The sequence below is a fragment of the Rhinichthys klamathensis genome, unplaced genomic scaffold, assembly GCF_029890125.1.
Source record: "Rhinichthys klamathensis goyatoka isolate OS25496 unplaced genomic scaffold, OSU_Roscu_1.1 h1tg000419l_1, whole genome shotgun sequence".
Taxonomy (NCBI): Eukaryota; Metazoa; Chordata; class Actinopteri; order Cypriniformes; family Leuciscidae; genus Rhinichthys; species Rhinichthys klamathensis.
This window is the reverse complement of record NW_026606917.1, coordinates 110635-242500: the sequence shown is the minus strand read 5'-3', so window position 1 is coordinate 242500 and position 131866 is coordinate 110635. Positions and strand designations below refer to the sequence as shown.

The 131866-nt window shown below is 40.6% G+C and overlaps 2 protein-coding genes across 3 annotated transcripts in view; both read right to left on the bottom strand.

Annotated features, from left to right (window-relative positions):
* znf512b (zinc finger protein 512B) overlaps window positions 1–1948 on the bottom strand; it is an 87375-nt gene extending 85427 nt beyond the window's left edge. Inside the window, exon 1 of one of the 2 annotated variants that reach the window (XM_056235318.1) lies at window positions 1002–1948. The gene's annotated coding sequence lies outside the window, so the exon portion shown is untranslated. The remainder of the gene's footprint in view (window positions 1–1001) is intronic. The other variant, XM_056235319.1, reaches the window with a different exon arrangement.
* Window positions 1949–19945: 17997 nt separating this feature from the next.
* On the bottom strand, window positions 19946–106893 carry samd10b (sterile alpha motif domain containing 10b). Its single transcript, XM_056235323.1, has 5 exons — window positions 106703–106893; window positions 70038–70216; window positions 50158–50326; window positions 37740–37880; window positions 19946–21135 (listed from the first exon to the last, which is right to left on the bottom strand). The coding sequence occupies exons 1-5, from the start codon at window positions 106713–106715 to the stop codon at window positions 21113–21115; spliced, it is 525 nt and encodes a 174-aa protein (XP_056091298.1). The 5' UTR covers window positions 106716–106893; the 3' UTR covers window positions 19946–21112.
* Window positions 106894–131866: the final 24973 nt, after the last annotated feature.

Genomic DNA, 131866 nt, shown 5'->3' with positions numbered 1-131866 from the left:
CTACAGTAACCCACATAGAAGAACGATGGATCTTCAAGTGCTGAAGATCATTAGACCAAATTATTTATGGCCCAGAGTCTGAAGCTCATTTGTGAGCCAGAAGTTTGTTCCAGAAAGGAAGAGAGCAATAAGGTAATAGGAAAAGCAGCTGGTAGGACTAAGTGCTATGGTATTTGGGGAATTTATCACACACTTTAGAAAGGCTGTGGATGGATGTATGCCTACACAATCAGAGAAACACACACGGCTCCTTCCTGCAGTGCCTATATGTCGAACTTTTGAAGAATACATATGAGTAAGTAGTAATTTAATGAAGTATTTCTATAAAGAAAAACCCAAACTTCCTGAAATGCTCTGGTCAGGCTCAAGCACTTAAATGTTATTAATTACAACTTCATAATTTACACAATGGCAGGAAAAATTAAGAGTATATGACACTTAACAGAATAAGTTTAATATTGCTTATTGAGGAACTGATCAGGCTTACATGATGATGTCAACTTGAAGTTCATTTTGATTTTTATATATTCCTATTATAAGCAGTTTTCTGTCAGGGTGAGATGTTTTACTAATACCACAACATCACACAGTTCACTGCTAATATTTTATACATTTACAAATCAATGTTTTGTTGTTTTCACATGATGTCACTTTCTGGAGGACGATGTCATTAAGGAACGAATCTGTTTTTGAATTCTGAAAATGTAATATTCAACCCAATATACTAGGACATATTACAGGGACATGAAAAGGTAGGCCTACTACAGTAAGGATGACCCACATAAGTCTTTCTAAGTGCTCAAACAATGTGTGAGTGTTTGTATACCTGACAGTTCATACATAACAACCACAACACATTACTCTTGTATATTTAATTCCCCCAAAACAGCTTTAATACTTTGTAACACATTAAACCACGCTACTTTACAACTAAAGACGAGCTTATGCCTTTATTGGCAGTATTATTGACAGATAATCGACTTCTGGAAGACCACACCTACCTGGAAAGCCACCCGACACTGGCGGGTGAGCGGGTGAGCGGGTCACCCACGTGGGGTCAGGCTGTAGCCTTTTCTCTCGCGTAGCGCCGCTTGACTTTACATGGCAAACACACCTGGCGCGCGGGGGGTCACGGACAGACGGGCGTTACGGTCGGTAGCCACACTCACAGCCCCCGCTGTGCGTGTCCGAGGAGGGAGATGATGATGATGAAGAAGAAGAAGAAGGTGGAGGAAGAAGAAAAAAAGAGCAAGCTGATGCAAATGCCAACAAGCCGAACACTTTCACCGTGTTTCCAGACTGCACTCGGCGCCCCTCTTCATTAATATGTAATCCACGAGCTCTCTCGTATGAAAATCCAACTCAAAAGCACGCGCACAAATACGCAGAAACGCCGGCAAAAATATGAAAATACAAGAAGCTTTCATAGGCAGTGAAGCAAAATGGCGACTTTAATACGAAGGAGGAGTAAAAAAAAAAAAAAAAAAACCTCGCGCTGTTGCTAAAGGAGGCACGGGGATATGTTTAGTGCAGTATAATCGAGGGTGGAAGAAGTGAACGCGACGGAAAGAACAGCGGAGGGGAAGAAGAAGGCACAGCGTCGCGCAGTTTCGCCGCAGCCCCGCGATTCCTTTCCTTACCTCGGGATTATTCCGTGTATTTGTTTGATAGGGATATTATCTCCGCGACCGTGTACAGTAACAGTAGGCAATGGGTGCTGGGTCACGCGCGTATCCGCCGCCGCTGCTGCCTTTGACAGTTGTGACTACAGTCGGCAGGGAACTTGCAAACTCTCGCGTTATTATTTATGATCACTCAATTTTGATATTAGGCCAATCATTTTGGTATTTCTGCATAATAAAGCCCCTGCCTGAATGGAAGCGTTTGATGCGGCTCGACGTCATGCCGCTCAGTTATGACGAAAAGGCTTCGGCTACAATGTAGCTTTATATCGCACACATCATTTGATAATGGTCTAAACATTATGACGTAGTCGGTTTTCATAAAGATGACGTAGTTTCTAAGGCAATATTATGAGAATATGCATAGGCCTACCGTTACGACGTCGTCTTCTTTGGATAAAATATTTGTATTTTTTAATCATACTTTTTAATTTTCCCATAGTGCTCCCAAATTATTTTCTTAACCAGTAATTATCTGGAATTTTGGAGTCCAAAATACAAAAATAGCCTAATAATCTTAGAATGTTCTTATGACATCGCATCTCTAAAAAATATTACGTTATTGTTTGTTTCTGCCAAAATAAAACATAACCAATATAATTTGTGTCTACACAGTTATTAAATGGAACTTTTGCATTGAAAATGGTAATATTTTAATTCAATTTACCAAATAATAGGCTAACAAAATACGACTTTTCTCAAATTCTTTTACTTTACCTATAGGCCTATATAGGCTACTCAAATTATTCATAGTTTCTAAATAATCAGAAACGGTCTCACTTTCCACACCTACGTCGCGGGCTCTTTAAAATGGGTAATAGAGACTTTGACCCATCTTTTTTCCCCTCTTCACACTATGACGTAATGTAACTAACTACTATTACTGCGTCCACCAGGAGGGGGAGGCAAATGACTGCTTTTCCGAGGCTGTTGTTGAGATTTCCAAACGAATTATGATTTTATACGGCTGTCAACCCCTCGAGAGAGAAAAAACACCCGAAAGTCTTAATTAGGCAGACAAGCTCTTGGACTGCATGATAACATGCTCTGTTTACTTATCTTATCTGTTTTACAGCATTAGCTTCTTCTTTCCCTTCTCTCATATACACTGTAAAAAAAATATGATCAATAATTTATGACAACGTATGTTTTTACATTGCTTTAACTAATCAAAATAAGTTAAGTAAGTTTATAAGTTATATAAGATTCAACTCGTTTTTTTAAGTCAGTTTAATGTAATTTAAGTTGAAATGACTTACACATGCAAGTTTATTGTACTTAAAAATGTAATGCTGCAACTTCTTTTTTTTTACTGTGTAAGTTTTATTCTCATAAAAGTGTCCACTAGTCAGCAGTAGTGCAGCATTATTTGACAGTATATGAGTTTATGACAGATGATAACAGGCGATGAGCACTTAACACGTCTGTGGGCTGGACAGGCCTGTCCCTCAAACCATAAATCACATGACTTTAATAATGTACATATAAATCCTGTTGGCTTTTGTATGTTATTAATACATCAGTCATTTCAGCACAATTCACCATAGCAGTTTAGAGATACTCAGCTACAGGAAATCATATGTAACGGTTTAGCAAAGCCTTGAATTATATCCACCAGAGGCCATAAAAAGCATGTGAACCCTGTGTTAGCGACTGATGAAGGCCGACCTACTCTGAAATTACAAACAGGGTTACAAAGTACTCTTACATAATGGACAGTTCATCTCATTTGGACACATTCCCATAACCCTGTGGTTATACTGTATGTTAGTCCAGCTGTATTGTACTGCCATGAAATGAAGTAAAGCAAGCTGTGTGAAAAACTGCTCCAACGCTGACTAACTCACTATTGAAATCCAAAAATAACAAAAGACATGGAGAGAAATGTCTTTCTGCTGCTGAGATTGGCAGTGTGCGTGCTATTTTAGTTTGATCAAGAGCTGTTAGTTCAAAGGTAGAGCAGTTTCCGTTGGGTTTGCTGGACGCTCCAGTTTGCATAGAGACTGCGATTCATCTATCAATATCAGTTTACTTTCCAGGGATCTTCGTCTGGGATCCTCAGGGGGTCCACCATTTATAGCTTGATCACAAGCTACTTTTTGTGTGAAAAAAAGTAAACAGAAATACAATATTAAATGCTAGGTAATACTATTTTTGACCAAGGCAAAAGTTTTGAAATGAAAGTCACGCTGAATGTCACCCCTCCCACACTGAAATACATTTATATATTAAAATGTAATTGTACAGTGGTTAGTATTATGAACTATATTTAAAAATAAATAAAATAAAAGGTAAAAAAGCGTGACTCTTTAAATTACATCAATTATGAATATTTGAATGACTTTGAAATGTGAGCATTTTGAAAAATGCATTAATATAGCACTCAATTAAGTGCAATGTAATTTAACTTTACAAGGCCCACTTAGTTATTTAGCTTGTTTTAATTCACAGAATTATTATTTATTTTATTTAAATGTTTTAATATGTAATATTTTTTTATTTATTTTAATATTTTTATTAAACGTTTTATTAATGAAAATATTAAGAGTAATATAAAAAGTTAATATTATTAATGCGTATACATATTTCAATTCATTTTTGATATCAAAATGCTTTTAATGTATTCATTATTTTAAATGTATTATTACAAATGTATTTTACTTTAAAAATCATATTAATAATAATTTTAAACATATACAGTATGTATTTACTGTTTTACAATCCCCACTTCTCTCTTACTTTTTATCTCCGTTTTCCCATCATATAATGCAGCTGAAATGAATGGTTATGGTTGAATACGGATTGAAAACGCATAAATCTGCTGATATATACATTTGTGTGTTGCTGACAAAGCAGAATAATGTGATAGATCTTGAACACCATTAAGCAGATTTCTCAACACTTACTGGTCAGTTTACCATCAGGTGTCCACTTACCTTTGAGTCACGACCCAGTGGCTGCAGGGGAGAGGAAGAGAGTCACGAGAAGACATAAATCATTAATAAGATGGCTTGAGAGATGCAGTAAAGGCTGACTGGTGTGTGTGTGTGCGATACAGTGATGATCGATCACACAGATCTTTCATCTTTAATAGATGGAGTGTGTAACATGTGTTCTGTGGAGCTCAACATGCACAGAACCCAGGGGAGAGTGCAGTCATATATCACAATAGCAGTTCAGGGATCTCAAATAAATGCTGCTGTCACAAGCTCTCTGACAGAGACACATATGCGTCCACGCTGCGCCTGACTAGTTCTGAATTTGCCCCGTCACAGACGCTGTTCTGAATAATGAAAGAGAACATACACGGAAAGCCTTGCTAAAATAGCACAGAGCATTTGTAGACCCTGCCGATCCGGGGGTTTGTTTGCTGGTTTTATAGAGGATCATTTGGATGGTGACTGACCAGCTAAACCACCTGAACACCAGCTTGGCCAAGCTGGGACACCGTATAGACCAGCTTAAACCTGCTAATAGCTTGTTCAAACATGTTTTTCCTGTAGGAGATCATATTACATGCCTATTTAAAGTATCCTTAATTGTTATTACTTCAAGGCATACATGAATTTATGCTGCCTTCAAGTCTTCATGGGATTTATTTCTCTCTGTTCACTTCCTGATGAAAAAACAGGAAGATTTAAAGTGTATTTAATGTGAAAAGAAAAACACGTTACTACTTTTCCCTTAATGGTTACATCACATGTCACACACTGAAACTTTTCTCAAAAATGGTATAAAAGTAAACATGAAAACAAATTTCTAAGAACCTGGCACATGACCTGTTCTGTCTGTCTGTATAATGTTCATATATTTTTTCGGTCACACCTTATATTAGGTGTCTTTAAATATGATGCACTTAAAGCTGCAGTAGGGAGTTTTGAGAAAACGTTGACTTAGCCTGAAAATTTGAACAAGCACAACTTACAGGTCCCACCCCCTTGCTCTCTGCTGCGCTACAGCCCTCCCTCCACAGCTCGTCCTCCACAGCGGAGCCCGTCGTGAACGCGCAGGCTAGTAAACAGGGCCACCGATGACGGCGGATAAAAAGTTATATGGCACATTCACTAATAGGGACTAAACGTCAACAATATGCTTTACATTAACTATGGCCTGGCCATACTTTGACTACAAACTTGGTCCTCAAATCATTATGTATTTTGCAATACATGTAACTTTATAACGTTGCACTCTTTCTATAAGTTATAAATAGCTAGTAAGATAACGTTAATATAACGATATATAATGCTAGATAAGGTGTGCTAGTGCATCATTTCAGCAACATGACAAGCCAGTGAATTAGCAGGTTTCAATTGTTGCTTAGCAGAGTGCGTGACATTTTATCTACATGTTATGCGGCTAGAGTTTTGACACCGAGTCAATGGGCTCTGTGTAATTATTTCTTTTTCGCTTGTTTATCATCATCGGTCTTTTTCCCTTTACCTCTTTGTTTTATGAGCAGGTGTCACTCGAGAATTGGCAGTTTAGGTTGTTTCTCCGTCATAAGCACAGCTGCAGCACGCCGGCAATCTTGAGTTTGAACGACGGCTCGCGCTGTGCAAGAGAGGGGTGTGATCAGCGCTTACACGAGCGTGATTGACACTGCTAAGACATTCCGCCTGGCTCTGATTGGTTGTTTCTGACCGGGAGCGTGTATTTCTGCAAATGGCAATAGGACCACTGGGAGGAGCCAGAAGAGCTTGATTTTTACACAGATTATCTGTCTCATATTCTACTGTCAGGACATAATGACAGTTTTAACAAATATGTAAAAAATATTTTTTTACAAAAGCTACCTACAGCAGCTTTAATAAAAAGTCAAGTGCAAGGCAAGGCAAGTTTATTCATATAGCACATTTTATACACAATGGTAATTCAAAGTGCTTTACATAGAAGAAATTAAAATAATCAAAAGAAATAAGAATAATTAAAACAGTTTAGAATAAAACAAAATAATATACAGTACAAACAGTCGGACGAACAGTGGCACAGTGCACTTCTTCTTCTTCTTCTTCACAGTGCTCATCCAGTAAATGCATAGCTAAACAGATGTGTTTTGAGTCTGGATTTGAATGTGACTACTGTAGGAGCACATCTGGTCTCCTCTGGAAGCTGGTTCCAGCTGCGGCTGGCATAATAGCTAAAAGCAGACTCTCCATGCTTAGAGTGAACCCTTGGTGTTTCTAGCTGATGTGATCCTAATGGTCTGTTGGGTTTATATTCAGTGAGCATATCTGCAATATATTGAGGTCCTAGCCCATTTAATGATTTACTGTATATACCAGTAATAATACTTTAAAATCAATCCTAAATGTAACTGGGAGCCAGTGTAAAGACCTGAGGACTGGTGTGATATGTTCATATTTTCTGGTTCTGCTCAACGTTCTGTATGAGCTGCAACTGTCTTATGGTCTTTTTAGGAAGGCCAGTGAGGAGTCCATTACAATAATCCACCCTGCTGGTGATAAAAGCATGCACAAGTTTCTCTAAGTCTTGACTGGAAACAAAGCATCTAATTCTTGCAATATTTTTGAGATGATAGTATGCTGATTTAGTTGCTTTGACATGACTACTGAAACTAAGGTCTGACTCTAGAGACACACCAAGATTCCTGACTTGATTTTTAGTTGTTTGACCCCTAGAGTGAAGGCATGCGTTCACCTTGAGAACTTTATCTTTGGTTCTTTCTCATTATTTGGCTCATTGGGAGCATATACAGGTCCTTCTCAAAAAATTAGCATGTTGTGATAAAGTTCATTATTTTCCATAATGTAATGATAAAAATTAAACTTTCATATATTTTAGATTCATTGCACACCAACTGAAATATTTCAGGTCTTTTATTGTTTTAATACTGATGATTTTGGCATACAGCTCATGAAAACCCAAAATTCCTGTCTCCAAAAATTAGCATATCATGAAAAGGGTCTCTAAACGAGCTATTAACCTAATCATCTGAATCAACTAATTAACTCTAAACACCTGCAAAAGATTCCTGAGGCTTTTAAAAACTCCCAGCCTGTTTCATTACTCAAAACCGCAATCATGGGTAAGACTGCCGACCTGACTGCTGTCCAGAAGGCCATCATTGACACCCTCAAGCAAGAGGGTAAGACAGAAAGAAATTTCTGAACAAATAGACTGTTCCCAGAGTGCTGTATCAAGGCACCTCAGTGGGAAGTCTGTGGGAAGGAAAAAGTGTGGCAAAAAGCGCTGCACAACGAGAAGAGGTGACCGGACCCTGAGGAAGATTATGGAGAAGGACCGACTCCAGACCTCGGGGGACCTGCGGAAGCAGTGGACTGAGTCTGGAGTAGAAACATCCAGAGCCACCGTGCACAGGCGTGTGCAGGAAACGGGCTACAGGTGCTGCATTCCCCAGGTCAAGACACTTTTGAACCAGAAACAGCGGCAGAAACATCTGACCTGGGCTACAGAGAAGCAGCACTGGACTGTTGCTCAGTTTTGCATGTCATTCGGAAATCAAGGTGCCAGAGTCTGGAGGAAGACTGGGGAGAAGTAAATGCCAAAATGCCTGAAGTCCAGTGTCAAGTACCCACAGTCAGTGATGGTCTGGGGTGCCATGTCAGCTGCTGGTGTTGGTGCATTGTGTTTTATCAAGGGCAGGGTCAATGCAGCTAGCTATCAGGAGATTTTGGAGCACTTCATGCTTCCATCTGCTGAAAAGCTTTATGGAGATAAAGATTTCATTTTTCAGCACGACCTGGCACCTGCTCACAGTGCCAAAACCACTGGTAAATGGTTTACTGACCATGGTATTACTGTGCTCAATTGGCCTGCCAGCTCTCCTGACCTGAACCCCATAGAGAATCTGTGGGATATTGTGAAGAGAAAGTTGAGAGACGCAAGACCCAACACTCTGGATGAGCTTAAGGCCGCTATCGAAGCATCCTGGGCCTCCATAACACCTCAGCAGTGCCACAGGCTGATTGCCTCCATGCCACGCCGCATTGAAGCAGTCATTTCTGCAAAAGGATTCCCGACCAAGTATTGACTATTGAGTGCATAACTGAACATAATTATTTGAAGGTTGACTTTTTTATTTTTTATTAAAAACACTTATTTTATTGGTCGGATGAAATATGCTAATTTTTTGAGACAGGAATTTTGGGTTTTCATGAGCTGTATGCCAAAATCATCAGTATTAAAACAATAAAAGACCTGAAATATTTCAGTTGGTGTGCAATGAATCTAAAATATATGAAAGTTTAATTTTTATCATTACATTATGGAAAATAATGAACTTTATCACAATATGCTAATTTTTGAGAAGGACCTGTACATGTTGAACAGGAGTGGCGCAAGAATTGAGCCTTGAGGGACTCCGCATGTCATGGATGTCCACTCAGACATATGGTCTCCTATACTCACATAATAACCTCTCCCTCCTAAGTATGACCTGAACTATTTTAGGACTGTCCCAGAAAGCCCCACCCAGTTTTCCAGCCTGTCAAGAATAATGTTGTGATCGACAGTGTCAAATGCAGCACTGAGGTCGAGTAGTACCAGCAATGATAATTTGCCTATTTAAGTGAATATCGTTTATTATCTTTATGAGCGCTGTCTCTGTGCTGTGATGCGGTCGTAAACCAGATTGAAAATTGTCAAAGTATTATTCATTCGAGCTTAAGAATTTGTTCAGCTGATTGAAGACAACTTTTTCAATGATCTTGCCTATGAAAGGAAGATTTGAGATCGGTCTATAGTTGCTTAAGATGGTCTTATCCAGATTGCTCTTTTTCAGGAGGGGCTTGACAACGGCAGTTTTCAGGGAGTTTGGAAAACTCCTAGAGAGAAGTGAGGCATTTACCACTTCTAGGAGATCTGCTTCTAAGCTGTTTAACACACTTTTGAAAAAAGATGTGGGAAGTGCGTCAAGGGCGCAGGTTGATGTTTTAAGGTGCTGTACGGTTTCTTCCAAAATGTTGCCATCAATTTCTTCGAAATCAGACATAGTAACTACTTTCTCAGGTAGTGGTCTGATGTGTCTGACCCCAGAGCAACTCAATGATGCGCTGATCACCTTTCTGATATTATTGATTTTCTCAGAGAAGAAAGAAGCAAACTCACTGCACTTGCTGTCTGAGAGCATTTCTCTGGGAATCTGGCTTGGGGGGGTTTGTCAGTCTCTCTACAGTAGCAAAAAGAGTGCGTGTGTTGTTTAAGTTGCTGTTTATAATATTCAAGAAGAAAGTCTGTCTAGCTTTGTGTAGATCCATATAGAAAGCATGGATTCTGTCTTTGTAGATGTTATAATGGACTACAAGTTTTGTCTTCTGCCACATTATCTTTTCATATTTTGCACTGCTGTTGAGTTTCTCCAAGGTGCTTTTTGTCAACAACTCTTCTTCCTGACTTTCACTGACTTTTCAAGGAGAAAATAAACAGAGTCAGCAGAAATGCTTGGTGTTAAAGATATAGCCTTCAGAAATAGCACACTAGTGTTCTCATTTAAGCATCTCTTCTTGACAGACACAGATCTAGCTTCAATGGCAGGAGAGATCAATATATCAAAGAAAATACAGAAATGATCAGACAGTGCTACATCCTTAATAACAATCGATGAGATGTTTAGACCCGTACTGATAAGTAAATCTAGAGTGTGTCCACGATTGTGTGTGGGTCCATGTACATGCTGAGTCAGATCAAAAGTTTTTAAAACAATCTTGATTTCTTTTGCCATGTTGGTTTCTGCATTATGTGAATGTTAAAATCTCCAGTAATAGCAAAACAGTCAAACTCTGAGGAAATTGTTGATAGCAGTTCTGTAAAGTCCTCAGCAAAGGCTGGAGAGTATTTTGGAGGCCTGTAAATAATGATAAGTAAAATGTGTGGAGCACCTTTTAACACATACCCAGATATTCGAAAGACGGGTAATTCCCAAATGATTTTTGCTTATTGATAGACATCTTTAAAAAGAGCAGCTACACCCCCACCATTGCGAAACACTTGTGCTGCTATTGAGGTGGGATATGTTGTGTAGGTTAAGGACGTTTAGTGGAATGCGTTGGTTTAAGGGTGGGTTAAGGGGTCAAGTGTCATTATAGATATAATTAGCCTACAGAATTAATTAATTACATGCAGGTATTTTTCAAATATAAGTACAATGTAAAAACATGTGTACACAATAAGTGCATTGTCTCAAATGATTCATTTAAATGTTAGTGCATTGTAGTTAAATACGCTTAATGTAAAGTGGGACCCATTTTTCCTTTTGGTTGCACTTTATTTTACAGTACGTGCACTTACAGTGTACTTGCCTAAGAAAGTACTGGGTAATACGAGGTAACAATGGGTTAAGGTTAGGTTTAGGGGTGGGTTCCGGGTTAGTACCTTTATTACACAGATATGCAGTTACTATATTAAGAACATAGTATGTAGGGGAACAGGACTATGAAATAAAGTGCTATACTTTTCATTTTCTTGTCATTAGTCCTGATATTCACGACACTGTGGTGGTGCTCATGTGCAACTCATAGACAATCATTCATTCGGACATGACTTGAAGGCTACACACACTGTATTTCTGAGGCAAAATATTTTCAGGTGGCAGATTTGCTGCTGGTTCTGGGAATGAGACAAAATACCCTCTGGACAGTGTCCCACGGCTCAAACTGCCCTCTGTACTGTCAGCATTTGATTGGTTAAGCCATGTGGCAGCCAATGAGGCATAACCCCTGAGCTCCAGCGCTGTCAGATACTGTCACATAATGTCACGGGCTGCTTATAATGTGCACATTTGTGTGTGTCTGTGTTCCAAAAGCACAGATAATTATGCAGCTGCAATACTCCATGTTGTGAGGTAATTGCCTCTCAAGGTGGCGGTGGAGATCGAGCGCTCTTTAATTATCTGTTTGTGTGACAGCTGCTTCCACAAGTGACACTCAGAGACACAAAGGTGCGTGCCAGACGCACTGGTCTGTTCTCTGTCGCAGAACTGCACAGTCACTCAGGACGCCGGGCTGACAATATTCCCTGCAGGGGAAAAGGGAACAGGTGGTGAAAGAGAGATAATATGTGGAGAAATGACCTAAGAAGTTTGTATTGTGGTGTAGTGTTTATGTTAAGTGGATGGCAAACCTGAGAATTCAATGTCCTCTGATGCCATAAAACAGCTTTTAAGTCTAGAACATTCTAATCTTATGCTTATTATAAACACACAAGAATTTCGTTGAATTCATAAACCTGAAGTCCCTCTCACTGGAAGAGAAGAAATCCATGATTGGTTGTTAGATTTATCACTAAGAGGTGCATTAGAATGTGTGAAGATTGAAAGTTATCCCATGGCTGTAAGTCTACAGATTCATGATTTTTTATCAATTTAATAATGAATGTCGAATTCAGAAATCAAGTAATTAAATAAATGAAAACGTGTGGGGAAAAAGCCAAATCAGTCACAATAGGCCACTGGGATTTCTTCTGATGCGCCTGGTGACCTGCTTTATTTCATGAATGTTAGTGTCTGTCTGGATCCCAAAATGTATTTTGTAAACAAAAGATTACATTGTGAATTTAACATGACCTATGCTGTCTATTTATCAACTGAATAATTTTAAAGAAATGGATGTTTAAATGCAGTTGTCGGGACCTTACTTGTCCTGTGGCCAATTTTCAGGCATTCCTCTGGACTGGCATTGAATCACTAGAGTCATGGTGAGTCTGGGACATATTGAGTCATCAGCCACCCAAAATTTTATTATTTAACCTACCTCCCAAAAAAAAAAAAGTTTTTATTAGGGCTGTCAAATGATTAATCGTGATTAATCACATCCAAAATAAAAGTTTTTTTTACATAATATATGTGGGTGCACTGTGTATAATTATTTTATATATATAAATACACACACATGCTTGTATATATTTAAGAAATATTTTCATGTATATACTGTATATAGATTTATATATAATTTATATTATATATAAATATAAATATTTTATATATAAACAATACTTTTTTCTTAAATATACATGCATGTGTGTGTATTTATATATATACAAAATAATTATACACAGTGCACCCACATATATTATGTTAAAAAAATATATATTTTGGATGTGATTAATCACGATTAATCATTTGACAGCCCTAGTTTTTATGTATGTCTCCTAGCTCATATATATCATGGGAACAAACTAGTAATGACTCAAGTGTTACTACATACTTCTAAATCAATTTTCTCAAAGTATACTATTTAAAAGTTCACCAAAAATCTCAAACGCTTGAAATGACTTTTGTGTTTGGTTTCACAAATCATGACTAGATCATGTAGTAACACTTGAGTCATTACTAGTTTGTTACCATGATCTTCACTTTTGAATACTAATGAATTTATGTTACTAATGAAAAGTCAATAAAGAGTAGAATCTTCTAATCACTCACAAGATATGCACACACACACACACACACACACACACACACACACACACACACACACACACACACACACACACACACACACACACACACACACACACACACACACACACACACACACACACACACACACACACACACACACACACACACACACACACATATATATGAGCTAGGAGACATACATAAAAACATATTTTTTTGGTAGGTTAAATAATAAAATAACTGTATATGGCATTTGGGTGGCTGATGACTCAATATGTCCCAGTACTCACCATGACTCGAGTGATTCAATGCCAGTCCAGAGGAATGCCAGAAAATTGGCCACAGGACAAGTAAGGTCCCGACAACTGCATTTAAAAATCCATTTCTTTAAAATTATTCGGTTGATAAATAGACAGCATAGGCTAATTATTAACAGCTTTCTCAAATCATAAGTCTGCTATGCTATTACATATTGATAATGTAAACAACCTTGTGTATTCGTTTATAGTAGCAGTTAAAATGTTAATGTCATTTGTCCTGCATTGGTTATTGATTAGTTTTGCATGAATTATGAAACTTTTTCAGTAGTTCTCTGGGAAGCATTAAAAAAATTGTAGTTATTGATTAGTTAATAGTGAAGTACACTTTCATCTGTGCGCTATTACTTACTAGTTCGTTAATCAGAGTTTCTTGTTAGTTAATAGTAGTTACTAGATGTTAATATTGTGTTAATCATTGGTTCTTGTGTAGTTATTGATTAACGAAGGAACCGTATTCTAAAGTGTTACCCAAAATATTTCTCAAAAGAAATATGCATTTTGTGATACATACAGATCCTTTCATCAAGTTCAATTAAAATTTTGCGAAATAAAGTAAAAATTGCAAGAAACAGTCAGAACTGTGTTTTATAAACTCGGAATTCTGAGAAAGTCTGAATTGCAAGATATGAATTCACAATTCTGACTTTAAAGGTAGGGTAGGCAATCTTGAAAGGCTAGCAATAGCATGCTAGCTTTGAAAACATCCCATCCTCCCTTTAGAGCGTCTCCAAAGCCACGCCTCCTCCAAAGCGCATTAACATGTACAGCAGAGTTTGCTAAGTGTCACGAGAGACGGTGTTATGTCTCTAAGCACATAACATTACAATAATAATGAACGTAAACAACTTACAGAGCTCTTACTTGAATCTCCCGACTGCAGCAGATTAATTTCGGTGTTGATAGCGTTGACATAGAAACGCAAAAATCGGGACGTGAACAGCTCCAGGTAGAACGTCATGTGTTGCCATCTTGTAACTAGGTAGTTACGACATGGCGTGAACCCAACATAGGCTCGCTGTTTTGGTTCAGGAGGAACAACAAAAACAACCAAAAAAAAAAAATGCCTACCCTACCTTTAACACAAAATTGTGACAATTAAAGTTGCAATTACCTTTTTTTTCCTGTGGCAGAAATAGGCTTCCGACAACATGTAAGGCTAATTCTGTAAAAGGATATGGATAAGTTGCTAACAAACTGATACATAAATATTGTGTCCAATTCGTCAAGTACTTGTGTCCTTACGTCAGCAACTTCACATTTGAGGTATGAATATGTGTAATGTATTCTAAAAACCTGAAAACTCATAAGGGAACTATGGCTTGAAAATGGAAATTTTGTTACGCGTTTTAGCTTACAAACCGAACAGCTCTTTTGATTATTGAATGATTTCGAGAGGTTTTAGAAGCGGTTTCAAAACATGAAAATGAGAAGGGGAGAAATAATGGATGTGGGCCAGATGCACACAGTGGGAAATAAACTGGTGATTAAAGGAATGTGGAGGAGTTTCAGGAAGATCATAAAGAATGGCTGTCTTTCAAAACCTAAGTGGGCTGCTTAACTAAACAGTGTTTTTAGGCATCATAGCCAGGTTTCAATGCATCAATCATGTTAAGCTAGTGGGCTAAGCAGAAGCGAAGGCTAACTGAAACACAAAAGAAGGGGAGTGTTTAATTTGAACTTAAGTAGCTTCAGTCAATTTTTATTATGTTATTTTAATATTTTTTATTTATTTATTTTTTGCGGTGTGTCACTGCAAAAAAAAAAAAATATTTTCATATGAAGATGTAGCCCAGTGTAGCCTACTCTGGCTCATTTAGTCAGGATAAATAATTCATTTGAGTTGTATTAATTCAACCCACCAAGGCAGCTCACTTGGTTTTGAGAGGGTGAAAAAGACTAAAGTTGGCAACAAGAAAGACAATAGGTTTGAGATATAGTTAAGCTAAAATAAATATTTTCACCCATGGCATGTGTACTTTTTTTTTTACTGTGGGCCTGCTGAAGTGAATCAGCCTCCTGTAGTGTGACCAGGAGAAGCTTGAGGTATTCAGACACACAGCTCAGAGGACCCTCATGAATTAAATAGCATGCCGACTAACTCTCAGCCTGCGCTGCACTGGTGCGAAGAGATTCTGCACTGCGGGAGCGGACAGAACACCTGTGGATGTGTGAGAGAGAGAGATGGGAAAACCGGTGCACTGCAGGACTTGTAAAATCAACTTTTTCTGTTTTGGTGCATGTAGTGTTATATTAAGTTGTATTAAATCAAAGCATTCGTCAAAACAGAAAACAGTGTTTCATTTGTTAACGAAGCAGTGTTTTTTCAAATATGCATGAATCGTTCTCACTTTCTTGCACATAAGGTTTTTTTCTGAAATAACAATTTTAATTAATATGACTATTTAACTATTATGAAGTGAGTGACAAACAAACAAAATGAACAAATGACAACAAACAAATGAAATGTCTTGTTACTGAAAAAGAATTTGAGTGAATGATTCAATGATTCACTCAAATTTAAGGACTAATTGTCCTTAATGGTTTCCTCAGAGATATTAAGCAGCACAACTGTTTTTAACATTTATTACATACAATTTTTCTTGAGCAGAAAATCTGCATATTAGAATGATTTCTGAAGGATCATGTGACATTGATAATGCTGTGCCATTACTGTAATAAATTACATTTTAAAATACATTCAAATAGAAAACTGTAATATTTGTTATTTATATTATAATCTTTATAATAATCATATTATAATTTTCTTTTATAATGTTTCACAATATTACTGTCACGGTTGGTTGCAGGAAGGGAGAGAAGAAGCAGGATCTATTTGCAGCAGTCACTTTTATTTACAAAAGAAAACAAACACTGGAGACCAGGAGAGATCAGGAGATGAAGCAACCCAACATAATACAGATGAGACCAGACCATGAACTGAAACAAACGTGGATTAAATACACAGAACAAAATGACATGATTAACTAGGTGTAACACATGAGGGCCCATCAAAAACTATGAAATCAAACAAAGGAAAACTCAGACCAGGACAAAACAGGGAAAAACACAGATGAAACCTGACATTTACACCCTTCCCCAGTAGGCGCCTCCTGGCACCATAAACAAAAACATCACCAAAGTGGAGGGGAGAGGGTTACCAAAACTCTGTGGGTGGGAAGGAGGGCTAAAAGGTAACACAAGTCCATAGGGGTGCAAGGAGAAAAGTCCAAGGAGACTCTGAATGGACGCTATGGCTCTCCCTGACGATGCCGAAGAAACGGCTGCCCACAGCTGAGCTCTGTGTGGTGATGAGCAGAGCGGAGGTCAGAGTCAGAGTCAGGGAGGCTGGAGAACCAGGCGAAGCCGGAGGGACAGGGTGACGCCGCAGGAGGAGCCAGGAGATCCGAGACAAAGGAGTTTGGCTGTTGGGCGGGACCAGCAGAGACAAAGGAGCTTGGCTGTTAGGCGGGGCTAGTGTAGACAAAGGAGCTTGGCTGTTGGACGGTACCAGCGGAGACAAAGGAGCTTGGCTGTTGGGCAGGACCAGTGGAGACAAAGGAGTTTGGCTGTTGGGCGGGGCTAGTGTAGACAAAGGAGTTTGGCTGTTAGGCAGGACTAGCAGAGATAAAGGAGTTTGGCTGTTAGGCGGTACCAGCGGAGACATAGGAGCTTGGCTGTTGGGCAGGACCAGTGGAGACAAAAGAGTGTGGCTGTTGGGCGGGACCAGCGGAGAAAAAGGAGCTTGGCTGTTGGGCAGGACCAGTGGAGACAAAAGAGTGTGGCTGTTGGGCGGTACCAGCGGAGACAAAGGAGCTTGGCTGTTGGGCAGGACCAGTGGAGACAAAGGAGTTTGGCTGTTGAGTGGGACCAGCAGAGACTAAGGAGTTTGGCTGTTGAGCGGGACCAGCGGAGACAAAGGAGCTTGGCTTTTGGGCGGGACCAGCAGAGACAAAGGAGCTTGGCTGTTGGGCGGGACTAGCAGAGATAAAAGGAGCTTGGCTGTTGGGCGGGACCAGCGGAGACAAAGGAGCTTGGCTGTTGGGCGGGATTAGCAGAGATAAAGGAGCTTGGCTGTTGGTCAGGACAAGCAGAGACGAAGGAGCTTGGCTGTTGGGCGGGATCAGCGGAGATGAAGGAGCTTGGCTGTTGGACGGGGCTAGCGGAGACAAAGGAGCTTGGCTGTTGGACGGTACCAGCGGAGACAAAGGAGCTTGGCTGTTGGGCAGGACCAGTGGAGACAAAGGAGTTTGGCTGTTGGGCGGGACCAGCAGAGACAAAGGAGCTTGGCTGTTGGGCAGGACTTAGGGAGACAAAGGAGCTTGGCTGTTGGACGGGGCTAGCGGAGACAAAGGAGCTTGGCTGTTGGGCGGGACCAGCAGAGACAAAGGAGCTTGGCTGTTGGGCAGGACAAGCGGAGACAAAGGAGCTTGGCTGTTGGGCTGTATTAGCAGAGATAAAGGAGCTTGGCTGTTGGGCGGGACAAGCGGAGACGAAGGAGCTTGGCTGTTGGGCGGGATCAGCTGAGACGAAGGAGCTTGGCTATTGGGCGGCACCAGCGGAGACGAAGGAGCTTGGCTGTTGGGCGGCACCAGCGGAGACAAAGGAGCTTGGCTGTTGGGCGGGACCAGCGGAGGCAAAGGAACTTCGGTTTTGGGTGGGACCAGCGGAGACAAAGGAGCTTGGCTGTAGGGCCGGATTAGCAGAGATAAAGGAGCTTGGCTGTTGGGCGGGACCAGCGGAGACAAAGGAGCTTGGCTGTTAGACCTAGCACTAGGTCAGTGGCGGGCATGGGCTCTGTTTCTGGGTCCATGGCGGGCATGGCGAGGGACTAGATGGGCTCTGAAAGATGAGTGGGGACTGGTTTGGGTGCTGTAGGGTTGGGACCCTCCTCTCTCTCACATACGGTGGAGGGGGATCCACAGTGAAAAAGCACCCATTCCACATACTTACAAAGCGTCCAGCGAGGACCATCTCCAGGCAGACGTGTTTTCGTCTGGGCATTGAGTCCTGACCAGAAAAACATGGAGGCTGTCGTCAGGGTAACGAATGAGGTGAGCCAGATCTAAGAAACTCTGAGTGTGGTCCTCGAGGAAGTGATCCCCCTGTGAGAGATGGAGGATCCATCCTGCTGCTAGATCCATCAAATTGGGTCAGTTTCTCTGTCACTGCTGGTTGCAGGAAGGGAGAGTAGAAGCAGTATCTATTTACAACAGTCAATTTTATTCACAAAAGACCAAAACAAAAAACACACTGGGGACCATGAAAGAGCAGGAGATAAAGCATCCCAACATAATACAGACGAGAACCAAACATAAGCTGAAACAAATGGGGATTAAAGCACATGAGGCCAAATCAAAAACCATGACAACAAACAAAGGAAAACTCAAACTAAGACAAAACAGGGAAAACACAGAGGAAATCAGACAATTAATGATTTGATCGAAGAAATGTAGCCTTGGTGAGCATGAGAGAATTCCAAAACATGTTTTTAAATTTTGAACAGTAGTATACATTTATATTTAAGATTTATGTTTAGATTTAAAATTTAGATGCATTTTTTTTTTAAAATATATTGAACACAGTTAACTTTGCATTTGGATGACCATGCTATAATTATTTCAATCAATTGTGAAAGAGAAAATTTCCATATGAAAAATCTTTATTTTTTAAAACTTTATTCCAAAACACACATATACATCTGTCTTTGCCACACCATGTCTTGAATAATCATGTTGGTAGCAGGTCGTTACATAACCGATGTTCATTTCCCTCATTTTTGCATAACAAGATTGAAAAGAAACCCATTGCTTGTCTGGAGAGAAAAAAATGATTGTGTGTCAGGATGCAGGAATCAGCAAAACACTCTGGCAAACCATCTTTTATTATGTCAAAACAATTTCAGAGAGAATTCCGGCCTGTCAGTCCCACTTTTAACCTGGATGGACTGAACTGGTTTGTGTCAACTGGACAGATTTCCGTCAGCTTTGAGTACATTGTGAAAAAGCACTGAACAATGACTGGTGTCATGAGCATCAGATAATCACTCCGAGATTCCAACTGCTTTGTGAAAATGAAATTTTACTGTAACTCAGCCCTGTTCTCTAAACACAGACAAACATTCCAGCCTCCTAAACAAACATGCTATTGCATCACAGTGAAGTTCAGTGGAGCGTTCAGGATTTTACCGAACTAATGGCAAAATCACAAAATGGAAAGAATTACAGTATTCTCTCCAAAAAAAGGTAATTTATCATACCAGAGGAAATATAGAAAATACTTAACATGCCTTCTTGCGTTCTTGATGATAACAAACCTCATTACTCAAAAGGCTAATTCACACAGCTAGCTACATTTCAATCATTTAAAGTTGACTTTTGGATTTAGTATGTTGGGAAACACAACTGCCATGTTCAAACTGAACCAACAAAAGCCAACATGGTTAAATATCCCAATGACCGAACCAATGAAACCCAACAACTATTTGGTGTTCTCTTCAATCTACTGCTCTGTCTTTACAAAAGTTCACCTGAAAGAAAAAAAAGTGAATATACTTGCAGAGTTACGAATTGCTTCATCTTGGAACGAGACACCAAATTGAGCTAGAATCTAGAAGCATTTGATTGCGTAGAGTATGTTGCAGACCTAAAGATTCTGATTGTAAGGTAGCTACTCTAAAAACAGCCATGCAGACATGTGGCAGCGCCTTACATTATTGCTTTGTAAAGGAGGACAACTGGGACTTCTACGAGTGACAATGATCTAGACACATACTGTAACTCCTACAGTAAAGGTATATTCATAGTCAGGTTATTTGATATATTAGGAGAAAACCTAAACATCTACATTGTGTGCAAGATTTCAACATGACACTGAAATCAAAAATATAAATTAGTGCATTCATGAAGGTAACAGCAGGAATAACATAGAAAGCAATAGAACATCCTGAGAAGGAAATAAAATGGTGGTTGGTTTTTAAGTGTGCACATTTGATATAATTAACATTCAATGTTAATTTTTAAACAAATTGTCATTAATATCCAGTTTCAGATCATGTAGTCATTGTTTTTGTCAGTGTGAACGTCCCTTTAGTCTGTTGTGTAGAATTCAGGAATGGGGAAATGTTGGATAATCAAACTTCATGCCCTATTCTACATATAATTCTCTTTCTTACATCTGCAAATGGAATGATACAATCTATTGTGAGAGGTAGGAGGAGGAATTTTCTGTTGTTCCCACACTTGTAGAAACAGGATTTATTCAGCACTGCATCTACATCCATTCTGAGCGAGTGATGCTGGGTCAAAAGAGCAGGGCTATCAGACATCTGAACACTTTAAACCTCAGGGAATCAAGAGGTGTTGCTCCCGTAACATGATCTGAGATTTGGATCTGAGATCAACTTCTTAAGTGGTCTTGATCCAATCCATGTCCTTGCTCTTGTCTGACAGAGCTCTGCTTGGTTGTCTAGGTTTTGTAGAGATGAGGTGAGACTTGAATCGTATCACTATATTACAGTTTTAGAGTCCGACTTTGTCCTTTTGAGTCTTTGAAACCCCATCCAGTTTTGCATAAAAAGACGGTCCTGTCTGTTAAATTGGTGTGGAGTTAACAGTCTCCTCTACAGCTCCACCGCCAGGCAGATTCTCTCTCTCTCTCTGACTGTCTGTCTGTAGCAGGAACAAGGACTCTTGTATCCGCCAGGAAGACGAGAGAGCTGCCAAAAGGATAGTGAGCTAAGAAATGTTGCCGAAGGAAGCTGTAAAGAGAGAAAAGAGACCGAAGAATGAAAAAGAGCATAAATTATTCATGTGATTGGAGGAAATAACATGCAGAGAAGGGATGTGCATCACAGAACCTCTGTTGTTAGACATTTACTCACTATGTCAAACTTTACCTTCTCATCTACAAGATCCCTCTGGACCTCCATGTTCTCCCAACTAATGTGCATGTTATCAGGGAGATATTCAAAGCCTTAAAAACACCCCCATATATAACCATGTATCAGGTGCACATTTCAGATGTGAAGGCTGTTCCTAGTAAAGGTACACTCTTAAAAATAAAATGGCAATTGAAGAACCTTTCAGTGAGTAGTTCTCAAAAGAGCAATTTTTTAGTGTGAAGAACATTAAAGGTTCTCTAAGCGATCCTGGGTGATGTCACTTCTTGTTGACGTTCGAACTATTGTCAAACAAAACGGAGGCTAGCTAGACCCTCCCTCCTCCTCATCCGCACACTAGCCCCCCAAACCACACCCCCAAACCCTTCTTGTCGGTCATTGGCTGGAACAGTTTGTTATGTTTCGGGGAGCGGGTCGCCGCAGTTTGTTTTTGTTGCTGTTTGTGGAGCCTGGGCTGTCTACAGAGATCGCGTTTCTTTACAGTGTGTTCAGGGGACAGGCAGCCAGTGGTTAGTGAGGAGATGTTTGCTGTGTGTGACAACAAATGTTTTGGCCTAAAAAACGCGTGACATCGCTTAGAGCACCTTTAATCTAAAGATCAACCTTTTTCCACTATAAAGAACCTTTTTTGCTATCGAAAAACTTTTTGGATTTTAAAAGTTCGAATCATTGATGCCAATAAATAACCTTTATTTTAAGATACCTTTATTTGTCCACAATCCCAAGGGAGTATGTATAGGAGTTTCATTTAAAAAATTGCAAATCTAATGAAAAAAAAAAAACTACTTTAACTAATATCTGTGTGTGCAACATTTTAGCCCATTTACAGTCTCTCCAAAGTCTCCTTATAGGGATAGTTCACCCAAAAATTAAAATTATTTAGTCATTTACTCACCCTGATGTCTTCCTAACCTGTATGACGTTCTTTCTTCTGTGGAACATAAAAGATGTTTTGAAGAATTTTCACACAATTGAGGTCAATGGTAACCAAAACCGCTTGGTTGCCAACATTCTTCAAAATATCTCCTTTATGTTTCACAGAAAAAGAAAGAAAGCCATACAGGTTTGTTAAGGTATGAGGGTTCACTTGGCAGGCAGCCATTCTATATGTAGACAATAGGCCATACAAAATAGTGATGGGAGAAACTGAGCTTTTTGAACCTCTTAATCAATTGAACCAATAGCTCTGTAGCGTTTAAGACACATACCAGGACAAACCGCTTGAGAGTGGTTAACCCTTAAAAGCATACCTCAGGTCTTTAGGGACCCGGGACGTCATTTACTACCTTCCTCCTCATTCATTTTCTAAAGTTAGACATCAACCTTCTTAGAATTCCTCAATCAATTCATTATAAAAAATATAACAAGAGAAAAAAACTGGCAATGTCTGATACACAATGATAAAGTGACGTTTCATTCATAGTTACTGAGGCAAACAAAAGAATAGGAAGAATTATCAGCAAAGGTTGAAATGGCTCAGGGATTTACTGCAGAGCAAGTACTGAACTCAGTCAAATATAAGTGTCACTGTCACTTCATGCTGGATCTGACGAAGAAGCTGTCAGTGATCAAGATATTGATTTTGAAGAAGTTGAAAACGATAGTTTTGAGAATATGTTTGAGATGGCGAATATGAGCCAGATGCTGAATGTACTGGGAAATGAGCTCTGATGAGGACAGTGATGATGGTATAAAACATACCAAACTGAACCCTTCCAAGCTCCGAAAGTTAACAAAATATGCTTTATTTTATTCTTCTGTAATTATTACTCTAATATCAGGAGAGTTTTATATTATCGCGACAGCTAGAGATCCATCTGTGTTAGATATAGCTCCGGGTCGCTAAAGACTAATATGTAATAATGACTGGCAAAATATTCATGCATTTAAGGGTTAAGGGTTTACCTTGAGATCAACAGCCTCTAGTGTCAAACCACTGAAATTTCGATGACTTTATGTGACTTGGCCAGTTTGATTCCACCGAATCAAAACAAAAGAGTCACAAAGGATTCAAAGTTTCATGTAATCAAAAGTACCTATTGCTAATACAAATACAGCTAATATCTATTGTCTGACAAAATTATGTTTCAATAACATACTTCAGATCACATGTACTGCAATATCTGACAACAATGGTATGAGTGGTATCTGTATTGCTTCTTTTGCTAAAATTACCCTAAAAATGGTTTCTGTCTCATTTAACCGATTTTACGTTTAACTGACTTCCACTCCTTCCAACATAAGCTCATTGGAAAAAGACGCCTGTACCAAAATTTTTGTAAAACTCGTACCTATACATACAATTCCCTGCAGTTTCCAGCTAAAATCAACACTAGTGAAAGTAAAACACCACCAACTTTTAGTGCAATATACATTTTGACGTTTGCCTCACATAACCAGCTCCCTATGTAGTAAACTCACCAAGTACAACATTGCACTTGCTGCATTTACATTTATGCTTTTGGCAGACGCTTTTAGCCAAAGCGACTTACATTGCATTTCAAGGTACACATTTACATTCGTATCAGTTCTTGCTTTCCCTGGGAATTGAACCCATGACCTTGGCGTTGCAAGTGCCAACGCTCTACTGTTTGAGCTACAGGAAAGCATTAGAAGACAGGCTGCCATTTGTCTCAATAGATTTAAAAAAAGAGCAAAAAACTGGTATGGATTTGCACAAATATTGTTCCAATTGTAATTTGACTAGTGTGTACTTAAAAAAAAAAAGAAGAAGAAGAAAAAAACCTTCCGCAACACAAAATTCTTAACATTCAGATGTGCAGCAAGCCGTCATTCACACTGGAAGTGAGACAGACCGGACAGATGTTGTTTGAGTGGAGGTTGTCTAACGGTAGCAATTAACATAATTCTCAAGAACATCATGGCTTGCGATATTTCTTATCTGTCACCAGAAGAGAGTGTTATCGGAGAAAAATGCAGGAAGGATCTTTTCATCAAGGGCAGAAACAAAAAGGACTAGAAAAAATGAGATCACATCAGAATGCATTATAACTGTAGCAGCTGACAGGAAACACGGCATGATTTATTTCATTATTTCTTTCTTTTTTTTCTTTCTTTTTTTGGAATGCAATCAGTTTATAGGGATTGTAAAAAAAAAAGCTGATTGCAATTTAGAGATGCGTTTCTTCCGGGCCAGGGCAATCAATGATAGTCTTTTTCAATCTGACGAGAAAGGATGAAAATGAAAGTTAAAAAAATATAAAAGTATGATGGAACGACCAATTCAAGTCACCGAACAATGGACAATCAGAGACAAACGCATTTGAGGAAAGGAACAGGTGGAATGGCTTGTGCTGCCGTGACATCAGTGCCAGAGTTGCTGAAAGTCAGAATGATTGGTGAATGTGTGTTATCCGCAGCACTGTCTCTGATGAAGATACCTGATTACTGACGTCCATCTGATGACATATACAATGGAAAGAGAGAGAGCAGAGAAAGGGAGGAGTTAAGATACTGACCCACTACTTCCAAAAACCCCGATTTCAGTAGAAAAGTAGTTTTTTCAGTAGCATGTGAATAATAGCAAGTAATAAACGCTTTTTAACTGTCTTGATTTAACTAAGGCTTAGTCCTGGCTTAATCTAAGCCCTGTCTGTGAAACCAGGCCTATATTTATTTTAGGTAATACTATATTTGACTGTGTCCTTACACATGTAGTTACTGTAGTAATCACTATTAATTACACATAATAACATGCATATAACTAACCCTTAAACAAACTCTAATCCTATAGCACATGCAGTTAATTATTATTACTCAGTACTTAAATGTATAATTACACTGAAACAAAGAAACTATAAAATAAAGTTATATACACTCACCTAAAGGCTTATTAGGAACACCTGTTCAATTTCTCATTAATGCAATTATCTAATCAACCAATCACATGGCAGTTGCTTCAATGCATTTAGGGGTGTGGTCCTGGTCAAGACAATCTCCTGAACTCCAAACTGAATGTCAGAATGGGAAAGAAAGGTGATTTAAGCAATTTTGAGCGTGGCATGGTTGTTGGTGCCAGACGGGCCGGTCTGAGTTTTTCACAATCTGCTCAGTTACTGGGATTTTCATGCACAACCATTTCTAGGGTTTACAAAGAATGGTGTGAAAAGGGAAAAACATCCAGTATGCGGCAGTCCTGTGGGCGAAAATGCCTTGTTGATGCTAGAGGTCAGAGGAAAATGGGCCGACTGATTCAAGCTGATAGAAGAGCACCTTTGACTGAAATAACCACTCGTTACAACCGAGGTATGCAGCAAAGCATTTGTGAAGCCACAACACGCACAACCTTGAGGCGGATGGGCTACAACAGCAGAAGACCCCACCGGGTACCACTCATCTCCACTACAAATAGGAAAAAGAGGCTACAATTAGCAAGAGCTCACCAAAATTGGACAGTTGAAGACTGGAAAAATGTTGCCTGTTCTGATGAGTCTCGATCTCTGTTGAGACATTCAGATGGTAAAGACAGAATTTGGCGTAAACAGAATGAGAACATGGATCCATCATGCCTTGTTACCACTGTGCAGGCTGGTGGTGGTGGTGTAATGGTGTGGGGGATGTTTTCTTGGCACACTTTTAGCCCCTTAGTCCCAATTGGGAATCGTTTAAATACCACGGCCTACCTGAGCATTGTTTCTGATCATGTCCATCCCTTTATGGCCACCATGTACCCATCCTCTGATGACTACTTCCAGCAGGATAATGCACCATGTCACAAAGCTCAAATCATTTCAAATTGGTTTCTTGAACATGACAATGAGTTCACTGTACTAAAATGGGCCCCACAGTCACCAGATCTCAACCCAATAGAGCATCTTTGGGATCTGGTGGAACGGGAGCTTCGTGCCCTGGATGTGCATCCCACACATCTCCATCAACTGCAAGATGCTATCCTATCAATATGGGCCAACATTTCTAAAGAATGCTTTCAGCACCTTGTTGAATCAATGCCACGAAGAATTAAGGCAGTTCTGAAGGCGAAAGGTGGTCAAACACAGTATTAGTATGGTGTTCCTAATAATCCTTTAGGTGAGTGTATATATATGTTATTTATATTTATTTTATATATTTAAATGCTGTTCCATGGAAAGAGTCATTTTGAAACATAAATAATGAGAGTTTTGTTTTTGTCTGAATGTTTAAAAAAGAAAGAAAGAAACAAGCTGAAAATTTGAATAGAGAAGCTTGTAGCAGATGTTGGGAATGGCCTCAGGATCTCCTGATGGAAACAGGCATGTGGAAGAGACAAGCTGATTACGCTAGCGGATGACTCAGGGAGTTTGTGTGGGTCGCTCTCTTCCCGAGACTTCCCGTCAGGTTCACAGTGATTGCAACATCAACATTTAATTGGCTTGTTGAAGACTTATCATTTCACTGAGCATCACGAAATCTATCCGGTTTAACGATAATCGATTGTACATTTCCCATTGCGTTTAAAAATGTCTTCAAAGTAGTACAATGACTTTTCCCAGATCTTCATTTCCTGGTATGAAATAAAACATTAAAGCCTTTCGATTTTACAGTTCTACCAGAAAGACTCGGGAGATAAGATACTGATAAGATACTGTTATTAACAGTCCAACAAGCCATATATGCAATAAGTTCTTTGGCGTAGGGCCCATCCATAACTCGCGATCCGAGGGTACGGATTCTGCATATCCTGCCTGAAGATGAAGGCAGGGGCGCAGCCGACCCCCCCTTGGGGTTTTGGAAGGGACCGACCTGGTGGTGGTGGAAAGGATGGAGCGAAGACCGTCTTGGTTGAGGTGGGGAGGATGGTGGAAAGTGAAAGCGTCAGCATCTGCGAACTCAGTCGAATGTAAGTAAGGATCTTTTATACTTCACGTATTAGAACGCGATTGGATAGATGAGAAGGTAATACATGACGTAACAATTGAGTCTTCCCGGTGGAACTTACGCTACGCTTTCATTTCTCCTAAATGGCACACAAGCAAAGTGCATGGCAAATGCACGTAAAAGATTCATGAAAACATCATGCATTAATATGTACGAACCCTTTTCAGGAAAAACGTCTACGCAATATTAGTGTTTAAATACACATGAGGAGTCCCAAAGGCAGCGAGTGACATCTCAAACACGACAATGAGACTACAAAAAGAGACTTTTATCATGCAACTTACTTGTTTTGTTAACAGGAACAAATGATTGCATTGTTTGCTATGATGAAGCAGTGGATCACATGTTTTTCTCTTTGTGTGAGATGTTTAGAGTCTAATACAGTGGGGCGATTGGGTGGTAATTTGGAGAAGAGCTAATAAGGTTTGGTGTTTCAATAGAAACAGCAATTATAGTGTTGGGAGAATCTGCCTCGCTCTCGGCTAAATTGCTTCGGTGTGAGGAAGGGAGGAGGGTTCGGCGAGGGATGAAGAGGGCTGAATTACTTGGCCTTACTTGGAACCAAAAGAACAAAGCAATTTAGAAGAGTACAGAGGCAACATTTCAGAGGATAAATACCAGATAGCAATTGGACTGGAAGGTCAATCTAAGGCTCCGAATCACTCATGTGAGTGTTATGAGCTTTAACAGAGAGAGCAAGATAAGTCCATGTTGATCATTAATAAACAATGCTAAATTATTGGGCAGGGGACAGAAAGCTATTAACCTTACTGATATATATATATATATATATATATATATATATATATATATATATATATATAAATAACGTACCAGGGTACATTGATATATACTTTAGACTTTGGGGACTCGTGTTCAGGACATACAGAGCTCAGGTTCAGGACATATAAAGAGCCGAGGTGTGTATTGAACCTATACCCTCAAATCTCTCACTACACTTTCCTGCTAAATGTCCAATGTCCTGGTAAAGGAAAAAAGCTGCTAAAAAAAGCTAATATGGGCATATTTGTGACCCTTGCTGGCAAAATAAGTCAGAACGAACAAATTTTCAAAAATTTGTTCTTGTTATTTTCACATTCTCCATTAAAAAAACCTTTAAAATGATCTATGATTTGTTGGATTTCGATAGAGTCAGTAAAGTAAATTTTGAAAAGTTTTCTGAAGGTTCAAACAAAATCAGCTAGCAATCATACCTCAAAATCCATGGTAATAACACCAAATTTGGCACACACCAAGACCAAACCGATATCTATAGGGAAAATATATGTTAAACCTTTTCTGCTTAGCAGTCAGTCTGAGAAGTGAGTTATCATTGGTTAAGGGCTACACATGTAGCAATCCATGTAGCAAAATCATGCAACAAAATATCAATAATAACAATAAACAACAAATTGCCCATCTCATGTTAACAAGTTTATATAAAAAAGATGTTTCCTGCATGGATGTGCAGCCAGATTAATAGGGATCAACACAGCTAGTAGCAAAGTTCATTTTAATACAGTCATGACAGTTTCATATTGTGTCCACGCCCAAATATTGTTCAAGATTTGCAACATTACTGTCCACCTTGTTTTGGTGATGGAACATAATCGCTGAAGTAGTCATTAATAAGTTGAGCAAAATGTTCCACGTCAATTGCTCCGAGAAGATTAGCCGAGATTAACACTCACTATCAACTTACAAAACAAGCATTGACAAAATATTTCATTAAAAGCTTGAAAATTTGAAATTAATCGTGTTTATTTTTTTATGTTTTCAGAGGATGGACGCTTTCATGACATCACAATGCACCGCACGGGGTGTTATGATTAATCACAGCAAGGCAATGTTACGACTGGTTAGCAATATGCTGGTTTTGTTTACATCATGGGTATGAAAATCACATTTCATTGGTTAAGACTCACACCATTCGAGAATTCGCTAATTAAAAGTCATACAGGTTTGGAACGACATGAGGGTGTGTAAATGATGACCGCATTTTCATTTTGGGTTGAACTTTCCCTTTAATTCCCAAGAATTAAGAAGCACAAAACCTCCGACATAAACACCAAAAACACTTGCCCCTTCAGTTAATTTACATCAACATCATCCAAAACGTAGATCAAGACCCTTTTATGGCCAGAGTGGTTGTCTAGTTTTTCACCCGATCAATATTTCATATTTTCATTCATGCCCACTGAATCAAAAATGACAGGCCGCTATAGAAGGCCTCTCTTTAGACACCCGCTGGAAACCCTGCTGGCTGAGAGACGCGTCTAAGAATAAACTCGCACAAGCTGTGTCCTCCAGCCATGCCAGCCCAGCGGTGCCCAGGAGACAGATTTAACTCGCACTGACAGGTGATGTCAACTATCAGAAACCAACTAATCAGCTTTGGGGGGACTTCTATTCGACCGTCCTCCTCTCTCCAACACCCTTCACCTGTTGAACCCTCACACAAGTCCTCTGTCTGAACCTCTCAGGTGAGGATTTTCCCATTGGGTGGCTCAATTATTCCTTTATCACCGCACGGAGGCCAGGACTTGGTGAACTGTTAAATTAAATTTGCCCCCTAAGCTGTTGGTAGAATTCCCTGACACAGCGATTAAGTGACCTCTAATTCCCTCTCCTTGTTAATGCGGGGTACACTGGGGTTTGACACTTGCTGAGGCGGGAGTTCTGAGGACGCGTCTCGCTCCGAGGAGACCCTGATACTTTGTGTCTTTAACTGCTGGTTGTCCTTTGAAAGTTGTATTTAAGTGAGCTTCAAACGAAGAGAAAATTAGAGGTTTTGTATCCCAAAAAAGACTTGCATCCCAAAAGACTCAATGCCGAATAAAACATGGATATACAGTATGTTATGTTATGTTGGTAGCATTTCTTAATGTTAACTTATTTGAATAAAGTTTAATAAATACTAGAACACATGTATTGCTCATTGTTAGTTAATGTTAATTAATGCATTAACTAATGGGATTTAATACAACAGTGATTTCTGGTCTTTGAATTTGATTGGCTGATTTCTATTCTATTCTATTATTATAATTAAGTAGTGCTGTCAAATCGATTAATCACGATTAATCACATCAAACATAAAATTATTTGTTTACATAATGTGTGTGTATATATATTATTATATTTATATACAGTATATTATATATGTGTCTGTGTGTATATACAATATATACATATAATAATATACTGTACATACACACATATATCATGTAAACAAATAATTTTATGTTTGATGTGGTTAATCGTAATTAATCGATTTGACAGCACTAATTATATTATATTATTATATTATATTATATATGTAAATGGCTGATAATTCATTTATTACTTTAAAAAACCCTAAACAAGCATTAAATTAAATTAAATTAAATTAAAAATATAATACTAATATTTCTATAAAAAAATCAGTCTAATTAAAATGGTCTAATTGTAAAAAGTTAAGTCCAACACAATCTATGCCAATATATATATATATGACCTATAATGTTGTTAGTCAAGTTGTTGTAACACAATTTTTATAGTTGCACCTCTCATTCACTTCCTCTGAAGAGTGATTAATATAATATAATATAATATAATATATAATTAAATATACTTTTAGTAATTTTTTTTCTCTCTCTCTGTTCTCTGAATCCACTTGTGTTTGTTGGAAGTGCACACTATAAATAAAATGCATTATTATTGTTAGGGAAGTTGTGCTTCATGCAACCTTTGAATGAGTCTGTTTCCATCCACAGGTTTTTATCCGCATTAAAGCTGCTGTCCGTAACTTTTTTAAGTTAAAAATAATCCAAATTAATTATTTAAAAAAAAACATATTTTGCCAGTGTTCAAACCTATCTGCTTGCCATAGCTAGATTCAAAACGGTTAGCTTGTAATAATGATTTTAATTCCAGTGGTACTGGTGGGTTTTCGCAGGAAATTCGAGCATGTCTTTGCGTCATTACGTCACACCCGTACACATAAAGAAGGAGTTTCGGCTAGCCGGCTATACTGCGCGTGACGAGATGTAGAGATCGCAGCACTTTACATGATTAAACTTATGGCGGATCCAGAAAGATCCAGACAACAATCATCAGTGTCAACTGGAGATTAACCAGTTATAAAACCCAAAAGACTTCGTACTTCGGATTTAAGGTGGAAAGAGAAAGAAACCGTCTCATGCGAACACAAGGATACACATCGGCGGGGCTTTTGAAAGGTGCGTGAACTCCCGAAGGGGTTCGAAACGGAAGAAGAGACAGCTTTTTCTGCTGAACAAGTAAGACATTTCAATAGTTCAATCGTGTAACAGTACGTTTTCTTAATTCACACAGTTATGGAGTTTCCTTTGTTGTGCCTTTCTCGTTTAACGTTAGCTATTATGGAGAATATGAATTCTGAACTACACAGGTAATCATAAAACACATTAAATTTAACATTAGTCACGCAATGCTGATGTTGTTAACATGAACAATTTGAGAACAAAGTAGGCTATAATTTGCACGGTTGCTGTAAATCGCGTTGATTAAATCTAACGATCGCTTGTCATGTCGAATGCTTTTCCCCCCTTAGTTGATCAGAACAAAAATGGATGTTACTTACTTGTTCAGAAGACATTTTCCGGTGAAAATTCTTATGTTGGTCAAGCTTTCAAAAAGTGAATCTGTGATTCTGTATGACAGTATCCACAGCGCGGTGACTGACAGCAGCACTCGCCTCAAAGCACTGTGTTCATCCGCGCTGTTTCATGCCGATTTACAACCCACGTAAAGATGATAATTCCGCGAATCACTGCAGTTACAGATTTCGAACAGAGATGGCGACAAAGAGGGAAAAAGCTACGGACTGCAGCTTTAAGTAATATCGAATGAAAAATGCCTTATGGAAACAGTAAAATTCGATTGAATTTCATGAATATCGACTCAAATGAAATACGATCGGTCTCATCGGCTTATGCCATAAACGCGGATGGAAACGTTATTATGGTGCAATCCATTTTGCCTAGTAAAACTTTGTTCGCAAATGTTGGTGTCACAGAGGAGGCTCCCGTACCACCTCCTCTCTGCCACCAGAGGGAGCCTTCTCCGGAATATTAACTATTGGCTCTGAACTCAAATTCCCATAATACCTCTTACCTGGGACTGATTGCACTTCACACCTGCACTGCATTTACACACACACTTAAAAGACACTTCCACTCACTACTTCTCTGCGAAGTCTTGATTTGCCTTGGTGATCACTTCTGAGCGTTTATCCATTGTCTTGTTTATCTGGTTTTGATCTTGGACTGTTTCCTCATTTGTTTGATTGTTATCTGCCTGGCCTGACTTGGACTGTTCTTGGACTTTTGATTATTGCTGCCTGCCCCGAATTCTGCCTGTTGTCTGGATTACCCCTGCTGTTCGATCTACCTTGCTCTGTCTGCCCTGTTTGACCCCGCCTGTACGACCTTCCATATTAAAAGCTGCAAATGGATTCTACTGAGTCTAGTGAATCATTACAGAAGACTTCGCCTACAACCGATCCAGCAGCAGTCATGCAATTGACCACTGAGCTCACAACCCAAGCTTCTCGTCTGAACCGGCATCACCAACAATTGAATCATTTGACTACACTCACTGAACAACTTGTACGAGGGTTGCAGGAACTTCGTACAGCAGTTGTTAATGCACCAAGTACTCCCGCCGCCCCACCACCTCAAAGTGATCCTTCAGATACAGTGAGTACATCAGTTAATCCTCGGCTCGCTTTCCCTGATAAATTTGATGGCACTCCAACTAAATGTAAAGGTTTCCTACTACAATGCACGCTCTTCGTTGACCAACAACCAACTCTTTATTCCACCAATGCCAGCCGCATTGCATTTGTCTGTTCTCTGCTTACTGGCAGAGCACTAGAGTGGGCTACCGCCGTTTGGAGACCAGAGGGCTCCCCATTTGCTTCATTTGAGGACTTTATCCAACAGTTTCGTCAAGTTTTTGAACATACCACAGAAGGAGGAGATGCTGGAGAACAACTCTTAACTCTCACCCAGGGGAGGAAAACTACAGCTGAATATGCTCTCACGTTTCGCACGCTCGCTGCCCAAACCAACTGGGTCGAAAATACATTGAAAACTCTCTTCAGGAAAGGACTAACAGTTGAACTTCAGTCCGAGTTAGCCTGTCGAGACGAGGGAAAGAACTTGAACGAATATATAGCTCTGGCCATTCAAGTCGACAACCTTATGCGGTCCAGACGTGCCACCCGAGCACCAGTCCATTACTTACCCGAGGCAGCAGCAGCTCACGAACCTATGCAGATCGGATTCACTCATCTTACTCCAGAGGAACGTGAACGTAGAATGCAGAATCGGCTGTGCATGTACTGTGGTCAACCTGGACACATGAAGCTCTCCTGTCCTGTCCGACCTTCTAATCGCAATCAAATGGTGAATCATCAGGGAAAACATCTAAATTCTGCATCCAGTTTCTCTCTCCCTATTCGTTTGACCACTCAAGATCAAATTACTGATACTACAGCATTGATAGACTCTGGAGCAGCGGGAAACTTCATTTCTCATACATTTGCCAAGCAATGTAACCTCAAATTAAACCCTTGTCATTCTTCCCTAACAGTGGAGGCGCTAGATGGACGTCCCCTCGGAGAGGGCAGGATCCAGCGTGTAACGGAGAGAGTAAAAATGCACATTGGGTCTCTTCATTCCGAGTACATCCAGTTTTACGTCATCCATGCTCCACATCATTCCATCATTCTTGGTCATCCCTGGCTTCAAATCCATAACCCACACATTTCCTGGAGAGAAGGTCAAATAATTCACTGGGATGAGACTTGTAACAACCGCTGCCTGTCCAAAGTCACTCGAGTAACCTGTTCAACACCAGAATCTGTCACATCAGACCCCGAACTGGGAAACATACCCTCTGCATATGCCGATCTCTCTGAAGCCTTCAGCAAAGAAAAGGCCTCACAACTTCCTGAACACCGCTCAACCGACTGTGCCATTGATTTAATTCCCGGTACTACACCCCCAAAAGGAAGAATATTTCCCCTATCTAAACCTGAATCTGAGGCCATGAAACAATACATAGAAGAAGAGCTTGCTAAAGGTTTCATTCGACCTTCCACATCACCAGCCGCCGCCGGCTTCTTCTTCGTGAAGAAGAAAGACGGGGGACTCAGACCATGCATCGATTATCGAGGATTAAATGAGAACACTGTCAAATATCGTTATCCTCTACCTCTTGTTCCAGCCGCCTTAGAACAGCTTCGTCGAGCCAAATACTACACCAAGCTCGACCTGCGCAATGCTTACAATCTTATCCGCATACGTGAAGGTGACGAATGGAAAACTGCCTTTTCCACCACTAGTGGGCACTATGAGTACTTGGTTATGCCATTCGGCCTGTCAAACAGTCCTTCCGTCTTCCAGTCCTTCATGAATGACGTTTTCCGGGATATGCTGGACAAATGGGTGATCGTGTACATTGATGATATATTGATATACTCAGACTCACTGGAGGAGCACATTCGCCAGGTCAGATCAGTTCTCCAACGACTCATTCAATATCATCTCTATGCCAAAATGGAAAAATGTGAGTTCCATCAGACAAGCATATCCTTTCTGGGATACATTATCAGTCAGGAGGGAGTAACCATGGATGAGAAGAAGGTAAAAGGTGTGCTGGATTGGCCATTACCCCAGACCATAAAAGAATTGCAAAGATTCTTGGGATTTGCAAATTTCTACAGAAGATTCATCAGAAACTTCAGTCTCATAGCCGCTCCTCTAACAGCTCTAACCAAACGACACAGCTCTCGTATACTGTGGACCCCCGAAGCACAACAAGCATTCCAAGATCTAAAGACACGATTCACTACAGCACCCATTCTACGTCACCCTGACCCAGAACTCCAATTCATCGTAGAAGTGGATGCTTCCAATACAGGAGTGGGAGCCATATTATCCCAGCGACAAGGGAACCCAGCCACGATGTATCCGTGTGCTTTCTTTTCCCGCAAACTTACCTCAGCTGAACGTAATTACGATGTTGGGAACCGTGAACTATTAGCCATGAAATTAGCCTTAGAAGAATGGCGTCACTGGCTGGAAGGAGCTAATCAACCATTCATCATTCTCACCGACCACAAGAATCTGGAATACCTACGATCAGCCAAACGTCTCAATCCCCGTCAAGCTAGATGGGCTCTGTTTTTCACCAGGTTCAATTTCACCGTCACATATCGCCCGGGCACCAAGAACACCAAAGCTGATGCCCTCTCTCGGCAAACTGAGGAGATAGCCCAGAACTCCAATCCTGAAAGTATCCTTCATGAAAACCTGTTAGTAGCCCCTGTCCAGTGGGATATCATAACCGAGATTCAACAAGCAAACCTTCAGATACCCACCCCCACCGAATGCCCAACAAACCTCCTCTTTGTACCTGAAACACTACGGCCCCGTCTCCTCGATCAAGTCCATTCAACCCCAAGTTCTGGTCATCCCGGAATCACTGCCACCATTCAACTACTCCAAAATCAATTCTGGTGGCCCACCCTTTCGTCCGATGCCATCAAACACGTTCAAAGTTGCATCAACTGTCAAACCTCCAAATCACTCCGAAGATTACCTGCTGGTCTTTTACGTCCTCTCCCAACACCTCAACGACCATGGTCACACATTGCTGTTGATTTTATCACTGACCTACCCAATTCCCAAGGCTACACCACCATTTTCACTATAGTGGATCGATTCTCCAAGGCCTGTCGACTAGTTCCCCTCACCAAGCTTCCCACTGCCTTCGAAACGGCAGAACTCCTGTGCAACCAAGTGTTTAGATTCTATGGATTACCTGATGATATAGTATCTGACCGGGGACCTCAATTCACTTCCAGAGTATGGACAGCTTTCTTCAAGCATCTGAATGTGAACATTAGCCTCACCTCAGGCTATCATCCCCAGTCAAATGGTCAAACAGAGCGCCTGAATCAAGACATAATCCGCTTCCTCCGAACTTACTGTCAACAACATCAACATGACTGGAGTAGATACTTATTTTGGGCCGAATACGCCCAAAATTCGCTGGTTAAACCCGCAACTGGCATCACCCCCTTTAAATGTATACTCGGCTTCCAGCCTCCTCTCTTCCCATGGTCTGGTGAACCCACAGAACTCCCATCCGTCACGGAATGGTTGCACAGGAGCGAGGAGGTCTGGGATCAAGCTCACACACACTTACTGCATGCTATCAGACGTCAAGAACAACAAGCCAATCGCCATCGTCGCCCTGCGCCGGAATACCAGATCGGCCAATGGGTATGGCTATCAACCAGAGACTTACGACTCCGACTTCCATGTCGCAAGCTCAGTCCCAGGTATGTTGGCCCATTCCAAATTGTTAGACAAATATCCCCAGTATCATTTCGTTTAGAACTACCGGCTAATTATCGTGTTTCTCCTACTTTTCATGTTTCTCTGCTGAAACCTGCTGGTGGTCCGAGGGGAGAACCGGAGGAGGGAGCCGCCTCTCAGAACCCCCCAGCTATACTGGTTGACGGCGAGGAGGCGTACCAGGTGCACAAGTTGCTGGACTCCAGACGTCGGGGTAATATTCTCCAGTATCTGGTTGACTGGGAGGGGTACGGTCCGGAGGAGCAATCCTGGGTAAATTCAAGGGATATCTTGGACCCCACTCTTACTGAGGAGTTTCATAGGATGCACCCGGAGAAACCGGCCCCTCGACCCCGTGGAAGACCCCGACGTCAGTTGCCTCCTCGCGTCAGGAGCCGCTCGCAGGGAGGGGGCTCTGTCACAGAGGAGGCTCCCGTACCACCTCCTCTCTGCCACCAGAGGGAGCCTTCTCCGGAATATTAACTATTGGCTCTGAACTCAAATTCCCATAATACCTCTTACCTGGGACTGATTGCACTTCACACCTGCACTGCATTTACACACACACTTAAAAGACACTTCCACTCACTACTTCTCTGCGAAGTCTTGATTTGCCTTGGTGATCACTTCTGAGCGTTTATCCATTGTCTTGTTTATCTGGTTTTGATCTTGGACTGTTTCCTCATTTGTTTGATTGTTATCTGCCTGGCCTGACTTGGACTGTTCTTGGACTTTTGATTATTGCTGCCTGCCCCGAATTCTGCCTGTTGTCTGGATTACCCCTGCTGTTCGATCTACCTTGCTCTGTCTGCCCTGTTTGACCCCGCCTGTACGACCTTCCATATTAAAAGCTGCAAATGGATTCTACTGAGTCTAGTGAATCATTACAGTTGGCTTGAATGTTGTGCAATTCGGTGAGAAAATGAATGGAAACACCTTAACATGTTTAAAATCAATTCGATATACCAATTTGATCGCAAAACAGCATGTGACGTCATTACGCACATGTTTTTATCCGCTTTAAAGCCGTTTGATGAAAACACACTTTCACCAGCTTTATTCGCATGAGGTTTTTTACCGAACTTCAGATAATTCAATTGACAAGTGGATGGAAACATGGCTTCTGTCTCTATGAGCATCCTTGTCAACTGCAGTGATATTGTTCAGGTTGTGTATGTTCCAGGTGTTGGGTCTCACCTCTGCTGAGCAGCTGTAGGTTGCGCACCTCCTCTCTGACCTGTAGCTGTAGGACCTGCTGCAGGACCTCCTGTCTCAGTGTCTCCTGGATTATACCCATCCTCTCCAGCTTCTCTCCATTCAACCGCAACAGGGCACGACCTGAAAAAGTGTGTGAGTGACAGTTTGAAAAGTCAATGCCAGCTTTGTAAAATAGCTAGATGGAACAGAAAAGGATTATATCTGTAGAAAATTTGATCGATAGTATGGAATTGGTTTACATTTCTTTAAATCCTCAAGCCATCAAATTAATGTCACAGGTCTTGCCAACAGAACAAGCCAACCAGAGAAAAAGTCTTTGAGATGTCTTTGAGAAAACCAGACATGTAATAAGACTTTCTCTTCCTGCTGTACAGTTTAAGCTCTGCTGCTTCTAAGACACCGCATTTTGGCCAATATATCATTTGTGCATAAAGCAATTCCAGGGCATATTGTAATAAGCTCTGTGACAAAAAAAAAAAAAAAACACCCAAGGTGGCGGATGAAGAGAATGTTGACTATAAAAAAATAAACATAATAAATGATAATACAATTTATTTGTATGGCACCTGTCATACATAAAATGCAGCTATCACGGGTCAGAATAATTAAAAAAATACAGGGAATTAACCAAAATAAATAAAACAAATAACAATAAAAAGCAACACAATTAAGGTTGAGAAAAAAATATTAACAAAAACATTGCAGAAAATTTTCAGTCTGATTAAAACGGTCTAATTTAATTAAACAGTAAAAGCAAAAAAGGAAAATAATAAGGTTGAGAAAATTAGTAGAATTACCCGTATATAAATATTCATCAATAATGTCGTATTCACGTCAAAACTTAAGTATAGGTTGTAACATGCTATTGTAGACCGTTATTTGAAATTGATTCAAATTGCCAACTTCACGTCTATTGCGTTCTCGAAATTCCGGCCAGTTGATAGTACCTAGAATATCTAAATCGACTGCTGGCGGTAGATCCTTTTCCTCTTTAGCACCAAAACTCTGGAACAATCTTCCTAACATTGTCCGGGAAGCAGACACACTCTGTCAGTTCAAATCTAGACTAAAAACACATCTCTTTGGCCTAGCATACACATAACACACTATAGACTTCCTTAATTCAAAATTAGGCTGCATAGTTTAGATCAGCCGGAACCGGGAACACGTCCCGTAAATCCTGATGTACTTGGTACATCGTAAGAAGGATGGCGTCTATGCTAATATTAGTCTCTCTGTTTATCCCGAGGGACCGTCTATGGTGGACCTGCGCCTGAACCCATCCCAACTCATCCTGAAGTGCCAGCCTCATCAGCCCTGTGAAGGCCTCATCGACACGACAGCCATGGGCACTGATCCTCAACAACTCGTCTCCATCCCGGCGTCATTACTTCGACTTCCAACCAGATGGAAATGGATAAATACTCTAAATGTTCCGATCCAATCTGACTTGTAACACTGCCCGAATCGTACACTGGTCCTTCGTTGGCCAGAGGAGAACTGGCCCCCGACTGAGTCTGGGTTCTCCCAAGGTTTTGTTCTCCATTCTGTCCCTGAGGGAGGTTTGGTTCCTTGCCACTGTTGCCTTGGCTTTTGGCTTGCTTAGTTGGGGACATTTAATATTCAACAATATTATTGATCTGCCTTACTTAAGGTGGACGTTGATGCAATTTTCTTCTAGAAACAAACTTTGTTGTATTATTTTAATGTTTTCACTGTGAAGCTGCTTTGATACAATCTGTATTGTAAAAAGCGCTATACAAATAAAGGTGACTTGACTAATTGCGAGATGCATCTCTCATTCGCACAACAAATCTCTTTTCCATTTCGGCTAGCATGCTACCTTTTAGCCGCCTAAGTAAGCAGTAGACAGCAAAGCCGCTTAGTTTCGCAACAGAGAGTTTATTTACATCATAAAGCCTGCTCACGTCCCTCACTGTCAGAGCCTCGTCCTTCAAAAAAACATCACAAAGCAGGAGAATTTATTGTCATTCGCCCCGAATGCGCTCGCTCTAATTAAGCGCATAAATCATATTTTTCTCTCTTACAATATAATCATCCATCCTCATTCTTACCTGGCAAGTCCGCAGACACTCCCTCAGAAGAACGCCAGACACAGTTTACATAACGAGAGTCTATTTTAAGCCTCATTAATGAATGTGTTCAATTTCCGCACATATTGCTGCTCAGTGAAGCCGGTTTACGTAAGGCCCATTTTGTGACCTTGGATGAGCTTATTGATTTGTGTGGTGTGTGTCCAGGAACATAGGCGCTGGACAGCTATTCCCCTCCGTGAATGAAACATAATGACCTTAATACCAGCTGGCCGTGGCTATTTCTCTGATGATGTAGTGGAAATGGAGAGATGAGTGCAGTGTGGTTTGGGGGTTCAGAGACTGGATAATGATAATTACAGTTTTACAGATCATCTACAGAACTTCAAGAGCTGTCCCTTGAGACGAACCACTACCTGGCGTTTAATTACTTTCTCATAAGTGAGATTTGGTTACAGAAACCTTCATACGTTCAGAAACGGGGAACAAAATGACTCATCTTGGAGATTTAGCGGTTAGAGGAAGAAAGGTTGTCTTCTTTCAAGTCAGCTAGAAATAGCATGACAAGCATAGCCTTCCTTCGTTGACATTAACAGGAAGTTTAGATATTTGGGAAAGCTATTAGACTCGTTGGGAAAAACATGCTTCTACTTACATTTTTGCAAAACTTTAAAGACGTGACTTTACATACAATTCACTGCAGTTTCCAGCTGAAATTAACACTAGTGACAGTAAAACAACAACAACTTTTATTCCTTTCCACGTAAATTGGGATTACAGGGGTAGGCTGTCGATTAATTCAGACTTAAAGTGCTGTAAGTAACTTTTTTACTCTACAAAAGCATAAAAATACCATAATATGTTTGCAGATATTTAGGAAACATGCTAAGTTCACATACTCGTTTCTCTGAAAAACACTTCTATAGCCAGTTATTTTACTTATTATTTTACACGTTCCGTGTTGTCTGTCAGTTTTTGTTTTGGTCTGTGTGATCTCGCCCACTGCCAGTTCTCCCAATAGTATTTCGACACCCCGGGATGCCAGTTGGCAGGAACTACAGCGTATTGCAGCCAGCGAACAAACTGGGTCAGAGATTGCAGATTCTACCCGACCTAAAAAGCCTCGGTATCCATCTAAAAATCTTAATGAAAGAGAGCATATAAAAACACGGATAAATCAACTCATCAACTTACAGTGTAAGTCTCCTCGGCTTTCATTGTCAATTGACCCTTCAAAGGGAGTTTGATGTGACGTCGCTTGTCGGACATAGCAACAGTAACTAAAGGGGGCAGGTCTTTGCGAATGGTCAATTGCGCTTATTCCTGTTGCGTGTCCTCAAACTGGCAACCCATGTGAGCGTCGAGTCTGAGGAGGCGGGGGAAAGAACTATTTTTAATTTGGACTGCAGTACCTATTTCGACCACTAGCTGTCATTAGCCACTAGCTATCAAGTCCGAAAATTTGGTATGCGTTTTTTCATATTCATCATCCTAATATTCATCCTCATATTTCACAGAAACCTTGCACGCTGGGTCCGATGCAAATTAATTAAATCTTTGCGGAAAAAAATCGCAAAACAATACAAAATGGAGTCTTCAAGCAGGGAAGATGATTTTGTTGTCCTCTCTCTTCTTAAAAAGAGAAAAAGAAACAAGAAGCGAAGCGATTCAAAGATTACTTCAGGATGTCAGTGGCTCAATTTGATGCTTTGCTAGCGATACTGGAGCCACATATTAAAAAGAAGACCACCAATTTCCATGAACCAATTGATCCTGAACATGTCTGGATTTTGGCGTTCGCTTGTACGGTGGATCTGAATTGTCAAATCACCTATCAAAATGCTTTCTACGGATGCGAAAAACGCAGAAAAATTAACCTGATCCTTATTTTTTTTTTTATGATGGACGAACATTTCGGAGGCAGTGTGTAAACACGATTGACACAACGCAAGGTCGTATTTTTTGCGAAATTTTCGGACGAGAATTTTGGACTCAAGGACCTTCCTTGCTTGCACAATACTATGTTATGACCTCAAAGCACTTTACCATAGTGCATGGTTTGTAAACTAATACTTTTGATGTTTGCAGCACATGATCAGCTTCATATCTTTGGCTTTTCTGGCATAGTAAACTTGCTCAGTAGCTCACATGATACAGCACTGCACTTGCGAAGCCGAGCGCTCGGTGAGTCTCGTGAAACACATATCATGATAAAAGAGCTCAAAGACTTGTAAAATCAAGATTAAAGGTCCTTGCACACTGAAGCCGAAATTCTCGTCCGAAATTTTTGCACATTAAAAAAAATCCGACCTCACGTTGTGTCAATCACGTTTACACACTGCCTCAGAAACCTTCGTCCATCATAAAAACAATTCGGATCGGGTTCGATTTTCTGGAATTGGTTTACGTTTTTAAAACGCATACGAAAATGCCGGAGTCAGTGTGCAAGGACCTTAACTCTTTCCCCGCTATTGACAAAAATTTCCGTCATTTTTGAGAAAACGCTTCCCCGCCATTGACGGAATTTTCCAACTTTCCATGTTTTCACTGTTATACGGTAGGGGGTGCTATTACACATCAACAACAAAGAGTACAGAATCTCCTGAATCTCCAAATCAAAACACATCAAAACGAGAAGCAGAAACAAGCGATATCATATGTAATCATATGCATATGTAAAATAACGCTTTTCGTGCCACTCACTGGACATTTTGCTTTGAAAGCGTCGCAAAAACGTGCAAGCAGCAACCTATAGCACAGGAATATTTTCCCAATGAGCCTGGGTTGTATTCAGCCCTGTCGGGTATTTTTCCCAGGCCAAAGACCAGCAGGGGCACAGATGAGCTGCAGAAATTATGAAATTATTATGATTATGCAGTGCATAATAGCTTGGACTGTTGCCATCACAATTAAAGATGCTCTTCCACACAGCAAGTGCAGAATGATGCAAGCCAGACTCGTGGATTGTACTGTCACAATCTAGTTGTGCTGTGTGGCGTCACACTACGCAGCACGCTTCCAGTGTACAGATGGTGCAAACATCTGTGCCCAGATGCCCAAGGCATGCCAATGTCATAATCTGACCTTGATCAGGACGTAATGAAAGGCTCGTTCCTTTTACGTCACAGTGACGCAAGACACTTTCAAAATTAGTAGTAGATGAAGTGAGCATTTTGCACACACTGACAGTGACTTGCTACTTGATGTTGACTTACTACTTGCTATTGCTAATCAAAGAGAGGTTGCATTCATAATTTAGGAGGGAACATTCGGTAACCCTTTATTTTAAGGTAACGTAGTTACACATTACTACATGTATTTTCTATGGTAATAACAGGAAATAACTAATCCTAAACCGAACCCTAACCATAACTCTTGCAAGTAAATGTAGTTAATTAATATTACTCAGTACTTGCTTATTCACGTCACCTTAAAATAAAGTGTAACCGAACTTTCTCATTCTAAACAGCATTTTATTGGACAACAAATCTGGATACACCAATGAATGTGAGATGAGTTGTTAATATATTTTGTTTTGTTTTCAAGGAGATGAAGTGTATACTGTATCTTTTTATAACTTTCAGGAGTACACTGGGATATAAATGACTCAAAACTTTCTTGACTAAAAGCAATTTCGCTTTTATTGGGTCTTTACTGTGATTTGCTGTACAGTGGAAGAAATCAGCTGCAAAACTGAAGCTTTTCGACTGAAGCATATAAATATCTATGGTTAAAGAGATAAAAGAGCGGCCAATATGAGAGGACACTGTGTGTGTGTGTGTGTGTGTGCGTGTTTGAACAATAAAAAACAAAGCCCTTAAGTTGAATCGCAAGGTGAATTACAAACAGAGAGAGAGAAAGAGAGAGAGAGAGAGCAAAAGCAAAGAGAACCACCATACTGAAATGGGATACTACAGTAAATCACTGCAATTCACAGGACACCACTTTATTAAGCTCTGTCTCTTGTTCTATATCAATGATATACAGTTAGCTAGAATCTCCACCTATAATATCCAGAGAGCTTAAACAGGAAATAGGAAGTGCCTTTTCCATTTTGGAAAGGTGATTTTTAAAGTGAATTTTCTGTACAATTGTGAAAGACTATATTTGCATGCTATTAAATTGCAGTGGCTCAAACTCAATTAATGTGTTGGGAAATCCTGAACTTGTGATGGGATGGAATAATTCAAATCAAAATGCCTCCTGCTCTGCGGCTCTCTCTGTTATCAGGGTGTTCTGGTCGCCATGTTATCTCCTATGTGATATATGGATATGTCATGCTTGTCAGATCATGTGACGCATGAAGAAACAACAAATTACCAATATTAAATGAGAGGAGAAATGGAAAAATAGGCTCAAAAGTTGAGATGTCATATTTTCTGGAGGTAAATAAGTGGTTTGATGAGGGGCATCAAACTTCATAACATATACATTTTTTTTCATTATCAGTTGTTTTTATATGAATGTGACTGATCTAGTGTCCGTTTGGCCACTAATACACAGTTATTCATGACAAAGTTGTAAGAAATATTTTACAAAAAATAGTATAACTACTGTATATTTTAATATGCATCTATTTATTCATAGTAAATAGACACAAAAATACAAAAAACACAATAAAATGCTACAGTGAAAACTTGGTAAATTATCTAGTCACTAGATGCTAGATGCAAACTCTAGATGATGCAGACTTAGGTCCTTTACATGTAATCTGCAAGCAATCACATCATTACCGCATGGCACAAGCTGATTGGCCTCTGCTGATCCTGCAGCCAATGAGATTGCTTGCTCAACATTTTCAAAGTCTGGTTCAGTGTTTGCTGTAGGCTAGTCCAGCACAGTTCCTCTGAAACCCTCCACCTCCCCCAGCTCCACCTGTCTAGTTCTGCTCTAGATTTATGTATGTCGTTGAATCGTAAAATCGTTGAATTACATTTTATGTCATTTTAAGGTAAATTCTATATGCATTATTATCTTCATTGTGAATTGTATAGTTCTTGTTTGCCAAAATAAAACCATCTAATTCAGAACAAAGCTAATGTGACAACCTTTTCAAACCGCACTCTCCATACATCCATCTTCATGCTAAAAAGCACCAATTACTGAAGTGTGTCTTGTTAAGCCTGATCTGTTAAATAAATTCCTGGTGTCTTTAACTACTTGAGGCTTATGGGGTATTATTGGACAGAGATGCCCCACTGACCCAACCTCCAGTTGCCCCTGGGGCTTTAGGGGACAGTCACGGGCCAACACTGACCCAGTTTCCAGCTCTGAGAATTCACACATCGCTGTGGGGATTGCATTCGCTTCTCAGTCACTCACAATAGGCTGGGAAGAACAATTAGAGCATGGGTGATGCTAACAGCATAACACAGGATAATGGAAACGTCCGTAACCAGCCAGAGGTGCTTCTTGAGGCTGATATTTGGACTTTTTTTTTCATTTTGATATGGCGCTTTGATGCTGAACGACATTAAGGGGCTTGCTTTATGAACCTCTAACACACACACGCACACTAATTCAGTGGTTTTAAATTCAGCCCTCCAGAAACACTTTATCCAGAATTGCTGTTTGTCTGAGTCTTTTGTGTAGCAGCAGACAGCACAGGTGAACAGCGCAGAGATGAATTCCCCAAAGACAGGTTTAATGTGCTCCCAAATAATGCCCTGAAGATAGTGATAGAGGTGCTGTCAAAAAACAAGATGAAGTGGAGTATAGAGGAAAAAGAAAAACAGTTGGTCCTAAAAAGTACACTGTTCTTTTGATTTATCTTATATTTTTGGCAAGAAGCAAACAAACAAACAAGGAGACTGAAAAGACATTTAGTTACTTGATAAAAGATATATAATCCATCCTAGCAAAATTGTGATTTGCTACTGGGTCAATGCAAATAAGTACGTACATAAGATATATAAAAAATCTTTTGAAAATCCAGTTTAAAACTGAATATAAAAAGTATACTTTAAATACACACAGATTGAAGACTTCATAATTTTTCAAAAACATTTTACATATATTTTGAGCATTTAAAAGTAATTTTTTACAAGGTGAACTAACATTGATTAATTTGTCAAATGATCAGATATTTTAAGAGATTTATTCATCTTCATGAAGGTCTGGTTATTTATTAATTTATTCATTTGATCAATCATTTTATATAACACTTTACATGAATGTAAGTGTGCTGCAGATCATTTCAATAGTTCAATAGTTTAATTTAATGTAAGTCCTTGCTAAAAAAAAATGTATATGTATAAAAACTGGTTACGGTTCAGTTGATGACAAACTCCACATGAATGAATATGATATTGAATTGTATTGTAAAATATAAATTGTTTTGTTTTACATATCAGAACATACTGGTCCTTGGCAGGTCTTAAAACGAATTAAATACAACCTCGGATGAACAACAACACATGACATATTACACTGTGTCGGTGTATTTAACAATGTATTTATTTCTCTGCTTCCACAGGACTTTAGTGGGTAAATGGTAAATGGACTGCAGTTTGGCCAGTAAAAACATATTTATCATAGAAGAAGTGTATTTAAGTCACTGTATGTACAAGTTGCTTTTGTAATGTTTTTTAATGTCATTTGGTCAGTTTTTTTTTTTTTTTCATAAAGAGAATACCTTTTAAAACAACATTTTATCTGTTTATATGTTAAAAGTTTTATCATGTGTTTTTATCTGCTTCATGTTTATTTTGCCAACTTTTAGGAGTACGACACCGATGACCGGTGACAGCTACAAAACTGCAATTTTGATTTCATGGGCTCTTCAAGATTCATTTGAAAAGATGCAGTACTGACTAGAAAGGAATGTGGTCGCCGTGCAAGGCAATTCACACTCGCAGGTGTTAAACATCTGACTCGAAAGACCAATAATGCTGGAGCAGAAACACTCAGTGCCTGAAGCAAGTGACGGTCTTGTCTGACATGAGTCAGTGTTTTACAGTGTGTGTAACAGTGCTTCGAGCCACAGTGCCAATGACCCGAGGAAAATGGCACACGCAAACACTCACTTAGAGACACACACCATCTTAGAAAGAGGCTTGATATATGAAGCAATAAATAATAGCGCAGATAATAGAATAAGGCCTCTAGCCAGTGTCGGCGCCCTGATGAATTACTTAAAGGGGCATTTGGAGGGGGCGCACATTTGTCACTCCAACCCAACTAAATGTAATGTTGCTAAAATGAGTGCTTGTGCTCAACCGTCACTGTCTGAAGGACAGGAAGATTCACCGCATGCATACACACATAGCCCTAAAAACACACGAACGTTAGAAGCACCAGGGACTGCACAGGAGAATGCACAATTGATTTTGATCTATAGGCTAAACTTTGATTATATGTTCATATACAGGCCTACAGATTTTGAGCTGTAAAAACCTGAGAGTTAGATCTCTTATACATATACACACTAAATATTCTTGAATGTTGAATGCTTAAAACCAAGCAATGACAATGGGTCAACTCAATGATGGTAATTATTATTATTTGATGGATCTATTAATCTATTAATGAAACGTTTTTTTTTATTTCTGAAGAAAAAAATGTTTTTGTATTTTTTTTTGGGATGGCAAAAAGCAAAAAATGTCGGGCTGATCCAACTATCCTAATATCATAATGAAGAAAAAGGCATCATTAAAAGAATGACGCTCCTCAAAATAAGACTGTAGTTAAGTAGTTTGGCTAAATCTTTCATTATTACTTTTAAGAAGTAAGATTTTGTTCAAATATTATTTTTTTTCCCACCAAATCAAAACCATGTGGCATGACCAACATGAATAAATGTGCAGAAAAAAAAAACAGAAAACAGTAAATTAAAATAAAGAGAAGACTTTTATGAATGTGTGTCAAGGTCAATACGTCTCTTAAAATATAAGAAAATTTGTTTAGGTTGTAAAATGTCATATATTTTGGGTCACAAACAATAAATTCTTACTATGTAAAAAATGTTTTGTTGAAAATAATGATTAAGATGTGTTTACTCATTTGTATTAATTGATATATATATTTTCTTAATTACATTTAAACTTTTCTTGAAAGTGGAATAAAAGTTTTTCAAAACCATGATTTGCAACCATGTGATTTTAACCAGATTTTTTTCTTTATTATGGATATATGTTATTGTCCCCAATACAAACCATCAGGCACAACTCTTTACTGATTGGCTAGAAGACGTCACATGGCTCATGTGGCTTGACACACATATGAGATTGGGATCACAAATATTACAAACATCAAAGGCTGTGAATGTCCACCTTAGGTAAATCCATTTAGACTCGGCTCCATCTTCAGCACTGCTAAATTTCCAGGAACAAATGTACGGATGGCAGTGTAAAATGATTTTATTACTTGGAAGCTCTGCTCCGGTGACCCCTAGATGGTGAGGCCTCATGGAAATGACTGTGATTTGACAAATGGCTCAACATTACGGTGTATAATTGTCCATTAGTGAGAGAGTTGGATGAGAGTGTGTTAGAGGATGTGGCCTGCCAAAGCTGCTCCTCAGAGAGACCAGGCTAAGGCTTTGCGGATCCGTGATTATCCTCCGCAGTTTCATAAAAGAATTACTGGACAGTCAGATTTAAAAAATCATGTTGATTCATATCGATCAAGTTTATTATCATTAAATAAATCTAACCAAAACTAAAATTGTTACTTGGAACAAAATTAACGTTAACTGAAACAGAAAAATATACAGTATATAAAAACCTTAAACATTTTATTTCAGCTAGAATTTTTTATTTATTATAAATAACATTCCTTTTGGACGTTTAGTTTGCATTTGACCGTTTCCGTTCCTGTTTCTGTCCTGTGTGCCATTTTTGTAGTCCTTTGTAGTTTTTCTAGTTGATTAGTTCTGTGATCAGCAGGTGTGTCTTGTTTGACTATCTAGTACTTAAACCCCATAAGACATTTGTGAATAAATCAGCGTTTCCATCCAATGTGTTCAAGAGAACAAAATCGTCACTTCCTAAGAAACCGGTGCAAAATATCTGTAATAAAAATGGAAGTTTCTGCAATCAAGAAAGCCACTGTGGCTCTTTTATACATATCAGTCCCTCCAGAAAAACGCGATTATGCGATCGCATGATTTAGTGCATAATCAGCCAAAGTCCGCATATTTATGCGGGGGTCGCATTTTTTCAAATACGCCGCACTTTCAAAATATGCGGGGCTTGCATGATTTCATAATCCACGCATTTCCGTTGCAAAAAAGTCACATATATCTTAGCAGAATGTTGAAAAATGTTGCGTTTGCTTCACACAAATGCAGCCGTTTCCCCCTGTTGCCATGGGAACGTTATGAAGTGACGTAATTACGCGACGTGAACATCATCGAAAAGCTGTAAAACAGGAGCACACTTTGTTTTTTTTATATTTTATTTATTAATTTTTACTGAAGCTGTAGCATATTCCTTTTGTAAAGCTACAGAACTTGTTTGACTCATCAATGTTTTGTAAGTTTGATGTGTTTATTAAGGTCTGAAATAAAACAAGATGAGAACTTAAATATTCCCAGCACTTTCTGTGATGTAGTATGCTTGCTTATCATAGGAAGTAATACGAATTGACTCTTTACATTAAGGTAGTAGCCTAGTGAGAACAGGAATCTTTTTTTTTTTTTTTTTTTTTTTTTTTTAACCAAACTGCAATTTTTGCAAGTTCCCGTAATTTCATCGCATAAAATTGCATAAATATCCCGCATATTTCATCGCATTTTTAAAGAAAACGGGCCGCATAATCAAGGATTTTTGCCCGCAACAATCACAAAAAACTCCGCGTTTTTCTGGAAGGACTGACATATGTTTGGAAACGCAATCAATTTAGACACTTCTGGGAGGTCATTGTACCAAATCTTTTAGATGATTTTTTGATGACTCAAAAAACAAACACGAAATTTGAGATGTTGTGCAATGAAATTGGTTAGTCCAGTTATCCAATCACATGATCTGTTGAGGCAAAGTCACATGACTTTTTAGTTGCGCATCATATTCCGTAAATGTGTTTCCATCATAGTTTATGCATATGTCGTCTTATCGGATAAAATAAACGATCTGCCTCAATTGGGCACATTTGTTTTTTTTTCTGCGCATTTTTAGGATTTATGCACATCTTGGCGTTCCATCCAGCATTTTTTTAGGGCAGAGTCTCAAAATTTGCATAAAGATAAGGTGGATGGAAACATAGCTAATGATTCCCTCGCAAATTAGACATGACAGAACTATATCAAGTCTAAAAAATATCCTAAATCCGTTTCCATGACATTTCCAAGTGTGAAAAACACAATGTTGAAATCCCCTGATGCTGTGTGTGCAGCTGTGCAGTACCTGTGATGGCGTGGTGAGAGAAGGCCTCCACGTAGGTCAGGTAGTTGTGGGGACAGTGTTTCTTCAGCCACTTACAGACGTCCTGCTGGGTCCATAGCACCACTGGTTTGCATAAGCTGGAGAGCGTTGGGCTGGTGTGGTACACAGTGAAGGCCTCTCCTGGCTGGATCTATGGAGTAGGGAAACAGCGTATTAGTGTGCATGCTAGGTGTCAGTCCATATGCTAACCAGGAAACACTCCCACCAGGCTTTAAAACTCGAAAAAAGTATCTTCAATACAAAAAAAAACGACAGATTGGATTAGTAGGCAGGAAGAATGTGGAAAAATGTTTTGCTTTCATAACTTCAGGGTGTACTTACAGGGTACGTTTTTCTTTGAAAGCGCTAATTAAAATAACTAGCGCTGCATGCTTCTGTGTAAACAACGCTCTTCTAATTACACGCACACTTTGTTCTGACTGCCGCAATGAGCAGAACGATTCATCAAAACACACTTTTTATGGCTCTCTGCTGCAGATTCTTGCACAGCGGGAGCTGTAATAAAAACTTTTACTAGGATACATTACGCCTGTGTGAGAACATGATGAAACGCAGTGGTAGCTTGTGTAAACTGTGAGAGTAAACACTCACATGGCCTCTCAATTTACTGTTTGTTATCCTGATTTGTTTAATCGTGACTACTACACAATAGTAAAAGTTTAAAACACATTGTGGGAAATGCCTTGGAACTTTTGCCAAGAAAACATCAATAACTCACAATGTCTTATTTCTAAGAGCTGTCGAAGTTAACAAGCAAATGATGGAAATATCTCTGTAAAGCCTGAAATGGGAACATTTTTACAATGTTAAGTTTTAATCTCAGTTGCCACTCTCTATCTCCCAATAATATATACAAGTAAGATGATATTTAAATGCTTAGTTTTTATGATCAACTGTGGAGGGAAAAACAACTTTGCAATGCTATGATTCTAATGCTAACGATGGTTAAAATATGTTAAAATAAACATTCCTCTAAAGCCTGTTGGATGATATTTGAGACTCACATTTTAACATGATTTTTCAACAAAAAAAATGATGTATGGATAATCAAATTAACCTAACTTGCTTCAGTCCAGTAAGTGTTCATCTTGAAATATTAATAACAATATAAAGGGTATTCTTGTTTACTTTATAAAAACCAGTAAAGATTTCACAGCTAAAACACACGGGAACCACGACCTGAAGGGAGACGTTTTTACAAAATGAACTATCAATCAGTAGATTTTGTGGAACAGGTTTTTCAGCTAAATTTGCTTATGAAATATGTAGGCTTTATAACCATTTACAGGAGAGGACTGCGACTGCCATTATTTGGTCACACTTTAGTTAAGGGTCCAATTCTCACTATTAACTATGAGTTTTGCCACTAAACTCCTAACTACTGCTTATTATTATTAGTTAGTAAAGTAGTTGTTAAGTGTAGTTATTGGGTGATTAAGGGATGTACAATATGGTCACGCAGAATAAGGCATTAATATGTGCTTTATAAGTACTAATAAACAGCCAATATCCTGCTGGTAATATGCATGCTAATAAAAAACTAGTTAACAGTGAGAATTGAACCCTAAACTAAAGTGTTACCCATTATTTAATAGTTGACAAACTGAACATATTAATCTGAAAGCACTGAATTATTAAGGTGTTTTCCACATTAACTGTTGCTCTGTGAAATTTTCGCGATCGACTTTTGCTTGAGGGTGAAAAAGTTTCCCATGCAAATTTCACAAGAATTCGCCACGCTGACTAACAGAAAGATGATTGGTTTGAAAGTGACTTCTGTGTGAGCTGTGCTTCATACTTCACTACATACTGACAACAGACAATGAACCGAAATTTCGCACTTGTAAACGCACCTGTACTATCATTCCTTCAAGAAGACGCAGTGTGTATTTCAAATAAAAGGACTAGGTCAGTCAGAATGATGGCAACTCTTGTAGCGAAGAAAGTATTTGTTGTCAAGAGCTGCAGGTCACACATTAATCAACACCTAATGACAAAAGCCCATTTTCACTCAGGAAACATACAGAAAGAGACAGGTATTGACTTTAGTAGCAGACAGAACAAAACAGGGGGAAAAGAGAGTGAAAAAAATGACTGATTCAGACATGAACATTTCATTTTCAGAGTAAGTGAAAGATGGCTCAACATACAGGCGCGCACCTGTGGAAAAGGCTGATTCAGTATGAGAAAAAAGAAAGTCAAACACAGAGACGAAGCAAATTAAAGAAAAGCATAGGCAAGAAAAGCAAGGATTTAAATGACAGAATATAATATACAAGAGAAGTCATCTAATCCTATATTATTTCTCTGTGTAAAAGGATTCATATTTCTGCTGGTAGGTACTTTTCCTTGAACAGGGTACAAAGGGATAGTTCACTCAAAAAAATTAAAAGTCTTGTTTGTTGTTTTCTTTTGTTCATACAGTGGAAGTCAATGGGCTCCAATGTTGTTTGATTCAGAACGATCTTCAAAATAGAAGAATGAACCGAAGAAAGAAAGGTTTGAAATGACACGAAGGTGAGTAAATGATGACATATGACTCATATATCGGTGAACTGTCCCTTTAAACAAACATCGAAATTAGAAAAAATAAAAAAATTATAATACAGTTATACAATAAATTGATTTAAATTGAATAAGTGGATTTTTCTGACCCCATTGGCAGATATTTTTTTCTTGTTTTAAGCTTAAACTCACTTTATTTAGTTTTTTAGTCCATCTCATATTATGTAATTTTGCATATAAAACAAATATATCTTGATTTAAGAATGTTTCGATATTTGTACTGGAAAACAAGGCAAAAATACGGAAAAGAAAATCACTTGATTTACACAGACACGTAAATACTTAACTTGAACTATATGTAGTTTATATAGCATATCTAATAGTTCTCACAGATTTTTGCCTTTAATGTTTACAAAAAAATAGTAACCAAAGTGTACCATATTAATGGAAAGTGCTGGGAAATGAGAATGAGGATGAGACAGAAAGCAGAGAGGATCTGAACCGCTTCACCATCAACACCTCCTCCTCCCTCTCGCTCCCTCTTTCCTAGCCATCCATCACCTCTATCTCTCCCAAGCCAGCCTCTGGGCATTAAACAGCCACCCTTGAACCCATGAGACCCGATTCTGTCCAGCCTGAAACATGCAGTCATTAATAATACACAGGGGATTGAACCTGTGAGGAGAGGGCCAGCCCAAACTGGGCGGCCATTTTGTGAGATGAGTCTGAATGCTTCTCACCGAAGCATGATTGGAAGAATAGTCATGTCCTCCTTAGCTATACGTATGTATACACTACACTACACTACACTGTTCCGAAGTTGAACTTTCTATGCATCAAAGAATACTGAAAAATATTGAGTATTTTCAACATTGATCAGAAATGTTTCTTGAGCAGCAAATCAGCATTAAAGACTGATTTCTGAAGGATCATGTGACACTGAAGACTGGAGTAATGATGCTGAAAATTCAGCTTTGATCACAGGAATAAATTACAGTTTAAAGTTATTTTAAACTGTAATAATATTTCACAATATTACTGTACTGTATTTTGATCAAATAAATGCAGTCTCAGTTGAGCATGAGAGATGTTTTTCAAAAAGTGTATATGCACATATAAATTAATTTATACAAATTATGAGCATACTATTATTGTTGTAAATATTGAGTTTAAAGTCCCCTTGTGGTGAAAATCAAGTTTTTAATGTTGTTTATAATTTTATGTTTTTAATATGCTTTAAGACAAACCATGTGCAAATTCATAAGTCACACCATTGCTGAGTATTTTTTCTTTAAAACTGCAGTGAACCAAAGACAGTCTCAAAAACACGGTTTGAAATCGCTGGGGTTTCTGACGTCACACACTACCTTGTAACCAATCACGCCTCGAGGGGGGCGGGCTTAGGCATATCATTAACTATGACCGCTCTGAAGCAGAGGAGTCTCAAGAGAAGACAGGTTATCCCCGTATATTTTTCTGTTGATATGGAAAATCGGCTACATTTAGCAATATAGCGGGTGAATTATGTATATGATGTATATTACGATGTTATGATGAACTATGTGCGTTTCTCCACTGACGTTCTGAATTGTTCATAGCGTTTCTAAGGATGCTGGTTGTTAGAAGGAAGATGCCTGACTCTGAGATGGAGAACGGGAACATGGTTTGTGTGACATTAGCAACACATCATTAGCTGTTTGATAACGTAGTCAAGACAAAGGCTAATCATATTAATTACTGTTATGTGTCCGACGTCGAAGAGAGCGATTCATAAAACGCATCACCATTCTGATACATCGACTTGTAGACGAGCCTGTGTGAGTGAGTGGAGGCAGGGCTTATTGGCATATTCATGCATCCGCGTATACTAAATGAAGCAAGGGTGTAGAGTTGCATTCAAACTATTTTAAGGCATGAGGAAAAACAATTTCACAGCAACAAAACGTTTAAATATGTAATTTTGGTGATCAAAGATGAGTTTTAAGGGATAAAATTATTGTCTACAGGGGGACTTTAAATAGTAAAACATACAGGCACCAAAATACAATACCATAACACCGGACCTTTATATGGACTAAATTCATGGTCATTTGTTGTCATTTTTGGAGCTTGACAGGTTTAGAATGATATAAGGGTGAACTATTTCTTTCAAGTAAATGATTGTATCAGGTTACCGTGGGACTGTTTATGAAGTCAATACATGAGCTCTACTGAGTGTATCCAGTTCTGCTGACTTATTTTTTCATGCCTTTTTACTTCGTATTTCCTCTAGGGCTCATGTTCTGAACCTCTACTATAAATTCTTAATAAGTGTGATTAATATGTATAGATTATTGAAGTAACATCATCCGAGTCTCATTTCAATCTTCCCTCAAAATGTCTCAGTTGGCCACAGAATTCCTCCTTTGTATGTTTCTCCATCCCCTTTCCGACCTCAAAAATCGTTTTACTTTGACTTTTTTGCCAACTTTTTCCAACTGTCCTCTAAGTCTCTTTCATTTATTCTAAATCTCTCTCTCCTCTTCCTTTACTGTCCATTTCTCTCGGTCTCGCTCCTGGTCCCTTTATTCTCCTGTTGGCATATGTTCTTCATGTCCTGGCAGTGAATCTCTGATTTTACCCACTGGAGCTGAATCAGGGATTACACTTAAAGGCATTGACGGGTGACATCTCTTTAATATTCCACCGGCTCCTCCTGTCTTAGAGATCGTTTTGCTCTTACAACCTCCGATACAACGAGAGATCACAATGAGTTAGCCGGCTCAGTCTGAAGCACAGTGAGTCTGTTAGGATAGAAATAGGTGATGTCACACTGACCTTGTTGTGCTGCCTTTTACTTGACTTAAACATGAGATTCTGCTCGTGTTTCCAAGTAAATCCACTGCTTTCTGCCTAATGTTTTCTTGCCAGTCTCCAGCTCATTTCAATTTAGTTCAATTCAATTCAGTTTTAGTTCAGTTCGGTATAATTTAGTTTACTGTAGTTAAATTAGTTCAGTGCATTTCCGTTCAGGGGTGCGTTTCCCAAAAGCATCGTTGGCCAACTATGATCGCAATTTCTATTGAACTCTATTGGTAGCGATGGAACGTGCGACCATGGTTGGCTTTGGGAAACGCACCCCAGGTCAGTTCAGCTGACATGATATAATTTAGCTGAACTGAATTCAGATCAAGTCATTTCTATTCAGGTCAAATCAGTTAAATAGTTTATTTTAGGTCATTATAATTTATTTGATTTGAGTTTGGTTCACTTCAGTTCAATTCAATTTCTATTTAGTATACATAGTGCATGTCAGATTAAATCACAAGTCATTTTAGTTCATTTTATGTCAGTTCAGTATAATTTATTTGACTGTAGTTCAGTTCATTTCTATTGAGCTGGCCTCAGAATAATTTAGTTCACTCCATTTCTATTCAGTGATAATTTGTTCAATTAAGCTAAACTTCAAATCAGTTTATTCCTAATTAGGTCAAGTCAGTTCAGTTTGTTTCACTGAATTGAATTCATCAGTTCAATTCCAATCAGTTAGGTTGAATTAGATTAAGATTTACAGTAACATAAGTCAATTTAGTTCATTTTAGTTCAGATCAGTATAAGTAACTGCATTATTTACAGCTATTTGTTTACAGCCATCATTTTCCAGACTGAAAATGTACTCATTTGTTACGATTCATAGTATTCAAGTATTTAATGTAAACTATTGTTTTTATGGTTAGAAAAGGGGCAAGTTTTTTTTATCTGGAACATGTACAGTATTATGTTCTGGGCCCCGGTTAATTTCTGAGCTTTCTCTTAGTTAATTAGCTCTCTATTCATAATCTTTTTATTTTACATCCTTTCAATCTGTGTTGATCTTCCGTTCATCCCTCTGTCTGGTTACGTCGTCCTTCAACGCAAACATAATCTTTCTTACAAATAGGTAAAGATTGTCTCTCCATCTCTCTTTTTCTCTACAGACATCCTCCAATCCCACAATTGCGGCAGAACAGCTTACACGCTTAAGAAGTCAATGATCCATCTCAGCCTGGTGACAACTGACTGATATGAGACGTCAGATGTGGCTTTGCATTCATTATGAGGTTTCAAACCGTCACCACAACATCTGTTCACATATACAGGGTGAGAAAAACCAACTCACAATTCGGAATCATCCTTCTCATTTTTACTGGAATTCATTCATTCATCCGAGATTAACTAACAACTGCATGCTGATGTGAAAAAGATTGAGCTATTTAGCCTAATTATGGCAGGCTGGCCGAGTTTGCTGACTTTTGGTAATCTGTGTGCTTTTCGAAATTGTTTTGTGCCGCTGATGGGGTCGGTAACCTTCACAGTAATGAGGAAACTAAACAAATCTGGAGGCCAATCTCCTCTGGCTGTCAGCCTCAGGTATCCTCATCACAGCTCTGCTTTAATGGACTAAACTCACTGCATGCTAAACAACATTTGTATGTGCTCTGGCATTGTTCCCGTGAAGGAATCAGACAGTTTACTTCTTTTCCTCTTCCCATTAATCCCATATTTAGTCATTCTCACTCTCTCGTCCTTTTCATCTGTAATATTATGTGCGTATAAGACTTTACACAGCCAGAAACTATTCACTATCAATGAAAGTTGGCAGTTTCTGGGAGTATGACTGATAGCAACCAGAGCTTGCAAAACTTTGGGTTCTTGGCAAGCAAACACAAAGTTCCCTGGCTGAACGCAAACGTTTTTGCAAGGGAACGCAATGGTTTTGCAAGCGAATGCAAAGTGTCTGGGGGGAACGCAAACATTTTTGCATGAGAACGCAGAAGCAATGACATTTTTTCCTCCCTTTCATTGCCGTGTCCCTATAGGGGCTCAGTAGCATCCGTTGCTGAGGTATTATTAGTGAAAACATTCTTGTAAGATGTTGTATTCAAGTGAAGGGAAGATAATGTTACCACTGTTCTATTAGATTTGATTCAGCTCAGGGAAATGTTAAAGCTATGTAACTTTTGGCCTTTATGTATAATATAAAAAGGCATGATGTGACACAATTATCTAAAAAATGATCTAAAAAAGTTACATACTGTAGTATAGGTTTAAAAAAATGATGCATGAAAAAGTGCGATTATTAGCATTCTACGTGAGTTTGATTTATGCAACTGTCACAGTTTCACTCCTCACATGTGTTTTCCTGTCTGGTTTTCCCGCCACTGATCAGTCACCATGGACACCAATCACCTTCATCACAGCTGTTGGTCATTTGTTAATTATCTCTGTGTATTTAGTTCCTGCTTGTGCTCTGTCTGTTGTCCGGTATTGTTTGTATCACTTGTATTTGTGCGTGTTCCCGTCTTCTTCTGGAATAAACTGCTATTATTTGGATTTGCTTGCCTTCGTGAACTCTTTTGAACTTGCCTCACGCAGCATCGTGACAGAATACCGGACCAAACTAAGAACGCGTTTGTACATTTTCCTTTGTTTTCCCCGTTTTCGTGTTCAGTGTTTTTGTTCCGTTTTCACCCCTGCTTATCACCATGGACTTCCCAGCAGTAAGACTCATGTGCCTTGAGCAGGGAGAACGCTCCCTCGAGGAACACTTGGAAGTGTTTTTGGATCTCGCCCATCAGACCACCTTCCCGGACGACTGCCTGTGCACATTCCTGCGAGTCGGACTCAACGCTGCCACACGCGCACAGTTGTCCGGGGAGGTTCCTCGACAGAGCTTCGCGTCATATGTGGAGTGGGTGCTGGCGTCCTGCAGATCTGCGTTCACCGTCGAGGATGCCGCCAGCCCCACTCCCCATCCAGTGCCCAGCCAGAACCACCCCGACGGCGAGGACTGTCGACATGAGCCCACCGCAGGTAGCGCGACGGAGACCGCGGCGATAAGAGCGACCGAGGGTCACATCGCCATGGAGCCCGAGCAACATGCGCCTGACCAGGTGTGTGAGCCGGCCGAGCCATCCATTGCTGAGGGAGTACTGGTGGACTTCGAGGGTTTGGAAGTGAGCCCCGCCCACTCCTCCGCTACTGAGAGTGTGTCTCTGGCTGGTACACTTTTTGATTTTGATTTTGGAGAGGAGTTTTGTCTAGCCCCTGTTCTGTTGCCTGAACTTGTCAATCCCGATCCTGTCAATCATCTGCCTGTCTCATTAGCCCCGCCCAACCTCCCTCTCCCACCTCCTCTCCAAGGTATCCCGAACACTTTATTTTTTTTAGGTTTCTGCATTGGACTCCAGTCTCTTCCCCAGTCTCCAACCATCTGTACCACCCAGTCCTCTCTGTCACCCTTCAGTCCTTCGGTACCACCTCTGCCTCTCTGTAGCGGGGTACCACCTCGGACCTGTCGGGAGCCATCTTCTCCTGAACAAGAGGAGTCTGTAGCTCCGCCTGCAGCCTCGGTGCGCTACACTCTGCCTCGACCTGTCGCCCTGGCTCCCGAACCTGCGCTCCTTCCACCCTCGATCTCGGCGTGGACCATCGGCCATTCGGTCTCGCCGGACTCCCTCGGCATGTCGGCTCCACCGAGGTCAGACATCGCTTCACCTCCACCACGGACTTGCGAACCGTCCGCTGCTCTCTGGTTCTCCACCCCTTCTACTACGGCTTGCTCCGCCCTACCTCAGGCTACACCTCCGCCCTCGGTCGTTCCAACTCGCCCTCAGACCTCCGGATCCCCACCTCACTCTCGGGAGGTCGTCGCCGCGGCTCCGTCGTGGTCACCAGGATCTTCACCATCTTTCCACTTCCTCGGCTCATCGGCTGCGCGGTGGACTCCATCCTCGCCGTCGTCGCCTCCGGTCACCCCCATTGCGGCCCTCATCTCTATTCCTCCATGGCTCCTCCCTCCATCAACGCCGCCGTGGGGCACCACTCTGGCTGTGGCCTGGGCACCTTCCATCACGCCCCTGCCCAAGGCCCTTCACTGGCTCTCACCACGATCTGCACCACCCTGGACCCTTCAGTTCTGTCTCCTCCCTGTCATCCGTCCTCCGCCCGAACCTCCTCCAGCTTCCTCTGCCTACGTTGCCTACCCTTGGCCATCCCTTCACCATCCCTTCGCCATCTCCTGGCTCCTTTTCTGCTGCATCGCCTAGCCCACTTTCTAGACCCCCTCCATCCCTCCCTCTATTCTTCTGTTACGGCGCGAGGTCGCACCTACCGAGAGGGGGCGTTATGTCACAGTTTCACTCCTCACATGTGTTTTCCTGTCTGGTTTTCCCGCCACTGATCAGTCACCATGGACACCAATCACCTTCATCACAGCTGTTAGTCATTTGTTAATTATCTCTGTGTATTTAGTTCCTGCTTGTGCTCTGTCTGTTGTCCGGTATTGTTTGTATCACTCGCGTATATGTGCGTGTTCCCGTCTTCTTCTGGAATAAACTGCTATTATTTGGATTTGCTTGCCTTCGTGAACTCTTTTGAACTTGCCTCACGCAGCATCGTGACAGCAACGATATTCAAGAGCTGTGGAGTCTAGAATTTTCATTGTAAGCTGCAAGAAAAGGGATTGTTAAAAATATCTTATTGTACTGTTAATATATTCAATTTGTGATCATACATTCAAAAGCTGTGGCCAGTGGTGCCAATAGAAATGTTTATCCAGCAGTAGGAGCGCCCACTAAAATCACATTTACAGCCACCTGGTGATGTGTGAATAACCCATAAGGATTTAACTGCCCTCACTAAAGGCATCATTTATCTGCAGTGTCTGAGTATACTGAAATAAAACAAACTGGTGTAGGTAGAGATTTACTTACAATACATATAATTACAATGATATGGCAAGTAACACATTAAATTAAACTTGAAATTTTGAAGTAGAAAGACTGAAATAGTATTTTCTACGATGGCCGAGAGAGATCAACGCACTCAAGTTGGACTGTAGGTACTACATGTATGTGAATATTACAAGATTTTGCACAATTTATTTTCTTTTACCGAATCCTCACTCTTCTTCAGACATTATCATTTTTACCAGCTTTGCTGTAGAAAACCAAAGTCACTCCTCAATTTTTTTAAAAATATATTCTGAAGAATGTGTTTCTTAATGAGCTTCAAAACGACAAAACAAGAACATCTTGTAGGTAATTAAATAAACTGCTTGTGAAACCATTCTCGTACTTAGTTCATTAGTCATGGTCTTGGTCGTCCTAATTATTTCTATCCTTGACAATCTTGCCGACAGCAAACTGACACTTTTGCTCACCTTGAAATAGCAAAGGTTTATCCCTAATCATTCCCTCACCAGTCTTCAGCCAAATACAGTAAATTAATGTTATCTTTAACACAAATCCCATCAGCAGAACTCATTTTCATGCCAGGACTGGCCCCATGAGATAAGCCTTGTCAGAATAAGCCACAACATAACATCTTCCAAAGGAAATCATTTTGCTGCTCTAACTGGACTCTATACCCACAACCAATGCCAAGAGCAATCATGTGTAATGGAAGTTTAATCTAAGAATATGATCTGGTAATGATGGATTCATGACCACCAAGTATTTTCTATCACGGTGTCATAATGTCATTGGAGACTGGGCTTGTGAGACAGCCAATTAGAAAGCAGGACAGCTTGACTTCTGCTACATGATTACACAACATTCTTCATAATACCAGGTTGTGTCTCACGTGGCTGTAGGTGATATGATATAATAGTAGCATATGAATTGTTAGCGTCCAGGATGTTAAAAGAATCATTACTTTTTTTTTTACTTAGAACATCATGAAGGAAATATTTTGACAAAGAGCTCAGTACAAACTTTCTTTAAATGCAAGTGCAATTACCTATGAGAAGTATGGGTAACATTTTTATGATTAAAATTCCCCATTATGTTTCAATCTGATATAGTTTACACTATGTCTTTTCAGTGTTAACACGTAGTTCTTTAGCTAGCGTTAGCATCATTGCTCTTTGTGTATTTTTTAAGTGTTAGACCAGGGATGGGAAACTCGGTCCTGGGGGGACACTGTCCTGCAGAGTTTAGCTCCAAACTCACCTGTCTGTAGCCTTCTAGTGATCCTGAAGACATTGATTAGCTTGTTCAGGTTTGTTTGATTAGGGTTGGAGCTGAACTCTGCAAGATAGTGGCCCTCCAGGACCGAGTTTTGCCCATCCCTGCACTGCCATATATTGACATGGATCAGCATGATCATCTCTGAGGTTTAGAGAGCAGTCTACACAATAATTAATTCCCCTACCTGGCCAACAAAATTACTGGTGTTTATGCTCTATTTTTGTTTTTGCCTATGCTTTTTGTTTTCTGGCTTCACAGATGATTTTTCTGTTGTCTCCACCGGTAAAGCACGATAATTAGTGTCTGTTGTTTAATTTAATAAAAAATCCAGGGCAAATGTCCTACTGAACCACACACCAGCTTACTGGTGGACAAGAGACAAGCCAATCAGTATATGGGGATGATTAGGAGGCCATGATGGACAGAGGCCATTGGGCAAATTTGGCCAGGATTTTAACACATATCGTAGTGTATGTATGACGTGAGTCACGTGACGCTACTGAAACCGAAGCTATCCTCTATCTACCAGTATTGCAATAAAACACATTACAAATACAATAACAATCTGTTCAGATTCTAAGTCGGGTAATGTATTCCAGCCTTTAGGCTTCCGATGCTTTTGAGAAACCCAGCCCAGTCTGTCAATAACACTGTTTAGTTTTGGTATCTGTGTAGCCCCTCTTTCTGAAACGTGCAGTGTTCTCTGATTGGTCGGCTAGATCCATGTGTGTTGTGATTGGTCAACTGCGTTGGGCGTGTTCTAGAAATGGGAGTTCAGAAACAGTGCTAACTGAAATAGAGAATAACTCTTTTTTCAGCAACATTACACAGCATTTGATAACCATTCTGCAGAAACAGAATCTGAAAGACTTCCACAATAAGTGTTAAGAACCTGGTTTAAAGTTTGCTCTTTATTCTAGTTCCCATAACCTTGAATTTCAACAGTTAGCTGTGAGTGTGTGTGTGTGTGTGTGTGTGTGTGTGTGTGTGTGTGTGTGTGTGTGTGTGTGTGTGTGTGTGTGTGTGTGTGTGTGTGTGTGGGTGTGTGTGTTTAAAACATGCCAGTGACCTTCTCCGATTCACACACACACGAACACACCTCATGCAGTACTGAGCTAATCTGAGCCAATCCTGAGACCAGGACAGAGGCATAAAATCTGTTCTATTTAAAGTGATTCTCAGAACACCAGAGCAGCTCCATTTACACACACATCTCCTCACAGTTCACTGTCAACCGGAAAAAAATATTTTTATCATATATGTAACGACTGAGACAATCAGATACATAATTATTTGTTACATTTAACAAATAAGCTTTAAAGCCCTCTCTTAGGAATTAAATATCCCCCCAAAAGAGGCAAGAGAGCAGAAAAGGCCTCAGTCGCCAGGGCGACCATCAGATAAGATGGTTTTATTGCTCTGAAAAATGTGGTCATGTGATAAGACAGAGGGCATAGGAAAGACAAAACCAAACCTTAAAACAGACTTTTCTGCATTCATTTATAGACAAACTGATCTATAAATGAACAAGTATCCCAGGACATTGAGTGAATGATTTACTGTCTTGTGTAGTGTCTTTATTTATTTTGATAATGTGTATTTTACGATAGAACCAATGGTCAATGTAACCTTACCTATACCATGTTTGGTCTCAATAAACTGGTACTTTGAAGATCGAAATGATCGTGTGTATGATATGTTGATAGCTGCACAACATATTAGTATTACAAGAATCTTTCATAGTTTCTTCATCAGCAACCAATCCAGCTGCACATGCAAATGAGCATGCTTGAAACAAATTGCTTGAAACAAATATCTATAAATCACCAAAAGAGGAATTTTCCCACTTGGAAATTCCACCTTTCTCATTGGTCAAGCAAACCCGGAGAGGTGGGACTTTTCTCAGGCTTTATTAGAGACAAATTCACAGTGACCCACGCTCTTCTTCTGGCTTCTACTGCTGCTTCTTCGGGTTGATGTCAGTGGGGACCCCCATCGGGGCCCATGGGCGCTGGCAGGCCTTGACCACAGCCTGCTATGCCTTCACTCTCCCAACAGAGTCAGACTGTAATTTCTTCATTCCAACTCAGAAGAAAACTGCAACTTTACAATTACTGAATTGACAGCCATCAACTCTTCCGACTTCTTCCCCATCAACTCTTCCGACTTCTTCCCTTCTACTGGTTGCTCTGCGTGGCCTCTCCGGCCCAGGTCAATCTGCACTGCAGCCATGTAAACTGAGTCAAAGAAACCATGCAAGTTCATCACCATTTCTTCTTTCAATGCAGAAGAAATCGATTGAGACTCATGGAACCATCAAAATCCTTCTTCAGGAACTTCACGAAATGCTTTTACTGCAAAGGCCATGCAAGTATACATTTAATGAGGCGATCTGAAAATAATAAGCTGATGGTTCTTTTCATAGTTAAATGGATATTTTCCATAGTTCCATTTCCGGCTCCCAGTTTCATTCTGTCACTCACCATTTTACCAATGTATGTGTAACTCATGTTGCGTTAAGATGACGCTGTCGGAACGCTCTGCGTGATTGCGTCGTGAAGCACTTGTGAAATCAGTCCAATGGCGTATAGGCGGGTGACGTCATGGCAGGAAGCTATAAAGCGCACCCAGACCAAACATATATATATATATATTTGGGGTGTAACGGTTCACAAAATTCACGGTTCGGTTCGATACAATACAGTTGTGTCACGGTTCGGTACATTTTCGATACAGCAAAAAGAAAGAAATGCCAGAGAAATTTCCTATTTATTAAAAGTTTGAGTTTTCCTACATCTTGAAACGTTCAGGTTTATAAATGGGGGTAATCTTTGAAGGATGAACAAATAATGTTTTGGTCATCACATTAAAAATAACATTTAAATATAGGCCTATATTTATAGGTATAATATTTAGATAATATTTGAGTTTTTAAGTGCTGGAAAAAGATGTGTGAAGTACTTGAAAGCATTTCACTATTCCAGCCAAACAGTTAGAGGTTACAGTTAGTGTTACTACATTAAATCCATGGTGAATGTTGCTGATCTGTGGACTTAAAGGAGCTGTATGTAAGATTGTGGCCAAAATTGGTACTGCAATCACTTTCAAATTACTGTAGAGCTGTGTATCCCCTCCCCCTCCCCCCTGACTCGAGGTTGCCAGATAGGCTGCAGGATCCAGCAGGAACATAGGCTGCTACAAGGAGCTTTCAACTAGAGCAGAGCTGGCAACCCGGATGCCGAAACACTACTGACTTCGTGATTGGTAGATAGGTGGAGGGTGGGGCTTCAGGCCAAAACACAACATGACAACATCAACATCAGTTGAGGGCTGCAACTTCACTTTTTAAATGACAATATCGTGGCCGTACTACTGTTGTCAGTGATATAAGTATTTGAAATGAACATGATTTCTTAATGCCTAGAGACACATCAGGGCCATTTTATGATTAATTGAAATACATTTCTTACATACAGCTCCTTTAAAGCCTATAACTAGATCATTCACGGCACAATGTTTCTCCTGCTTTCCACGTCAGCGCTGTTTGCTCTAATAGAGATCTACGGTTGATAACGGAGAAATTTGAATGCTTCACTAGATCTCGCTGCGATTTTATTACTTCAGAGGCGAATTCAAATATTTTCTTCACTGGATCTCTTAGCGCATAGTAACAGTGTCGCTTGATCAAGATCGGCTCGCGCTGCACAGATGCTGCTGGTCCGAACTGATAAACGGTCCGTGAAGCACAATATAATGAGTAGCGCAGTTTCGTTCCGCTTTCATTACGTTTGCCATTTGATGTTGCGCAACGTTGTGGTGGTCACGCCAGCGCGGATTTTGTCGGCAGGAAAAATGGTCCTAGGAATCGTTCGGTTTGTATCCGTACCGAACCGGAAGCCTCGTACCGAAACGGTTCAATACGAATACATGTACCGTTACACCCCTAATATATATATATATGCGCAGGGAACTGAGTAGATGGGAATTTCCCTTTCTCTCTTTATCCAATGATTGTGTGCAAACTAATTATGTGTTTGCAGACTATTATTTATGGTTCTTTTTGTGTATGAGATTATAATATAAATTTCATTTTGAGAAATTAAATGAAATATTTGTCTGGCTTTGAAAGTAGATGTATGAAAATAATATATTCAACCTTTCATCCAGACCAAGTTCTCTATCTGATTGATTTCTGACTGCATTTAATTGTGATGAAATTAAATGTTAAATACACATCTGAGTTGATGTCTGTATTAATACACTATATTCAGCCTTTCACCTAGACCGTTTCTACTTGTCTGGTTGATATTTGGCTGGATTTAATTTGAGAAAATTAAATATGGACTTATCTGATCTCTGAGCAGTTAGATGTCTGTATTAATATACTATTCAGCCTTTCATCCGTGTTTACTTGTCTGGTTGATCTTTGGCTGCATTTAATTCGGAGGAAATAAATGGTGAAATTACTGGGGGGGAATGAATAACACCTCATTATATGGTACCCATCTCCCTCCGGTGCCCTTCGGGCGCAATGGTCTCCAGCGAGTTCTAGTCTCAGACGAGCCCTTATCTCAGGGTCCATCTGGAAACGTAGCAGCGCTGGGATTCTCACCCCCTCCGAGGAGGGTCTCAGAGCAATAAGGTCAGCTGTTCCCTGCCGGTGCGCCACTTCAGGGCACCGAACTGGTTGCTTGAGTAATACCAGAGACCAGTGTCGAGAGGCTGGCTCTCTTAATTTCCAGGGGGAAGTGGTTAACACCTCACTATACGGTGCCCATTCCCCTTCGATGCCTTCGTGGGGCCGTTCTGCCAAGCCTGCCACCTCATGTGCGTCGGGGCGCAACGGTCTCCGACGAGCCCATATCTCCGTGTTCGCCCGGAAACGTAGCGGCACTGGAATGCTCGTCGCCTCTGAGGAGGGTCTCAGAGCAGTCAGTTCAATTGTTCCCTGTCAGTTCACCGTACAGGGCACCGAATTGGTTGCTCGAGTAACACCTAGACCAGTCTTGAGAGACTGGTTCTCTTAGAAGATTTTTTGGCAGCGTGGGAACTTCTGCCAAACATATCTCAACAGAAGCAGAGCATCTGCTCCTGAGCCCCCACTAAAGGACTGTGGTCGGGCCGGCGCTCTCAACTGCAGCCTTTAAGGGGTGAGACGGATCTTAGGACCGTCATTATTTCCAAGAAGGCTGGGGGGATAAGGTCCTGACGCCAGAGGGGTTAGGTCAATGAGGGCCTGCCCCGAAGTGAAGCGGTTAACACCTCATTATATTGTGCCCGCTGCTCTTCGGTGCCCTCAGGGGTCTGTTATGCTAACCCTGCCACCTCATGTGTTTCGGGGCGCAGCAGTCTCCGACGAGCCCATATCTCCATGTTCGCCCGGAAACGTAGCGGCACTGGGATGCGTCGGGCTGATTGCGCAACAAAAACCAGAAGCAAGTCTCGAGAAGCTGGTACCTCTAATAGAATTTTTGGCAGCGTGGAAGCTACTGCCAAATGTTTCTCGTTGGGTCCTGCAGACCATAGAAAAGGGTTATCAAATACAGTTCGGGTCTCATCCACCCAGGTTTATGGGGGTCCTAACCACCGTGGTGGGCCCCGAGCAGGTTCTGGTAATGGAACAAGAAGTGAAAACCCTGCAAGAGAAAGGGGCCATAGAACATTCCCTCCAACAGGGAAACTGGGTTCTACAATCGGTATTTTATCGTTCCAAAGAAGGATGGGGGGTTGCGTCCCAGTCATAGAGCTAAAATTATAAATGTTAACCTTGAGACAAATCATGCCACAGATCAGATCATGGTTTGTCACGATAGATCTCAAGGATGCATACTTCCATACATCCATCCTTCCATATCACAGGAAGTTCCTAAGGTTTGCTTTCAGGGGAAAGGCATACCAATCTCGAGTTCTTCCATTCGGCCTAGCACTATCACCCCGCAATTTCAAGAAATGCATAGATGCAGCTCTGGCGCCTCTGTGCCTGCAGGGTTTTCGCATCATGAACTACATCGACGATTGCTTGATTCTGGCTCAGTCGCATCAGTTGGCGGTTCGGCATTGAGATGTCATTCTCGCCCACATGAAAGAGTTGGGGTTACGGCTAAACGCCAAAAAGAGTGTGCTTTCTCCACTACAGAGGACCACTTTTCTAGGCGGGTCTGGGACTCAATGTCAATGAAGGCATACTTCTCACCGGCATGCATAGAGTCCATCCTGTCGGCTGTGAAAAGAATAAAGCTAGGCCAGTCACTCACTGTGAAACAGTTTCAGAGACTGTTGGGTCTGATGGCAGCAGCGTCCAACGTGATACCTTTTGGCCTGTTGTACATGAGACCCTTGCAGTGGTGCCTCAGGACCAAAGGGTTTTCCCCATTTCGCATTATCAGGGTCATGCGGCGATACTTACGTGCCCTAGTTAGGTGGAAGAAGCCTTGGTTCTTGTCCCAGGGTCCTGTGCTAGGAGTTCCCTACGACGGATGCTTCCCTCCCGTTGGAGCAGGAGGAGTATGGCGGCTTTGTAGCCTTGTTTTAGGGGTATCCCTACGAGAGGTGTGTGATGCGGTGGGCTGTTCCTTTCCGCACACACTCTGGTTTACAACTGGTTTACAACTTAGTTTTGGGCTTCACTCCTGGATCCCAGGTTAGTCTGTCTTTGCTGTGCTCGCCTGATTTCACACAAGACAGGCACTGGCCACTATGGTGGCATTGGTATAGACGTTCCCACAGCGTCATCTCGACGCAACGTCTCGTTCCTTCTTCAGGGAACCGAGGTTCCAGTCGGAACCGAGGCGTTTTTCAATTCACTCCATTCAAATCAATTATTCGCAACATAACAGACAGAGCGTAACGAACCTGCTAATCAAATCTGGTAGTTAAAATTAGGGTGAAAATATTTTATTATGAAAAAATTATGGCCCTCAAGGTTGATGCATACAAAGAGGGACTAATTAATTTCAAGTACGCCTCTCATTTGTGTCTGGTAATAGAAAAACCATGCGTATTGTGAGACACTTCAGATTAAGCTTAGCCTGATTGTTGGCTAATGGTTCTCATAATGAGACGCTATAATATCCAGACATCAGAGGCTCTTTTTCCTCATCACGACAGGTGGAGTATGAGCCTGTTATGACGGTTTGGTGTGTGTGAAAAAGATGGGCTAACACTGACAAATAGATCGGAGAAGAAGTTTACACACTCCAGTTGAAAACATGAAATATCATGAAGCCAGTGCTGTAAACAAGTAAACGTCTACATGACCTTCAGAGCTTTGTCCTTGTAAAAGTAAAAAACAAATACAACTGTTGGCAACCATTAACAGTATAAAGAAGTTATAAATATCTCTTCTGAAACTCCAAAGGAAACCGTTAAATGGGTCTTGACAGGAGAAATCAAATTTGCCCTGACATATAAGAGGTCTTTGTACCATTAAAACACCCTATTAGTTTCAGAGCTAAAAACATCCTCCTCGTTACTGTATAAACAAAGCATTTATTTAATCAAGCTCCAAAAACAGCTCGTTTTGATAGTGCAGGATCTGTGATGCACACTGGCAAATACATTTGCATATGACAACCTCCAGAGCAAGACATTGATGAATAGTTTTACATCATCGCACCATAGGCTCCGCCCACTTGTATTCAGTCACTCAACGGCTGACATTTGCTTACACTGGATGTGAGCGTAACTTCAAAAGAGTCCATTATAATCACTGACGCTGTCTACACTGGATAGAGTATACAGATGCACAATCAGTTTCTGACTTACTTCACACACTTGAGTCTATCGACAAAAGGACAAATGGACGAGTGAAAGAACGTTTCAGTTTAAACACCTCGTTTGGCGGAACCAAGTGGATGGTTTATTTTAATGGCGTCATGGATCACTTCGGAGGATTTTATGTTTGTTCGGAGCATTTGACTGCAGATTGTTTTGTAAACGAGGCACAGTTTAATGGAGAGTTCACAAAAAAACTTTTGTTGACAGTTGAAGCAGTCAGCGGTATTGGATCTGACAGCAGTTACATCACAAACCGTAAATAAATGTTTTCATAATGCTTTGTCTGGAAATGACGATTTTATATAGATAATGTTTTCAAACACTTACTCACGTGCAAAAATGAGAGGGCGTTGATACTATTTCCTATGCAATCATAGCCAATCCTAAGCCAATCATAACAGTGACGTTTACTGACAAGCCTTTTGTACAAAAGCTTTACTAACATTATGCATGAACCTCAAAGAACATATTAAAATAAAAAAATAAAATAAAAACATGTCATGACCCCTTTAAGATGGTAATGAGATGTCATTAGTGACTTTCTCTCCTGTGGGGAGTGTGGTAGTGTACCTGTATTCCTTCTGTGCCGGGCTGCTGTAGCAGTTTGACGGTCCTCCTCGTCACCCTCTGCCCGCGTCCTTCATGCCAGGTGAGGTTGCCCCCGGCCCTGCGTGGCAGCTGATAGTTCAGCTCCTCTGCTGAGACTGTGTGGTCCAGCCCAGCCCGGCAGAAGCTGAAGCTGGACGCAGCTGTGGAGGACAGATGAGGAGAGATGTTGAGCAAACCCCGCCATTTCATACACGGATCATTGTCATTGTTACAGGAAGCTCCATGAATTCATTATTATGTGGATCTGAAGGATTTCTGAAGGATCATGTGACACTGACTGAAGACTGTAGTAATGATGCTGAAAATTCAGCTTTGATCACAGGAATAAATTACATTTTAAAATATACTCACATAGAAGCATTTATTTTAAATTGTAATAATATTTCAAAGAGACGTGAATAATGCAGGCAAATTATTATTATTTATATGACAACTAATTGCCAGTCAAACATTTCTTAATTGTGACAGCCCTAATTTTATCATTAATATTCACACAGTTTTCCAGCACTTACTGAAAGTGATCAATACAGAAATTCAGAATAACAAAAAGACACAACAAATAATGCACTTTACAGTGTATGCAGACAAACACACACAGACACGTTTAACTAGTAAATTAGTCAAGTTTTCTAAGCATATGGCACATGTATGATTCAGTGCCTGGCAACCCAACATGCCTAATCAGCAAACATGTGCTCGAAGTCCAGAAAAATAGAAGATTAGACATTAATTCTTCCTCTAAGTGGCCATCGAGGGACGATCTTTAACCCTACCAGATACAGGAGACGGGTGAGGTGTTTCAGGTCAAGGACCCGCTGAGCAGTGTGTGTGTGTGTGTGTGTGTGTGTGTGTGTGTGTGTGTGTGTGTGTGTGTGTGTGTGTGTGTGTGTGTGTGTGTGTGTGTGTGTGTGTGTGTGTGTGTGTGTGTGTGTGTGTGTGTGTGTGTGTGTGTAAAAATGCAAATGAAGCACATCAGTATGTCAGTGTCTGTTTGTGATGCCAAAACATAATTATCATATACAGGCTCTTCCATGCATACAAAGTATCAGCAGCTACCTACTGTGTAATACTATTGTCAAGCAGTATGTACTTTGCAGTATGCAATAGAAAAGTTGCATGCTTCATTGTTGTCACAAAACCTTATCAAAAAAGTTATCATCTTGGAAATAACATTGGTTATTTTTCAGTGAATAACTGGATTTTAAGTTAAAAAAAAAGAGAAAAATATCAAATAATCACACTGAAAATAGAAGACTGAACTATTTCAGTCTTTTCTACTTCAAAATATCCCATTTAATTCATTGTGTGGAAGTGGAAGTGGGTTGTCGAGGTTTTTGTGGCACACTCTACAACCCGGTTCCTCAGAGACGTCGGATTCAGCGGCCAAGAGTTGCGTCGCACAGTAAAGAACTTATCTGAAGCAGCAGAGAGGAGGAGCAACTGGCTGTGGTTGAGACGGAAAGATTCTGGCTGGCTGTGTACAGGCCGCCACGCTATGGTTTCGTAGAATTCTTGAAAACTTGAAGAGTCTGTTGGTTTATTTGTATAGGTTGTATAGTATTTACAGTCATTACGTTCCTGTGTATATTGCGTGAATGACGGGTGGTTGGGTAGATATTGTGTTTTGCGGTAGGTGGTATGCCATACGGAACCGTTGTCCACTGAAACTGCATATTAACGCACCAGTGGGGCTTGACAGCCTAGTCAAACGGGTTGGCGCGTATGGTCGGGTTGCGGAGAGATTGTGAGATTGTGGTTAGGTCTCAGCAGCAGGAGGGATGTAGAGGTCAGTAAGCTGGGCTGAGTTGAGTGGGGGACGGAGGGGGGTGACTCTGGGACGCCAGAGTCACTGTCGAGCCCTCTTGAGGTGTCGTGGGCTAGTCGACAAAACACTGAGGACGGAAGGTGCCCACTTGAAGACCCTAGAGAAGTCCCCTACTCGGCTCAATCCAGACGGTTGTCGTGCTGGTCCACTAGGGAGATCACACTGTAGTTGCAGCCGTCGCGTGTGCTGACGCGCCAAGTACACTGCAGTCGTTAACGCCGGACAGAAGGGGAGTCACACCACCATATGGAAAGAAGCGTAAATGGGTGAAGCATAGTTTACTGTAAAGCTACGTCTTAGTGTTGCTTATCTTGGCGAAAGCCGAGTACAAATCAGCATGAAGTTTTAACATCTACTCTCGTGTAATGGAAATTAGGGCTGGGCAAAAAAATCGATTTTTCGATTAATCGTTTTTTTCAATGTGGTCGATTCAAAATCGATTCTCAGCGGCCACGAATCGATTTTTTCCATATTCAGGGCTCGCGTGCTGCGTCTTCTCACTCTGCACAAGGCAAGCGTCAAGCGCTGCTGGCGTCGATACACACTCGTGTTTAGGAGTCGGGACATGATTCACTTGCACAATCGGGCCAGCATTGCATCGTAACTAACGTTTATCATTTTCACGTCTTTTTTCAAGCAATTTTAAACTATCCTGTGCTCGCGCACTCGTGCATGTTTTTCATTGCGTGCAGCCTAAATCCGCCTCACAACAAACAGCTCGCCAGTAACAAAAGTTCTTTTTCGTGGATTATATCGCTTTAACAGTTAAAAACACGCAAAATGATGTCAAAACTCTGGTCTTGGTGAGTAACCTCGTAAAGACAGTCGGTCGGTTATGTCTTAAATAAGCATAAAACGCGTGTGACAGACAGTATAATGAAACAGTAATGGATCCGTGCACTAGTTCTTAGAGTGAACGCAGCCATATGTGTCTGTCATTAATTTTGTTGTCAAAACAACATAATATAGCATTAATTGTAAGGAATCAGAATTAATAGCCTATGTATTTAATTCAGTCAGTACTAAAAGACTATCCAGTGTTATTTTACATTGGATTACTTTATTCAGTTTCTGTAGTATTTCTGACCTACCCAAAAACTTTTCTTTTTATGTCTCTTTATTTGTCTTTTTAGGCCTATTCTATTGTATTTATGTGTGCTACTTTTTTCAATTTAATTCAAAGATTGAAATCAAGCTTCCATGTGTTGCATAAACTCTTAACAAAAAAATTACCCCATTGTAAAAACAAACATTTAGGTGAGATCAATGTAATAAAAAATTGTCTAAAAAATGATAACTGAGATTTAGACTGAGATTTGTATTACATCTATATTCATTATAGTCGAATCGAGAATCGAATCAGGAATCGAAATTCGAATCGAGAATCGAATCGAACTGTGAGCTTGTGAATCGAAATCGAATCGAATTTGAACATCTGAATCGATACCCAGCCCTAATGGAAATCATGTTACTTGCATTTTCTTTGAAATTATTTGCGAAATTCTATTCTAAATTCTAAGTGACTGATATTCCATGCATATGGGTCAATCTAATGTTATGTAAAACATGTGAAAAGTGCATTATGATAATGAAACTCAGGTGAAAAATATACTTGTCATCACAAATAACATGACAATGCAACAAAACTCGCAATTAAACAGAAATAGCGACAGATATGTTGTTCCATTATGGATGAATCAATCACAATAAGATCTTCAACATACATTTACAAAACCGTTAGGGTGAAGATTCTTTTCATGCCGACTTTATTGGTCCTAAAAAATAAGAAGCAGTTACACTTTATGTTAAGGTGTCAGTGTAATTATATATTTATGTACTGAGTAATATTAATTCACATACTTACATGCGCAGAAGGCGCTCCTCTTTCCTAAATCTAGCTAAATTGAGTTGATCAAACTTAAATACATTTCATAGATGACACTTTTTAAATATTTTATGTTAGACTCATTAAATATATGTATTACTATATATGTATTTTCCCTTTTGCCGTTCACATTCTGCTTTATCCAACCAACCCAACACCCAAACAAACTACAGATGTGCTTGTAAAAGCCGTTGGTCTTTCTTTTTATTTTTCTGACCCCTGGCTATATCTCTCTCTCTCTTTCTGTGTATCTACTCTCTCACTTGGCTTTCTTATGTAAGCTCTTTTTTTCCCCTGCGTAGCTAATGTGATCAGTGCTACGAGAGCCCTTGGTAAATACAAAATATTTAATGAAGGGTAAAAGATGATACCAGCGCATATCAGCACGTAAGAGATTAAAAAACAAGGCAGTGAGGAAGAGAAAGAGGGAGCGAGAGATCAAAAGTGAGGGAAGACTGTAAATAATACATTAATGGGCATTCACAAAACCTCACAAAGGCCTGAGGTAAATGGTAAATGGTAAATGGACTGCATTTATATAGCGCTTTCACAGACCCAATGGCCACCAAAGCGCTTTACATTTGCCTCACATTCACCCATTCACACACTCATTCATACACCGACGGGCGACGGCAGCCATGCAAGGCGCCATCCAGCTCGTCGGGAGCAGCTGGGGTTAGGTGTCTTGCTCATGGACACCTCGACACTTGGTCAGGTGGAACCGAGGATTGAACCACCAACCTTCCGGTTTGTAGACAACCCACATGAACCACTGAGCCAGGTAGCCCTACACGGCTTGGAAAAAGTGTTGTTTGTCTGGTTAAGCTGGTCTGAAAGCTCTTTGCATAGAGTCTCGTGGCGTGAAGAGCTCGAGCCCATTGTGTTTCAAACAGAGCTGCAGTCGGCGGTACCTCTGTGTTAACTACTATAAAAGTGACTGTGGGAAAATGGAAACTCTGTGAAAAACCCTCTAGAAGATGCTGACAGCTAAAACAAAAGTGTTTCAACCTATCAAAACCATCCCAAAGGGCAGGTCAAGTTCATAGTGTAATCATTGGGGTGATGGGAAAGACGGATCGTGGAGCTGTTTGTCAGGGTTCAGTGATGCGTTTCCTGTGTCTGCTTTTCCCACTGTTCTCTCTCTCTCTCGGGCAGTCAGGAAACGAAAGCCGAGGGCTTATTACTGCCACTCAAATCCGTGGGAGGCAAAAATTAAAGGTCTCTACGCACTGAGATGGATAAGAAACACATCCCATCAGTCAAAGAAAGGGGTGTGGTTAAAGACTGTACAGCATCTGTCAGTCATCCATAGGACGTTGAGGCTAAGAATTATATTTTCTCTGGATATCCTGCGCAATCTACCCATCTGTCCAGATCTCTGTCAGCATTTCAATCCGAGAATACAAACTTCCACTTGGTATCCCAGAAGGAGACACTGGCTGCGTCTGAAGATGCTTACATCCCTATATAGTAGGCGAAAAATAGTACACCAAAAGAATAGTATGTCTGAAATCGGAGTATTCATTAAACTGTAGGTGAAAATTACCCGGATTGTGACGGATCTGAAACAATCTACATAGGCATGTTCTGGAATGAATCACTGTCTTAAATGAATCGGTTAAGAGAATAATTCAACGACTCGCCCATGAACACACACTGGCTCTATTTAAAATCCCCTCATTCAATATTCCCAACATTACTCCACTGAAATAGTCCACTGAATGAGTGAATGAAAATGAGTAAGTGAATTCAGACAGTGAGGGTATAGGGGGCAACTAAACCAATGAATTCAGAAACGCATACTAGCATACCAATCTTAGCATTTTTACCATATCTTTCTATGGTAAAAAAAGTAAGAGTAATGTGCTAATATGCAATTCAGAATTCAGCACTTATTTTGACCCAAAATGAATCAGTATTTTTGAACTATTTGGTTGAGTGATTGATTCAATGACAGTGGACACGTTTCCTTGAACTATAAGTTTGCAAATACATGCAATCACATTGTTGATTTTGGCAAATCTTTACCAAGAAATAAGTCAGATGAGGCATTCTCTGGACAATTGATGACTTTGATACAGTGACACTGTGTCTCTTTGCCTTTAAGACTATAGTGTAGATAATGCCATGGAGACAGTCTGGTGTAATATTAGGAAGCAAGATTATTTCTGACCCCTCAGAATGTGAACTTGGCCAGAATTGATCTTCAAATAAGTGCTCAAGTCCTTCAGTGTGAAGAAGACAAACGGCGTTCTCGACACCACCATCAGAAGAGGGGAGGGGAGGAGGCAGAAAGGAGAGGTCAAATGTGGACAAAAGTCTGAATATTTTCATTAAATATTCTGGGAGGGAGATGTACAAAGCTCTTTGAGTGCTGATGCAAGGCACTAAACCGCTTAGATACATGTAATAGAAGACAAAGAAAGAGAGAGAGATGGAAACAGGAGAAAGGACCGTTAAGTAAATGCAAAGAGAGAGAGAGAGAGAGAGAGAGAGAGAGAGAGAGAGAGAGAGAGAGAGAGAGAGAGAGAGAGAGAGAGAGAGAGAGAGAGCTGGGATCCAAAGGCAAATGCTTTCGACCCTGAAAAAAGAGTCACTCTTCTGCCTGATGTGATTGATGGAATGGCTCAGATCTTCTCCTGCCACCGCGGAAGAAGATTAATCATAAAAGTTTCCAAACTTCATTTGACATTTCCTTTCTTTTTTAACAGTCATTAGCAAGCAATTACCCTGTGGTTTGGTGTGGCTTGTGGGAAGGTCATACAGAGCCAAAGCCCAAGGTAAATTACCACAGCACTTTTGGAAAAACTCATTCCTTCCTGAAGAAGAAATACAAATTGTCACCCTTTGTCTATATTATGCCAAAACATGAGAAACATAAATTCAGTGTTTTTATTTTTATGTTTGTGAAAGAAGTCTGGTTTACTCGGAAGGCTGAGTAAATAATTTATTTGATCAAAAACACAGTAAAAACAGTAATATTGTGCAATATTATTATAACCTAAAAAATCTGTTTTCTGTTTTTTTAAATGTCATTTATTCCAGTGATCAAAGCTGAATTTTCAGCATCATTACTCCAGTCTTCAGTGTCACATGATCCTACAGAAATCACTCTAATATACTGATCTGATGATCCACAAACATTTCTGGTTATTATAAATAATGTTTAATATCTTTGTGGAAACCATGATAATTGTTTTCAGTATTCTATCATGATGACTATAACAGCATTTATTTGAAATAAAAAAAAAAACATTACATTACATTACTGTCACTTTTGTAAAGTAAAGTAATCCTTGCTGAATAAAAAAAAAAGAAAACAAAATTCAAGATAACTTTTAAATGGTATACTGTGTCAATGTACCATAGTATCACTATCTGATACCATCAGAAAAGGCATATACATTCTAAAAAAAATAACAGTTAATATACTACAGTTAACATGAACAGGTTAAATACATATAGCCACAAGCTAATTAAAACATGAGATTACCTTTTTTCAATATATAAGTCTATTCTATATCAGCATGTCTTCCAGCTAGTGTGTTCAATCCGTGGATAGTATTTACCAAGGGGAAGCCCTGCAGGCACTATCTTGAACCCCAGAAATGAAGCATGAAATTATTCCATCTTGACCCAGCTCTAGAGAGCAATTCAATCATGTTGAGAAAAATACCGTAAAAATATAAAGTTGTTCTCAGAATGTGTTGTTGAACTTTCTCATCCATACAAACTAGCTTTAGTACTTAGTAGGCAGGGTGAATAGACCCATCTCTCAATTTTTCACTTCAAGATCTCCAAAAGAAAATTATTTTGCCCCACAAAAGCAAACAGAGACAACTTCAGGTCCGACGTGAGTTCAGTTTATGTAAATGGTGATTCACAAAGTCGACATAACATGGTTAAACCTTGGACATTTCAGTGAATCTCCAAGGCAAAGCAGCTTTAAACTTGAAGTTTAATTGGTATTTCTAACTTTTCGGTTCAATAAAATGCTAGAATTAGATATCCAACTTCACTTCACTTCAGTTTTTGGCATATTCAGTATCCTGCATTACTAAAATGAGTCTCTCCACACTGCAAACAGTCAGTCTGTGGGAGATCAAATTGCTCCGACAGCCAGCAGTTCGACCTGGAACGGGGGAAGATTGACAAGGGGAATAACAGGAGATCTCCCGCTGAAAAGACAAGTCTGAGACGGCCTCCATCAACAGAAAGAAAACATCATTAAACAAGGAAAACAGACAACAGAGGAACGGATTATTCACTACGGCATTGATTTACTGACCAAAAAAAAAACGACACTCCTACGGAAGTTGGTTAAAATAAATCTTCCATGCTGAGAAAGACTATTCAGCTAGTTGTTAAGGTAAAGATATCAGTGTTATGGAAGCAACTTTCAAATTTTAGCTTGACAGCCTATACAACTACATTGAAGCTACTTAAAGGGAATTTTAAATATATTTAAATCAAGTTTTTATTGTTGTTTAATGTCTATGTGGTGCTTTTAATATGCTTTAAGCCAAACCATGTACAAATTCATAAGTCAACAGCATTGCTGAGTATTTTCTCCTTAAAACTGCAGTGAACCAAAGACAGTCTCAAAAACACGGTTTGAAATCGCTGGTGTTTCTGACGTCACCAGCTACCTTGTAACCAATCAGATCATCAGGTGATCGTCAACGAGTGGATCTCTGAGCTGAGTGAGTGGAGGCGGGGCTAATTAGCATATTCATAGAACCGCGTATACTAAATGAGGCGAGGGTGTCGAGTTACATTCAAGCTATTTTAAGGCATGAAAAAAAAAATCAAGGTAAAAAAAAGTGTAATTTTGGTGATCAAAGATGAGTTTTAAGGGATAAAATGAGGGGGACTTTCATCTGTGAATCTTCTTCAAATCTGTTAATTCACAATAACCCAAACTAATTTGTCTTTCCAATGATATATATGACAAAGAGAGTTGTTTAGGATGAACTCGATACGGTGTGCCATGACATTACACAGTATTGTAGCGTTTAAGTGAACTACACTGCTTGTTGGGGAAAGTGTTGATTTTGGTTATTTACTCCACAACCATAACTGTGTTTATCATCTCACCTGTTTGGTACTACCATTTTACACGTCAAAAATACGGTGATACTGTAAAATTCTCTAAATGCTGTATTGCAGCACTGCTATTTCTCGTCACTTTCGATACAAGTCTTTGCTGTTTGCTATTAAGTTGATGTAAGTTAATAAATACGATGTACTGCATATGTAAAGTTCAAGGCTTTCATTCAAAGGCTCTTAGCTGTATTTAGCCGCCACATGTGGCTTGCATAAGAGTGGCATAACAGGTCTAAGGTGGGCAACGGTTTCCTGTCCTAATATGATGTGTATGAATTATTCATGCCCACTGACTACCTCATCGCGTCACACATAAACCAAACCTTGTAGAGAGAGAGCTAATTTCCCTAGCTCCTGTAGCTGTGATGTTTTTAATTATATCCATAAAAGAGATGAGGACTTAATTGTGAAAGCAAAAACAAATGAACATCTGTGGAGTTTGAAGTAAGACTTTGACCTTGTAGGGAAACTTTTTGTTTTATACAGACTTCATTAGCATATTCAGCATCATCTGAATAATCAGGATATTCAAATACTAAATATTCACTTATAAGTTCCAACAGTTCTTCCGTTTATTCATTATACTGCAATATTCTATAATCTCCTGACCCTTTCTTTTGTGAATTTGCTGTCTCCATGAGCTATTGTACTGAATACATCATGCACATAATAATAAGAGGAAGGAAAACCCAGACAACTTCCGGCAAATTTAGATTTGCTCTGAAAGTTAGTCTGGCAAAGAGCTCATTCAAGCCCATTTCCAATCCGCCGAAATCGCCTCACCAATCAGAAACGTTGGGGCGGGCTTTACACGATGACGACAGCGCTGGGATTTTGAAGCAGATTTTGTAGCCTACATTACAGAGATGGATGCCGCCGTCGAACATCACTCGTTCGAATCAGCTATCGCGTCTGTTTTAAGCGGTTTGAACGTTTCCCTTTTGTTAAAAACCGAGCAAAGAACAACACTCGGAGATGTTTCTCCGCCGCTCTGCATACGTCATCTCCTTCATCGCTCTGATTGGTTTTAGGTCTATCCGCGACGTCCGTTGGTGACGCCCCTCTGGAAATGATTTGTCTATGACGCTTTGCCAGATCATAACTCAGTTACAACTGAGAATGGTCTGGTTTTAACCAGGCTAATTTTCCTCAGGAGAAAACTGTAAAAAGTAATTAGTTGGCTTAACTTAAAAAAAGTGAGGAAACCCGTTGCCTTAAAATTACCCAGTAAATAAACTTCATGCGTAATTGAAAAAAATTAAAGGTCCAGTGTGTGATTTTTAGCGACACCTAGCGGTTTGGTTGCGAGTTTACACTAAGGGCTCAGCGCACCGCTCACCCCTCCCTTTCGAAGAAGCTACGGTGGCTAAAACGGGACAAACATCGTCGTCTGAGACAGCAGAGAATAGCCAGCGTAAACCAAGTTTCTGTACCACAGTCCATTATAAACCACATCATGGATAAAGTTTCAGGTGAGGATCAAGGGTCTTAATACATAATATAATAATAGTAATCAGCTGATTGTCTCATGAACGTAACCAGCACATTCTCCCCACATAGCAAACCCATAATACAGCGAGGGAGAAGAACCACATGAAACTATGCAACTATATATTTTTTCTAACAGGGTAGTAAAAGTTTAGCTGGCTAATATGAGCTGTTACTGTGGCTGAGCTGGTTAAAGCGTTAAGCCTTGTTTAAACTCGACGTGTCCGCATGAGCCCAAAGGTGCGTGCGGCAAAAATGACGTGATTGTAAGGGCCCTTACATATCGAAAGCCAAATGGTTCAGAATTCGCGTGGATTTGATCGCCGTATAAATATTAAAACGCCGTCTTCATAACGCCGCCAGGCGTTAAATAAGCGCCGTCAGGCGATAAGTTAACGTCACACGCCGCCACGCGTTAAAATAACGCCACTCGCCGATAGATGTTAAATTGACGCCACACGCCACTCAAAATGCAGATTTGTGAGCTCATCTACATGGCCCCTCCTATTCTGAGTTTGAGGACTCTACGGCAAGTCGGAGAGTGTGGAATCAATCCACAATCCTGTGTGGAAGAGCGCGAAAATGGCAAGGAGAGAATTTGTTTCGCGGTGTAAACACACTGTAAATGACTGCACTCGCCTTTTACTCTGATAATCCAGGGCCTGATGTCTTTCATCATTAACTCTCTGCCCATTTCGTGTTTTGAGCCCAAATCAACTCAGATATATAAACAAATGCACTTTCCAGCACAAGGAAAAAATATTACTTTTATAGCACATGCAATGACCTGTTTTTGAAATTTGCAGTTTACATTTTATAATAATTTCAAATTCAGAAATGCAGGTTTGTGATTCTGCAAGTGCAAATCTTACCCCTTGCTAATCTTAGTTTCCAGGCCATAATTATTAAATGGATCTCAAGTGTTTTTGCTTCAATACCCATATTTTACATTAGTCATCAAGTGATGACCCAATACAGTCCCATTACTGTGCAACATTCATATCTATGCAAAATGATTAACACATAGGCTGAATAGGAAGACTGACCCTTTTGGAAATGCACAAATCATAGAATAAGTCAATATTGTATTAAACTCTTCAGAAGAGATCGCTCAGATTTACCAAAGTCAAAAATTTCAACTCAAATTCACATCCCATCAAAAGACCCAGTTATCTGACTATCAACATTCATTTTATAACTCTTTAAGTCTCATATCATCTATTTTTATTTCTCCCTAAAGGAATTTCAGTAGAAACATCAGATACGAATTTGACACGATACAGTATTATGAAACATAACGGACCGCTAAATTAGGTCTCCAGAGCATTGACGGCAAAAACACCTTCCTCTGGGACAAACATTAAAAGAATTCATCATTGTAAACCATCCAACCAATAGTAAGTGAAAAAAAGAAAAAGAAAGTAATTGTACCTTCGATGAAACGCTGTATGGCAGCTCTGTATGCTGGAGCAGTGCCAGGCTGAAGCACCATTACCCTCTGCCTCCTCATGGGCCTGCCCCGCCAGCCTACCGTCACCCCAATTCAGCCGCGGCTGGGACCAGAAAGGGCAAGAACAGCCACCGTCCAGAGCACAGAGCTTGTTACTGTGCATTTCGAGATTGTTGAAATATGAGAGAAGAGCTTACGTATAGTGATCTAACGTCCCGCCACATTTAAACACAAAACCATAAGCCAATCAGATTCTCCTGACAGATCAATGCAGCTAAGCTGTCCTCTACTGTCCAATGTGCTCAACACTGGACGCATTCGATACTGTATCGACAGTATTGACTTGGGAAGTGTGCGTCTGTGGATGAAAACTAAAAAAAAAACTTCATAAATGTCAACTATAATGTGAAAGTACCAATTATAAACAGTGTTTTTAGCTTTGAATGGATAAATTATTTATCCATTTATGAATTATGTAGCTGTCAAAGTTAACATGCTAACATGTGTAACCAATTGAATGTGTTTAATGCTGTTATTTCTTTTTCACAGTCAACGTATTTCTTCAATGTGACATTGTAACTCTGGGTGATTTCTAAAGCTAAAGGGACATTCAGAGCTGACTGGGTGCTTCTCTTGAATTGTCAAAATGAAGTTACATTAAGACTGAAATCATGTCTGATCAGTCCCGTGACAGATGAGTTTAGCTCAAATACACTCAGATTCTAGGAAATGGAGAGTGAAAATTGATACCAAATAAATCAGATATGAATAAAAATCTCTAAAGCCTTTTCTCACTGCAGTGCTGCGGCATAGTAACAGTATTTGTCATTTGTAGGCCACAATGGAGCACTGTAAAAGAATATTTATTATATTTAAGTGTGAGGAAAGTAATTTCATTATAGAATGATGAATGGAGGAAAGAACAACTGAATAAAAAGGAAAAATGGAAGGAAGGAATGAAAGAAACAAATGAATAGACAGAAGGAAGGGAGGAACAAATGGACAAAATAATGGGAGGAAAAAAATAAGTAAACGGGGGAGGAGAAGGATGGAAGGAAGGAAGGAACGAACAAATGAAGAAAAGGAAGTACCAAATAAAGGAAGGGAGGAAGGAACAGAAGGAAGAAAGAAAGGTAGGATTGATGAACTAACCAACAATGAAACAAACAAACAAATGAATAAATGAGATGAAGGAACAAACTGAGGGATGGAAGGAACAAATGAAGGAAAAGGAAAGAAAATAAAGGATGGGAAGAACAAACAAACTAATGAACAGAAGAGAAAGGTAAAAGAAGGAATGACAACTGAACGAAAGCATATGAAGGAATTAAAAAAATACAGAAGGATGGAATGAAGAAAATGAAGGAAGGAAAGAAGGAATAAAAGAAAGAAAATAATGAAGGATGGGAGGTACAAACAAATTAATGAAGTAAAAGAAAGAAAGAAAGAAAGAAAGAAAGAAAGAAAGGAACAAGGGAACAGAACGAAGAAAGGCAGGAATGAACAAATGAAGGAATGGAAGAATGAATAATGAAAAGAAAAAAATTAAGAAAAGAAGGAAGTGAAATGAAGGAAAAGAAAGAAAGAAAGAAAGAAAGAAAGAAAGAAAGAAAGAAAGAAAGAAAGAAAGAGAGAAAGAAAGAAAGAAAGAAAGAAAGAAAGAAAGAAAGAAAGAAAGAAAGAAAGAAAGAAAGAAAGAAAGAAAGAAACGCGCAAACAAATGAATGAAGGATAGATGGATATAACTGAAGAACAAAACAAACAACAAACAAATGAATGAAGGATGGAAGAGAACAATCAAGAAAGGAAAGAAAAAACAAATGAAGGAAAGGAAGGAGGGATGGAAAAAATATAAGAAGTGAGGAAGGAACAAAAGAAAGAAACAAAGGGGTAATTAATGAATAAATAAAAATAAATAAAGAAGGATGGAAAAATACAAAATTAAGAAAAGATGGAAGAAAGGAAGGAAGGAACAGAAGGAAGAAAGGAAAGATAACACAAACCAACAAATGAGAGGAGGAGAGACTCATCTCTGGACACCAGAGAGAGAGAGAATAATAGAAGGACAAACAGAACTCAAGACAGAGAGTGAAAGTAATGAACAACATCTACAGCCGAACACACACACACTCTCCTACAAACAGCGGGACGTCTCAGCTGTGTGTGTGTGTGTGTATGTGTTTACTGAACTGCAATCTGCTTACTGATCAAATGTCTAGGTGCAAACAGGCCTCAGTTCAGATCGTCACAGGAGCCGCTACACAAATCACTGTCGGTTTAACTCTCTCTTTCTGTACAGTGAGAGAAACTTATTCCAACATATTTTAGCTGTCATCCTCTCTCTCTCTCTCTCTCTCTCTCTCTCTCTCTCTCTCTCTCTCTCTCTCTCTCTCTCTCTCTCTCTCTCTCTCTCTCTCTCTCTCTCTGTGTGTGTGTGTGTGTGTGTGTGTGTGTGTGTGTGTGTAGTCAGTCTGTAATTACCGTATTAACAAGCAGGGGTCAGTCCCGGGTGCTGAATCTCTCCACAAATTATCTCACCCACATCCATTAAAGACAACAAGCCCCACCTCTTTCTCTTATTCATTTCTCTCTCTCCATAACTCTTAAATTTACAACAAAATACCGTAATGCCAAAAAGTAACGCAAGTTACTGTCTCTTCATGTACTGACTGACAGCTCTCCTATTGAGAGAAAGGGTGAGTGAGTGAGTGAGTGAGTGAGTGAGTGAGTGAGTGAGTGAGTGAGTGAGTGAGTGAGTGAGTGAGTGAGTGAGTGAGTGAGTGAGTGAGTGAGTGAAGAGGTTTTGTGTGCGCTGTTCTGGACTAAATGTGAGCATTTACTCATCTGACTTGCACAAAAACTGATTCAGTATTCCTCAGACTCAATAAAAACAGTGATCTGCAAACCTGCAATAATGAAATATCTTAAATAACACAAATGTACTTTATGCATTTAAGCTTACTTTATTATCCAATGTCTTTGCTGCTGACCTTCAATGATCCAATTCAACCATACAAATAAGAAAAACTGAAAATATCACAATTGTGTTTCATTGTGTTGTTTTTATGGCTGAAGTAAGTGTTGATCTTTCTTCTCCTGCGTCTTGTTCTTCTGTGATCAGAACGGCAGCACAGCGGAGAGGTTTGTTAGAGATGCGCCCTCTACTGTACAGGCGTGGATTTACATTTCATTCAGCCTGAGGCTTATTCATCTCACTTTTGGTGTAAAAGGGCCTTTACATTCGCCAGGAAATAGAACTTTATTTATGTTATTAGGGGCGTTTTTACACTGGGCACGTTTGCTGCAGTCCGAGCGCGATTGTTCATCGACACTATCATCCCTTGCATGTGTTTTATTTCACTAAATACATAGTTATCGGCTACAACGCATACGCAGGTTACTTTTCTTCTTGAACAAGTGTGCTTAAAAACGCTCTAAAAAACGAATCGGTTACCTAACGTAACCTCGGTTCTCTCTAGATGAGGGAACGAGTATTGCGTAAGCTAGCTTACGCTACAGGAAAGATTAATCTTTTCTGAAATATTAAAGCCAAAAATTATCCTTAATTTTGTATCCATTGTCAACGCAGTGCAGCAGCTGCAGACCTTGAGCGGGCTAGCTAGCGAGCTCATTGGTCGCTCTGCGGCAACTGCTGCAGCCTATGGACGGACAAAATGAACTCGCGTCCAATGAGAGGCGCTCGCGCCTTCATCACGTCACAGCCCGCCAAACTGGGCGTGGCTAGAGTCTATATTAGCGAGGTCCGAAGGCTGCATCCCTGGTTTTCATAGAATGAAGCGAAAAATCGCTCGTGGCGCGAGCACGGCAGGCTACGCAATACTCGTTCCCTCATCTAGAGAGAACCGAGGTTACGTTAGGTAACCGACTCGTTCTCTTACGAGAGGTTCTCTCGTATTGTGTAAGCTAGCTTACGCTACGGGAACCCATTGTCAACGCCGTGTGCGCCAAGCATCCACAGCATGAGCCCAGGGGGAGAAACCCCGGGGAGCCCTATGAGTGAAGAAAACATTTTGGTCAGCAAGAGTGCGGGCCAGTGTATATGTAACACATAAGCACATAGTGGGAAAGAGACAGAGCGGCAGTGTCGGTCTGTGGAGAGTTTCCCATCAGTGCAGCTCACCAGGAGAGCTGTAGCGTATTAGACCGCTAGTAATTTCGCCTGCAGGGCGGGTACTTCCAGATTGTAAAATCTGACAAAGGTGGAGGGGGAAGCCCAGCCCGCTGCCACACATATGTCGTGAATGGAAATCCCGCTGGACCACGCCCACGAGGAGGCCATGCCTCTAGTGGAGTGAGCCCTAATGCCTAACGGGCATGGCAGGTCTTTTGACGCGTACGCAGCAGCAATAGCGTCCATTATCCATCTAGACAGTGTCTGTTTCGAGGCGGCGAGACCTTTGGCGTGCCCTCCGAACGAAACGAAAAGCTGCTCAGTGCGTCTGAAAGAGGCAGAGCGCACAGTATACAATCTCAGTGCTCTCACAGGGCAGAGGAGATTGGTGTCACATTCGCTATCGGATGTTGGCAGAGCCGATAGGGAAATGATCTGCGCTCTGAACGGGGTACCGATCACCTTGGGGACATAGCTGTGTCTAGGTTTTAAAATGACCTTGGAGTCATTTGGTCCAAACTCAAGACACACGGTGCTGACAGACAGCGTATGAAGGTCTCCCACACGTTTAACTGATGACAAGGCAGTCAGAAAAACGGTTTTGAGTGAAAGGTATTTCACATCCACGGATTGAAGCGGTTCGAAAGGAGGGGCTTTCATAGCTTCGAGCACTAATGAAAGATCCCAGATAGGAATCAGGGGGGTTCATCCTTCTAGCTCCCCTGAGGAAACGGATGACCAGCTTGTTTTTTCCCAGTGACTCGACCGCCACGTATACTTTGAGCGTGGATGGGGACCTGCCCTTATCCATTAGCTCCTGTAGAAACACGAGCAGCGGCGAAACCCCACACGTCCCTGGGTCCAGATCTCTGTCGGTGCACCATTTTAAAAACACAGACCATTTGGACGCGTAGAGTCTTCTTGTGGAAGGAGCTCTAGCGTGTATGATAGTGTTCATAACTCCTTCTGGCAATGCGACGGGTAGTCGTTGATCACCCACGCGTGCAGCGCCCAGCGCTCTGGGTGGAGATGCCAGATCGTGCCGCGAGCTTGAAAGAGGAGATCTGATCTCACTGGAATGGGCCACGGGGCTGTCAGTGACAGCTGCGCAAGCTCCGGAAACCATGTCTGATTCTCCCAGCGCGGGGCTATGAGGAGCACCGAGCAGCGTGTTTCCCTGATTCTCTGTATTACCTGTAGCAATAGCGAGACGGGAGGGAAGGCGTAAAGCGGGCGGTTGGGCCAGTCCTGGGCCAGCGCGTCCTCGCTTTTCGAGAAAAATACTGGGCAGTGAGAGTTCTCCTCTGACGCAAAGAGGTCTATCTCTGCTCTGCCGAATAGGCGCCATAACATCTGGACTGTTAGAGCGTGCAGGGACCATTCCCCTGGGGGAATATTGTCTCTGGACAGTCTGTCTGGGTTCAGGTGGCCCGGCACATGCGTCGCCCTCAGCGAGCGCAGATGGCACTGGGACCAACTCAGTATGCGTTCTGTCAGATGGAAGAGATTCCTGGACCTGACACCGCCTTGACGGTTTAGATAGGATACCACAGATCTGTTGTCCGAGCGGACCAGGACGTGGTGACCCTGAATGACCGGGAGGAAGCGCATAAGCGCGTACTCGGCCGCTATCATTTCCAGACAATTTATGTGAAGGAGCTTTTCCTGCATCGACCATAGGCCAAACACCGGTGAGCCCTCGCAGACCGCACCCCAACCCGTGTTGGACGCGTCTGTCGAGATGACTTTTCGGTAAGATACAGCTCCCATCATCACTCCCCGCTGATACCATTCGGCTACTGACCAGGGCTGCAGAGCTGAGATACAGGTCTGAGTCACTCTGATCGGCTGGCGGCCTGTGGCCCAAGCCCGGCGAAACGCGCGGGTGTTTAGCAAATGTTGAAGCGGGCGCATGCGCAGTAAACCCAGCTGGAGTACTGCTGAGGCTGAGGCCATGTAACCTAGCATCTTCTGAAATTGTTTCAGAGGCGTGAGTTTGTTCATCTGAAAAGATGCGGCTAGTCGCTGAACACGGCGCGCGCGCTGTGTTGATAAGCGAGCCGTCATAGCCACGGAATCTAGCTCTATTCCAAGGAAGGAAATCACTCGACTGGGATGAAGTGAGCTCTTGGTCCAATTGATTGTGAGACCCAAGCTGTTCAGATGACTGAGGAGAACTGTCCTGTGAGACAGTAGCTCCGTGTGTGATTGTGCCAAAATCAGCCAATCGTCCAAATAGTTCAATATTCGCAAGCCCTGGCTCCGCAGGGGTGCGAGCGCCGCGGCCATGCACTTCGTGAAAATACGGGGTGCTAGGGACAGGCCGAACGGAAGGACGGTGTATTGATAAACCTGACCGTCGAAGGCGAATCTCAAGAATGGCCTGTGACGGGGATTTATCTGAATCTGAAAATAGGCATCTTTCAGATCGAGAGATATAAACCAGTCCCCCTAGTGCACGTGCGCGAGGAGTTTCCTGACTGTAGGCATTTTGAACGGTCTTTTCACAAGCGCCCTGTTCAAAAATCTGAGATCCAAAATCGGTCTGAGGCCGCCGTCTTTCTGGGGAACAAGAAAATAACGGCTGTAAAACCCCGACTCGCTCAGAGAAGGCGGCACTCTCTCTATGGCCCTTTTGCACAGAAGGTTTGCTATTTCTGAACGAAGCATGCAGGCTGCTTCCGTGTTCACAGTCGTTTCGAGCCGCGCTCGGAAGCGGGGAGGGCGGCGATCGAATTGTAGCAAATAACCTTGTTTTATCGTGCTTAACACCCATTTGGATATCCCTGGGATAGCTTCCCACGCTTTGAAGCGTAACGCTAGAGGGTGAGTGGCCAAATCGCCCTGATTGCCGCACACAGCGAGCTGAACAGAATGTGTGAGCGCGCTTATTGTGCTTATGCATGACGGCTCGCAAACAGCAGGGACAGGCTGTTCTGTGAGTGACTTCCCGATTGGGGTGAATGGGGAAAGAGCCACATCTGTTAAGTGATGCGCGAGCATAGTCACGGGCACGGGACTTACATACAGAGAGGTGATGGCTGGCCGTGTGACAGAGCGGGCAGAGAGGGGGCGCGCGCACGGGCTCGTGGGCGCGTTTATTGACTCTAACACTCGAGCGGGCTGTGCCCACTTTATGAGAGTGGACTCTGACAGGGACACAGGCAGTGTAATGCTTGTGTGTAGGGGTGAACACTGTGTTGTGGGCACATTTTCTACACATAAGGCATGTTTGCTCTTTAAGAGATTTCTCTGAGTCGCCGTAAAAACGGCGTTTGGATGCAGGCAAGCGGGTAGTACCACCGGCTTGTTGGCTGCTGTACACACCACTGCAGTAGCCTGAGAGAAGGGGACTGACAGAGGGCGAAGCTTCGACGGCGGTCCGGCCGCGGCGGGACTGAGCCGTTGTTTTCTCAACGTAGCTATGAGGACTTCGGTTTCTCAGGTTTCAGCGCGATCCGAGGCCGAGGCCCGCGGGGGGGCGGCGGTCTGCGGCGGCTGTCTGAGCGCGATTTAGGGCGGCCGCCCTGTCGACACTGAGAAGTCTGGCTGTGTTGAGCTGGCGCTGTGCAGGGTCTCGTGCAGGAGCCTGGTCACGTGGGCGGCCTGCAGAGGAGCTAGCGCGACGAGGCAGGAAAAGGTTCATGGCTTGGGTGGCTTTCTGGACTTCTGAGAAGCGGTCGATAATGCCACTCACCGCAGAACCGAAGAGACCGGAAGGAGAGAGCGGCGCGTTGAGAAACGTGGCGCGTTCAGTTTCTCCCATGTCGGCAAGCGTTAGCCATAGATGTCTCTCGGTCATAGTCAGCGAGGCCATGCACTTCCCTAAGGCTTGGGCTGCAGCTTTTGTGGTGCGAAGGGAGAGATCCGTCGCGCTTCTTAGGTCTGACACAGCCTCTGGGTGCCTGTTTTTCTCATCCCACTCCCGAAGAAGGTCTGCTTGGAGGATTTGCAAGACGGCCATGGAGTGCAGAGCGGATGCGGCTTGGCCGGCGGCGGCATAAGCGCGGCCAACACAAGCGGAAGTGGTTCTGCAGGCCTTAGACGGGAGCACGGGCTTAGACCGCCATCTCGCGGAGGGCGGGCAAAGGTGCGCTGCGACCGAATCCTCGACCGGAGGGATGGAAGAATAGCCCTTCTCGGCGGCGCCATCCACCGAAGAGAGAGGAGCGGGTCCTGGCCGATAGAGGCGCGCTCCATGGCGGATGGCGTAGCTTGCCGGATGGCTGAAGGTGGCGAAGACGGCCGGCTTCTTCAGGCGCTGTCCAAGCTCGCTAAAATGCCCCTCAGACGGCGACGTGGCTTCTGTGGATCAGATGCGAAGAGCTTCGCTGAAGAGATGAAAATCAGGGATGCAGCCTTCGGACCTTGCTAATATACACTCTAGCCACGCCCAGTTTGGCGGGCTGTGACGTGATGAAGGCGCGAGCGCCTCTCATTGGACGCGAGTTCATTCTGTCCGTCCATAGGCTGCAGCAGTTGCCGCAGAGCGACCAATGAGCTCTCTAGCTAGCCCGCTCAAGGTCTGCAGCTGCTGCACTGCGTTGACAATGGATACAAAATTAAGGATAATTTTTGGCTTCAATATTTCAGAAAAGATGAACCTTTCCCGTAGCGTAAGCTAGCTTACGCAATACGAGAGAACCTCTCGTAAGAGAACAAACAAGCAAGCCCATCCCAGGTGAGAAAATGTAACACAAAAGTAATGTAATAAAATAACTTTTCATAGTAATGCAATTAGTTACTTTTTTTTTTAGAGTAACACAATAAAGTAATGCATTACTTTTAACAACAATGGTAATTTTTATCCTATTGTTTATTGTCATATTTGTTAGCATGTTCAGTATCTTTGGGTTTTGATTCATACTTCTCGACAAATATAAAAACTTTCAAGGCAGATTATTTACGATGATTTTAGTAACTGTTATGTAGATATGGTTTAGCTTCTGAGGACTTGAACATTTTTATGATCATTTTACAGTGTGTTTGGCTTTTTTCTGCAGCTGTCTGGCAGAAAACAAAACAAAAATCTAATTATTAAGTAAAGATAAAAAAAATGCCATGTCGCTCATTTGGACTTTTATGTTTAGTTTGTGTTTGGTTTATGTCCTGTTTCCTGTTTCTAGTTTTGTAGTCCTTTTGTAGTGCTTTTGGTTCCCCTCTTGTTATCTAGTTATCCATGTGTATATACGCCTTAGTGTTTGCTGTGTTTGGTTGTCAGTTGTTCTGTTACAGGGAGAGGGCAAGGAAGGTGGGCAGGATTTCATTATCATTTTCTGTGGAACTGAGATTTATTAAACAAAACAAAACATGGAACATGAGGAGCCAGTAAACAAGAGAGCAAGAGGATACACGGACAACAACTGACTACCAAACACAGCAAACACTGGGGCTTATATACACAGCGATAACTAACAAGACAGAAACAAACGATGTTTGAGAACCAGTTTTTGTTTTTTGTTTTTGTCTATGGAAGTCAATGGGCTCCAATGTTGTTTGGTTACGAACATTCTTCAAAGTATCTTCTTTTATGTTACACAATAGAAAGAACGTCATACGGGTTTGGAACAACATGACGGTGAGTAAATGATGACCAAATTTTCAATTTGAGGTGAACTATCCCTTTAAATACAATCAAATCATTGACGATATCCTTCATGTCCACACGGGACGAGTTAGTGGTTTGTTCAAATCCAAGAATGAGCAATAGTAATTGCCTTAGCAATTACTCTCCACAGAGAACATTTCTCTCTCTCGTCTCATCCACGCAGACAGTCTCGTAGAGAGTAGAAAGGTTATATCTTTATGAACTCACCTAACTCCTCAAAGGACCCAAATGTAATCTCTCTCTCTCCCTGTTTCTGATTGCTGCTTTACGCTCTCCATTCACTGTATTCTCTTGCTTTAATTGCCATGTTATCAGACTCTCCCTGACAGCTATGCCAATTACCCTTCTGCATTGTGTGCTGTCCAGACTGGCCGTTTAGACGCAGAACAGAGAAGAGAATAAAAGCTACTGCAATATGCATTCACCGTTTCTGAATCTTCTGAATGAATCGTCTCTTCAACGCTGTCTCCGTCTGTCTGCCGTTGCCATTCCTCAAGGCAAAAATTAAAGTTGCAACTGGCAAATGTAATAAATAGTAAGATACTGAAGAGTTTGGAACAACATGAGGGTGATAAAATGATGACAGAATTTACATTATTTGTGCCTTAAGTGTGAAATAAGAATGTATGCGTCTATATCAGTGTCTTGTTATTGTATAATAAGTAATATTAATGTCAGGTGGTCGTTTCCTGTTCCTCCTTTAATCAATGAGACACAACAGAGCTTCATATTAATGTTTCCATTTCTCTTTCTAATCAGAAGAGACTCCATTCTCAAACAAGCATTTTTAAAGGGGTCATTGCCATTTTTATATTAAAATGATTATTGATGATTCTTTAGGGTTTAAATGAAAAGTTTGTAATATACTTTAATTAAAAATTCTCATTAGTATTGAAGAAAACACTAATTTTACCTGGTCAAAAACAGCTGTTTTCAGCACGCCGTTTCAGTGCATATGCCTTTAAATGATAATGAGCTTCGCTAACTCCACCCCTCTTTACTGCGGGTGTTTCGACACAACGCACGTGGAGTGTTGCCTTGACAACAGTTGAGGGTATATTTTGGAGAGAGAATGGCAGCGGGAGTCTCTGAGGACACATCTGTGCAACCGTATCAGTTTGAACCGGAGTCGGACCCGGAACAAGATGACGCCCCCGAAGAAGTTCGACAATTAAGGCGCGAACAGGACGTTTCTGTATACGTTAGTTCATTGACAGATTGACGTTACAACTAATGGTCATCAAAAACTTTTTTTCACGATTTGCAAAGATTAATATAAAGGTTAATAAAACGTTACACTCACTTCTTCTGGAGGTGCAGCGGGGACACGAATAGTTGGTACTGATTCTTTTTTCATGAGCAGCTTCTTAGCAAAACCAGCTTTATACTGACCCTCGTTTATAAAGCAGTCTGGTGAGAAATGATTCGCGATCTGTGGAAGAAAGCCCTTGCTAAAATTAACTCTTAACTCTATCTGTGTTGGTGCTCATTTGAATTTGATCCAATTCAAAGCTCATTACACCATTACAAAATAAAAACGTTGTTTAACGAGTTGTTTGACTGTTGCATAGATGCTCGCTATCCCAGAAAGATCACACTCATACATTTTACACTGCCTAAATGTAATTCATTTTAGACAGTTTAATTCATTTTAGACAGTTTAATTCATTTTAGACAGTTTAATTCATTTCTGGTGCCGTTGTACTGTGGCTGCCGTCGCATCATCCAAGTGGATGCTGCACACCGGTGCCGGTTGAGGAGAGAGGTGGTTGTCTCTCTTTGTCACACTGTCAAATGCCCTTACATTTTTTTTTTAAACCCAGCCCAATAAGTGCAATTTTTGAAGTATCCCCTGTTAATGGCTTGCAACTAATGAAGTCAATCATTTTAATATTTTTTCATTTTAATGTAAAAATGCAACTTTTAGGATTCAGGATGCACCAGTCCACCTGGAAAGCGGATACAATTGATACTGATACAAATATTTGCGCACTCGCAAAAAGAGTCGCTGAAAAATCCCCACCACTATTTGACAAGACTGACGGTCTGTGTTTGTCCCAGACAGACCGTCAGTCTTGTCAAATAGTGGTGGGGATTTTTCAGCGACTCTTTTTGCGAGTTACATTGTGACGCCAGAAGGTGGTTGACGAGTGACCGGCTTTATGAGTGAGTCAATTAAATCACTCACTCAACCGAATCATTTAAACACATTGATTCATTCAGGAACGAAAGTGACTCCAATCGTCGTAATTATCATTATACAGAATACATTATCTCAAAGGTACCCTAATGGTTTACAGACTCTACAGCTTAAGCAGAACTTACACTAGACTTTGAGCATGAGAAATTTCTACGGATTTCTAACCAAACAAATGATTGGCTGCGTCCGACATCGCATACTCACTTGAGTAGGTACTTATTTTGAATAAGTAATTGCGTCACGTAAAAAAGTACATTCTATATAGTATGAATGTGTGTAGTATGAATGTAATCCAGACGTTTACATTCGCCATGTTGTCATTATCATGTGACCTGCCAGCGTCAGTTTCGTCGCTTCACTGTCATTCATAAATCCTCTCCCATGGCCTCATGGGATAGTAAAGTGTTCATCGTATGCACAGTTCAGAAACCCACCAGAAAAAGTAGGTCATTTTTGCCTACTCTTTTACTGTGAATTCGAACGTATGCGATTTGGATGCAGCCAGTGTCTTTATTAGTGACTCATTGAATCATTTACTCAATCTGCGTGTTCAAACACATTGATTCATTAGGATGATGAGTGAGGCATTTTAATCATTCACTCAACCGATTCGTTCAAACACACTACTCAGGAATAACAAAGTGACTGTCTTTAAACAGTAAGTGAGTCATCGAAACATTTACTCAAGAAATGAATTCAGGAACAAACATGTGCATGTCTTTATGAGTGAGACATTGAATCCTTTAATTGAATCATTCAGGAACCAAACACCACTTCTGCTGTGTGTTAAATGGAGATGGTTGATTCTGCTTTTAAAAATAGTCAAATAGTATTTCTGAAACATTTTCTATACAAAAAGATCTAAATACTCACACAAAACACTATTTAATTCTCAAGGTAATTTTCATAGCATCTGTCAAATTGAATTATACTGTATATAAACAGACATGTCATATAGCACCCGACACATTTCCAGCATGTAATTTGATTTTCCACTCACATTTCTAAAGGAAGACACCTCAACAGTTTATATTTCCACATCATATTTCACATATGACAGACAGATTCTGACTGGAAATGTAAGATGCAATGGTTCACATGCAGGGTTCAATCTATCAGCGTAACTCGGAAGGAGCATTGGCTGATGTCTTTAATGTATTTAATTTTTAACAGTCTTTATTTTTGGTCCAGAGGGGAATTATATAATTCAATACATCCTCGAGCCAGCGAATCCTGAGGCCAAATCCTGAGGGTGACTTTGAAGCTTCAGCTTGGGTTCAAAAACCAGGAGGACTGTTTAACTCTGAGATCGCCTGACAGAGTGTATTTCTCGCTTTCCTCCCTCACTCTCTCTCTCTCACACACACACACTCATGCCAGTATACATCAACTCCTTTCTTATCACAAATAAGGTGGTCTGGACTCTTTCAGAATGGATTATGAGAACAGGCATGTTAAAAGGTCAGTGATACACTGGCCTCACGAACACACACACTCACTCGAGCAGGAGAGAGAACCAATGTGTCACAGCGCAGAGATTAGAGTCACAGAGATAACCAGAGCCGGACAGTAACGGAGTACATTTACTTGAGTACAGTACTTAAGTACAATTTTGAGGGATCTGTACTTTACTCGAGTATCATTTTTGGGGAGTACTCATGACTTTACTCAAGTACATTTGAGAGGCAAATATTGTACTCTTTACTCCAATACATTTCTATCCATAACCGTGAGTACCCGAGTAAAAAAAAAAAAAAGTAAAGAAAAATCTCGGAAACCCTCAATTTGTTGTTTCCCTCTCAAACGTGATTGGATTGTGCAGGCGCCACTGATTGGGACAGCCTATCAGCAATCACTTTCAGCTTCCCGCCAAAGTCAACTCGGTCAGATTTTATATTACACATTAATGTAAGTGTCACAAGGTGACGAAATAGAGGCGGAACTAAATAGTCCACGGAGGGATGTTTCCACCCGGAGTGTTTTCAACTGAACACCCAGCCAGCCTTGTATGCATCGCTACCATGGCAACAGCAGCCGCTGATGACAAAGTGACAACAGGTGCGGCGCATCAAGGGGCTGTTTGATGATTGGGACACACAGCTTTTTGAAACGGATAAAAACAAAGCTTTGGGAGACAAAGAAAGACGGTAGAGCAGCACGGGGCAGCAGCATGGTGTGAGCAGGCGGGGACCGCGAGCGCAGCAGCGCGCTTCCCGCGACGAGGTGGGCTGAGAGTTTCTGTGGGACAAGCCGGCTGGTGAGATCGACCCGCGGAAAGGAATCCGCTACGAAGAAACTGGGTGGTGTGGAACGGAGAGGCAAAGGAGAAGTCATCTCGAAAGTATCAAGTCCCCCTACCTGGGTGAAGATAAGTACAAACCTTCTACTGGCCGTATTGTATGTGATTTATATATCAAGACATTAGATATGAAGAGAAGTGATACAGGAAAAGGAGACTAGACACCGGAATGAGAAGACAGCTGTTGTGATGCATGAATGATGTCGCTAAATTTCTTCCGTCTTATTGCCCCCACTGTTCAGAAGGAGGAGGTGGGCCGTGGCCCTAAATTTCACGGGGTGGATGAAAGCGACGTGTGTAACTGCTGTGTCCCACCGAGTGTGGTTGAGGTGAAGTGCTGCACGCATGATGTAAAGAATCTTGTCACGTGTTCATCGCCCTTGTCTTGTGTTACAGTCTGGAGGTTTCTGAGGAAGAGATTGAGCGAATGCGAAGTCTGAGCCCTCCGCACCTGCTATACTGGGAAGAACCAACCGTACTCGAATTACTCACTTGCTGTCTAGTCGACGCCCCCTTTACAGTCGTAAGCTTTCTGCACCTGAGTCCTTGGAGCACTCACTGGCTGTCCAGGCGAGGGTCTCTTCACAGCCGTAAACCTTCTGCACCTGAGAGATCGAGAAGAGTCGATTCTACTGAGAGGCTGGAAAGAGTCAACCGTATTGAGAGTACGCCTTTGGCACTGAGAGACTGAAAAGAGTCAATCCGTATTGAGAGTACGCCTTTGGCACTGAGAGCCTGAGAAGGGTCAACCGTGTTGAGAGTCCTCGCCTGCTGTCCAGTCCACGTCCCCTCCACAGCCGAGAGCCTTGGGCATCCGAAGAGCCCGAGAAGGGCTGACTGTATCGAGTACTCACCTGTGGTCCCGTCGACGTCCCCTGCAGCGACTGGATACTGAGGAGGAAGAAGAAGCTTTTTAATTAGGATTACAAATTATTTTAAGTCAATAAAATCTGTCTAAGTTTTACTCTCCTTTGTCTGCTTGGTTTCTGGTCCGCTCCTCAGTGGTACTCATTCTAAAGGGAGGGTGTAGACCCTGTCGACCCTCCCGACCTGTGACATAAGCCAAGCATTTGGTTTGATGTTCTTGAGTATGTGGTGTGTTTAACACAGTCAGGTTCAAATGTGGCAGTGGCGTAGCCACGAGGGATTTCGGATTTCTTAAAAAAAAAAACTTTAGGAGGCAAAATATATTTTTACTGATTATGTGAATTACACTGCGCAAACCAAAGTAGGCTAATACCCAGCGAATGAAGAAGGGTTGGCACTCAGTCTCCACAGTACATAAAATATTAATTTTGTTTTAATTTATTTTTCGGGTTTGCATTTATGAGGAAAAATCAATGTTATGGACGTGTTCTCCGTTACGGACGTGAGCGCTCTGAAAGCGGCATAAAAAATGCTTTAAAACTTTCACAGAGACATCAAACAGAAAACACAACACCTTTCTTTAACCTGAATTTCGTTTGGCATTAATTGTATCTTAATTTGAATCAATGTTTCATCAACCAATTGACTGGGTTTAATAAATAAGTAAATAGCAGACGATAGATAAGAAACGGAGGCGCCGGCACGTGAACTGGATCTCGTCTCATAAATGAACCGAAACACAGTGTATAAGGTAGCCTACTTGCCTCTCACAGACATGTCTACTTTTAAACAGAAAAATTCAAAACGAAAGAAAACAGACTACAGACTGCTCTCTGCTTATGTAATCCGTATGAAATGTGCATTTCTCTCTGGCGCGTTCACTACTGAAGATCGCGAGTCAGCATCGTCAACTTCATCTAGCCGACACTGACAAAGAAAACACTTGTTTATTAACAAGTGTTTATTAATAAACAATTAAAATATCTCCTTGCTATATTTTACATATTCATAATCATTCCTTTTGCCGGTTCTTTGTGACAGCTTTTAGGTGCTTTATTGGCAGCGCCACCCTTACATGTGGTGTGTGTGTGTGTGTGTGTGTGTGTTGTCCCCGCATTTAAAGATAGGACCCCCCAAAAATTTAATTAAATTAAATAAAGCAACATGGTAAAAAGATGAAAATGACTTGATTTTACTTTCAATTCCTTTTACATTCTCCAAGGTATTAACATTAACATTTTTCATAACTCCATGTAGGACGTTTCTGTGCATAAATGTAAGCACTGTGGCAGTAGATTAGTAATGCAATATTTAGAAAATCTACTCTTGTACTCTTGATACTCAAGTACTTTTAAAAACAAGTACTTTAGTACTTTTACTTAAGTAGACATTTGAATGTAGTACTTTTACTTGTACTTGAGTAAAATTTAGCAAGGGGTATCTGTACTTTTACTCAAGTAACAAAGCTCTGTACTCTGTCCGCCTCTGGAGATAACGCATGACCTCTAGGAAACATAACCGATTCCTAGCGATTATGGGAGTGTAAAAAAGGAAAACATGAAACGAGAGCAGTAGTCCATCTGATTTAAACACACCTCAGAGCCAGAGAGAGAGAGTAAGACACAGACAGGAAAGATGCAACCTTATTGTTGACATAGGAAGACATTTCACCCAATATTAAAATGAGTGAATAAGCGATATATCAGCCACACTGAAAAACTAGTTAAAAGTATAATTGGTACTTGGTATAATTTCCATGTGTATTTCCCTTGAAATTCTTGTCAGTTGAACTCCTATAATCTCAGTTATTTATCGTTGATTAATGTCCTTATTTTGTAAAAGACACTGAAAAAATGGTAACATCTAAATTAATTGGTTTATATTGAAATCAGAAAAATATTGAGCATCCCTGAATGAACCAAAAAACATGAATTTATAACTTATTACCTCAAGTCCATCACTTAACATTCAAGCGCAAAGATGAACTCAACATCTGCCAGGACCTCCACAAAACAACTCATGTGACCCCTAACAAGGGCACCAATGACAATGTTGCAGGCCCCGTTGTTGATATTGCAAATCTTTTTTTTTAAATGAACTGCTAATTAATGCCAATTAGCTGACACTTCCATTCTAATCACCTTAATTAAAAGAGGGAGGGTCTCTCTGGAATAACCTGGAGTTAAGCAACTTAATCAAGGACATAAAGTCTGTGATCCACTTTGCATATTATTCATGGCATTTGCAAACGTTGGCAAATCCACAGACAAATGTGTGTATGCAACATGCATCAGAAAGTCCCTACACTCTTCTTTATTGACATCCGTAAAGAACTTTTAACATCCATGAAACTTTTCCATTGCACAAAAGATTCTTTATAGTGGAAAAAAATTATTTTGATTATTAAAATGTTATTAAATGAAAAAATGATTATTTTAAGAAATGTTCACTGAAATATATTTGCAATTTCAAATATGTGTGTCTGTGTGTGTGTGTGTGTGTGTGTGTGTGTGTCTATACAATTTAGTACATTTAAAATATGTTAACTTAAAATGTAAGATCGAATAACACACTACAGTCAAAATTATAATCAATATGACAGTCATCATATCAAAATAAGTGTACTTTAAATCACAACAAAAGATTATTAAAACATGATCTAAACTGTAGTACTTTTTTGACAATCTTACAAAGTGCTCTTTTTAAAAGTGTATTTAAATGTGTTAAGACGTCATGAAAGTTAAGTGCACTTAAGTGGTCTTTTATTTTATTAACATTATCTGCAACTACTTTTTTAAATTAAAAAAATACTAAGATTTGAAGTACACAGCAAGTGTACATTAAATAAAATTAAGTGCACTTATTTTTCACAAGCCCTCAAAGAAAGAATCAAATTCCTCTAGAGGAAACAAGAACAAGTTTTTCTGCTCTCTATTGGGGTATATGTTACAGTAAAGTACCATGGTATTATCTTCCGGTATCATAACTGTACTGTGCTAACACCAACCATAAAAAAATTCATCTAATAAAATCTAATAAACTGTGTGGTAAACCTAAATAGCCACCTCATTTTATAATATCCACATCTACAGCCCTCCCAGATGAAGGAAGTGTTTGTGTTAATGGCCAAGCAGTGGACAAGGGTCAGAAAAAGAGCACTGATGTGCAAAAGAGGGACAGAGACCAAGTCAGAGTCACAGATATGGCCCATGGGTGATATTTTGAGGGACAGGGTGGGATGTGGAGAGCTGTTCATCACACACAGAAACAGAGAGAAGAGAGCACCCCGGAGTAGAGCTGGATGAGACTGATAATACAGATGTAAAAAATCTGTGCAATCAAATTGCTTTTTGCCACCAGGAGCTGCATCATCTCTTCCTGGAGCCTTCAGCGAGGCCACTGGCCAATCAGAAACCTCTATCACACACGACAGAGCCTTCAGCGAGGCCACTGGCCAATCAGAAACCTCTATCACACACGACAGAGCCTTCAGCGAGGCCACTGGCCAATCAGAAACCTCTATCACACACGACAGAGCCTTCAGCGAGGCCACTGGCCAATCAGAAACCTCTATCACACACGACAGAGCCTTCAGCGAGGCCACTGGCCAATCAGAAACCTCTATCACACACGACGAACAGTCCCAAACCGTTCAGAATTACAGAGGACTGGTTTAATATTATACAAATTAAGTGAGGTTTAGTTTAGATTAGAGTTAGATTATTTTAATATATTAATTTTTTTATTTTTTATTTACCAATAAGATGCTTTAGAAAACCAACCCCAAATGACAACTAACTAGAATATTTTACACAAGACCATCAATTTCCATCAAATTCAAACCAAAGGCATTATCTCTAATTAGCACAACTCTCTCAGCAGTTTCTATTATCTTTTCTCTCTCCGTCTCTTTCTTCAACATCATCCTCTTTCATCCTTTATCTTTCTCAATCGTGCATTTCTCTCCTTCGCGGGGCACTAATTAACGGAGAGATATTGGACACGGGCCCGTGCACTTGCTAATACAACGGGATGAGAGGAGCTGACAGGTTGGCCATTAAAAAAAATAAATAATCAAGAGTGACCACAGTACTGAAGAAATTAGGTAGCACTGGGTGGGTGTGGAGAACGAAGATGAGAACACTTGGGATGATGTTGGGGGGGGGGGGGGGGGGATAAAGCTTTGCCCTCTGCGAGAGCAATTATCCGTAGCTCACGGGTCGACCCAGCCATCAGTCCTCCCAGCAAATGAAATGGATCTTTCTTCTCCATTCTTCAGCCATCTCTCTGCCTCCTTCTTTCTCTCTGTCCATTTTCTCGAAGATGCTTGTTGATTTAAGCCAAATTGATCCCTCCCGGGTTTTAACGCTTGATCAATCTGTTTAAGGTCCGGGGGGGATTGACGAGTGAATGTTTATTAGACACCTCCCCCTTGCTTTTCCTCCCCATCCCCCTCAATCCCACTATAGGGAATCTCAGAAGAGTAGCACTGATCCATAATAAGGCAGCATATGGATGAAGCGTGTGATTTTCTAGAATCTATACAGTCTTATGCCTGCTACAGACTGTGTGATTTCAGCAATACTATAATAAGATCACTACAAATCACACTGCACGACATGGATCTAATAAACCTGGGTGCGACATGTATGTAGACTGTGCGATGATGACAGCTATTGAATCATAGGCTACGACGCAAGTTAGTATAGAAGAATAAAACGCCATCATCATGCGCTAGTGGTAAACAAAGAGCAAGATGAATCGCACTTTAGCAATTGTGTCTTTAATGTGCGATGAAAAAAAGAGGAGGAAGCGAAAGAGGAGAATATGGACTTGGTCATGGCTAGAGAAAAGAGGCCAACTTGGCAGGGCGATTTTGCAAATGGATCTCGAGGAAAGTAGTTTTAAGCTTTAGCGCCATGTCGCGTTGATCAATGTGCCATTTCATGTTGCATTTTTATTGGTTAGTCAGTAAACGTAGGTGATAGCAGCAAACACACTGTGAGATGATCTTGCTAAACTTCTGCCACGGTCAGAAAATGATCGCAGGATATCTTTGACATGACAACGGCCGTCTCTGAACCTCTCTCGCTGTACGACGTAGGAACACCGTTTAGGAGCCACAACCACAGAAATCACCACGATTAGTCATCTTTCGTCTGGGACTGGCCACAATCATACAATGTGTACCGGGCATTATTGATTTAAATGAATCGGCACACTCGGATCTTTTCATATTTATAAGCAGGGTGTTTTAAGCATTATATTTTGCACTAGGGATTGGAACAAACATCTAAACAAAAGTGTTAAACTCGACCTGTCTTGTTGTGCTACCAACATTGTTGGGGTGTGGTTTTACTTTTCTAAGCAATCAGATGTTTGAAAAAAACCCAATATATTTACATTGAAGGAAGGACCACAATATACTGTAATAGAGACTTGGAAGGCTCCTTTACCCTAGACCAGTAAGAAACAGCTTAGCAACACCCTAGCAACCACCCAGATAGGGAATTTTAATAGGATTGCAAGAAATACAGTTCGAATTTGGAACAAATCAAAATTATCCAGTAAGAATTTTTTCTTCGCATTTTTTTCATTCTTAAAGTATTATTATTTGACGTTCTGGTCCCAAATTCTGACAGAAATTCCATCACTCCTGTACACATTACTTTAATATTTTTGACGTGTGAACGTACCTGATGGCGAATCGTCTAATCATATCAAAGTCAGAGACAAAAATATCCACCCACAACAGCTGTGCAAATATGCAATACAAACAGCATGCTGATGCACTGACAGTGAAGTCTTTTCATTTAAGATCTTTTAAATGGATCACTGCAACAACAAAAAAAGCAGGCAAATCTTTTTTTTTCTTTTTTTTTTACTTTCTCTTCCCCTGATGTCAGCGTAGATGCTGTGTGAACTGTGATGACACAGTAAGAGGGTATTAAGACCAACAACAGGCCAACGGAACGAGAATTAAAACCCAAACATACATACAGCAGCATAAAAACATAATACACCCTCATAGATCTGCACACACACACACACACACACACAGAGATCAAACATTCCATATAGACACACACGCAAAATCCATTTTAGCAAAATCCTTTGTCTGCTTGAAAGATATGATACAATAGAATAGGGGGGATAAAGGGACGGAAGGATGGATGGTTTAAGGTGGAGATAATGCCTGCGCAGACAAAAGGATGCTGGCCTAAACACACACACACACACACATACATCCACACCATTTGAGCCAGGATCACATTTCAAAAGCTCTCCAAAGGCAACTTTTGGGCAGGACACCAAATAGCTGTTAAGAGCCCCTCCTTAACCAACACGTGAGAGACAGCTAATAAAGACCATGTTTATGTGGCTAAAGAAAACAGTAGCTTCCTTTCATTTCACCTCCTTTTCTTCTTTCATTCATGCGCTCATGTGAGAATCGGTTCACAGGGACGTAACTTCGGTCATGTGGTTTGGGCGAGATTCGTTTAATCTGACCTACAATGCACTGTGAGTACAAACAAGATCAAGAGGCTTTAGGACAAAAGCTCTTAAAGAACAGATTTGGGACCATTGTTGAAGGAATGTTTCAATACTAATTACAGCATCTGTGACATACTGTCAATTACCACAGACAATCATTTTGACCCTTTTTTTTAAGTTAAAATTGTGTATTTCACTTCCAAGCAAAGTTTGTGGAGCAAGGCAATAAAGTGGTGCAGGGATGACGTCAAAACCTGGAAGTCTAATTCGGCCGCTGGTTCCTTTGAGATTTTCCTATTGGGCTTTATAATGGGGTTTTTCAATTTATGAGTAAAATAAGGTCTGTGGTGAACATAACCTGATACTTTGACGTTTTGTTCTGCAACATACATTGCACACACTCACACCCCAAGCTTTCTTATCTAGTCACTTATTAGAAATATACGTTTTCACAATGGGTGAGTGTAATTTACGTTAAATATTGACTGTGTCAGCATCTATTTTTTGCCAACATGGATAAACCACAGTGTTACATTGCTGACAATGTGCAAATTCAATGTCATGTCAAAATGTCAAGTGCGAAACCGGTTAAGACATTAATGGTGTGTAAAATAATGGTGTAATAATTATTGGTGTAAAATAAATACCAGTAAATTGACTACCGCAAGCCTTAGTAAGGGTGTGTTCACACTTGTAGTTCGGTTCGCTTGGTTCGTTTGGTCCGGACCAAAAAAAAAAACATTTAGTCTTGGTCCGCTTAGCATTCACATTGGCATTTTAACACTGAACATAAAGATCCCAAACCTAAAGGCATAGGGATACAACCTGATTGGTCGCCTTTTATGCCTGTGCCAAACTGTGATGAGCAACATCACGCCTAGAACGAGAAAAAATTGGCATAATGTAAGGGTTAAACAACTTCATAGCTTAAATAACACAATTAAAATAAGGATTATTGCACACAAGCTTCACATTTCTGCTTTTAAACCCTCCAGACTGCATGTCCCCACAGACCACATTATACGTGCACTGAGTTTTTACATGCTTTATAAACTGATGGACCAAGTGAAAACGAAGATGAAATGCGATGGAAAAGCTGCTCATCTCTCAGCGATTAAACGTAAAAGAACAGAAAGAAAGAATAAAACAGTCAATGGTGTTGACAGACTGGTCAAGCATGGAATCGCTTCTGCTGATAACAGGAAACACACACATTGAGACAAAACACACACTCCCTTCAACCCCTGCATGTCAATCCGAGCGAAACAGAACCAGAAATGACTCTCTTTTTATCGCCTCTGCTCTTTCACGCTCTCCATTGCTATTTTTTCAGACATGCACGTGCGGTTAGAAACCGTGAGTGAGGCTTGTGGGTCTAGCATTTCTAATCCATCTGTATGCATGAATGAGTGACACGCATTTGTCCATGCACTTAATGCATTGGTGCTCCCTTAGGTAGCAGGGAAACAGCCCAGTCCTCCCGCTGCATGCTGGGATTGGTTGAGAGCTGTAGGGTGTGTGAAACAGGGCGAGAGGGGGTTAACCCAACATCTGTGCCTCTCCAGATCTAATGAAGCTTTATATGAGCAGTGACACAAACATGCTTTATGTGAATCAGAAACCAGTGCTATTCTGGAAACATTTTTATTACAGCCTGTATGAAATGAAACCTCGCCAAGTAATAACTGTACTGTACCAGGAGAATGATACGGCAATATCTGTGCAATAGAAGATATTAAAGCAAACAATCAGCTCTCTCAAGTGTAATTCAGTTGTCTAATCAAACGCAAATATAAGCGGCCTCTATATAAACCGCTTGTGTACTCACTCACATATCAGACTTTCTCTTAGGGTGGCGTAGAAAAACGTTTTTAAACAATATTCTGTGCACAGAATACAACACGGATTAAAACAAGCCGTTTTAATTGGATAAAAAAAAAACACGTTTGAGAAACAATGATAACTTTCCTTGAGGGGGGCTTTATGATTATGCAATTTGTTTCTATGTACAGAACATCCTATTTTGGGCACAAACTGTACTTTTAAGTTACTGAATCACACGTGTGGCAGGAGAGAGAATTAGGAAAAGACATTTAATACAAAGAAGTGCAGGTTAAAGTGAGGCACGGTCTTGCTGTCCGTTTCAGCACCAGGCTGAGCGCTGCAGATATAGCTACTATATGATTATGTACAATTGCCTGGGGCCAAGGGGAAAACATGTATTTCTCACGATTACACCAATGCCCTCGAGATTACTGAGAGCATGTGTGTGAATATTTTCATTTATCACGCAAGTTGTCAGGTAGACTTTATGTTTATGTCCAGCTGTGAACCCATGAACTCTATCTGACATTCCCTTCAGCGATTTGAGCGCAATGTCATTGTCAACATGATGGGCACAAATACATCTGGAAAATAAAAATTAAAAAAACACCTGCACCAATTATCAACTCTCTGACCTAAACTTGCACATGGCATTCAGAAAAAATATAAACAGCATCACAGGGTGCAGCAAAAAAAGTTATATAGTAGTACAGTGTAGTATAGGATATTATAATACCCTGTAATAGAATAAGCATTTACTATACGGCTTTTTACACGTTACATGTAGTTAATGTAGTAATAACTATAAATTATAAATAATTGCATGCAAGTAACCCTAAACCAAACCCCTATATAGTAAGTAGGCTACATGTATTATTTATTATTACTACTCAGTACGTACATGTATAATTACACTGTAACATGGTCACCTTAAAATAAAGTGTAATCATAAATAGCTACTAGGCTACAGTAAAAAAAATATAGTCTAAAGTACACAGTAAAAAAAAAAAAGCTAAAATTGAAAAAGTTTTAACAACTCTTCATTTAACTACTGATGACGAAATCCAAGTTACAACTTTGGCAAATTGCAGAAAAAAAATCTTAAATAAAAGACCATGTTAAAATATTATGTTATTAGCTTTTAAAGTTTTAGTCCTATACTTTAGTACAGGACATTAGTAAATAGCACTGTAAATGTTGTGTAAACAGTGTAATGTAAATAGTTAATTTATAGTATAGTATTAGGCTATAGTACACCAAAATATTAGTCTTCAGTCCTGTATAGTCTAGAATAATACAGTAAACGTCAAAAGTCATAAATATTGTCTGTATACTGTAACGCCACCCTGTAAATAAACGGATCATAGTTTGCATGTGGCTGCAGTATGAATCAAATAATAATTGAACTGGTTTACTGGACGTAGTAAATAACACGCAGCGAGCTTACCGTCCACAGCCATAGTCGGTATATACGCGTATCTCTCCGTGATGGCTTTAGTAGGAGTCTGCCATGCTCAAGCTCACGGGTGTCCTGTCCGGTAGAAGAGAGAGCCGTGGCTCCTGAACGACACCTCCAGTCCGAGCGCAAAGATCTGCTGTGGAGCAGGAGATATCCACATATAAACCCGAGAGAGAGAGAGAGAGAGAAAGAGAGAGAGAGAGAGAGAGAGAGAGAAAGAGAGGGGGGGGGGATGACAGTCGTTCAGCTCCCAGCGCATCGGGCAAGTTTAAACCCCTCCCTCTGCTGCTCACCTTAGTGCTGGACGCACTCACACACAGCGAGCTATTCACTGATTACACAAGTGGCTGTGGTGATGAAGAATGACAGCATGCAGCCAGTGCAATAAAACACGCGTGTCATTTAAACTACATCCCGCGCGTGCACGAGGGTGTGGGGTCAGTGGGGAACATATGGGCAAACGCGTGAGAGGGCGCTTGACAAAATAAACTTATGCAAAGCACACCATTATGAGACTGCGTTTGCCCCGTGCACCAGCAGGGGGTGATTAATTGATTAACACTTTCATTAGTAATGTGGTAGCTGGGTCATTCTACGAAAATGGTGGCTTTCCTGTCCCGGCCTTAACCACCAGGAAAAACACTTAAAAATGTCAGATAATGACACCAAATATATGTTTTATGTTTTAATTGAAGTGTTTTATTGTTAATAAAACATTTGTAAGACAGTTATATTGCAAACCATTTTTTAATATATTGTAGAACACGGTCAGTACCATGAAATTGGCTTGTCCCTCTGGTCAGGAGTCGTGGTTTAGTGACGTATTTTGATTTAAAAAATATATTTTTCTCCGCCTTTAAATGTCATAATACAAAGGAAAGTAGTATATTTATTTAGTGGACTACTTAAAAAACTAAAATATTAACTAAATATTATAAATAATTTACAGGGAATAGCTGTCCCTCAATTTCATGTCACTGGTGTTACAATTTATAAAAACCACTACTTTGAAATAATGCAACATCCTTGCCAACTTCTTTCTGGGTCAAAGGTTAATTTGGAGGAGGGGCTGTTTTGAAAAGCACATGGTCAGTTTGCACTCTCTCTTCATCTTTTAGCAATTTGATAAATCATTTGATAATTTCATGCGAGGACTTAAGATGTGTCACTGGTGTTCTACAGATTATAGTAAGGGAAAAGGAAATTTGATTAAAATAATTGTTCAAATTGCATGATTAAGTAATTTATTTGCAATTTAAGAAGTGTGGTTTTGAGCTACGGTGGTAGCCATCTTAGATATGTTATCTTGTCTGCAGATTTGTCACTGGTGTTATCGTCACTGGTGTTACTGTTACTGCTGGTAACACCAGTGACATGACGATAACACCAGTGACAATCAATAACACCACTAACGTTTTTCTCAACATAAGGTTTCATAAAAGCCTCAACAATAAATATTACTAATAAATTGATAAAAATTTGTTTGAAATAATCTTATGTTATGTCATTGGTTTCACATTGCGTCACTGGTGTTACTGCATGGGATATTGGTGTTCTGGCATCAGAGTAGCCCAGTTTTATAGAATATGGTTTTTGTATCTACCTAACTGTTGCTGCGCTCATTAGTAAGCATTTTAAGGATATGATCGTACAATTTTGATCACTCAACCTCAATTATTTCTAATGTTACAACAAAAAACACAATGGTAGAAATAAAAAAATGTCACACAATAGAACTTTACACATACCTGGTTAAAGCAAATTATTACTAATCAAGACAATTTCTTAATATTACATTAACTTTTTCTTTCTTTGATTATGTATGCAAATAAAATGGTCAAATTACATTCTGGAAAGCCTGAATTGTCATCTAAAATATAGGTAACACCAGTGACAAAAAGGTAGCTCAAGCATTTTTTTATGTAATGTAGTAAAAATATAAAAATACATTAAGCTGTCATTTAAGTTGATTTATAATGTTAAGAGGTTAACTATTAGCTGACTATAAGTTTTGGTATAAAAAAAGAATTACATTTTTTAAAAGTTGTCTGTTCAAAAAGCCACCATTTTCATAGAATGACCCAGCTATAGCCTACTAACAAATAGGCCTGTTGCTTGTATATATATATACAATATAACGGCTTGGATTCTTTGCAGTCTTTCAAATGAAAGACTGCAAAGAATCCAAGCCATTACCAAAAAACAATTTGTCCTAAAGGCATTTTAAAGCTGTCGGGACGGATTTCGCGGGAAATTGCAGGTGTCATTAACCCGTGCATCGCTTCCGTACACAGAGTGTGTAAAGTCACTCACAACAAACCAGAAAAATTATGGGGAATCGCCATTTGTAAAAACAAACCAAACGTTATTTATTTGTCCATCTGCTCTAATTAGATCCACTTGTACAGTATCCACATTCATCCGCGCAGAGGAGCAGAGCCGAAGCACAACCAAAAAATGGTCGTCCGCTAAAGGGTCAAAAGTTAGTGTAACTTTACCGATTCGTTAATACAGACCCAGGGACCCCAAACCAGATTCTCAAGAAATCCAGTCAGCAATTTAAAAAGGTTACATTTTTATCAATAACACTTTATAAAAACCTAACTTTATATAATGTAGGCCTAATTATGTTAATATTTTAATTCATGTTTAGAATCATTCAAATTGAGTAGGCTATGGAAGTTAATCCATTTGCCTTGGATAAAACTAAGCATCTGCTAAATTAATAGTATGGAAATCTATCTATCTATCTATCTATCTATCTATCTATCTATCTATCTATCTATCTATCTATCTATCTATCTATCTATCTATCTATCTATCTATCTATCTGTCAATCTGTCTGTCTGTCCATCCATCCATCTAGATTCTAGATTATACATTAATAAATTATAGTTAAATATTATATATTGACCGATAGGTCTATTGTTCACTAAAAAATTCTGTCAGCATTTTCTAATCTTCATGACATTCTAAATCTGTATGACTTTCTTTCTTTTTTCGGAACACAACATAAATGTAATTATAGCATTTACTTCAGTTAGTAATTTCATTAACAACCAAATATGTTTTCATTCAAACTCTATTCACCGTACATTTAAATTATTCTATAAATTATCATCATATAATTTATTTCAAATAATTATGTTAATACATCCACTGTATTGTTAATGTCATATGTTCATTTATGGACCAGGTTTAGGTGAAACGACACAGAAAAACAAATTACTTAAACAGTTAAAAGGTTGAGAAGTGCTGACTCCACTTAAAGCTTTACAACTTGTCCACAGCGTGACTGTCGTCTGGGTCACTACACACTCTTGTGCACTCTGACTCCCCCATTCTTGCAGTTTCACTAGGATAAGTGCCATATCTGTTCTTTAGAAAAGGAAGAAAAGCCTGTTAAGTGCTGCCGTCACGCCTCAGGGCAACACTTGCTTGTCGTGAAGCTGTGGAGGAGGAAGGATCTGAGGAGAGCGTGTAGTCAAGAACATCAGCGCGTCGGAGAGGTCTTCAGTGGCCCGTTCTACAAAGAAATCTTCCAGACGATCAACAGAACAAGAGATGCCGCTGCACCAAACGTCAGAGAAGATGTCTGCTTAAATGAGCTGTATTCATTTACTGTCATAAATAACACTGATTGCCTTCACAGTATGAGCAGAGAAGAAGGTGTTTGGTGAAGAGGGTTTCTGAAGTTTTAAGAGGTGTGGGAGAGAGTCTCTCTCTGTAGGGCAAACATGCAACGCTACAAAGCAGCAGCTACAGCTTTTCTTCACTTCACAAGGCTGCTGTTGTTGATGTTGCACAGATCAACATGAAAGTTTTGAGCTTTTTGACGGATTTTAGATTTCAGATCTCAGATCTTTGTTGAGTTTCTGCAAAAGCAAGCATTGTGGAGTACTTACAAAGCACTAAATGGTTTAACTCCCCAGTACTTGAGCGAGCTCTTAACGCATTATAGTCCTTCACGCCTATTGCGTTCTCGAAATTCCGGCCAGTTGATAATACCTAGAATATCAAAATCGACTGCTGGCGGTAGATCCTTTTCCTATTTAGCACCAAAACTCTGGAACAATCTTCCTAACATTGTCCGGGAAGCAGACACACTCTGTCAGTTCAAATCTAGACTAAAAACACTTCTCTTTGGCCTAGCATACACATAACACACTATAGACTTCCTTAATTCAAAATTAGGCTGCATAGTTTAGACTAGCCGGAACCGGGAACACGTCCCGTAAATCCTGATGTACTTGGTACATCGTAAGAAGGATGGCGTCTATGCTAATATTAGTCTCTCTGTTTATCCCGAGGGACCGTCTATGGTGGACCTGCGCCTGAACCCATCCCAACTCATCCTGAAGTGCCGGCCTCATCAGCCCTGTGATGGCCTCATCGACACGACAGCCATGGGCACTGATCCTCAACAACTCGTCTCCATCCCGGCGTGATTACTTCGACTTCCAACCAGACGGAAATGGATAAATACTCTAAATGTTCCTATCAAATCTGACTTGTAACGCTGCCCGAATCGTACACTGGTCTTTCGTTGGCCAGAGGAGAACTGGCCCCCGACTGAGTCTGGGTTCTCCCAAGGTTTTGTTCTCCATTCTGTCCCTGATGGAGGTTTGGTTCCTTGCCACTGTTGCCTTGGCTTTTGGCTTGCTTAGTTGGGGACATTTAATATTCAACAATATTATTGATCTGCCTTACTTAAGGTGGACGTTGATGCAATTTTCTTCTAGAAACAAACTTTGTTGTATTATTTTCATGTTATCACTGTGAAGCTGCTTTGATACAATCTGTATTGTAAAAAGCGCTATACAAATAAAGGTGACTTGACTTGATTTGAGTAAGGCTGTTTGCAAAGACAATGTCACAATTAAAATTGCTTGTAAATTAAGATTAGCCTTTTTTGAAGAAACCACTGAATATTTCTGGTTTGTGCTACAGGTGTGAATCATACCTAAAATCATGTGAATTGTCTGTCTGTCACTGCTTTGCTGCCATCACTGCTGCTGCTTCTCCTACAACAGACACAACAAGCTGCTTCTTTGGCCTTTGCCTTGATACTGTGGGTTACAACATCCCTATGCCCGTGGACACTGCCTGCTAGTGGTCTACATGTGTAATTGCACGTCGATACGGACAACTACGCAGAAGTATAACTGAAAACCGACGCGTAGAGGATACAGCGTAGGTCCGATGCAGAAGTAGGCTTTTTACGTGAGGTCTGCTCTGCGCACAGTGCGCGTGATGCAAATTCCGTCACCAGAATAGTGCGCGCGCCGCCCGGTTTTTGTAAGCGTGCGTACTGTACTCGCAGGTCGAACATGCACATTGAGATTTTTTTTTTTTACTAATCAGTTGATCCTCAATGTGGCAACACTGGTCTGGGCCGTTGTTTCACTGTAAGCGAAACTAGAGACAGAACAACAACAAAATATCAGAGACTGTAACGCCAACTGTTGGCGTTACAGTTTTGGCCTTCTTTCTTTTTCCATGTATTGAGCATCAAGACTGATGGTCTCAAGATCCAAACAGCAATCGCAGTGTTCACTGACCCCTGGCAGAGAGGTTGCGTTTCCAGTGTGCCTTTAGTACTTTCATTACTGTGTTTCAGACAGGCGGCAAGCTGAGAGAGAGAAGTTTTCAGCCCCTGCCGATAAGATTGACAGTCTGCGTTTAGACACATACTGAACAACCCGCAGATGGTGGTTTTGTGTCCAAACATTGATGGACAGTGCGGGTGTAATTGTGGACCAATGCCCCCCTTGTACGGCCAACGGTTTTTCCGAACCAAGCTGTCAGCTGGCACGGTTTCCGACAATGCCCAGCCTCACACAGGAAAACAGGATCGGTCATGGTTCTGGTGGACAGACAGATGCACCACAGAGTTCCTTGTCTATTTAACGGAAGAACAAAGTGAGTTCAGACTAGATGCCAGTCGAAGTCCAATAACAGGCTGTGGACTGCATCCCATATCAGACGACTAATTAAAGATGTATTCTGTCATGCTCTCTCATATGGTCTTGGTTAGTGTCAGGGCCAGGCATTGCCTGGGAAACAGGGTGCCACAAAAGAGTAAAGTTTGGGGGTTGAACATACTGGGGCACTTGATTTTCATACTATAATGGTGTCATGGTGTTGGCATTTTGAATGGCTGGCATGAAAACTCAATGACACTCCAGGGACTCTCCAAATCCTAAGCTTGTGGCCAAAGTCCAAAAGTGCAGAACCTGAAAACATATTTGCAAACAGAGCTTTAAACACATACTGTTGTCTGGCTGCTACACTGGGATTCAGTTGGTTTTCTAGCGCAAAATAAAACAATAATCCATGAGAGGTTGTGCATTATTAACCTGATCTCATGAAATGCGTCTCTATAGCATGCATTGTATTTATCGTGCAATTGTAAAAACTAATTTCCGTGTATAAATTGAACAATAAATACAATGCGTGCTATAGAGACGCATTTCATGAGATAGCACAACCTAATGTAAAAATCAATGTAATGTACGGCAATCAAGTAAATAATTACAGTTTTTCTCAGTCGCTTTGGTACATTTCTCAGATCGGAATTGAAATTCTCAAAACTACCTGTTCAATCTTCACATCATTGTGTCACTTGTGCACATCAAAAAAAGCAGTTTCTCATTTCTTTGAACAAGTTGCATATGCTTTTGGTACATCCATGCAAATGATTATGTACAATTCTCTGCTGTTTCCAACATTATCAATTGCTTATGTCATGTTTATCAAAATGTATTATAATGGGTCTCTGTTGAACAGTCTCACCCCCCACAACATCTAGGCATTAATTCATAGCATAAGTCTTTACATGCAAAATGGTTGAACAAGATGTCATACAGTAATATGTCAAGCATATTTCCATACATTTCCATTAGACTTTTTTTCTAAATCTGTCATGTTCACATTCACATTTTTTATTTTTTTTCTTTGTGCTATGCAGTGCTGTCTTTTCCTTTCTGTATTGCAATGACATGGTCTGTCAACAAATTACAGTACAAACAGTAAAAGCGTAAATGTGAATCTTGTCCAGTCTCTTGCAATCAAACTCCCACATACACTAAAGTGTAACCTATACAATTTACAATAATTGTCATCAAAACTTTAGCCATAGTTTACATCAGAACATCCCTCCAGAGTACACTGTTATATTGACAACATGACTAATTTGACCGTCTTATCCGTACACAATGACACAAGGGCTTGTCATTCTGATGGCACTGACATGTTCATTGATATTTACTTTTGAGAGATGAACTAAGGATTTTGAGCAATAGACTGGCTTTTGCAGGTAATCCATGGTGTTTTGCTATTTGTACGAATTGCTTAGAGAAATGCACTTACTGTTTTGCAAATGTCGAGGATGATTTGAAAAATGTACCAAAGCGACTGAGAAAAACTGTAAGTGCAAACTGTTGCCAACAACATAACTTCAATTTACCCGATTGCTTAGAACGTGGCTCATCCAATTGTTTTATTTAAAACAAATTGAAATTCAAAGTGATAAGTTGTCTTGATAGACTTTAAATGTTGGCTTGACAAAAAATTGTTTTTGATGGACGGACGGACGGACGGACGGATGGATGGATGGATGAACAGCACTCTTGCTCTTTGTGATATTGCTGAAATACTTGTGTTTTTGTGCAAAGATTAGGCATTTCGCCATCAATGGTGAAGTCATGTGAGTGTGTGCGTTCAAAGCTTCAAAAGTCTTTGCCATTCCACTCACACCAAAAAGTCGGCCTGTCTTATGCAAATCAGTTGCTGCTGAAGCGCATTCAGACTAGATTCTCTGTTTATCTGACACAACCATTTTAGAGAACGCAGCATGGGTCAATGTGTCGCTGCCTCCTTTTCCCACTCATCGCTTCCTCTCTGGTAATATCTGTACAGTTTCTCTTTATCGTCTTCTTTGGGGCACAGATTGCATGATAGAGGATTCATTCATTTTTCCCATAAGGCCACCTTGCCTCTGTTCTCAAGCTGAAAATATGCGCTATATACTCTCATGACGAATACATATCCAGAAGATCAGACAGCCTGTTGATGGATATTCCCTCGCTACCAGGCTGAGAGAGTGTTGGAATCACTTGGGAAAGGGTCGGATCCACAAGTTTAACTCCTTAAAGTCACCATGAAATTGACAGTTCTTATTTTTTAATGGAATATTGCAGTGTTTATTCAAAATGATTTATCTGTGCACATCATTACTGTTTTAAATTCATGTTCCCTCGTAATCTTTAATCAAAATAACTTCCCCTCCCTCTTGCAGCGACATCTTTTCTCTGATGATGTGTTTACCGGCGTGAGGGCGGGGCAACCTGTCACTCACAGGAGATCCACCAATAGCAAAACATAACCATCCAATCAATTCCCCATGGACGAAATCAAGCCCCGCCCTATTTTATTTTTCTTTCTTGTTTGAGAAGCCGTTTCATATATCTCAGACAGCAACATAGTGTCGGCCCAGATCCGGGCCACATCTGATACATGTGGATTCCACGTGTACCAGATGTGGGCCGGATTTGGTTGTAATTAATGAATGCTTTGGAATACCGACCTAAAGCCATATGTCTAACCAAGTTGTGTTCCAAATTTTAAGTTGATATAAGGACACCACTATAAGGTTCTCACAGGATGAATCATCCATCACCCACCAAGTGAAGCCTTAACTATTGATCTTCACTGCTGTTATATTTCCACACAAAAAAACGTATTTCTCTGACTATTATTTCATGTCAGGCTTTACAGGGTTAAAAGTGATGCTTGCCTTAGTAATCAGCACTAATTACAAATATTCCATAGAATGAAAACCAGAATGAAATACACTCCCAGTAGCTCACATGATCCATTATTCAATCTCTTCACGATCATTCTCTTTGTCTTTCTCTCTTCTTTCTTCTCTGGTCCAGTTCCCTCTAATCTGTCAGTGTCATTTCCAAGGCCTGGTTACAGGCACTGTTTTTACGCATCTGTCAAACACTATCTGATAAAAGCACAGAACCTTCACACCAAGATAGGACCAGGAAATAAGATCCAGGGCTCCATGCATCATTGCAAATATCTATCACTTCGGAAATTATGTTCAGAGGCTCCTCAAGGCATTACTCGCTGAAAATGCATTTGTCAATAGACTCATTTGATAGCCTCTGTGGTTCTCACCCACCAAAATTAGACGAGAACTTGATAGAAAATACGAAAGGGATCAGAATATAACTCAGTTTCAAACTTAAAATCGATACTATTCTGAAGTCTGTTTACTAGAAATGAAAGAAGCCATTAATCTTTGAATTGATGCATAATGTAATCTAGCATTCATTCATGCACTGAATGCTCAGTGGACGCCGAGCCTTGTGTGTCATGCCTCATTCAAAAACTGAACTATAATTTCACCCACACACAAACCTGCTGGCGATGGACTTTTTTTTTTTTTTTACCTGTCTTACTCTTCCTCTCACTGTCACTTCACATATTGAATGGCTCATTCACCGTCTGAATACTGAACTGTGTTTTCATACTGTTCTGACATCAGTCGTGTCAGTTTTTCTCTGCGTGCACAAGCTGTTTCAGGATCAGTGCTTGCTATTGCCCTCTTAAATGTCTCCAGACTATTTCATTTTCCCAGGAGTTCGTGCCAGTGATAAAGACAGCTTGACGTTCGGCTGGCATGGTTGTTGGTTTGCCCAAGGCCTTGCCATTAATAGAACGATGTCACCAGTATTTACAGTTGCCTTTGGAGCTCTCGGCTTTGCAAGACTGACCTCAATGCTGTCCTCATAAATAAAATGTTATTTACAAGCCTTCAGAGACATTATGACCTTTTCCCTATTTTATTGTAAGTGATTTCTCCAACTACTTGTCAAAAGTTAACATAAAACGTTTTTGTTTTTTTTTCAGGGAAAAAAATATCTAAACCTTGAAAGCGGTTGACCAATTACAGCAGACTGGGTCATCTAGCAAATCAGAGCAGAGTAGACCAATCACAACACACTGAGCCATCTGACCAATCAGAGCAGAGTAGACAAATCACAACAGACTGGGCCATCTGACCAATCAGAGCAGAGTAGACCAATCACAACAGACTGGGCCATCTGACCAATCAGAGCAAAGTAGACCAATCAAAACAGACTGAGTCATCTGACCAATCAGAGCAAAGTAGATCAATCACAACAGACTGGGCCATCTGACCAATCAGAGCAGAGTAGACCAATCACAACAGAAGGGGCCATCTGACCAATCAGAGCAAAGTAGATCAATCACAACAGACTGGGCCATCTGACCAATCAGAGCAGATTAGACCAATCACAACAGACTGGGCCACCTGACCAATCAGAGCAGAGTAGACCAATCACAACAGACTGGGGCACCTGACCAATCAGAGCAGAGTAGACCAATCACAACAGAAGGGGCCATCTGACCAATCAGAGCAAAGTAGATCAATCACAACAGACTGGGCCATCTGACTAATCAGATTAGCCAATCACAACAGACTGGGTCATCTGACCAATCAGAGCAGAGTAGACCAATCACAACAGACTGGGCCATCTGACCAAAAAGACTAGGCCTATATTTTATTTTTTCCTTCCTGTATAGAGCCCAACAGTATGGTTCCAGAAGTAACATTAATTTCCTCTAAAGAGAAAATGATTTAAATTAAGATTAGTAATGTATATTACATACAGTACAATGTGACTTTACTGTAACTTAAAGCTGCAGTCCGTAGCTTTTTTTAGGTTAAAAATTATCCAAAATACATATTTGAGAAAATACATAACCAGCCAGTGTTCAAAACTCTCTGCTTGCCTTAGCTCGAATCAAAGCGGTAAGCTTGTAATAATGTTTTTAATTCCAGTGGTACTGGTGGATTTCCGCGGGAGATTCGAGCATGTCTTTGCGTCATTACGCCACATCTGTACACATAAAGAAGAGTCTCGGCTAGTAGGCTATATTGAGTCATTACGTCACATCTGTACACATAAAGAAGAGTCTCGGCTAGTAGACTATATTGAGTCATTACGTCACATCTGTACACATAATGAAGAGTCTCGGCTAGTCGGCTATGTTGAGTCATTACGTCATGATTTCCATTACACGAGAGTAGATGTTAAAACTTCATGCTGATTTGTACTCGGCTTTCGCCAAGATAAGCAAAACTAAGACGTAGCTTTACAGTAAACTATGCTTCTCCATCCATTTACGCTTCTTTCCATAAGGTAGTGTGACTCCCCTTCTGTCCGGCGTTAACGGCAGCAGTGTACTTGGTGCGTTAGCACACGCGACGGCTGCAACTACAGGACCAGCACGACAACCGTCTGGATTGAACCGAGTAGGGGACATCTCTAGGGTCTTCAAGTGGACACCTTCCGTCCTCAGTGTTTCGTCGACTAGCCCACGACACCTCAAGAGGGCTCGACAGTGACTCTGGCGTCCCAGAGTCACCCCCCTCCGTCCCCCACTCAACTCAGCCCAGCTTACTGACCTCTACATCCCTCCTGCTGCTGAGACCTAATCACAATTTCACAATCTCTCCGCGACCCAACCATACGCGCCAACCCGTTGACTAAGGCTGTCGAGCCCCACTGGTGCGTTAATATGCAGTTTCAGTGGACAACGGTTCCGTATGGCATACCACCTACCGCAAAACACAATATCTACCCAACCACCCGTCATTCACGCAATATCCACAGGAACGTATACAAACAAACCAACAAACTCTTCAAGTTTTCAAGTTTTCGGCCTGTACACAGCCAGCTAGAATCTTTCCGTCTCAACCACAGCCAGTTGCTGCTCCTTTCTGCTGCTTCAGATAAGTTCTTTACTGTGCGACGCAACTCTTGGCCACTGAATCCGACGTCTCTGAGGAACCGGGTTGTAGAGTGTGCCACAAAACCTCGACAGCCCACTTCCACTGGATAAACCTGGACTCTCCACCCTCGCTGTTCTGCTTCAGTGGCCATATGAGCATACCGCAGTTTCTTCCTCTCATATGCCTCATCTACCGCATCCTCCCATGGCACTGTTAACTCTATCAGTTGAACAATGCGTGCTGATCCAGACCACAAAACAATATCTGGTCGTAGGTTAGTGGTGGCAATCTCAGGTGGAAAAATAAGCCGTTGGTCAAGATCAGCCAGCATCTTCCAGTCCCTAGCAGCTTCCAGTTGTCCTGGGCGAGAATTGGTGTTAACACCTTTTCTTGGTGGTTGCTCGCCTGGGCGGAGGAATATTGTCTTCTGCGTGTAATGTTTTGCTAGAACAGGTGGCAACTTATTGGTCATGTTACGCTTGCCTTCTAATGCTAAAGCCAAACATCGCAGTACTTGGTCATGGCGCCAAGTAAACCGACCTTGGCTAAGAGCCACCTTACATCCTGTCAAAATGTGCCTTAATGTGGCAGGTGATGAACACAAAGGACAAGAGGGATCCTCTCCTACCCAGAGGTTTAGGTTCTGCGGTGATGGGAGAACATCATATGTTGACCTAATAAGGAAACTGATCCTACTCTCTTCCATTGACCAAAGGTCTTGCCAGCCCATCTTACGTTGTTCCACACTCTCCCATCTCATCCACTCTCCCTGCTTGGCCTGTGAAATGGCCTTTATACACCTCATCCTCTCCTCCTGCTGTCGCACCTCGTTGACTACCAGCTTCCTCCTTTGAGCTGGGCCTGCCTTGTGCCATTTAGGAGGAGCTAAACTGAGCCCAAAACCCCCTCTTCCATGCTGTACCTGTCCCACGATATCCCTAATTTGAAGGGCAGCCTTTGCCTCTACTACAGATTTCTTTGCTGACCACTTTCTACCAGTTTTTAACACAGGGGCTGCCTCCCTTACACATTTGTCGCGTGACTCTACTAAGGTCATTTCCAGTCTGACCTTGGCACACTTGAACTCCTCGGTTAAAGCAGAGACTGGCAGCTGCAATATTCCTTTACTATAAAGTCCTACTCTGCTGAGGCAGCGTGGAACTCCCAACCATTTCCTGATGTATGAACTTACCAACGCTTCCAGCTTATCCACTGTTGTCAAAGAAACCTCGTACACGGTCAGTGGCCACAGCAACCTCGGCAGTAGACCAAACTGAAAGCACCAGAGTTTTAGTTTTCCAGGTAGAGCACAGCTGTTTATGCTCTTCAACCCTTCCACTGCTTGTCGTCTAACTTCTCCCACCCGAACTGTGTCCTTTAGATCCCCATCGTACCATCTCCCAAGACTCTTCACTGGCTTCTCAGAAACTGTTGGTATTGCCTCACCATTAATGAAGAATGTTTTATCTACTACCTTTCCTTTAACTATCGAGATGCTCCTTGATTTAGAGGGCTTAAATTTCATTCGTGCCCATTCAATATTATCTGTTAACTTCCACAATAACCGATTAGTGCAGGCTACTGTTGTAGTCATGGTTGTCATGTCATCCATGTATGCTCTGATTGGTGGTAGTCGCATCCCAGAAGCCAAGCGCTCTCCTCCTACTACCCATCTTGATGCCCTCATGATTACTTCCATCGCCATGGTAAAAGCCAGTGGAGAAATGGTGCATCCTGCCATTATTCCAACCTCTAGGCATTGCCATGCAGTGCTGAATTTTGGAGTTGAGAAACTGAATTGCAAATCTCCAAAATAGGCTTTCACTAAATTTGTTATTGACATTGGTACTCTGAAAAAATCAAATGCTGCCCAAAGAAGCTCATGTGGCACTGAACCATATGCATTAGCCAAATCCAGGAATGTCACATGGAGCTCCTTCCTCTCCTTTTTAGCTGACTGAATTCGTTGCCAGATAACATTGATGTGTTCTAAGCATCCTGAGAACCCTGGAATACCCGCTTTTTGAACTGAGGTGTCAATGAAGCCATTCTTTAACAGGTAGGTGGACAATCTCTGGGCAATAATGCTGAAGAAAATCTTACCCTCAACGTTTAATAGTGAAATAGGACGAAACTGACTGATGCTTGTAGCATCTTTCTCTTTAGGTATAAAGACTCCACCTGCTCTGCGCCATGCTCTAGGTACAACCTGTTTTTCCCATGCCACTTTTATCAATTTCCACAGAATTCGCAGAACTCCTGAAGCACTCTTGTACACTCTGTACGGAACTCCATTAGGCCCTGGAGATGATGAAGCCCTTGCCTTTCTCACAGCCTGCTCTACCTCTTTCCACTTAGGTGCACAGACCTCCATTTGGTATTCTGGTGGGTTGATAGGTGGTATGTCTGATGGAATTGACATAGGCTCATGCCTTTTTGCATCTGTATGCGTGTCCTCCAAATATCTCTCTAGCTCAATCCTAGATGTTTTTAAAGTGCCATTCTTCTCACTGGTGAATAACTTCTTTACGAATTTGAATGGGCCTTTATAGAAATTAGCCCTCGCACGTTCCTTCTTTTTGTAGCGTTTCCGTAGGCGCTCAGCTCTCTGTACACATAAAGAAGAGTCTCGGCTAGTCTGCTATATTAAGTCATTACGTCACATCTGTACACATAAAGAAGAGTCTCGGCTAGTAGGCTATATTGAGTCATTACGCCACATCTGTACACATAAAGAAGAGTCTCGGCTAGTAGGCTATATTGAGTCATTACGTCACATCTGTACACATAAAGAAGTGTCTCGGCTAGTAGGCTATATTGAGTCATTACGTCACATCTGTACACATAAAGAAGAGTCTCGGCTAGTGGGCTATATTGAGTCATTACGTCACATCTGTACACATAAAGAAGTGTCTCGGCTAGTAGGCTATATTGAGTCATTACGTTACATATGTACACATAAAGAAGGAGTCTCGGCTAGTAGGCTATATTGAGTCATTACGTCACATCTGTACACATAAAGAAGAGTCTCGGCTAGTAGACTATATTGAGTCATTACGTCACATCTGTACACATAAAGAAGAGTCTCGGCTAGTAGGCTATATTGAGTCATTACGTCACATCTGTACATATAAAGAAGAGTCTCGGCTAGTAGGCTATATTGAGTCATTACGTCACATCTGTACACATAAAGAAGAGTCTCGGCTAGTAGACTATATTGAGTCATTACGTCACATCTGTACACATAAAGAAGGGTCTCGGCTAGTAGACTATATTGAGTCATTACGTCACATCTGTACACATAAAGAAGAGTCTCGGCTAGTAGACTATATTGAGTCATTACGTCACATCTGTACACATAAAGAAGAGTCTCGGCTAGTAGGTTATATTGAGTCATTACGTCACATCTGTACACATAAAGAAGAGTCTCGGCTAGTAGACTATATTGAGTCATTACGTCACATCTGTACACATAAAGAAGAGTCTCGGCTAGTAGGCTATATTGACTCATTACGTCACATCTGTACACATAAAGAAGAGTCTCGGCTAGTCGGCTATATTGAGTCATTACGTCACATCTGTACACATAAAGAAGAGTCTCGGCTAGTAGGCTATATTGAGTCATTACGTCACATCTGTACACATAAAGAAGAGTCTCGGCTAGTAGACTATATTGAGTCATTACGTCACATCTGTACACATAAAGAAGAGTCTCGGCTAGTCGGCTATATTGAGTCATTACGTCACATCTGTACACATTAAGAAGAGTCTCGGCTAGTAGGCTATATTGAGTCATTACGTCACATCTGTACACATAAAGAAGAGTCTCGGCTAGTAGGCTATATTGAGTCATTACGTCACATCTGTACACATAAAGAAGAGTCTCGGCTAGTAGGCTATATTGAGTCATTACGTCACATCTGTACACATAAAGAAGAGTCTCGGCTAGTCGGCTATATTGAGTCATTACGTCACATCTGTACACATAAAGAAGAGTCTCGGCTAGTAGGCTATATTGAGTCATTACGTCACATCTGTACACATAAAGAAGAGTCTCGGCTAGTAGGCTATATTGAGTCATTACGTCACATCTGTACACATAAAGAAGAGTCTCGGCTAGTAGGCTATATTGAGTCATTACGTCACATCTGTACACATAAAGAAGAGTCTCGGCTAGTAGGCTATATTGAGTCATTACGTCACATCTGTACACATAAAAAAGAGTCTCGGCTAGTAGGCTATATTGAGTCATTACGTCACATCTGTACACATAAAGAAGAGTCTCGGCTAGTAGGCTATATTGAGTCATTACGTCACATCTGTACACATAAAGAAGAGTCTCGGCTAGTAGGCTATATTGAGTCATTACGTCACATCTGTACACATAAAGAAGAGTCTCGGCTAGTAGGCTATATTGAGTCATTACGTCACATCTGTACACATAAAGAAGAGTCTCGGCTAGTAGACTATATTGAGTCATTACGTCACATCTGTACACATAAAGAAGAGTCTCGGCTAGTAGGCTATATTGAGTCATTACGTCACATCTGTACACATAAAGAAGAGTCTCGGCTAGTAGGCTATATTGAGTCATTACGTCACATCTGTACACATAAAGAAGAGTCTCGGCTAGTAGGCTATATTGAGTCATTACGTCACATCTGTACACATAAAGAAGAGTCTCGGCTAGTAGGCTATATTGAGTCATTACGTCACATCTGTACACATAAAGAAGAGTCTCGGCTAGTAGGCTATATTGAGTCATTACGTCACATCTGTACACATAAAGAAGAGTCTCGGCTAGTAGGCTATATTGAGTCATTACGTCACATCTGTACACATAAAGAAGAGTCTCGGCTAGTAGGCTATATTGAGTCATTACGTCACATCTGTACACATAAAGAAGAGTCTCGGCTAGTAGACTATATTGAGTCATTACGTCACATCTGTACACATAAAGAAGAGTCTCGGCTAGTAGGCTATATTGAGTCATTACGCCACATCTGTACACATAAAGAAGAGTCTCGGCTAGTAGGCTATATTGAGTCATTACGTCACATCTGTACACATAAAGAAGTGTCTCGGCTAGTAGGCTATATTGAGTCATTACGTCACATCTGCACACATAAAGAAGAGTCTCGGCTAGTGGGCTATATTGAGTCATTACGTCACATCTGTACACATAAAGAAGTGTCTCGGCTAGTAGGCTATATTGAGTCATTACGTCACATCTGTACACATAAAGAAGAGTCTCGGCTAGTAGACTATATTGAGTCATTACGTCACATCTGTACACATAAAGAAGGGTCTCGGCTAGTAGACTATATTGAGTCATTACGTCACATCTGTACACATAAAGAAGAGTCTCGGCTAGTAGGCTATATTGAGTCATTACGTCACATCTGTACACATAAAGAAGAGTCTCGGCTAGTAGGTTATATTGAGTCATTACGTCACATCTGTACACATAAAGAAGAGTCTCGGCTAGTAGACTATATTGAGTCATTACGTCACATCTGTACACATAAAGAAGAGTCTCGGCTAGTAGGCTATATTGACTCATTACGTCACATCTGTACACATAAAGAAGAGTCTCGGCTAGTCGGCTATATTGAGTCATTACGTCACATCTGTACACATAAAGAAGAGTCTCGGCTAGTAGGCTATATTGAGTCATTACGTCACATCTGTACACATAAAGAAGAGTCTCGGCTAGTAGACTATATTGAGTCATTACGTCACATCTGTACACATAAAGAAGAGTCTCGGCTAGTCGGCTATATTGAGTCATTACGTCACATCTGTACACATTAAGAAGAGTCTCGGCTAGTAGGCTATATTGAGTCATTACGTCACATCTGTACACATAAAGAAGTGTCTCGGCTAGTAGGCTATATTGAGTCATTACGTCACATCTGTACACATTAAGAAGAGTCTCGGCTAGTCGGCTATATTGAGTCATTACGTCACATCTGTACACATAAAGAAGAGTCTCGGCTAGTCGGCTATATTGAGTCATTACGTCACATCTGTACACATTAAGAAGAGTCTCGGCTAGTAGGCTATATTGAGTCATTACGTCACATCTGTACACATAAAGAAGAGTCTCGGCTAGTAGGCTATATTGAGTCATTACGTCACATCTGTACACATAAAGAAGAGTCTCGGCTAGTAGACTATATTGAGTCATTACGTCACATCTGTACACATAAAGAAGAGTCTCGGCTAGTCGGCTATATTGAGTCATTACGTCACATCTGTACACATTAAGAAGAGTCTCGGCTAGTAGGCTATATTGAGTCATTACGTCACATCTGTACACATAAAGAAGAGTCTCGGCTAGTAGGCTATATTGAGTCATTACGTCACATCTGTACACATAAAGAAGAGTCTCGGCTAGTAGACTATATTGAGTCATTACGTCACATCTGTACACATAAAGAAGAGTCTCGGCTAGTAGGCTATATTGAGTCATTACGTCACATCTGTACACATAAAGAAGAGTCTCGGCTAGTCGGCTATATTGAGTCATTACGTCACATCTGTACACATAAAGAAGAGTCTCGGCTAGTAGGCTATATTGAGTCATTACGTCACATCTGTACACATAAAGAAGAGTCTCGGCTAGTAGGCTATATTGAGTCATTACGTCACATCTGTACACATAAAGAAGAGTCTCGGCTAGTAGGCTATATTGAGTCATTACGTCACATATGTACACATAAAAAAGAGTCTCGGCTAGTAGGCTATATTGAGTCATTACGTCACATCTGTACACATAAAGAAGAGTCTCGGCTAGTAGGCTATATTGAGTCATTACGTCACATCTGTACACATAAAGAAGAGTCTCGGCTAGTAGGCTATATTGAGTCATTACGTCACATCTGTACACATAAAGAAGCGTCTCGGCTAGTAGGCTATATTGAGTCATTACGTCACATCTGTACACATAAAGAAGAGTCTCGGCTAGTAGACTATATTGAGTCATTACGTCACATCTGTACACATAAAGAAGAGTCTCGGCTAGTAGGCTATATTGAGTCATTACGTCACATCTGTACACATAAAGAAGAGTCTCGGCTAGTAGGCTATATTGAGTCATTACGTCACATCTGTACACATAAAGAAGAGTCTCGGCTAGTAGGCTATATTGAGTCATTACGTCACATCTGTACACATAAAGAAGAGTCTCGGCTAGTAGGCTATATTGAGTCATTACGTCACATCTGTACACATAAAGAAGAGTCTCGGCTAGTAGGCTATATTGAGTCATTACGTCACATCTGTACACATAAAGAAGAGTCTCGGCTAGTAGGCTATATTGAGTCATTACGTCACATCTGTACACATAAAGAAGAGTCTCGGCTAGTAGGCTATATTGAGTCATTACGTCACATCTGTACACATAAAGAAGAGTCTCGGCTAGTAGACTATATTGAGTCATTACGTCACATCTGTACACATAAAGAAGAGTCTCGGCTAGTAGGCTATATTGAGTCATTACGTCACATCTGTACACATAAAGAAGAGTCTCGGCTAGTCGGCTATATTGAGTCATTACGTCACATCTGTACACATAAAGAAGAGTCTCAGCTAGTCGGCTATATTGAGTCATTACGTCACATCTGTACACATAAAGAAGAGTCTCGGCTAGTAGACTATATTGAGTCATTACGTCACATCTGTACACATAAAGAAGAGTCTCGGCTAGTAGACTATATTGAGTCATTACGTCACATCTGTACACATTAAGAAGAGTCTCGGCTAGTAGACTATATTGAGTCATTACGTCACATCTGTACACATAAAGAAGGAGTCTCGGCTAGTAGGCTATATTGAGTGTGAGGATGTTGGAGGTGGTGATTTATAGCCTTTTCTCACACAGCACTTGATATAATTAAACGTATTAATTTGATGGCGGATCCAGATAGGTTCAAATGACAATCATCAGAGACAACTAGAGATTCACCTTCTGTAAAATGCAATAGACTTCGTTCGGACTTCGGAGTGGCTAAAGAGACTGCAACCGGACCCAGTGGCGCAAAAAGTGGGTATGCGCTATATGCGGCGCATAGGGGCGCAGCACCATGGGGGGCGCCAAAGCGATGGTAAAAAATAAATAAAATAAATAAAAATTTCATTAAAAAAAAAATATATATATATATATATATATATATATATATATATATATATATATTGTACTGCTGTTGTGCGTTTTTTAAATAATTTCTGCATTTCTTGTTATATAAAATTTTAGAGGACTAACAGGCTAGAGTAGGCGCCCTCATGGAGAAGGGGGGCGGGGTGATATCGCGAGCGGGCGGGGGCGCCGTGAGCGCTGAGCGAGCAGGTACGAGTAGTGAGTTGTCGTCGAAAAAGATGGATAAAACAAAATGCTGTGGGGCTAAAAATAGAAAAAGAAAGCGGGAAAAGGAGATGGCATGTCAACTGATGCGACAGCAGCTAAATACGTGCATGCTGAAAGCCACCAGGTAGGATTTAAAGTGTGACATGACATCCAGGCATCTATCTCTGTGGCCATCGGGACTACCGGGAGATTCCCGGTGGGCCGACGTGATTTTTCGGCCGATACATCTCATACTTTTTTTTTTTTTTTGTCTTAACGGCCCATAAAACTCGTACATCGGCGGCCCATTCGTTTTTTTTTTTTTTTTTTTTTTTTTTCGCTTAATTGGCGGCGCTGGGTTAGTGCCGGTGTAATGCATTGGTAAAAAAAAATCAGTGTTAGTTTTCTTTTCTGACACACATAATTTTTTTCATCATGTGCTTATATCTTTCAAGTATAGAAATTAGTACAAAACTAATTATGAAAGTTTCCTTTATTTTTCAGTGCATTTGTTTTACAATATAGGCCTATGGCTATTACTATCATGGGATTAATATTATAACTATTATTATGTAGTAGTGTAATGTAGACAGACACTAACTAAAAGAGGTTTGAATTTTTCTTTGTTTAATTTGCACCCTGAATATGGGTTCGAGCTTTTAATTTTGAACTCTCAAAGTGCACCAGACTGCTGAATTTAACATTAAAGAACACAAAATTTTCTTAGGGGGGGGGGGGGGGGGGGAATGCCCCCGAACCCCCCTAGAGAAACAGAGGTCCACCTACCACAGTTTTACCTAAAATCCTGTGAGAAACACTGGTATTGCTGTTCCAATGGAGCTTATAGTTTTTTAGGGGGTTCATCACGGTGGAGTAGCTATATATTAATTGTATAAATAAATAACAATTTTGCACTTTTATCTGTTAGCTCTCACTCGTTCCTACTACATGGCACACTACTATTACATGGCACACTTATTTATTTATCTTTTTTTGGGGGGGGGCGCAAAAATTGTTGCTGCATACCCCTCTGACACGGGGTAGTTGCGCCCCTGACCGGACCCATGCGAAAACAAAGATACGTATCGGAAGGACATTAAATGTAGTCACGCAATGCTTGCTTACGTTGTTAACATTAACAATTTGAGAACAAAGTATAATTTGCATGGTTTTGCATGATATGATAACTTATAAGCGATTGTTAGATTTAATCAGCGCGATTTACTCCAATGTCAGACTCAGAACCAGAACAAAAGTGGATGTTTCTTGCTAGTTCAGATTACATTTTCCGGTGAAATTTATTATGTTGGTCATACTTCCAAAAAGAATAATCTGTGATCCTGAATGCCAGTATCCACACCGGCGCGGTGATTGACAGCTGCACACTCTCCTCAAACAGTGTGTTCATCCGCGCTGTGCCGTGTCGAGGGTGTTGAAGTACAACTCACGTAAAGTTGATAATTCCGCGAATGACTGCAATTGCAGATTTTGAACAGAGATGCTTTAATACATTTTTTTTAGATCCACCAATCAGAGAAGTTGCTTCTACCATGGATCAAGAAACATGGCAAAAAAGTTCTGCAGTCACTGCCCTACCATGAAGCACTGCATGCAAATAACAATCAGTCTAAATAAAATTGTATATGTTTAAATATTTTGCAATACACTTCAAATGCATGTTAATTAACACTTACAATGAATAACAATATTGGCTATAAATAAATTGTTGTACAAATAAAATAGTTATACACTGTAGTTTGTATAGGTCATGAAGCTGGTTGGTTCAAGAAAATGAACAGAAAAAAATTCAGGGATCAAAGCTTTGGGGAAAAAAAGGCCAGTTACTGTTGCACGCTATTGCAATATATCCGGTCTTGGGGGGGATGGGATGGGGATCACAACCTCCAGAGATTTACTCTACGCTACACTTGCACCCGTGACTTCACATTTTTTGATGCAGGTGTGTAAATGCGTTTTGCACCATATTCACTGCAGCAACTGTAGCAAAAATGTGAGCATACGAGTTTCTTAATTTGTGATTTGTAGAAAAGGATTTGTCCACCTGCAATCAAGAATTTGATAAGGTGTGACTGTTGTGTTGTGTTTGTGGAAGAGAGAAAAATCAACTCTTAAAAAATGTCTCTCTGTGACTTCGAATTTACTGATACACATGTGTGGATGTTCTCTACAACTTCAAATCTCACTGTCACAGGCGTTCAGCACCAAATATACCTTCATAAAAGCATGGACCACTCAAAGCAAGGGTGACTTCCACAAGTGAAGAAGAGCTGGGAAGACGGCTGTTCAGATGGAGAAATGTCCTCCAGCTACAGATGAAGAGTGAAGGAGGGAAACTCATTATCCAGGCAGAGGACAAAAGTCCTGCCGTAAGGAGCGCTGCCACGCTGGTGAACACAGGAACAGGAACTGGCACAGACTGTCACTCTTACATCATCTGATTATTCATGGCTGACATTGCCTAGAGTGCCCAAGGAAATTCGGTTTCTGTGTATAATCGTTTAACCACAATATTTCATCGCAATGAGAATAATTGAACTCAAAATGAACGTGTCTGGACACAATAAAGTTATCATGAAAATGCAAATGATAATAATTTAAACTTTATATTTTATTTATAATTCTGTCCCAGTCACATTCATGAAAAGCCTAAATATATCCCAGCAAACAGGAAACAATTTCCATGGACTTACTGATGAGGTTATTGATCGAGTCTTTTCATATTTAATCAACTTCTCTTTCTTCTTTGTTCTTATCTGCCACAACAAAGGATTCTCGATCGATCGCCCTTTCTTCACCTCTCTGATGCTTTTCTCAGGTCGTCTAGGTCAACTAATTGCTAGTTTGTCCTTATTTGAACCTCTGGATATGTGCCATCATTTTGTAAATCAATGAAACTTCAATTGGCAGTTTGTTACCTGGGAAGGATCTCTGTGGCTGTTTAAATGGAGAAGCTGTAATGGCATTTGCCGCCGTCCCCTGCAAGGACAAAGCACATTTTCTGAGAGTACAAATTCAAATCATTTTGAAAAGTCATTTTATGTAGTAATGTTCTGCATATATGTTTTATTAATCTAAACTATAATGGATGGTTACATTTCAATATCAGTTTGAAGTACAATGTCCTGGCATGCTCTCTCTCTCTCCATCTCTCTCTCCATCTCTCTCTCTCTCTCTCTCTCTCTCTCTCTCTCTCCTCTCTCTCTCTCTCTCTCTCTCTCTCTCTCTCTCTCTCTCTCTCTCTCTCTCTCTCTCTCTCTCTCTCTCTCTCTCTCTCTCTCTGCCTTAGGTTAGAGCATGAGCTATTTTTGTTGTGGGGATGATCTGGTGGGGTTGAGCATATATATATATATATATACATAGATACCTCATTAGTGTCTGTTTCAATTGGCTGTTATATAGGCCTACATAAGCCATCCGCCATATTGGAACGGTCAAATCCAGTCCATGAACATTCGAGAGCAAGTAAACTGTGCATCTGCAACCTATTATTCACATGTATGAATATCTATCTCTGCAATAGACATTAGCAGATGATTTTTACAGCATCAAAGACTTATATACAAAAAGACTGTACTTATGAATGGGAGAAAGTGCAATATGGTCGAATAAAGTGGTGGTAAAGTCACAGCAACACTGCAGCAGCCTGACAAATGCAGGGTTGTTGTTTTTTTGTCATGATTCGAGGATTTAGAAACAAAATTTATGAGACAGTTGTTATTGGTGATTTCAAATATGGAATTTAATCGTAAGTTTGTCGAACAGTTTTGGAGAATTCGATGTTTCCCCATTCAGACTCTGACATCCAATCTTACTCCCTCGACCTGGGAAACTTTTATTAAAAAATAAATAAATAAATAACCAGTAGATGGCGCCAGAGGAGCGCTTATTGGCAAATTTATTTTTTAGATATTATCAAATCACTATTATAACATTTAAAAATATATTTAGAAAAAAAAGCCACAGTCTCACCTTTTCTTTTCTAAAAATCACAGTGAATTTTTTTTTTTTTTTTTGTCTCTGCTTTGTTGATTATAATGAGAGGATTTGTACGCGTGTAGTAGACCAGTAACCTTTTGCAAAACAAACTCATTCAGCATTTTGAGCGATACTCAGTAGGTTCTCACTACCGGTAACTTAAACACCTGATTGGTCATTATTTTCAACAGAAATGCCTGTGATGGGCTACAACACTCAATGCTGCAAAAATCACATTGTAAATAGACACATTTGCCAAACTCACGACACAAATATAACTACCGGATCGCTTTAATTTACTGGCTTTTCTCTTTTATTGAACAATTACAAATTATATGTTATATGTTGTAATATAACTCCATTAAACCTGCAATAAAAAATATATTACTTCGCATTGACCTGATCAGGCAGCCCCCATTCCCTGACATACCTAATGTCCCCATTCAAAGAGACTGGCACTTTCTTTCACTCCCGAGAGACGTTTCAAAGATGGCCGCCAAGTAAAACGACTTGTCTTAAAGTGTCTTTGGTTATAAAAACACAAACCAGCTCATTTCACTTCTGAAAGGTTATCCCAGCTCTGTGGTTTTTACAGCCATGGGCTCCTTTGAACAAACCACATATTCATGAACTTTCACTTCAGGTTTTTGCCATACCATGGAAATTTGGATTTCACACACTAAACCTCTCTCAGGTAAAATCTGCTTCTGACCCTCGTTCACCCATTCTTTTCCCCCCACCGCTACATATCCTCTCCCTCTTCCTCCCAGGAGTTCTTTCCATTCTCTTCCTGCTTCATTGTTCAAGGTTATGTGTGGAGGAAAACCCAAAGCCAACTGCTCCATGGGAACAGATCAAAGAGAATAATTCCTTTCCTGTTCCTCTTCCCTGTACCTCCTCCAGTGGCTCAATCCGTGGGCTCCACACACGTGATGTGTTCTCAGTCCTGTTCACAATACCACAAAAGCGATGATAA

What these genes read in the sequence shown, in the direction of transcription:
- samd10b (XM_056235323.1), bottom strand. An exon ending in CCGGCACAGAAGGAATACAG is followed by an intron (nt 50,327 to 70,037) that starts GTACACTACCAC and finishes CCTACTCCATAG; the next exon opens with ATCCAGCCAGGAGAGGCCTT. An exon ending in CTCTCACCACGCCATCACAG is followed by an intron (nt 37,881 to 50,157) that starts GTACTGCACAGC and finishes ACACTTTTTCAG; the next exon opens with GTCGTGCCCTGTTGCGGTTG.